This window comes from Budorcas taxicolor, chromosome 13, assembly GCF_023091745.1.
Source record: "Budorcas taxicolor isolate Tak-1 chromosome 13, Takin1.1, whole genome shotgun sequence".
Taxonomy (NCBI): domain Eukaryota; kingdom Metazoa; phylum Chordata; class Mammalia; order Artiodactyla; family Bovidae; genus Budorcas; species Budorcas taxicolor.
Genome location: NC_068922.1, coordinates 54,884,677 through 54,988,394, shown reverse-complemented (window position 1 = coordinate 54,988,394; position 103,718 = coordinate 54,884,677). Strand labels below are relative to the sequence as shown.

General features: G+C 51.5%; 1 protein-coding gene across 1 annotated transcript; it reads right to left on the bottom strand.

Annotated features, from left to right (window-relative positions):
• Positions 1-12,702: 12,702 nt before the first annotated feature.
• On the bottom strand, positions 12,703-78,580 carry TAF4 (TATA-box binding protein associated factor 4). Its single transcript, XM_052650799.1, has 15 exons — positions 77,293-78,580; positions 40,691-40,857; positions 39,691-39,810; positions 37,612-37,731; positions 36,740-36,862; positions 35,007-35,096; positions 34,225-34,467; positions 31,688-31,835; positions 31,226-31,340; positions 30,017-30,186; positions 29,587-29,717; positions 28,663-28,788; positions 26,955-27,011; positions 26,384-26,503; positions 12,703-14,071 (listed from the first exon to the last, which is right to left on the bottom strand). Exons 1-15 carry the CDS (start codon positions 78,578-78,580, stop codon positions 13,904-13,906), a joined length of 3,186 nt encoding a protein of 1,061 aa, XP_052506759.1. The 3' UTR covers positions 12,703-13,903.
• Positions 78,581-103,718: the final 25,138 nt, after the last annotated feature.

Below are 103,718 nucleotides of genomic sequence, written 5' to 3'. Positions count from 1 at the left end.
ACTGAGCATCGCGCAGTTAGACAAATGTTCCAACTTTTTTTGTAATTGTCAACAGCACAACTATTTTGTATTGTTGTTTGTATCATTTTGTACCAAAAAAAAAAAAAAAAGGAAAAAAAGGGAAGAGCGTTGATGTTTTCAATGTGTTTTTAGTGCCAGGCGGTCTTGGTTCCACACTGAGCAGCGGCTCCGCAGGGTCGTCGTGTGCGGGAGCGGACGCTGCTGCAGGGGAGTAAATAAAGCCCCCCTTTTACGCAGTCGGCCTCACCCTGGTTTTTCTTCGAGTGTCCCTGTAAACGGCAGATGGATGAACACAGGGGCTTTGGCGTCAGGAGTGGGACTTGCTAGCTCAGCAAACATCTCAGCACCCACTGTGTCTCGGGCTCCATTCTGGGCTCCGAGCACAGCCCTCAACAGAACCAGGCTCCTCACACGGGTCAGGCCTAGGGGTGTGGACAAACAAGACCCAAGTGCCATGCATCTAAAAATGGTTAGATGGATATACGTTCCTAGAAGGTATAAACCAAGCTAACAAACTGCTAAACAAGGTGCATTCCACCTGCTGCCTTGGCAGACATACCTTCGTAACAGCAGGAAAGGCCTGGGTCAGCTTTAGGATTCTCCTGCCCCTCTGATTCTCTGTGCGCCCCGCACCTTCTCCCCACCACAGGGGCTCTTCATTCCGGCCCAAACTGCAGCCCCAGCTCCATGCCGGCCAGAAACCCTAAGGCAAGTGGGTCCAGTCCTCAGATGCTCTCACAGCGCAGCCTGCGCTTGACTACTGGCCTGAGTCTGAGCTGCACTGGCTCACACTTTGCTGGTCACAGAGCCACACAGGGGACCCACAGGGACACTGCTGGACTCGCTGGGGCTCTGCCAGCCTCAGGAAAGCAGCTCCCAAAGGCTGAGGGGTGCCCAGCTCGGCCAGAACTAAGTGATGCAGTCAGACCCGCAGAGGGAGCCCCAACCACCCCCACCAGGCCTTTCTGGGGCTCAAATCACAGCTAATCACAGGTGCAGCTGACAATCACAGACACGGTTAACACTTGCCGCTAATGACATTCACAATTAGGCAACTGCTGTGGGCCTGGGATAGGCAGTCAAACAGGGGTGGGGCACAAACTCCTTGTAATCAGACCCCTGGGGCAATGCCCAGGGTGGGGTCATTCTGCTTAAGGTCACTCCTCCCAGCTCCCCAAGTGGCTCAGCCGATTCTTTACTCAGCAGGTAAAGAATCTGTCTGCAATGCAAGAGACCCGAGCAGGAGATGAGGGTTAGACATGGGTTTGATCCCTGGGTGGGGAAAATACCCTGGAGGAGGAAATGGCAACCCACTCCAGTATTCTTGCTTGGGAAATCCCAATCCATGGGGTTGGAGGCAGAGGCCTGGCTGTCCCCAAAGCAGAGGCCTGGCTCGAACAACCACAAAGGCCAGGCTGGGGTCTCTTGGAAGCCAGGCAGCCCCTTCTCTGACCCCAGGGCCTCTCCTTGGGTCATTTTGCCAGAGAGAGGTCACTATCCTCGCCTACATGTGGATACAGGCCCAGGAGGGCAGTCAGAGCAGTCAGTCACAGGTGAGCACTGGCAAAGCCCCTGGGGCCTCCACTGCTCCACCAAGGAGGCTGCGTTCAGCCAGCAGTTGGGGGAAGGGGCAGACTCTGGGACCAACGTGCTGGGGGATGCACACAGGAGGCCACAGGAGGCAGTGATACAGGTTGGCCCTCCATATGCCCCAGCCACATGGCAGCCCCCCCACCACAAATCCGATGCCCACCCGCGAGAAAGCTTCTTTGACGAGAGAGGAGCCTGAGAAGAGGAGGAGCCAAGGCTCGGAGAGTGACAGAGAACAGGGCCAAGAGACGAGGAGACGGCTGTGTGGGTGAGGGCAGGGTGTGGGTGAGGGCAGGGTGTGGGGGGCAGGCGGTGGACTGACCCTCACGAAGGCCCTGTTCCAGCTCGGCCCAGGCGTGGGGAGGACCCGCACTCAGCTCTGGCCTGTGGCTGGATGCCCTGGGCCGGCAGCAAGATGGTCCGGAGCTCAGGGAGAGGTCAAGTGGGACGGACGGGGGGTGATCAGGGCACAGTGGAAAGTAGACGCCATGAGAGGAGGCAGTCCCATGTCCCAGGAGGGGGTGATCAGGGACTGAGCGGAGACTCAGGACTAAATGAGAACCCCAGGTTGGTGCCGGCGGGGCCTACAGATGGACAGACCGGTGGGCAACTGCACCCCCGCGAGCTGCTTTTGGAACCCATCAGAACCCTGTACCCCTCCTTCCCCCGACACACACAAAGGCCCCTCCACACCCCTTGCCTCTCTCTGTAGAAAAGCTGAGTCTCCCAGGCCTCCCAGAGTCACAAAGGAGTAGCTCCAGCAGCTAATGAATACTACATAGTCATGGACTCAGTGTTGACACGCGACTAAAATTGTCAGCGAAGAGATACTACACACCCATGTCAATAGCTTCCACTCTGAGAGTATGGCGCCCTCTGTCAACATGCAGGGCTTCCCTGACAGCTCAGTTGGTAAAGAATCCACCTGCAATGCAGGAGACCCTGGTTCAATTCCTGGGTCGGGAAGATCCGCTGGAGAAGGGATAGGATACCCACTCCAGTATTCTTGGGCTTCCCTTGTGGCTCAACTGGTAAAGAATCCGCCGGCAATGCAGGAGACCTGGGTGGAAAAGATCCCCTGGAGAAGGGAAAGGCTATCCACTCCAATATTCTGGCCTGGAGAATCCCATGGACTGTATAGTCCATAGGGTCGCAAAGAGTGGGATGTGACTGAGCAACTTTCACTTTCACTATGTCAACATACAGAAGTTACACAAGATGGACTTCACCCCTGATCCCACAGAAATGGAATAATTCTCCAACAAGTGGGGATTTGTAAGCAGCTCTTTACAAGAAAGAGCTCTCTGCAGGAGGCCCTTTGGCCTTGTCACTTTAGAAATCTACATTGTCACTAACCTCAAACCAGGCACCGCTATGCTCTGCTCATCTCTGGCCCAAGCACACCTTTCAAATCTTTGATCACACAATCCCTGGCCTAACCTGTTGGTTCTCTCCATGGTCAAAGACATAGAAAGGAAGACTAAGCAATTAATAGACAACCAGGACTCTATCCCAGCTTCCCCCTTCAGTAATCTCATGAACAAAGTGCGTGGACAAGACAGCAACTAAGGAAAGATCACAAGGAGCCAACAAGCCTGCAGACAGTGGGGGCCGGCCCCCGTCTCCATGATTAACTGACCTCACTTCCTCTTTCCCCCTTAAAACCCTCATGGCCAAGCAGAATCTTGGGACTCCGTTTTGGGGGACAGAGTCCCTCCTCCCCAGATTGCTGGTTTTCTGATTAAAAGCACCATTTCCATTCCTGCCAATACGTGCCACTCCAGTATTGATTTTTAAGCAGTGAGCAGCCGGACCTGAGTTCGGTAAAATTGTCACTTAAGAAAAAAAAATAAACTTTCACCCTGAACCCAATTTTAACTGATAAACACAGGCTGGGTGCTATCTCACAAGAGCCCAGAGCACTCTCAGCTCTCCTAAGCTCTCCTGGCTATCCCTTCCTGCTCTCCCGTCCTCTCTCAACCCTTAATCGCCCTCTCCCTCAACACACAGTCCTCCCCCATCTGCTCAGGGATATGCCCCCGGGAACTGCCCCCATCCCAACAGCCCAGAGCCAGGTGAGGGAGGTGAAGGAGGGCTCAGTTGCCACAGATCTGTCCCAGCAGGCCCATCCACAAGGGCAGGGGTGCTGCCAGCTCACTGGACCTACCCCCATGGAACCCAGGGCAGGCCTCTCAAGCACAGCCCTGAAGCACCTCAGTCTGGGGAAGAGGGGTAGTGCCTGGGCACAAGCAGAGTTCTCTCTCGACCCTCCACACCGCAGCTTGAAGCAGCCTCATCAGAGACGGAAGGGCCCCTGAGCAAAGGTGGGGTGAGTAGTTCAGTCATCCCCCTTCGGAGGTGAGATGGAATGAGAGGGCCTGATGACCACCCTACACTCCCTGCACCTGCTACCCTGGCCAGCAGCTCCCCAGAAGCCTGAGTGGCAGTAAGCTCATCCTGACCCAGGCCGTCAGGGGTTGGATTGGAGTGGGAGACACTCTGAAGCCTGGGGGCCTCCTAAACACTGACTCACCTGGACAGCATCAGGCTTCACCAAATAAGGGTCCTCAAGGTTGACCCTGAGGAAGCAGGAGACCCTGGATACTCACTAAAGGGGCAGGGGATGGCCGGGTGTCAGGTCACTTGCCCACAGCCTGTCATGTCCACTCCCTCCGCCCTCCCTCCCAACGCACATGCTCTATCTCCACCCCACCCCAAATAATGCCCACCAACCCTGTCCCCACCCCGCCCCACCACACACACACACACACACACAGAGCTGTCCTGACTCACATGCGGCTGATGGGCGCTGTCCGCGGTGCTGACTTTCAGCTGCCTGGCCCTGCCTCGTGTGGCCTCAGGAAGCGCCCATGGGAACTTCTGCCTGTTTGGAAATAAATCACCTGCTTGGGAACTTACCTCAAACACAAGAACTGCGACAGAGAGAGGAGAGGTCTGGCCCTGCTGAGCTCCTGCCACGGGGACACCACTTCTCCTGGCCCTCCCCTGCTGGGCCAGGCAGTGGGGAGGGGGCTCAGCAGCCGGGTCTCCATGTGAGCAGCCTGCCACCTTGCATGCCTGGGAGGCTCTCATGGTCCTCAACCCTCGGATTCCTCTGTGCACAGAGCTCCCCAGACAAGATGGTCCTTCAGTTCTCACTGTCTGCGTCCTTATGGGATTCCTTCAACAACTTCACTACTGAATGTTCACAGTTTTACCACGAGTTTTCCCCCAATCTGTCTACATCTTGGCGGGGCAGTGATCACCCTGGCTATCCCCACCGTGCTCCAAGCAGCAAGCATGGCCTGACTCAAAGGAGCTGGCATCCCAGCTGACGAGACTCGTTAACCAGGCCCCCCCGCCTCCCTGGGGCAGCAGTGAGTGTGTAGCCAGAGCCTGGCCAAAATCCAGCTTGGCTCCTCCTGGAGCTTCTGACCTTGGATAAGTTCCCTAAAGGTCTCTGGGCCAACACCATCTGCCCAGTGGGTGGCTGGGAAGATGAAGATGAACTGAGAGGAGATAAAATCCAAGTGTCCATGAGCATTTCAGAGTGCCCAGGGGCGCGCAGGCACCCAGGGGACCCACACTGCAGGGCCAGACCCCAGGGATGAGTGCTATGGTCAGCACGCAAGCAGGGTGTGCACAGGGTGTGCACACGTGTTTGCTCACCAAACAGGCACCATCTCCCTTCACCAACCAACCAGGCAGCTGGTGGGCCCTGCATCCTGGCCCTACTGACTGAGACTTCCACCCACCACCAAACACTGTAGAAGACTCTGGGGGTGACTTAGGGAGGGGGCAAGAAATTTCCAGAAGCATGCTGGCCCCAGTGGCCAGGCAGGGGGTAGGAGGTGAGCACTCTGCACCTGGAGCCAGGAGTGGGTCTGTGCTGGCAGCCTAGACTTTTCCTTCCTTTTAAATTTCTGGAACGGTTGCCATGGAAACTTAGAGGCTGGCAGTCAAGAGCAGCTGAGGAGAAGGCATAGTTGGGCTCCGATCAGCTGGGCCTGCAGCCACGCGGGGCCAGTCACCCACACCCCACCCCTCCGACTCTGCAGAAAGAAAGAAAACCTGAATTCTCAGCCTCTCTTGGGAAGTTACAGGACTTCTCTCTGGGCTGGGGACCAGGCTATAGATATGGAGGAAGTCGGGGGAGGATGCTGGACATGAAGGCCCAGTGACTATGCCTGGAGCAATCCAGCAGGTCTTTCACACGCCCTTTGCAGGATGGTGGGTGCCAGCCCCTGCCCTGCCCCATTCTGTTAGCAGGAAGGGGGTCCCTGGTTACCCCGGGTGGCTGGTCAACCTCAAGTGGTGAACAGAGATGGACTAGGCCATTTCAGGGCCTGAGGACATATCTCAGGGCATGTGTCTGCTTTCTGCCTGCTCAGCTTGGGCCCTAGGACTTCTCACATGGGAACCCAGGAGGACCGTGAGAAGGACCTTTGGGTGGCCCAAAGGCTTGACTACTGTTAACAGGGTGTGGTCCAGTAACAGCACATCGAGTGCCCAGCAACAAAATCCTCACCTGACCAGAGAGTGAGCCCAGGGGGACAAACTGGTCATGAAATGCCTCCCAACTCTGCATGGAAATTCAGGCCGAAAGGGAGGGGACTGTACACAAAGACCCTTGCCTGCCACCCAGTCCTACAAGAATCAAGTCACCAGCACCACAGTTGCTGACTTGCAGCACAGCCCAACAGGAATTCAAGACAAAGACCAGGGCAAGGCGCTTTGTGCTCTGGGGAAACTGGCAGGACTGGGCTTCAGGTAGTCAGATATTTTTAGGAGAGAATCTTAGGAACCCAGTTTCTTGCCTCTTCCCATACTGAGAAAAGCACTAAAACCATTAACTAGAGACTCACTCAAAGACAACAGTTACCTCCCACCAAGCTGTGTGTTTGGCCGCCTGCACCTCACGAACAAAGTCACATACACGGACATCCCTGGTAGTACAGGGGATAAGACTCTGCCTGCTAATGCAGCGGACACAGGTTCGATCCCTGGCCTGGGAAGACTGCACATGCCACAAAGCAACTAAGCCCGTGGGCCACAAATACTGAGCCCGTGCTCTAAAGCCATTGAGCCGCAACTACTAAAGCCCATGCTCCGAGATGAGAAGCCACCCTAAAGAAAAGACCAGCCCACGGGCATCAACAAAAACTCAGTGCCACCAAAAATAGATAATTTTTTAAAAGATCACTTATGCTGACCTTCCCCTCATCTCTGAGACATCCTCAGAGCCCTTTGAGAAGCTGCCTCCTAGATTATAATCCGTAGATTGGCACAAAAACTTCCCATTTCTTTCTCAGACTTGACCAGTGTTTTCACACACACAGTTGCATGCCCATGCTTTTTAATAACATTTTGGTAGCTTCACTGAGGTGTTCTAGGGGAATGGAGAGGTCCTCCACTCCCACAGACCTGGGAGGCAGGCACACAGCTGCCCCTCGGGCAATCAGCTTAGTAATGGGCCCTCTGGGCTCTAAACCCAGGGCGCCAGCCAGGTTTCCGACCCTCCCCAGGGAAGTGAAGATGGAAACCACACTCTGAATAAGTGGGCTTCACACCTGCCTTGGTTAACCTCTCAGCCACCCTGGAGTTGGGAGTGGGGGTGTTACTACTGTCTTCACTTTAGAGACGAACAAACTGAGGCCCAGTAGGTGAAAAAGCTGCATCCAGAGGAGGGACGCGAGCCCCAACTCCGTGCTGCAGGAGCAGGGGCCCTAGGCCAACCTTGCCAGGAACCCAGTGAGGGCAGATGAGGTGGGGCAAGGCCTGAGGACCCCACCCCTTCTGCAGGTGCCCAAATGAGGGGCCTGGGTCTGGCGCTGTCACCCCCCCCCCCCACCTCATTCCCTGCATGACTCCCTTCTTCCTCAGGCCCATCTCTTCCAGAAAACCCTGTGGGCTCTCACCCACAGTTGGTGGAGGACCCCCTCCCAAGGGGCAGTCCCTCCCCTCCTCTCAGCGGGGGAGGGGTCCTTGGCTCAGCCAGACTTGGGGACTGTACCTGGCTTCCTCGCTGAGTTTGCCCTGGGAAGGGGAGGAGGGGAAGGACCAGGAGGGTGGGAGTGAGAAACACTTAAGACAGGCTCCTTCCAGGGTGGGGTCTGTAACATTGGGGCAGTCTTCGGTCCTTCCCCAACCTCCTAGGAGCTGGTTATCAGGGCCTGGCTGCTTCTGCAGGCCTGGTTGAATTGACAAGTGAAATTCTTGCCACCACCTTGCCCTAGCACCTCCGAAAAAGGCTCACTACTGGGCCTTTAGGCATGGCTGGATCTAGGTGCTCCAAGAGCACCACTCTTTGCCTCTGTACTGGCCTTGATTTCAGCCATGCTCTCCAGAAGCAACAGCCAGAGCTGACTTCCTACTCGCCCCCAAACATGTACAGCTCCTTTCTGTAGATTGCCCACAGCCCTCCCTCTGCACCCCTTCCCCTCCTCTCACCTCCTCTGCTCCCCCTCCCTACATCCCCCATCTGCCCCCTCCTCACACCCTCTCTTTTCCTTAGCATGCGCCATCCCACCACCACTGGCTGAAACTACTGCTGCCAGCACCAGCAGTCCCTCAGGGGTCATCTCCCATCTTTAAAAGGCTCCTGCCCCTCTTCCCACACAGTCTGTTCCCAAGCTTATATACCCAGCTCGACCCCCAACTCATCCTCTCTCCACCATCACCCCCTACTCAGCAGCATCCCACCTGCAGGGCATCCCTGGGGGCAGGGCAGCTGCTCACCACTCTCTGGCACTCCTTGCCCCTGGCCTGATGATTAACCGTGTGCTGGCCTGAACCCTCACGTGGCACTGGTGACTCTGCAGCCACAAAAATTGTGCCATGCCCCTGCCCTGGGCGTCACTCCCAGACACCGTGGGCCTCCCTGGCCTTCCCTCTGCTGACAGCTCCTCACCTCAGCCCCAGCACCAGCCTCTATTCACCTGAGCTAATGCCCCAGGTTACTGACCACATCAGTATAGTAAGCACCCTACTTACGAATGAGTCCCATTCCGAGAGCACATTCATAAACCCAATTTGTTCAAGTTAGCCTATGTACCCAACTAATACAATCGGCTATATAGTACTGCGCTGTAATAGGTTTACAACACTTTTCACACAAAGAACACATAAAAAACAAACACAAAAAAATAAAACTTTTAATCTTACAGGACAGCACCTTGAAAGTACTATAGCTGGCCTATAGAGGCTGCCATCGAGTGAGCAAGCAGGGAGAGTTACTAACTGGAGGAAGGAAAGGAGGTGGGAAATGGTGGAGCCAAAAGATTGTCAACAATAGGAGATGGAGGGTAAGCTGCAGTTTCACTCACATCTGACACTGACAGAACGCACATTAGCATCTTTGAAAGTTCACAACTTGAGGGTTTGTATGTAGGGGACTTCCTGTAGTTCATTCCTTTTACTCCCGGGTAGTACTGCATTGAGGGCTTCCCAGGGGGTGCAGTGGTAAAGAATTCACCTGCCAATGCAGGAGATATGGGTTTAATCCCTGGGTTGGGAAGATCCCCTGGAGTAGGAAATGGCAACCAACTTCAGTATTCTTGCCTGGAGCAGTCCATGGACCGAGGAGCCTGGCAGGCTACAGTCCATGGGTCACAAAGATTCGACCATGACCAAGCACACACGAAGCACAGCTTTTTCACTGAATAAATAACCTCCGGTTTGTATGCATTCACCTTGATAGAGTATGTTTATACAGAAAGAGTGACACAGCTCCTCAGGTGTTCCCGCCATGTCACACAATGACAGCATGTACGAAGTTCCATCTGCCCAGGGCACCCACAATGTGATACCATTGATCTTTACAGTTTAAGCCAATGTGGGCACCTGGTGACAACTTGCTGTGGTTTTCACGTGCTCCTCTCAGATGACCAGTAATGGTGAACACCGTTCCATTCATGTATTGGCTCACTGGCATGTCTTGACACCTGTCCAAGGGTCTCGCACATTTCTTAATGAGTTGTCTTTTGACTGCTCAGTTGTGAAATTCTATTAATGTATTCTAGACACGAGTCCTCTGTCAGGAGTACACACCACAAATGTCTTCTGGAAGTCCTTGGCTTGGCCTCTCTCTGTCACAAGAGCACCTTTGGATGAGTGGATCTGTAAGTTCCAATTTTCCAGTCTTTTCTCTACAGCTTGTGCCTTCTGTGCCCTTAGAAATCCCTGCCCACGCCCAGGTCACAATGATCTGTGACATCTTTCCCCAGAAACTTTGTGGCATTAGACCCATCTTCAGGCCTGTGGTCCATCTCGAAGCGACGCATGCGGTGTGAGGGTAGAGTCGAGGTGCGCCTCCCTCATCGGGGATCTGGTTCACACCAGCAGAAGCCTAGTGACCACAACGCACGGATGCATTTCTGGACTCTATTTTGTTCATGGATCCTATCTGTCTTTACACCAATACTGCGCTGTCCTGATGATTTTCTCTCTCCAGAAAGTCATGAAATCCAGGGGTGGAAATTCTCCAGTTTTGTTCCAAACTGTCTTGGCTCTTCTATCCTCTGCAGCTTCTGGAATCAGATTTCAGTTTCTATGAGAACTGCTGGGTTCTGACTGGGATGGCACTGAATCAGTCTGGGCAGAACTGCTGTCTTCACAATACTGGGTCCCCTTCCAAGGGCTCAGGGTATTTCTCCCTTTAGGTCCTCTTTCATCTAATTTCAATGTAAAGATCTTTAACTGCATATATTCCGAGCTACCCCAATATTTTCAGTGGTGGTGGTAATGTTCTCTTTTGCACTTTCTACCTTTCTGTTTCTGGTGCATGGGAATTACGTTTTATTCTGGATACTGACCATGTACTCCAATATCTTACCAAATACACAGCTCAGTTTCAATGTGTTTGTAGATTCTTCAGGGATTTCTGTGCCCGTGAGTGTGTTGCCTAAAGCCCTGCCTTCACCTTCTTCATCTCCAAACCTCATGCTTTCTCTCCTCTGCCTTTCTGCCCAGCTGCCACTGCAGTTCCCTGCGAGATGCACATGGTCAGAACAGACATCCTGGTCATGGTCCTGGCCCAGCCCAACAGCTTTCTATCCCAAGCGCACACAGGAATGAGAGTTGGACTTGAGACAACTGGTAACAATTCTGCTGAGACACCGAGCAGTACCTAGTGCTCACAGGAGGCATAAACACAGACACACGTTTGCCTCTGAGCTGCCGGCCACACCTCTCTCAGGGGTCATTCCTAGGTAGGGAGCGTCAGTCTGCACCTGGGTGAGGCCCTGGGCAAGACGACCAGACCCTATTAGACGTACAGGTAAGCTGGAACCAAGGCTGCACCAGCAGAAACGCAAGTACTGCCGCCCTTCACTGACTAAACTAGTTTATCCCAGGGCCAAGAACTTATCATTGTTCAGCTGCTCATTCATGTCAGACTCTTTGCAACCCATTGACTACAGCATGCCAGGCTTCCCTGTCCTTCACTATCTCCCGGAGTTCGCTCAACCTCATGTCCGTTGAGTCAATGATGCCATCCAACCGTCTCATCCTCTATTGCACCCTTCACCTCCTGCTCTCAATATTTCCCAGCCAAGAACTTAGTGAGAACAAAGTATTAGTGTTGGGGGAGAGTCCAAGTATGACCTCAGTACTCAACCACCTCTGGCATTATGGTACACAGGGAAGATTGGAAATCATGCCCTGGTGCTTCCTGCTAAGTGTTAGTCACTCAGTCCTGTCTGACTTTTTGTAACCGCATGGGCTTGTAGCCAGCCAGGCTCCTCTGTCCATGGAATTCTCCAGCCAAGAATACCGCAGTGGGTTGCCATTCCCTTCTCCAGGGGATCTTCCCAACCCAAGGATCGAACCCAGATCTCCTGCATCTCAGGCTGATTCTTTACCGTCTGAGCCACCAGGAAAAGGCTCTAAAAATTCACATCTACCCTTTCATCGCCAGCATTACAGGTGTTATGGGCTGAACTGCCTCCCCGGCCCAAAAAGGATCACGTTGGGGGTCCCAACGCCCCAGGAGCTCAGAACTTGACCTCGGAACGTGACCGGGTCCTCACAGAGGCCATCAAAGCTCAAACGAGGTGACTAGAGCAGGGCCGCACACAAACGACTGGCATCTTATGAAAGGGAGGGATTTAATCATGGAGAGAGATGTGCACACAGAGAAAACGGCCCAGCAGGCAAAGAGCGACGCTTCCACAAGCCAAGAAACAGCGGCATGCGCACAATCGCCAGGAGCCGGGGAGGCCTGGGCGCGCCCTCCATACCACACTGCCTGCACCCGGGTCTCGACCTCAGCCTCCAGCACGGAGACGACCAACCGCAGTGCTGCGTCACTGGGGAGACCGACACAACATGGGTCAGATTGAGGCTGTAACTTGACAGAAACCAACGGATCTTGAGAGACCCAAAAAACCAGTCAAAATCAACGAGACATGGACGGCAACTGCTATCACACAGACAAGGCCGGCGGCGGCTCTCGCGAGACCTGCGCTATCGTGAATTCGCCCCCTCAGGAACCACAGTGCATCGAGGCCAAGCTGTCACTCACCGCCAGACAGGGCGGGGCCTCCAGCGACCACACCCCACCCCCACCCCCACCCCCACCCCCACCACCAACGTGGGTCCGCATCAGGGCTGGGGCCAGGACGCCCACGTGTCCCCACCCCCGCCTTACCTTCCCACTCCCAGGGGCGCCCCAGGCCTCTGCACGGACAACAGCCCAGCGTCCACGCTGCACGAGTCCATCCGTGTCCGAGGAAGAGTGGCCCGACAGGGAGCAAGGCCTGAGCTCGGCTCCTGGGCCCTCACAGGCGACACCAGGTCTGACTCTGGAGGCAGGTCCTGTCCTCGGAGGTGAGGCTATTTCTACCGGACTCGCTGGGTTATAGACACTGACTCCTAACAAGTGGCTCATAAAGACACACCTCAGCGGAGCCAGAGCTAAATCTCTGGCAGCAGAATCTACAACGGAAAACTGGGAAAAACAGGCAAAACAGATACAGATAAATTTGTTTTTAATAAAGGAGTTAATTTTCTTTCAATCCTATATAAAACAATAGCAATTAAAAACTTCATTTTTGAAAGTAAAATATTTACATATGAACAAGTAACTGTGCAAAATTTACATGAAAAAATGGAAAGACAGGGATTTCCTAAAAGACAAAATAAAAGGTGTAACAGTTTTCAGGTGTCCATAAAAAATACTGATCAGCATTCAGTTCACACGCGCGAATAAAGTCTAACATGAGAATTCACACAGAGAAAGCCAAAGTATTTACAGTCATAAAAGTACTATCAATAGACAATTTAATACAATAACCTCTGAAAATATAAAGAACCAATTAGTATATTTGTAATAAAAAAATAGGTACAAAGAAGGGGCTTTTGCTCTGGACGTCTGTAAAGTGGGCCCACAGCTTGCATACAGTCTCTTAGCAAAATAATTATAGTTACATAGCCATCTTCATGTTATGTGCCAAAAATTATGTACAATTACTGACAAAATACACCAACCATTTTTCAACACTTGATTCACACTGAGAAACAGTCTTTTGATGATTCTTCTCAACTTTGATTTTATTTCATCTAAGTTTTCACTTTTAGCTAAAAAACACAGTGCAAGTAAAATAGATTTATGCTGAAAAGGTTTTCATTTCTTATAACTTTACAGCTTTACAAACAATAGCAAATAAAATGCATTTGTACAGATGCTGACCACACATTCAGAAGGAGCCGCGTCACTGGGGCCCCACGAAGCAGAGAGGGACAAGCCCCGAGGCGCGGGCGGACGGTGGGCTGCCTGCTCCTCGAGGATCCTGAACGGAGGGGGTGGGGGAGGGAGGGAGATAAATAGTCTAAAAAATCAGTTTGCTTTGCCAACTGACTAATACAAAAATAAAATAAGTGAAATGAGGTCACTGGCTGTAGACACACACCTACGCAGTAAGCTGGGTTGAACTAAACCAAATGCACAAACGATGCAGAAACCGCTATGAGGTGACAAGAGGGCAGCTAGTTATTTGCTAAACGATTCCATCAGTTTTTATATATGGCTTGTTTGGCAAGAAGGCCACTCAATCAAAGATGAGTTAGGATTTAATTGTCCTGTAAGAGTACCCACAGGCCTCTGTGTTCTCTGTTACAGAAACATGTTTTCCTCCATACTGAAGAGTTGACTTAGAAACAGGAATATAAAACTGTTCCATTGTAAAGAGGTGGCTGTTTTTTAAACAATATCCCATTTGCTCGTTACAAAAAGGCGTAATCTGCAAATATATAAAAAGTCCCCAGGCGTCTCTGCTAAGAGGCCGCGTCCGTGCTACTTAAGGAATGCTTTGTACAGCAACAGTGAATGGCTTGTCTCGCGTTCATTTTCTAAACAAAATATGAGGTCCCTGAGGTTGACCCGCGTGATCCTTTGCCGCGTGAACTGTCTGGGGGTTCCGACGCCGGAACTGCCTGGGACCGCCGAGCCTGGGCCCGAGCCCTGGTGACGAGAAAGGAGAAGACAGCCGAGTTAGTGGAGCGCAGAGGTAGGCAGGGCCCTCAGCGCTGGAAGGAAGGGGCAACGCCAGGTGCTACCCCAGGACCGCAGGCCTGGGGGCAGCGCACGCTTCCCTATAGGTGTCCCACGGAACCCGGCTATGGAGGAAGCCGGGCCTGGACAGGCTTAGGCCAACTGCTGGAGCCGTGGTGCTCAGCCAGTGCCTAACAGAAGGGGTGAGAGCAGGGGCACAACCCCACGCCCACCTCCAGGTCTGGTGTGCTCAGGCACACACTGGAAGATGCTAACCCTGCGACTCCCCACAGAGCTCAGACTCTGGCCCCGGGCACAGAAGGAAAACGTGGCGGCTCCTCTGCCCCAAAGGGTCGCAGAATGGCTCCAGGGCTCGTGGCTGGCATTGCTGGTGTCCAGGACTCAGGTGGGCTGGCACTGCACCTGCGGTGGCCATGTCACCCCCCACTTCGCCAACAAAGGCACGTTCCCAAAGCCACAAGGTCCAGGCTCGTGGGCTGGGCGGGCTGGCGGTCAGCAAGCTGGGTTGCAGGACTTTTCGGTCACCATGTCGTCTGCGGCCTGGAGGATGCTCCCCACTCCCTTGGGCTGACAGCGGCCTGCATTGCTCGGCGCCCAGTTTGGTCAGCCTGCGAGGGGATCCAGCCGAAGGTGTGAGCTCTGGCGCCTGCCTGCTTGCAGAGCTGGGGTACTGGGTGCCTTCCTGCCGCGTCGCCGCCCCCCCAGCAGCAGCATCCATGATTTCAGCACGTCTGTCACCGTCTCCATCCGACACTCGTGGGCACAAACCACACAACTTCCAACTGGACGAGTCTTGGTTTTCCATTCAGAATGAACACGAAGTGTCTGTATTCTGATGGTTAAAGTTGCTCATGTGTATTTCAAGTGCAAAACTTACAATGGAACTTTTACAGCGTTTTCTCAAAGTTTAAGAAGGTGGCAGCCATGAGTCCTGTGATGCTGGAGGAGGCCGCAGTGCAGCAAGCGGCCAGCAGGTGGCAGGCGAGGCATCCCCTGCGTCTTCTGTTAATTTACGAGTTCCTTACATCCCCCCTCTTCAGAACCTTAATCACCAGTCCGTCCTCCAGACAAGTCCTCTGGTGACTACTTGTCTGTGTTTGAAACAACTACTCAGGTTTTTTTGCCAGTTTTCCCTGAGTCTCCGTAACAGCCTTATAGGAGCATTTTGGGTACAAAACAAACAGCACCCCTGAAAAGGCAATGATGAAAACACACAGCCGAGAGGAACCAGGAAAATGGGAGCTGGCCTGCGCCCGGGGCCCTGTGGGTCTGCACCCTCAACATGGGGAAGCCGGCAGAGGCCAGTGTCTGGAGAGACAGCTGGGAGGGCAGGGAGGCCCCACCTGACCTCGAGGCTCACGGAGAACAAAGCGCTACCTAAACCATGGGCCAGGTGTCTCCTGTGACACTTGTTACAATTCTGGACCATGTTTGATGCTCTTACTTTCAAAATAGTTCAACGACCAAAACCAGCTAGGAGAAGGGTGAGGGCTCACTTCAGGCACAGAATGTAGAGGATGCTGAAACTCAGAAATCAAGGTAAATGACATTTTAATGAAACCTTTTTCAGAAGTCAAAAGTGGCTTCAAACAAGACAAGCAGGCGTTAGCACAGCCCACAGTGGGACTCCACTCCGTGGCCGTGCTGGCCACACTCATCACGTCTCAGGCTCCAGTGGTCACGAGGTGGCCACACATCACTCTTTCGTGGACTTTAACAAGAAGGCTGTGCTCAGAGGCCTCCTGCCTGACACTAAAGATAGTCCGATGTCACGGGGTGAGTGCCAGCCTGTGACCGACTGCCTCTGGGGTGTCCTGGCCACAGAAGGTGGCCACAGAAACCCAGTGCCCAGCCTGCAGGAAGCGGCCCTGAGTTGTCAGCAGTGACCTCAGATGACAGAAAACTGCACGGCAGACGCCAGCATCCACTTTCATCAAGAGGCTCAAGCACAGAGGGTGACAGGTTTGTTCTGTTTTGCATTTGCAGGCAGTGGGGTTCAAACACAGCAACCTTGGACCCCAGCTCCCCTCCTGAAAGCACTGTGTGAACTCAACCTGTCCCATTCCAAGACTGTCATGAGATCAATGAAAGGCTATCCCCTCCTGTCTCCTTTGAAGGTAACCTTAACTCTGTCAAAAATGCCACAACCACCTTGACAGGCAACAAGCACTCAATGTGGAAACCAAGTGGAAACAATCACCTTAGCCCCAACCTGCCTGGCTCACTGGTCACTTCCCTCAGGCCCCCAGAGCCAGGCACAACCGGCCATGGCACCTGACTGCAGCTGCAGGGACCTGCCATGGGCCCTCACCAAGGTGGCAGAGAGCACCAGCCTCTTGGGGACTGTCTGGGGGAACTCACGTGGGGGGCCTTACCTCCACTCCCCCCAGAGCCCCTACAATAGTAGCAAGAGGTCCACACCCATGAGAGGGTGTCTGAGGGATGCCCCATGTGCTAGGTGGTGAGTAACATAGGTCAAAGTACCAAGAGCACAGACACCCCCTGGCTTGCTCTGGTCCTCTTCACACCAGTGCAATTCCCAAGCTTGTCCACGCCCGAGCACAGGCAGCTGGAGGGCTGCAGGGACCCCTGGCACTTGGCTGAGGATAGCCAAGGTCACCCCAGTTATCTTCCATCATCTCCCCCAGGGCCACCCAGAACAGGGAGGGAACACAGCATCCGCACAACACGAAGACCAAGGAGGGGGGCTGTGCCCCCATGGCTCCAAGCAGCAGACACAGCAGCAAGAGTCCTCCTCCCACCAGAGCGGGCTGGTGGGTGCCTAAGTGCACACCAAGAAGTGAGGGGGGGGATGCAGGATCCTGCAGGCGCCACCACAGGACCTCAGCCCTCCTCATCAAGACAGACACCAGCTAAGTCACTGGGCTCTGCACAACAGTCAGGAGAGGGCGCCATCAGACCACAAATCTTGTCAACACCCATACCACAAAATTAACAAGAGGAAGATCAGCAAGTCCACCAAGAACCACCACAAAAAGTCAGAAAATGAAATCCCACACATATCAGGGCCAAATGCAATCTGGAAAAATAAGCAACTACAAGACAACACTTTCAACAAAAAAATGTACTTACACATTTGAAAGTATGAAAATCACCTTGAATCAAAACCTCAAAATATAAGGGCAAGATAAATTAAAAGCCAGAAAGAAATGAGAGTTGACTGACTCAAGAAAGAAATGAGGAAAAAAAGACAAAACTATCTCATACAAGAATATAAACTGTAAGGTGCTCAGGGGAGAAAAATCTTGAATAAAAATTCATAAGAATTCAGAAGAAAAGCAGAAAAACAGAATAGAAAGGGGACAAAGGGAAAAAAAAAATTAAAGGGCCAGGAAAACACAGGGTAAAGGAAGACACGGAAGGGGGACATGCACTGAGCCATCGGAGCTCCCAGAGAGGGAGGCAAACGTGAGGGCAGGAGTTTATACTAAACCATAATCTGAGGAAACTTTCAAGAAATGGAAACCAGAAAACCAAACCTACATGGACAAGGCAAGTGGGCACCTGGGAAAATTAACCCATAAAATCAACTTTGACGAAGCCTCATAAAACTGTCAGTTTTCCAAGATAAATTAACCTGGAATCAGGCTTTCCCAAACCCATGCTGCTGCTGCTGCTGCTAAGTCACTTCAGTCATGTCCAACTCTGTGCAACCCCACAGACGGCAGCCCACCCTGTGATCCTCCAGGCAAGAACACTGGAGTGGGTTGCCATTTCCTTCTCCAATGCATGAAAGTGAAAAGTGAAAGTGAAGTCACTCAGTCGTGTCCGACTCTTCGCGACCCCATGGACTGCAGCCCACCAGGCTCCTTCATCCATGGGATTTTCCAGGCAAGAGGACAGGAATGGGGTGCCATTGCTCTCTCCAAACTGAGCCACTAGGGAAACCCATATACAGTAAGCAAGGAAAAGCATTAAAAACATCACTGAAAGCAAGCATGAACCAACATTTTTATATCCAACCTGACTGCCCTCCACATCAAGGCCACAGAAAAACCATTTCAACTCACAATATGGCGGGGGACTCTGCACCTGAGCTTGGTGAGAGCTCGGCCAGAGGTCAGGGTCATCCCAATGAAAGAGAGCAGAGAATTCACAGAAGAAGGGAGAAATAAGCATTTATAATATAAACGCACAGCTGATGCGACAGCAAAACTGAGGCAGTGGCCAGGAGATGACACCGTGTGCCATGACAAAGCAGAAACGACATGACAAAGCGTGAGACGGAAGGGGTCTCAGCACCCACCAGGGGGGCCGTGTGGCTGCCTGGGGCCGAGGAGAATGCGGACATGAGCTAAGACGCCCAACAGGAGACGCACGTGGAAACCTGGGGTAAAGACACCCAAACACATACAGAAGTGACCACCAGAGCAGAGACACAAACCTTCCTAAACACAATTATCTCAAATTAGGGAGCAAAGACTACACATCACACCAAAACACAGCAACTGTGAACAAAAATAATCATCACAATCCTAAGAGTCTGGGACAGAGTCTGAACCCACACGTCAGCTGTATCAACACAAATGATGGGCTTAACTCGCCTGTGATAGGAAAACACTCGCCAGCGCGACTCAGAAGACAGGACCCCACTGCACACTACACAGAGGTGCACCTACAGGAGGGGCCACAGGCCCAGGGGGAACGGAGGCTCCAGACCAAGGGGAACAGAAGAGCAGGGGAAACAGGCCTGACTGAGGACAAGGAAACACCAAGCCCACGGGGCACAGACAGACACTCTGTGATGCTAAAAATCGCAACTGACCGTGAAGATACAACACTTACGGATATGTACATATCACATACCACAGCAACCCCCAGAAGCGCAGAACCTGCAGGAGATGCGAGGAGATGAAGACAGAGATGCTGACAAGAGTAACTGTGGAGCTCCACATCCAGCACAAAACACACCGGGTGGATGAAGATAAGCCGAGACAGCCGGTATAATCCATGACGTTCTGTAAACCCTATGAGAGCCGCTACCCTGTCCTGAGAACGAGCGCCCGCAGCGCGCTCACAAACACCGAGTATCCCTGCTGCCCAGCAGGCCTGCAAAACTCAACAGCATGCCAGCACATGGTCCCACACGTGTCCCAGCTAGAGGAACCACGGCTCCAGGGAGACACGGCCGACCCCTGGAAGACGTGAGGTGAGCCTGGAATGTCTGTGCTGTGGCAAGGTGAGAAACCTTCCAAGGGCGGCGAGTTAAGTGAGAGGAGAGAGAAGCCAAGCACAAGGGGCCTGTGGTGACTGAGCAGGGCCAGGACAGGAGACCCCACTGCAGCCCCCGCCAGGACAGAGGCAGGTGAGGAATGGAAGAGGTGCAGCTAGCAGATTCCTCCAACAAAGGCCCAAGGAGCGCCCGCCGCCCCGAGCAGGGAGCAGTGACACCGACCGGAAGGAACAGTGGTCGGGGGAGCACAGCCGCAGAACTCCCCACAGGACGCTCATGGAGAGAGGAGATGGATTTTCCAGCAGGGACACCTGCAAGCCCAGCTCCCAGATGCCCCCAGCTCCGGAGATGGCGCGCCGAGGGCACAGCATGGCCGGGGCGGCACCCCAGCCACGATGCATCACCTGGATTTCACCGAGAGGAAACTGACAATGCACCCAGAACAGGAGACTGTCCAGCAAATAGCTGACACACTCTTCCAAGTGTCAGGTCAGCAAAGACAAGGAAGCACGGAGGGCTACAGAGACCAAACGCCAGGGCCCTGCAGCATCAGTGGAGAGCAGGAGCCATCAAGTACAGAGGAAATGTGCAAAAGCCACATCTGACTTAAAAAATCCAAACTACACAAAGAACTCTAAAACCTCAATAACAAGAAAACAAACAACCCCATTTTAAACGACCTTAAAAGGCACCTCACCAAGAAGATATGTAGATAGCAAATAAGCATATGAAGAGATGCTCCACATCGTATGTCATTAGAGAAACGCAAATTAAAGCAGAGAGACGCTACCACACAACCATGAGAAAGGCCGAAACCCAGAAGACTGACAACAGGAGCGCTGGTGCGGGTGTGGAGCAGCAGGAACGCTCATTCAGCGCTGGGGGGGGGAACGGGAAACGGAGCAGTCACTTGGGCAGACAGTATGGCGGTTTATAGCAAAAGTAAATGTACACTCACTACACAAAACTGTGCCCCTTGGTATTTATCTGAAAAAGTTCAAAACTCACACCCAGAGAAACCTGTACGCAGGTGTTTACAGCAGCTGCATTCATAACTGCCAAAACTCAGCAGCAACCAAGATGTCCTTTGCTAGGTGACGTTTAAGTAAAATGTGCATCTAGGCAATGAAATAGCGCCAAAATGAAGTGTGTTATCAAGCCATGAGAAGACATGGCGGAACCCTAAATACATTCAAGTACGTGAAAGATGCCAGTAAGAAAAGGTTACATTCTGTCTGGTTTCAACTCTATGACACGGGCAAAGATAGAACTATGGAGTCAGTAAAAAGATCATGGGTTTCCAGGGAGTGGGGGAGGGAGGGATGAACAGGCAGAGCACAGAGGATTTTCAGGGCAGTGAAAATACTGTGTGTGTGACGCTATGCAGGTGGATACATTAGTATATACATTTGTCCAAAAGCACAGAGTGTACAACACAAGAGTGAGCCCTGATATAAACTGTGGACTCTGAGTGGTGATGGCATGTCAATGCAGGTTAGTCAGCTGTAACAAATGCACCATCTGGTGGGGGCGTGGCTGATGGGGGAGGCTGTGCACGTGGGCGGAGGAACAGAGGCATCGGGAAAACTGTACTGTACATTCAATTTGACCGTGAACCGAAAACTGCTCTCAAGTATGAATTTACTTATTTTAAACTGATTCTGAAAAACAAAATCCAGTAATGTCTTGAGTTCAGTTATCACAGCACTACACTACTTCACATCATGAAGCTGAGTAAGGGGTACACGGAAACTACTCTTCATGTAACTTTTCTGCAAGTCTAGAATTGGCTCACAATAAACGTTCTTAAGACATAGCCTTAAGGATATAGTCCTAAACTAAAAGAAAAAAATTAAGCATTCTCTCTGATGAAGAAAAGCACTTGAAGGACTTTTTTAAGCTCCAGATTTTGTGTTCGTTATCACACACAAAACTCACTTTTCCAAAAGTCCAAAATCAGGCACACCAACAATACATGAAACCACGCCCCCTGGGCCTTCAGTGACATGTCTCCACTGTCTCCTCAAGGTGCTCTATCCCTCCCAACTCCACTCTCCTCCCCACACCCACACCCTCCCCGCTAGTCTCCTTTGTAGATATTTCAATGCCTAAGACAGAAATTAATCAACATGCCCTTCCCCTAGGCCCTCCCCTGCCAGCACAGGGACCCAGCGGCCAGAGTGGTTGTGGGACTGGTTACATTGAACAAAAACAAAAAGAACCAAATATTCTGAGAAGAATGGGAACTTGACGTCTCACTGCCTGTGAAGGGACTCCTAAGGAAGGAAGGGGAGGAGCCTGGAAGAAGCCCTGAGGTCCTAGACTAGAATTTCAGGATCCACTGGAACGCGTAGGGTCCTTCTAGATAGACAGAGGCGCACACACGCACACGACTGTGCACAAACACACGTTCCAGTCTCTTGACTGCTGCGGCCTCCGGAGCCTGGGACAGGGACCCTGCGGCGACCAGCACGCACAGAGCTCAGACACTCGTCTCCAAATATCACCCTCCACTGCAGGGAAGCTCCCAGGTGCCACGTGGGGAGGGCAGGGGAGGCACAGTCACCCGGACACCTCTCATGCTTACAGGTTGAGGGCAACGTTTCAAAAGGATATAGAACCAGCTCGAAGAAGCTTCCACTGATCAATCTAGAAACAACGAGAGCATTGATTACACCCCCTGAACACAGCAGGATCCATGTGTCCACACACGGTGATGAGTGGATGGATGGATGGAGGAGGGTGGAAGGGAGGCTCTTCTTCACAGCAGAAGGCAACCAGTAAATGTGGGGGCATGATGGACACACAGCGCCACAGCGTGGCCCCTACCCTGGAGGTCCTGATGCAGCGGGAGCCATGCGTGGGTGCTGAGGCCGGGGGAGGGGTGACAGGGACAGAGCAGTGCGTGACCCTGGACCCCTCCTCACATGACACTAATAAACACCAAGGGACTAGGCAGCTACACAGTGGGGAAGGCTGCTTTCTTAACCAAGCACTCAGTCACGTAATCAAGGCTAAGGTCACCAGCAACAAGAAGTCAATACTGTCGGCCTGATGACATTGAGGCTTGCCCAACAGATCAAGAAGCCTGTCCTCTCTAACACCGTCAGGAATGCAGGCATCAGGCACAGGCTCACAGCACATGCCAGCTGGACACTGCACACGCCCTGGACAGGTGGCGAAGCCCAAGCAGGTCTGGGGACCCTGGGCCATCAGGGTGTGATGTCCTGATTGCGGAGGGGAGGGGGTGCAGTAGTAACGCAGGTGCAGTAGTAACGTCCAGCATCATCAGCATTTAGGGGTGATGGGATATCCATCAGGAAAAGACCTTGTACACATCATGCATAATACACAAGTGCACAGGCGTGTATAGAGAAGAGGTGCTGAAATAGCGGTGCTAAGTGTTCAGAACCGAGGATATGGATATGGAGATTCTCACACTGCTCTTTCCACTTTTCTAAAGATTTGAAACTATTATAAATTAAAAGAAAACATACTGAAAAATGTTAATCAATACTTTCTGGAAAGATGGTGCCAGCGGCATCAGAGGTTTTTAATCTTCCCAAAGGCCAAAGAAAATCCAGAGCAGCTAGGAAGCAAAACCAAACGCCAGCAGGCAACACACAGAACAAAACCAGTGGAGACGAGCTGCATGCAGCCACAAGCCTGGAGACTACCTCAGAACTGTGCAGAAGGCTGCCGGGCACCCGTGCAGTCTCAAACCCGTGGGGTCTTCACCAAGAAGAAGGGCAGGTTCACCGGAGAGCAGCCACGAGACCGGGCTGGTACTCTGCCTGTGGCCTTGCCACCAGGAGCTCTGCCTGTGACCAGCCAGGGGCCCAGACAGAGGGGACTCTGTGAGGAGTGTACTCCTCTGAAGCCGAGCAGGACAGGACAGAGGAGACAAAAAGGTCCAGCTGAGAGTCGAGAGGGGCAGAGCCAAGAATCACAGACAGCACATCTGTCACCACGTGGAAACTATGGAAAAGGAGCTCGGCGAAGCCAGCAAATCTTCAAACTGCCTCCTCCTGAGGTTTAAGACCGCACAGTTCACACGAAAGTGAACCACGAAAAGGCTGAACCCCAGACAAGCTGCCCTAAGGAAAAATGAGAATACAGAGCAGACCACCACCCAGAGAGATAATGAAACACACCAGAAACACAAGAAGAGATCAAAACTGTCATGTCTATTTCCAAACAGAGGCACTGAGAAAATGATACAATGCATGAAAGAAGAACATAAATCCGAATCAGCAAAACTTGGAAATGAGCTGACAAAGTCAAGGAAAAATTGGCAACAGAAGAGAATTTCAGTTGAGAAATGAAGACTACACTAAAAAAGAGCCCAGGAGCAAATAAAACAAGACACTAAGGAAGAAAGAAGACAGTGAGGATGATAAAAAGCACCAAACTTTATAATTTAAAGTGTTTTAATTTTGTTTTTTAAATATAAATTTATTTATTTTAATTGGAAAAAGCACTAAACTTTTTAAGAGAGAGATTAAAACGATCTAAGGGAACAGGCAAATACTGACAGGAGACAGGAAAGACACAACATAAAAATAACAGGAATCTCTGAAGAGGAAAGCAAAAACAAAAACGGCATTCAAGAAGATGTTCCCGAATACAAAAACGTTCAAACTGCATGCTGAACAAACACAACCTCTCCCCAAGAACCACCACCTTTTGAGGGAAAAGAATTCTGTGGGCAACTTCAGGCAAGAAGAGCATACGAAACACAAGAGAAATAAAATCAGACAGTCATCAGACAGACAGCAAACAGGGGAAAATATCTAGTGTAACTACTTACTCAAGGAAGAGTCTCAAGCAAAGAAAATGTGAGCCAAGAATTTTATAGCTATCAAAACTGTCGTCAACATGCACAAATCTGGGGAACTCAGCCCCCAGGAAACATCCCAAAAGAATCCAACAGAGAATAAGATTTGGAAAACCAAATGACTAAACAGATACCCACACACACTAGTCAGTATTAACCATCCAGTTACTGATGGAACTAAGATTACCATGAAACAGCCGTGTGACGTAACCAAAACACGCGCAAGTGACAGTCCTTGCTGGAGAACAGCCCACCCTACGTCCTCACTCCCGGTGTCCAGTCAAGATGCCAAGGCCTTTCCTAGGAGTAAGGATCATACGCTATCCAAGACCCACCCTGACCTCAGAGGGAAGGCAAATGTGCTGACTGAGCCCCGCTGGGTGGATTCCCACAGACCCTACTGAACAACAAAGCAAGACACAAAACACACATGTTCAAGATGAGCAGCCGGTTGCTGAACTTAAATAAGCACTGACACTCTTCAGAGGATGATGATACATCGTTCACAACGTCCAGCATGCAAGTGGCAGTGACTAGACATGCAGAGAGAGGGGAAGCTGTCACCACAGTTGCAGGGAAGGGCAGTCAACAGAGATCAAGACAAGATGACCCAGATGCTGCATGTGACAAACCATCAGAGCAGCTTTTACAAAGAGGTTCCAAGGATGACGGGAAAATCTGGCCTCAATAAGGAGCAGACAGGGAAATCTCAGCAAAGAATCAGCAATGATAAAAAAAAAAAAAAAGATCTAGGCAGAAATCCCAGAGCTGCAAATACGTCAACAAAGGAAAACTTCACTGGAGAGGCAAGATGACAGAGAATCTGAAGACAGATCAGCAGAGGTTATCCGGTCTCAAACAGAGAAGAAAGTGATTACAGAAAAACAGATACAGACTGAGACCCACAGGGCAATATCGGGAGAACTAACAGAGGTATACCTGGGAAACCAAAAGACTGAAACAGAGATAGGTTTGAGAACTAAAGGCCAAAGTGCTGCAAATTTGAGGAGAAACAGTGAGCTACTGACCCAAGAAGCCCAGAGAAACCCCAGCAGAGGGCAAGGGAACCAAGTCTAAACAAACAAAGACAGCAGACTTCCAAGAAGCAAGACCGTCATCTTGAAACTCATGACCAACAGGAAACAAGGACTGAAAACCACAGTGGAACCCCGAATACTATGCAACAACTTCTTTCAGGATGCAGATGGTCACACGTTCATGGCTGTGTTCAGGTCTAGGAAAGAATAAGAGCTCTGTAATTCTGCAGAGCACACTGCGACATCTCCCATCTTCTTGGTGAGCTGGAGCAAGATAACACGGCTAAATGAGAATAGGAGCTCCCTCGGAAAAGAGAGAGAGACCAGCACTAAATTAGGCCTCAGGAGATAGGGAAAATGTAAAGGCAGCTAAAATTCTCAGTATCGCTTATCCCTGTTTGTCATTCTATTAAATTTAGTTATACGTATCTGGATTTGCTTGGCCTATTCAAGAAGGTGAGAGAAATTAACTTTAAAAAAACAGAGTTGAAAGAAAAAAACTGTGACTATTCAGGGAAAATTTCATTCAAAATTTTAAGGAGGAAATTCAACCACTTTCAAGTAAACAAAAGCTGAAAGATCCCATCACCAAGCAGACTGCACTACCAGCAACACTAAATGCTGTCCTTCAAGCCAAAGAGAAATACTGCTGATGGAAACCTGGAACTCGAGGCAGGAACACAAAACATCAGAAATGGCAAGTCAGCAGGTAAATATAAAAGACAACGTTCTCTTTCTTCCTGAGATTCACAACTGGCAGTTTAAAGGAAAAAATCATGATACTTTAAAAGAGGGTTTGTAATTATATATAAGATACAAGAGCAAACAAAATGTGGACCAACAGAACCAGGCCACAGCTTTCCTTCGTGCTGGCATCTGGGCTCACCTCACGTCCACACTCAAGGAGGACAGTCACCTAGGAAGGTCACTCTGCTGACTGACTGCCCCGCATGGTCTCCAAAGTCAGCCTAAACCTCATTGTATAGGCTACAGATTTCAAACCGCCTCCTGCAAAGGGATGGCTCAGGTGACACCCACAAATAGGCTGATTTGATATAAAGCATCGAATGTAAAACGTATTCTGAGGGCGGTGAGACAACATGTAAATGGTGCGAAAGCCTGACTCCCTGGAGGGTGAGCGGGAGGCTGATGCCCGAGGCCCTCCAGCCCCTGTCCCTGCATCCGAGCGGTACCTCTGGTCCCGATCCCGGTCCCGGGGAGTCCACTTTCCTCTTTTTCCGGGGCCCGATGGCGGCTAGTGCTGTGAGGTTGGCATCTCGCTGCCTCATCTGTGCCAGTTCTTGTTGCTGCATCTTTGTTTTGAAAAGCAAACAGAGACTGTCATTTCATGAACCTTTTTCTTACTACAAGAAGAAAGTAGTAAGTCTGTCTTTCTTACAGACACCAAAGGGTTTTCCATATTTTTCTAAATTAAACTTTTAGTTTGACTTTTTTTTAAACAGTAAGCATATTTTACAATCACAAAAGTAGTAAAGCAATAATAAAAAAATTTTTTTAAAGCTCAGAAAACATGAGCAAATTTTGAGAGTATAGAGATCGGATACCCTGAATGAGAAATTACCATGAAATGTAAAAGGAGGACACAAACGGTTTGCACAGGCAAACACCTGGAGAGGTGTCAGTCACTACGTGGAGGCCCACTGCAGGTATGCCATCACTTCCTCTCTCACCCATCAGCGCTCAGGCTGAATACAAACACACTTTCCAGTGTGCCATGCAGGTTCCTGGACTAGAAAAGCTTACCTCCTTTGCCTTCTGTTTCAACCTTAACTGTTCTGGATCTTCTTGTCTGGATCGAGACTATTTTTTCAAACAGGTAAAAAAAAAAATAAGTTATGACCTAAACATTTCTCATCTGACAAACATGTTATCTTATTCGTGACATAACAAAATCTAAGTCTTACAACAGAAAACGTCAAATTTTTTAAATGCTTCTGGCCAAAAGATAAAAATTTATCATCACAAAAAACAAACATTTTTGAGAAAATCAATACCACTTGGACAGAAGAACCATCATGTGGCCTGTGGCAGGTCTGCCAACTGCAGAATCTGATGTGATATGGCATGAGGATGGTGGCTGCAGGGCTCCGCTCAGCTAGGGGACCTGCCCACACAGTGAGTGGCTGCTGCTGTTGGAATGCTCCCTGTCCCGTGCACCATGTCATGAGGTCACCCTCAAATACCGCTCGGGCTCCTGGACACCCCAAGCATGTGTATGAGCACTCGGGCTCCGGGACACCCTGAGCGTGTGTGTGAGCACTCGGGCTCCGGGACACCCCGAGCGTGTGTGAGCGCCTGGGCTACTGGACACCCCGAGCGTGTGTGTAAGCGCTCGGGCTCCGGGATACCCCGAGAGTGTGTGTGAGCGCTCGGGCTCCCAGACACCCCGAGCGTGTGTGTGAGCGCGTGGGCTCCCAGACACCCCAAGTGTGCGTGTGAGCGCGCAGGCTACTGGACACCCCAAGCGTGTGTATGAGTACTCAGGTTCTGGGACACCCTGAGCATGTGTGTGAGCACGTGGGCTCCCAGACACCCCAAGTGTGTGTGTGAGCGCGCGGGCTACTGGACACCCCAAGCGTGTGTATGAGCACTTGGGTTCCGGGACACCCCGAGCATGTGTGTGAGCGCGCGGACTCCCAGACACCCCAAGTGTGTGTGTGAGCGCTCGGGCTCCCTGACACCCCAAGTGTGTGTGTGAGCGCATGGGCTCCCAGACACCCCAAGCGTGTATGTGAGCGCGCGGGCTACTAGACACCCCGAGCACAGTGTGTGTGAGTGCTCCGGCTCCCAGACACCCTGAGCGTGTGTGTGAGTGCTCCGGCTCCCAGACACCCCGAGCGTGCGTGTGAGCACTCGGGCTACCGGACACCCCGAGCGTGTGTGTGAGCGCTCCGGCTCCCGGACACCCCAAGCGTGTGTGTGAGCGCTCCGGCTCCCGGACACCCTGAGTGTGTGTGTGAGTGCTCCGGCTCCCAGACACCCCGAACGTGTATGTGTGCGCTCGGGCTACTGGACACCCCGAACATGTGTGTGAGCGCTCCGGCTCCCGGACACCCCAAGCGTGTGTGTGAGGGCTCAGGCTCTGGGACACCCTGAATGTGTGTGTGAGCGCTCGGGCTACTGGACACCCCGAGTGTGTGTGTGAGTGCTCCGGCTCCCAGACACCCTGAGCGTGTGTGTGAGTGCTCCGGCTCCCGGACACCCCAAGCGTGTGTGTGAGCGCTCAGACTCTGGGACACCCCGAACGTGTGTGTGAGCGCTCGGGCTACCGGACACCCCGAGCGTGTGTGTGAGTGCTCCTGCTACTGGACACCCTGAGCCTGTGTGTGAGTGCTCAGGCTCCCAGATACCCCGAGTGTGTATGTGAGCACTCCGGCTCCCGGACACCCCGAGCGTGTGTGTGAGCACTCAGGATGGAGATGGGAAAACTGAGTGAGCCGCAAGCACTTGCCTTTGCTGCCCGCATTAAGATCTCTCTTTCCTGTTCGTCTTTTCTCTGTTTTTCAATTTGATCAAGCTGTTCAAAAAATTTGAGCTGAGCCCGGACATCACTTGCCTGTTCGTATCTGTCATCATCCTACAAAAAAGTGAAAACACTGTTTGTCATAAACTTGGGAGCCCAGCCAGACAGTCGGCGTACTGCTTCCGGCCTCCCTTGGCCCAATCCCCAGGCTGGTGCACAGACTCCAACGTCCCCCCTCCACCTCCCAGCTCCACATCTGATAAGTGCTCTGGACGCTCACATGCCATCACAGGTGAGTCTCCTTGGGGCTCACAGGGAAGTTTCCATTTTACACACTTTGGCCATCACTTTTTTTTTTTTTTGGTGCCGCAATCCAGGACCGAACATCACTTGATTTTTTTTTTTAAGTGACAGCTAAAATTTTTATAGTAACATAAAAAAAAATTTTTTTAAAGCAAACGGCTACATGCTTTTATTCCAAATGCTGCTCTGAAGGCAGTGCCTGGTAGGGCTCAGCAGGCACCTGGCTGCTCCACGGTGCCCTGAAAGTGGACCTCCACAGAACAAAACGGAGTGCTATTCCAAGTCACAGGTGGGCGGGATCCCCTCGGGTCTACAGGGACAGCTGGGGCCTCAGGTGCAAGGATTCCGGGGGAGTGGGGAGAATGGGTGGCAGACTCCACCCACTGCAGAGCTGAAGAGGCCCCTGCCTGGACCAGCAGATCAGCTCTTTAACCCAGAGGCCAGGTCCCCTCGGGATCCTCCTCCCCAGCCAGGCGGATGGCACCCAAGGGTGCCATGAGGCTGAAAGCAGTAGCCTCTTCCCCAAATCCAGTTCTGGGAAAACTCGAAACAGGCTGGACACCTGGCTGCCTAACAACAGGGAGTGTGCCCCAGGGAAACGGCAGTTACCTTGTAAGAGAAGTTCTTCTGCTGGGCCGTCTCTGATATCTTCTCCACCAGGTTCTGCAGCCTCTGCTGCGTGGCATGCGACACATAACTCACCACGTCTGGGTGCAACTCCGTGATGCCATGTTTCTTCCCTGGGGACAGGCAGCACTTTACCATCACTGGAGCTCTGTTCTTCCCTTCACTGTCTTCCTCTTATTCACTGGTTATGGCTTTGTGCAACCCAAGGGCACCCCAGGCAGGCCTGCAGGGGAGGGGGTCTACACCTGCTTCCCTGAGACCACCACTGTCAACCCCATGGAAAGCACAGCCCTGGCAAAACAGGTGACCAGGAACAAGGTGTGTCCCCCCAGCCCAGGACAGCACCACACTGAGCGTGCAGTTGTGGTCCTCGCCAAGCCCACACAGGGGGGCCGACATCCCAGGGCTGTACCTATTTCTAATATCCTTCTCTGCAGAGGTGCCGGGAGTAGGAAGGTCTCGTCTTTGCAGGACCTCGTCAGGGTGCCCACCAACTCAGAGTTTGTGGCCAATATCCTCGCGCTTTCTTCTGACAGGTTCACTCCAGCCATGGACGCTACGTCATTGATGTCATCATCGTCCCTTCAGGAAACAAGAGGCAGCGACTCTAACTCAATGAGGGGTAGCACTCTGCGGAACTCTGGCCCTCGAGCACTGCTTTCTAACCACTGGAAAGGCACTACCTTATCCTGCATCCTCCTGACCCCCGCCTGAAACCTGCAGCCTCGCGAAGCGCCTGGTCACTGTGGAAGAATCGGTTCTAGACAACAAGACCTGGGCGCTGGGCGTGCTGCTGCTATTGTGTATCACTGGCCCCAGGCCCCAGGGCAGGTGGGCAGCCCCAGCCGTGGCTTTCCCAGAACTGTCACCTGAGTGTTCAGCAGGGACCCAACCCCACCAGGCCTATCTGGTTGACCTGCTCTGCATAGCTGGCTCCCTCACCTGCAGAAGGAAGCATGGCCTCTGGGAGCCCTCGTTTCTTTCCTCTCTGACCCGCCAGTAGACGTGTCTCCCACCTCCACAACCTCCCTCACCCTCATGAGCATCCTTCCCACCCTGCCTGGCCCCCACCTCCTCGCCCTGCCTGGAGCCCAGCTCTAATGTGGGCCCCGAAGGCTCCCAGTGCTGCCAACACCAGGCCTGCTCCCTAACCGTTTTGGGGCCGGAGCGTCCGTGAAGGGAAGGACCAACAGGCCCCCAACATGCGCCCACTTCACCACCTCTGGACTGAAACCAGAGGAGATACCGCAGCCATTCCTAGGGCAACACTCAGACCAGCTGCCCGTCAAGAAACCAGAGCACAGAACCTCTAAAGCCTCTGAAACTGATGGAAGGTCACAGGATGCGTCCTCTATGAGGACCAAGATGCACTCAGAAGGCTGAGCCATCGTATCTCAGAAACAAACCTCCTGCCAGCTTGCACAGAGTCAGCTGGCTTGCTTCCCACCCTATGTCTGCAACAAACCTCCCCGAGTTGCTTAGTGGGAAAACACACGCATGGAGATCAGAGCTGAGCGTGGAGGGAACACAGCTTCAAAAGGCGCCACAGAGCAGTCGCTCCTAGGCACAGGCCGGCACCCACGTGGCCTTCCCTCTGGCGCCTCTTGTGCACACTCCTTACCGAAATGAGCCTCCCCCGGGCTCCTTGAGTTTATTTTTCTGTGCAGCAGCAGCTTGTGCGGAGACAGTAGAAAGAGCTTTGGTTCCAGGTAACACAGCAGGTTTCACCACAGGGACTGCAGAGCAAGACACAAGAGTGTACCCCCTGCACAGACTCGCGCCAGGGCTGAGTGGGCTGAGGGAGGCCATTACCCCCAACTCGCCACAAGGAAGATTCCTAAACCGTAAGAAACACCATTACTAACTCTAAACTAGAGTAAAAATGTAGGGAGCCTCTCTCAAGCACTTTTTTTCCTGCACTTCATCAAACTTTCCGAGGTGTAAGAATGACTGCTGGTAAGGAATCCCATCCTCTAAAAACCATGCTGCCAGGGTGGGGACTGAAGGGCACATGTGAAGCAGCCAAGCTTGAGCTGTGAGTCCCACAGTGATGAGGACCAGGCGGACAGGGTCAGGCGCTCACCTGGCTGCAGCTGGTTCAGCTGGATCTGCTGGGGCGTGGTGAGCACGATGCGGTTGTGGGGCTGCCGGAGCGCGACCATGGGCGTCTGCGTCAGTGTCACCTGCGGCGGCCGGATCAGCGCTCCAGGCTTGGGTGGTGGCTGGATCACCTGGAGAGAGCCCGCGGGGCGCGTGAGCACACACCCCCACCCCCAAGGGGGCTGCCGGCACCCGTCCCCAGCCCAGGGTCCCGGCCGTCCAAAGGGACCGGGCAGGCTGGATGGTACCCCAGGTCTAGTGCCTCCACACCACCTCGAGCTCCTGGAGCAGAGCCGCATGTGGGGCCCTGAGGTCAGCGCCCAGGGGACACGGTCCGGAGAGCTTCTGAACCAGCGGGAACAAGCAGCTTCTCCCCAGATGCCAGCACGGGTGCCAGGGCCGCCTGAGACCCACCACAGCCTCAGGCCAGATGCTCAAAACCCAGCTTCTGAGTTTTACAACAGTCACCTGGGGGCTTGCCCTGTGCTACAAGCACTCGAGGAGGGGGCTGGGGGGGGGGGGGTGCCCTGGACCACATTATGTCTGCAATAAATCCTGTGGAAATTCACAACATCCGGAAGAACAGATGCACAATGGCCCCCAGAGGTGCAGGCCACGTTTTGGCACAAGCTCAGGGAAAACCTCAGGGTTTCCTGTCCCCACAGGCTTCAAGGGCAGCAGGTGATGATCACAGTGCCTAACTCTGCTGTGTCTCATCTTTCTGCTGCAATGAAGCATGATCAAAGCAGAGCCCTCCCCTCTGGAGGAGGGGCTCAGGGAGCCCTGCCCTTACACTGGCCCAAGGCACACCGGCTCCAGCCGTGGCCAGCACACACTTCTCCATCTCTATGGAGCCCATCTCCCTCACCATCAACGAAGGCAGAAAGTAACACAGATTTCAACTTGAGCAGGTGAGAAACCAGGACTCCGCTCATGACTCTGATCACCCACCTGAGTATCAGTTGGGCGTTATCATAAAATACACACTCTACAACCTACGAAAGTAACACAAAGACCTCCATTGTTTCATTAAAGATTTTAACTGTCTATAGGAACATTCAAAAAAATCTAAGATCATGACATGTGGTCCCATCACTTCATGGCCAACAGATGGGGAAAAAGTGGAAACAGCACCATATTTTCTTTTCTTGGGCTCCAAAATCACTGAAGACAATGATTACAGCCATGAAATGAAAAGACACTTGCTCCTCGGGAAAAAAGCTATAACAAACCTAGACAATGTATTAAAAAACAAAGACATCACACTTTGCCAACAAAGGTCCATATAGTCAAAGCTAGTTTTTCCAGGAGTCATGTACAGATGTGAGAGCTGGACCATAAAGAAGGCTGAGAGCTGAAGAATTGATGCTTTTGAACTGTGGTGTTGGAGAAGACTCTTGAGAGTTCCCTGGACTGCAAGGAGATCAAATCAGTCAATCCTAAAGGAAATCAACCTTGAATATTTATTGGAAGGACTGATGCTGAAGCTGAAGCTCCAATACTATGGCCACCTGATGTGAAGAGACGACTCGCTGGAAAAGACCCTGATGCTGGGAAAGACTGAAGGCAAAAGGAGAAGGGGACAACAGAGGACGAGATGGTTGAATGGCATCACTGACTTAATGGACATGAATGTGAGAAAGTTCTGGGAGATGCTGAAGGACAGAGAAGCCTGGCATGCAGCAGTGCATGGAGTGGCAAAGAGTTGGATACCACTGAGCAACTGATAAACAACAGTAGGAACAAAGGACCTTCCCAGGTGAAGAATTTGTCTTCAGTCCAGGAGACACGGGTTCGATCCCTGGGTCAGGAAGATCCCCTAGAGGAGTAATGGCAAGCCACTCCAGTATTCTTGCCCAGAAATCCCCATCGACAGAGCAGCCTGGAGGGCTACAGTCCATGGGGTCACAACGACTGAGCAAACACACGCAACTTAGGAACAAAACCCCTTTGAAATTGGAGAGAAAAAAAAAAAACCAGCAACTGCCTTTCTATGCTTGGCGAACTCCACCTGCCTGCCGGAAGGTTCAAACCTCACTCTTTCCAGCAGAGACGCCTTCTCCACAGCTGCACAGCCAGAACCTGGATCAGAACCACACACCAATCCACCATCAGCAGCTGCAAACCTGGGAATCTCCAGGCCCCAAACCACGGCTGCAGAGCTGGGTCCTAAGCCATGAAAATTGACATGCCCAACACTCAGCACTTGTGTTGGTTCCGTGTGTTTGGGCCGTGGCTCCTATTTGAAGACAACGCCCGGCTGAGATGCACCACACACATGCTGTGTCCACTTAACCCAGGGACACCCTGAACCGTTGTACAGATAATGGACATGCCAGAGGGTAGAAACAGACAGGCTTACTTTGCTTTACTGAGAAATAAACTACGAACCTGCAGGGCCCTCATCTCAACCTGACAGTTCCCTGCTCAGGATTTAACATCCCAAACTCCCCCTGCCAGTTTCTCTGGGCTGTGGGCAGGTGGGCGGGTGAGGAGCAGGGCAAGGCTCGGCCTTCATACCAGCGGAGTGGGCTGCCCCTGCTTGCCGACGCCCACCTGTGTGGGCTGCGTGAGGCTGATGACAGGGGGCTGGAGGGCGCTGGTCACGGTGGCCGCCGTCTTCCCGGCCGTGCGCTGGACCGAGCCACTGAGCACCACGGCGGTGAGCGCGGTGGTGGCCTGTGAGGCTGGTGGCTGCTGCTGGCTCTGCTGGATGAAGGCTGCGGAGTCGGGGGTCAGCTGTCTCAAGGCGGGCAAGCTCCTCTGGGCGGAAAGACAGACATGGGGTCGGCTGGCAGCACGACCCCTTCCTCTGACCCAAAAACGCAGGACCCTGAGAATAGGCCCCAGCGTCGGTGTGGGGCTTCAAGGGGCCCAGGGTCAGCACCCCACACTGTCACTGCCGCTGGGCAGGGCCACCCTCAGTGAGGACTGGCTGGAAACGTTTCAACACCAATCAGAAGCGGCATTTCTGACAGGCGGTTAAAGCGCATTTAGGGCAGCAGAGGCGTCTGAGCGACACCTGCCTCCCAGCAGTGCGGCCCCCTTCAGCCTCGGGCACACGGGCCGCCCTCTAAGGGGACAGGGCCCTTCTGGATCCTCAGGTACAACACGACATTGTGGTAGCAGCAGTGGGGGTCTCGAAACTTACAGGAAAGCCTCCAGAAAGAAAACTTGACAGTCTGCCTCAGGGGCTTGAAAACTGCAAATGCACGGGTGACAACCGTGCAAGTCCACCCCTCCCCAGAGGAGCCTCCCCACCCCCACCCAACACTGGGCGCTCGCAGCGGCCTTCGGATTACCTTCAGGAAAGGCACAAGGTAAGGTTGAGGTGAAGAATTAAGTTCTCGGTATAACCTACTAGTGAAATCTTCTGCTTCGATTTTTCCATCCTTAAAGACAAAATTCACATTAAAATTCTTCTGTGAATACAAGTCTGCACACATGTATCTTTATTCAGTATTTCTCCAGTCTCGAGTTTTACAGTTATTCCTCCCTCCAGGCTGTGGGCTCAACTGTGCCATTCCTCAACTTTCTTACTACCACCACACATTAGGCATTCTGCCAGGAGACAGACAAACCTAAAGGTACCCCCGAGACCAAGTCAGAAGGTAAGGCAGGCCAGCGACACCCTTCCCTGGAGAGACCACACCTACACTGAGACCCCAGAGTAGCTGGGGCGCCAGAGAGAGAAGCGCGTGCCCAGATGAGAAGGGCCACAGCAAGCAGGCATGAGCCCGGGAGGACCAGAGGTGGGCAGGGACAGGGCAGCACAGGTGCCCTGGAGGCGTGAGCACCGACCCGGCTGGCTCTGCCCACACCCAGGAGTCCTATGAGACAAGGTGCCTACCTGCACCCTCTCACGCAGGGTCACCTCCCAGCAGCCTCCAAGCCCGGGGCTGACTGGGCCCAAGTCAAGGAGGGAGCAGTCAGGGCTGCAAAGAGGGCAGGACGGGGGTCCCAGAACCCTGAGAAGGGCACAGCACAGGGGGACAGCGCTGGGCTCTTTTGGGAAGTAAGAGAGACGTGAGATGAGCCCGTGCTTCCAGTCCCCGGAGGGGCTTCAGACAAGGGGCCGTGGGAAGAACGAACAGCATGTTTTAACTACAAAGGTTCATTAGAAGGTAAACTGTAATTGAAACAAACAAAAAGCTGGGAGTTCTTGTTCCTCTCAGGAGGTGAGACTGTTTTTCAATCTCTTAGTTTCTTGAAAATATGTAAGGCGTGTCTGAAGTGATCATTTCTGCTGTGAGAGCGCAACTTCACTCCTTTCCAGCCCCAAACCCACGTGTCTAGCACAGGGGCGGCTCCCCTCCAGCTAGAGCCCGTGGCATGGAAAGGAGGCTGCAAGCAGAGGGTCAGCGCTGACAAACCCAGCAGCAGCAGGACAGAAATGGCCATCAGCCCGTGTGCTAAACCACCAGGCTTCCTGGACAAAGAAACCGAGAGCGAGGAAAGGGGGAAGGAGGGGACCCCAGGTTAACAGCGACACGGAGGCAGCAGCCAGAAGTGAGCCTGACGACCGGCCAAGCCCTGCAGGTGACACTGGACTCAGCTTCCAGGAGCCTGGGGGCTGCAAGGGTCCCGAGGTTCCCAGGCTATGTCCAGGAATCGGGACTAAATACCTATGAGACTGGGGAGGGGCTGTGGGCAGCAGCACGGCACAGCAGATGCAAAGCCAGGTAAGAACTCAGGACCCGCGAAGCCTTCAGCTGGCCCGCAAGGGCTCGTCACTCTGCCTTCCGCTTCCGAGTCACTCAAAACCCTCCGTAGAAGACGTGGAGGAGTGAGAGGGAAAGCCCTTAAAACACCCACCATCTCTTTGGTGAATTCACATCACTCCTGTGTGGCCAGCACGCCAAGCGACTGACATGGAAAAGGAGATGCTAGGAGAGCTGTCCAGGTGCGAGGCTCCAAGAAGCCAGGGGTGAAAGTGTCGGGACAAGGGGAGAGGGGCCCAGACTACGGCCGCCGCCACCCCCGCCAGTAGCCAAGTACTGCACTCTAAGGAAGGGGCCGGCGTGTGGGCTCTTACCAGCAGATTCTGTACCAGTTCTTTCACATTAGCGGCCGTCTCTGTAGACTGTTTACCAGACGAAGCCAGTTTTATTAACGTTGATAAAAAATTTTTACATTTCTTCACGTTTTCCATAGTTTCCTGGACAGAAATTAAGAAGGTATAAGTGAAAAACTCTTACAAAGCAGACTATTTTCATAGCCTCTGGTTTAACTAAGTTGCTGTGTATCATACAAGAAACGTATATTTCTTCTCTAAAATGTCTTTCAGAAAGATGCAGTTACTCTCATCGCCTGATGATGGGAGTATAAGCCAAAACGTGTGCTCCCAAGGCACAGATCAAATTCACAGCTCACTTAGCCCAGCAATTCTTTCAGAAATGTAACTGATAAATGCAGAAAGACAATCTACAAGACGTTCACTGTGATGTTGCTTATCATAAAGAAAAACCGATACCTAAGTGCACAATAAAAGGAATAGAATCGTGACATAGCTACTAAAAAAGATGCTGAAAAACACTCAGCAAAGAAACATGAAAAAGTTTTAAATCACAAATAGAGCACAATCCCACTGGTTTAAACACTCATCCACATGTAGGAAAACTGCTGGAAATAAACTTGAAGAGGATGACGCCACTGCTCTGACAGGCTACAACTGCTGTGCAGGCCCCATCGTCCCTGAATGCAGCTGGTCTGGGCTTCATCACACAGACATTCCCACAGTCCGAAAGCCTGATGCAGGATGCTGGAGCCCCACTGCGGCCCTGCAGAGGCCACTGCCCTCAGACCCCGTCATGTACGGGGCCATGGAAACCCCAATGGCTCCCCACGTGCAGGCTGGGGCAGCATGACCACCACACACAGCCCCGTGGCTCCCGAGGCGGCTCTCACCGTGGCAGCTGTCGAGGTGGTGGTGGCCCCTGGGACCGTCCGCTGAGGTGTCACCGTCTGAACAGCTGTCGCCGTCCCAAGTGAGGTTGTCTGAGCAGCGCCACCCAAAACAAGCTGAGGCTACGAGAATCCAAAGCATGAGGTAAACAGACGGCCTTCGTGAGACTCCCCGCAGCGGGCAGGCCCCACAGGACCTGAGACCTCGAGGGACCATTTCAGCCCCACGGCTGTGTCCCCAAGAGCTGCCACCCTGAGCACCAAGGAAGCAGCGCTTTGCACCTGCAGCAAAAACTGACAGAAGCAAAGCCAACGGCCAGAAGGAACCTGGCTATCAGGAGTCAATCCGGAGTGTCACAGGGAGGCCAGGACAAGTAACCTTTTCATAGCCACCCAGATCACATTTCAGAAATTAAAAGGAAAAAAAGAAAACAGAGACACAGACTGAAAAGCCCATCCCCTGGCTCGTGCAGGGAGGCTGGCGACAAGAAATCCAGTGTGTCACACAGGCAGGCCCCCCCACAGGGCAGCACCGGGACTCACTGGGGTCCCAGGCTCCCCTCTGCTGCCACAACACCCTTCTCTGCTCCCCCAAAGCGAGTCACATCCAGAAACGCTCTGGAAATGGTTTTCGACCAGGCAGGGGCTCAATGTAGTTCGTGCTGAGACGGAGGGGTGACTTTGCTAAACAAATACATTTAAACAAACGAATAACTAGACACCAAACAACAACTGGGCTCGTCAAACTCTCCCGATTTCTAACCCTATGTGAGCAATCGTGCACAAGTTCACTGCTTCTTTATTGTAAATTAGCACTATTCCAATGTAAAAATCTAGACGTCTCCAATTTTTCAAACTTTCTTATGACTTTGGAAGGTAGGGGGCAGTACAACCCTGAGCATGACTCACATGCGGCTGCTCTCAGCAAAGCAGGTCCTGGAGCCTGCCCTCCAGGAGGTGCTCAGATGGTGCTGCTCATGGGGGGCAAAGGGACGGGGGGGCCTGGGCAGGCAGCTGTCTGCAACCTCAGGCTGTAAACACTGGTTTCCCAGGAGGAATGTCAGTCAGAAGAGATGGTGGGCTTTCTTTATCACTGATGTTTTCTTTCACTTCTAACATTAAGCACTTACTACTTTTGTAACAAGAAAATGGCAAATAAAAAACTTCAGAGGAAGAAAAGGGAGAGAACCGACCAGCAGGCATAGCAGAGCTGCTTCTGGACAATCAGAAACAGCCAGGGCACATCCCGTTCTTGGAGGTTTTCATTTCATTTCTGTCAAGATGCTCCCCTCACACATGCTCCCACTAGCCCCATGAAAACACCTTCCACCTGGACAATACTGAGATGGCAGACAGAACCTGTTCTGATAAGCCTGGTGCAAAAGCTCACTATGAGCTTCACTACCTTCTCAGAAAAGGCTCCTCTCTCTACAACTGAAGCCCCAGACACTCCAACCAGGCTGAACTCGGCCAGACGACTCCCAACCCCAGAAAGCACCATTGCCATGCAGCTCCTGTCGCAGGAAGAGACCACCGAGCTCGTCTACTTGGGACCAACTGCCCCTCCAGCTGCTCTGAAAGCAGTGTCACGGCTGCAGGCACCAAGAGACAGATGAGGACAAGACCAGGCCAAGCGGGGAGACCAAGGCGAGTGAGGAGGCCAAGGTGGCTGCACTCAGGATCAGGGCCAGAAGCCCCCACACTGCGCTGCCGGCACCCACCAGGGAGGGTGTTGTGATAGCTACACACAGTAACACACACACAGCGAGGACACAGCCTCCTCGGTGCAACACACACACACTATGTAGACTGTTTCTGCTCCAGAGACACTGCACCATCAAACGTCAGCAGGTGACGTTTTTTAATTGCGCTTCCGGCACAGTGAGTGGCTTCTCAAAGTGCGGCTGGTGCTAAACTCTGTCGTTTTAGAGAAGCCTGGCCTCTCCTGCACTGGTGGGCAGAGAAAAGGCACTTTATTCCAAAGCATCTCCTGCCCCAAATCCTGAACCCTGGCAGCACCCAAACTCGTGAGGCCCGACCCCTGACCCCAGCATCAAGGGCATCACCCAGCCCCCAGCTCACCTGAACCCCGGGCGAGCGCTGCAGTGTGGTGCTGGGCTGTACCGTCGTCTGGGCCTGAGACACCTGCTTGATTATGGTCGTTGGGGTCACCTGCCGTGCAATAATGGGGGTCCCGGGCGCCTGAAAAACAAGGAGTTGTCGCCTAAAAGCAGGAAAGTGAGAGGCGGCACACCACACGGTCCTTTCTTCAGCACAGAGAGCACACCTGGGCCCCCAGGGTAGGTGCCAGTGTCAGTGAAGCCCCCTAACTGTCACCATATAACTGTAACACACTCCTTAGCAGAGCCTCCCACGTGGTCTTCGAGGGAAGCGTGTGTCTGGGAAATCAACACTTTGATTTCCTGTAATCACACAACAGTCAAAGTGAACATCTTATAAACATCTGATGGAACGGACCTCCACAGACCCTGCGAGCTGCTCAGGGCTGTTTCAGATGCTCAGGGAGGGGCCCCTCTGTCTACAGCGCAGGACACCAACTCCAGGGGATGCGGCTGTAGTCACAGGACGACAGAGCCGTCAGGACGCCTCTAGTCTCCATGTTAGTCTCTGCCCAGTCAACCAGCTCAGAAGGGACAGAAAGGCACCAGGAGGCAGAACCTGGGGGAGGGGAGAGTCCCAGGCACTGAACCTGTCCTCCTGTCACAGCCTCGGTGAGGGGGCACAGCCTGGGGGTGGGGGGGTAGCCCCCAAGGCTCACACATCTTATGTGTGGTGGGGGGGCGCTGTTTAACATAGTTCTGCAAAGCTCCTCTGCGCCCCCCTGGTCACAACAGCTAACGAGGCTCAGGACTCACTGGGTCCCGTGCTCAAGTGTCCTAACCATCCGTCATGGACCTACAAGGCGGCAGGATCTGCGCTTTGCAGAGAAGGAAATGGAGGCGCAGGAGGGGTGTCACAGGAGGGGGTGCGGCGGAGGGGTGCAGGTGGAGACCCGAGCTCCTCCCAGGGCAGCCGAGCCATCCCACCCCCCACAACCCCCGCAGGCTGGGCGCGTGCTCACCTGCACGGTGGAGATCTGCACGGGAGGGGCACTTGTGGGGGTGGCCGGGCGCGGCGCCATGGTGGTCTGCGGCTGTGCCTGGGCATGGGCCTGGGCCTGCATCTGAGCCAGGGCCTGCTGAGGGATCATGAGCAGCTGCCCATTCTCGCTCCGCACGAGGACCATACCTAGGGGGCGGGGGAGGGGGCTGGTGTCAGAAATGCACCCCAGGGCCCGACTCCACGGGGAGCCAACAGCCCTGAGGAGGAGAGGGAGCTGCTATGAACCCCATCCCTGGGCTCTGAGCACACCTGCCAGCAGAGATGGCGCACAGGATGACAGAGACACGAGAGGAGTTTTCACCGATTCAAGGAGTAGCCATCACCCAGGCAAGCGGAGCTCCTCACACCTCGTCCACCCCACAGCACCCCGCACCGGCCTGCAGGTCAGGAGGCCAGGGCCTGGCAAGAAACCCCATGGCCAAGTGTGCTCCCCACACGGGCTGCCTGAGTGCCAAGTGCACAAGGCACCAGGTGTCTCAGGAGAGGTCGCAGCTGGAGCCTCAGACCCGAGTCCTGCCCAGGAGCAGGTCACATCCCAAACCCGCCACTGGCTCTGGGGGAGGCAGCCTGACCTCTTCTCCCATCAGGTCCCCATCCCTGGGTACTAGGCTGGACCTCAAGACAGCATTGCCCACCACTCACATGCCTGGGGCCGTGCCTGGAGTGCCCGAAGCCCAGACACTCCTTCCAGGAACAGGACCCCTCGTGTGTCCATGGTGACCTGGGACCCCCCTCCCCAACAGAGACACAAGACACGGAGGACCACTCACCCTTCATGGGGCTCCAGCTACATCACTGGAAACCAAATCCTAGCCGGCAGTGTGACATTAATTCTAGCTTCTAAAACCAGCACCAATTACATCCTAGATTCCATTAGAAACAGTAACACAACTTTCACACAATTTCCCATGACGGATTAGCGATGGGGCTGAAAGGGAATCCTATGAACACCTCGCCCCAAAGCCAGGCTGGCAGAGGGTGGGCACAAGGCACCCCACAGAAGAAGGACTCAGTCGGGCAAGGGTGTGGCCCCAGGAGCCCGCTGAGTGGGAAGCCCCACAGGGACAGCTGAAAACCTCAAGGCCAAGAACCTTCTGCCAGCCATCACAACAACAGGTGTTCCCTGCTGAGCCAGACAGGAGCTCCATCCAATGTACACATCTGAGAAGTCTTTGGAGCTGCTGGTCCCGGCTCCTTCAACACCCATCATCACATCAGGAAATACAGCCTTTCCCCAGGGTCACATCTGCAACTCTCGATCCAGAAGAACCACTTGTATGTGTGCCCGTTATGAGCGCACCCTCCAAGACAACCCTTTCAAATGAGCCATGCTGCAGCAAAAGAAAAGCAAAACAAAAAGACAACCCACAGAACGGGAGAAAATATTTCCTAACGATGCAGCCTACAAGGGATTAATCTCTAAAATATACAAATAGCTCATACAGCTCAATATCAAAAAAACAAACAAAAAATTTTAAAATGGGCAGATCTAAGCAGAGATCCTTAAACAACTAAAAACAAATTTATCATATGATCTAGGGATTGCTATCCCACTCCTGAGCACATATCTGGAGAAAACTGTATTTTGAAAAGATACACACAGCCCAATGCTCACTGCAGAACTATTTACAACAGGCAAGACGAGGAAGCAACCTCAGTATCCACTGACAGATGAGTGGATAAAGATGACGTGGTACATATGTACAATGGGGTATTACTCAGCCATGAAAGAGAATAAAGTAATGCCATATGCAGCAACATGGGTGGACCTAGAGATGATCACACTAAGCGAAGTAGGTCAGAGAAAGACAAATATCATATCACTTGTATATGGAATCTAAAGAACTGATACAAATGAACTTATTGACAAAACAGAAACAGACTCAGAGACTTAGAAAGTAAACTTACCGTTACCAAGGGGGAAGGTGGGAGTGGGGAAAGGTAGTTTAGGAGACTGGGTTTAACATATACACACAGCTACACAAAAAATAGATAACTGGGACCTCCCTGGTGGTCCAGTGGCTAAGAGATCTCTGCTCCCAATGCAGGGGGCCCGGGTTCAACCTCTGGTCAGGGAACTAGACCCCACATGCCACAGCTGAAGAGTCTGTATGCCAAAACCACAGAATTCTAAAGTGTACATAAATGTGCTCCGTTGTGTCTGACTCTGCAACCCCAAGGACCGTAGCACGCCAGCCAGGCTCCTCTGTCCAGGGGATTCTCCAAGCAAGAATACTGGGTGGGTTGCCATTTCCTCCTCCAGGGGATCTTCCTGACCCAGGAATCGAACCTGTGTCTCCTGCATTGCCAGGCAAGTTCTTTACCACGGAGACACTGGCGAAGCCCAAAGAATCCAAATGCTACAACTAAGACCTGGAGCAGCCAGATAAATGAATGAATCTTTTCAAACAGACAATGTGCCAAGGATCTACGGTACAGTGCAGGGAACCCTGCTCGATATTCTGTGATAACCTAGACAAACGAATATATGCATAACTGAACCACCCTGCTGTATACTCAAAACCAACACAATATTGTAAATCAGCTATACTCCAACATAAAACTTTAAAACTTGTAATAAATTTTAAAATAAAACTAAAATAAAGACAATAATGCATATTTAATTTATATGCAGAGTATATCATGCAAAATACCAGGCTGGATGAAACACAAGCTGGAATCAAGATTGCTGGGAAAAATATCAATAAACTCAGATATGTAGATGACAATAGCCTTATGGCAGAAAGTGAAGAAGAACTAAAGACCTCTTGATGAAAGTAAAAGAGAAGAGTGAAAAAACTGGCTTAAAACACAACATTCAGAAAACTAAAATCATGGTTTCCAGTCCCATCACTTCATGGCAAACAGATAGGGAAACAATGAAAAGAGTGAGACTTTATTTTCTTGGGCTCCCAAATCACTGCAGATGGTGACTGCAGCCATGAAATTAAAAGACACTTGCTCCTTGGAAGAAAAGCTATGACCAACCTAGACAACAGAGACATTACTCTGCCAACAAAGGTCCGTCTAGTCAAAGCTATTCAGTAGTCATGTATGGATGTGAGAGTTGGACTATAAAGCAAGCTGAGAGCTGAAGAACTGATGCTTCTGAACTGTGGTGTTAGAGAAGACTCTTGAGAGTCCCCTGGACTGCAAGGAGATCAAACCAGTCAATCCTAAAGGAAATCAGTCCTGAATATTCATTGGAAGGACTGATGATGAAGCTGAAACTCCAATACTTTGGCTACCTGATGCAAAGAACTGACTCACTGGAAAAGACCCCGATGCTGGGAAAGACTGAAGGCAGGAGGAGAAGGGGACGACAGAGGATGAGATGGTTGGATGGCATCACCAACTCGATGGACACGAGTGTGAGCAAGCTTCGGAAGTTGGTGATGGACAGGGAAGCCTGGCGTGCTGCAGTCCGTGGGATCACAAAGAGTCAGACACAACCAAGCGACTAAACTGAACTGAAAAACAATAAGCCATATTTTCAAAACAAAACAAAACACAGCTGCTGCAAATAACTCACTGTTTTGAAATCTCTAAAACCTGGGAGCTTGTGAAAGCACTGAGGAGAGAAAGGCCTGGCAGGCTGGCAGCCGGAACTGATGTCCACGCCCTGAGAAGTCTGCACCATGCCCAGGACAGGCTCAGGCCACAGGGCAGCTCAAGGGGGTTACACGGTCATCAACCCTGGCCCTTGCTTGTGCTGAGGGCCCCGAAAGAGAGGACCTGGTGACACTCCCAGCCACTCACTCACCAGTTCACTCAGGCACCATGCAGGGACCCCAGTCCTTCATCACAGGGACTCAAGGGAACAGGGCAGTCCAGCAGGCCCCACAGTTTCCACAGCTGGACACCCCAATTTCAAACTGATGCCTACACTTTATCGAATACTTGCTTATTTGCTTAAAAAATCATGTTCGCAGAAATTCAAAGGAATATTTAAATAACATTCAAGAAAAGCAATGCGATTAATAGGCCAATCAAGTGACAGCGGTCTTGTGGACACAAAAGTCTAAAAAAACAGACTGGGCCATGCAGTGTGCCGATAGCGAGAGTGAAAGCTGAGGACAGAGGCAAAGCTCCTGCCAAGGAGTGACGTGGGACTCGCGCAGTGACGAGACCTCTCGGCAGCATCAGCAACGTCTCCAGTGGGAACAGACCCGGGAAAGAGAGAACCAGGACAGCTGTTCCGGGCATGAGGGCCACGGGTGGAACCAGCCAGCAGCTCTATGGGTGGCAGCTCCAGAAGGCGTGGCAGCTTCCCTGGGTACCACGCATACAGCCACTGACTCCGAAAGAAGTGGAGTCAGGCATGCCTATGACACCTGGGAGAATCTGCCACACAGTCATGACATCATCACACTCTCTAGACCTCATAAACTCTGGTTATAATGCTCATTTCTAACAGGTGACTCTGCAGTACCACTCAAAGGCAAAGAAACACAACTGTCTCAAAATGTAACTTAAACAAACTTTAGATAAAAGATCACAGAAAAGCAACCGTCTGTGTTCACAACAGCAGCACCCGGTCTGGGACTCCCAGCACCCCGGCCCCAGGGAGGACCAGGAGGCCATCTGAGCCGTCATCCCTCTGCCGGCGCCAAGCCAGCTCTGGGAGCGGTCAAGGAAGGGCCCCTGCAAGCGCCACCCTCCCGCCCTACAGACACACAGCCCCCAGGTCCCCCGCACACACCCTGGCAGCCTGGCTGCACCATGGACCCCATCAGGCCCCTCCCTGCACCCCTCACCCCCGACTCAAGAGTGCTCTGGAACCAAAACCAGCCAGTGTGCACAAGCGACAAGCATGACACGGCAAGTTCACACAGCAGAAAGCCACTCAAACTTCCATGTTAGATAATGCTAACATCCTTCTTAGGGCAGAGACAAGCGTTCATGAGAGCAGACTTGAGAAACGCAGAGACGAACCCGGAAGACGGAACTCTCAGGAGCCCGCCCCCTCTGGCTACAAGACTTTGAGTTTCTTTCCACCCTCTGTTCTATGAGCACGTGTACAACATATGTGTTTTGATAACCGTAAAGAAAATTGGGGTAATTCTGTTGATATTCAGCTTGGTGTTTTCTTTTCAAAACCATAATTTTCAGTGGCTACGTATTTCATCCAAAATGTATTTATAATCTCTTTATTGATGAAGGCAGGCAATTTTCTACTTTTTGTCATTGTGAGAGCTCAGGATTTTACAGAAAGACACGCAGCATAAACCCACAGCACCCATGTTAAGGCCGCGCTGCGTGTACTCATACCTAAGACTGACACAACACCACCTGTTTGGGAGGCTGGGCACCCACGGGCACAGAATGCAGGGAGCTCTGTGGTGTGGGGTGGGGGTGGGGCACATCCCCGTCACAGCCCGAGCACAACAACAGTCCTTAGGACTAAACGAGCCCCACCCTCCTCCAAGAACCAGAGTTCAAGATCAACTCCAGCATTTGTACCCAAGGTTACAGTTTCCCTGATCCCTTTCATACCAATATTTTCCACTGTATTTTTAACCAAAATGTAGGTCAGCCAGAGCTACACGACAAAGAGGCATTTTCCACTCCACCTGGGATCCTCCACCTGGAAGTCACCACTTCTGGGGAGACATTCTTAGCATGGCCTTCAGTGCTCAGCCCCGCCCTTGCCCCCAGGACACAGGCATGTCCTTCGGCCTCAGCTGGGGGCTCCCAGGCCTGGCGAACGGCCCAGCTGCACTGGCACAAGCAGGGAACAGCAGTTGGGTTGGAGGGGCCAGACCCTTCCCTGCCCTCCCACCCACCCTCAGCAAGCACTGCTAGCACCATCACTGGCCAGATGGCTCGGAGAGTCTGCAGAGAGGGTGCGATGAACAGCAGAGCCTCCATGATCAAGATGCAAAATAAAACTGCCCCTGAACCCTGACATGGACGCTGAAGAAGCCAGAATCGGACCCGGAGCAGAGGAATGCAGAGAGGCGTGACACAGCCGGAGAACGAGAGCGTCATGCAGGGAACCAGGGAGGGACTTCAGGTCTGCACCATCCAGACCCCAGCCCGCAGCAGCAGCAGAGGAGCCCGGCCTCGTGGGGCATCTCTGAGACCCACGCCCAAGAGAATAGCCACCGGCCAGGGTGTGACGGGGACCTCCTGCCACACCACCCGCAGTCCTGCCGGGGCCCCTCCACCACGTGCCTGTGGGACGGGGTCCCCCAACTACTCTACCGGAAGCAAACTCAGCCAGACACCAGCACAGATACCAGAGACGCTGACTTAATTACAGCCTAAACATTCTTTCACTCTTAGGGCTGCTTGCCTTTTAAACCACCTAAAAGAAAGTGCCTAAACCCACAGAGCTGTGACTCCAGGAAGGCTGGTGGTCGGGTCAGACGTGTGGGAGGCGGGGCTCCTGTGTCCTGGCCTCACCTCAGCCTCACAGGACCTGAGCACTGAGGGCGGAGCAAGACTGCTGCAAACGTAAAGAAGTGTTTGCCTGCCTGCACTGTCAGTGCTTTCAAAGCTGAAGGTGAGGAAACCTTTGACCAAAACAAACAACAACAGGGCTTCTCTGGTGGCTCAGTGCCAAAGAATCCGCCTGCCAATGCAGGAGACACGGGTTCGATCCCTGGTCTGGAAGATTCCACGTGCCTGGGAGCAACTACGCCCATGCAGCACAGCTACTGGGCTTGTGCTACAGAGCCGGGGAACCACAGCTCCCAAAGCCCCCGTGCCTCAGCGCCCGTGCTCTGCAACAAGAGAAGCCCCGCCACGAGAAGCCTGTGCACTGAACTAGAGAGGAGCCCCTGCTCGCTGCAGCCAGCGCGAAGCCCACGCGGCAATTGAGTCGGCACAGCCACAAGTAAAGGCGCAAATAAAACAATCTAAAAACAACAACAAGAGCCCTGGGCAGGCAGACCCCACCCACTTCTTCCAGCTCCAAGTCAGGTTTCCCCCACACAAACACGGCTCAGGGTCATGGCAGAGCACGGCTGGAGACTCAGGACTCCACACCTGACTTTCACTTCACATCACACAGTGACTTTCAAAGTTTTGATGAAACCAAGCATCGGCTCTAAGTAAGGTAAGGCATCACTGGGCCTCAGAGGCTGCGCCTCAGGACCTCACTCCCAGGGTGGACATACATGTACTTACGGCTGATTCATGCTGTACAACAGAAAGCAAACGACACTGTAAAGCAACTACCCTGCAATTAAAAAGAAAGAAAGAAAAGAAGCTGACTGCTGTGCACACACAGCAGCAGAGCTGTCCCCACAGGACAGGCTGGAGAATGAGTACCAGGACGAGGTGGGCGGTGGGGGGTCAGGGCTGGAGGGGGTCTTTCCCACACCAAGCACGTCCACACAGGCTGAAATTCAGAAATGGACCTGCTTAGAGTACAATTTCTGAAAACAAAATTTTACCCCAAACTTGACTGAATAGTCAGTAACCACAACTGTCTTACCTACTTTAAAAATTGACCATAAAAATGACTATCAAGCAATTCCCAAAAACAACACAAAGGGCCAAAGAGCAGATGCTTAACCTCACAGGTTTCAGGCAAGGACCGTCCCCCAGACGCAGCTCAGTGTCCTTTCTACCTTCAGTCCTGGCACGGGCAGGGGCATGGGGCACGCACCAACACCGTGGTGTGTGCCCCTGGACCCGGCCACTGCACTGCGGGGTCCCTGTGCGGCCGCACCCGCCTTCAGGGCTCAGGCAGCCGCACCCCTGCTGCACGTGCCCACACGCAGCCCACCTGTGCGCCAGCAGGGACACGTGCCTTGGACGTGCGATGGGACGGGATGTGAGAAGACAATGGCACCACAACACACGTGACCAGCTCACAGAAAAGTCACATGTGCGCACTCAGTTCTGTACCTGAGAGATAAAAACCCGGTCTAGACACACTTCAGGGTATTGTCCTCCAGGGAAAGACCCAGGTTCACCGTTGTTTAAACTAGCACTGGGACTGCCCTGTCACTTCAGTGACACCCCAGAAAGGAAGACAACACCAAGAAGTGCCGGGGTGCCAGAGCCCCCCAGGCCCGAGGTCCTCTCAACCCTTGGGGCGGCCTCCACTTCCCTCCTCCCCAAGGCCATCCTCCCTGAGGTCCACCACCGAGGACGCCACCCGCGAGCCTCAGCAGCCAGCGCTGCCCAGCCCCGTCTCGGACGCTGCACTCGCCTCCTGTGTCCTGGGCCGGCTCTGTGGCTCCAAGTGCCTGTCACCTCGCTCCTTTCCGGGTGACAGAAGGAACACAATGCCACAGAAGGACATGGCGTGTGCCCCTAAGGGCACAGCACGACGGAGGGAAGGTCTCCCTCCAGCTTGACACAGGCCTCACCCGACACGATGGCATGCATCCACGCATCTGCCCGACGAGGTGCCTTGGCCCAGTGCCCTCACCCCCGCACGTCCACGCACAGCAAACGGGAAACCACCGTGTGACCGGCGGGCCTCTCCATGCACCTGTGGAGGACGCCTCTGTGCAGTGTGCCGCTGGCCCGGATCCCCCTCTGCCTCTCTGCTATCCACACCTCAGTCAGCCCAGAGCGGTTCCCAGCCCCTCAGGTTTTCAAGAGTCCTGCAACCCACAGGTCTCAGAGGCTTCCCCAAGCTCTTCTGGAGGCCCTGAACCTCCCTCCGCACCCTGGAGCTGGTGCCCAAAGCCTGCGCCCATCAGCTGCCAGGGCAGCCATGATGAGAGGTCAGTCAGCATCCCGAGGGCCTGGGGCCCCTGCCTGCAGCCTCCCCGAACTTCTGGAAGAAAGCCAGAACACGCTTCACTGCGACCCACGTCCCGAGTTCTGAACACTCCATGCTAGCGGACAACTTGCATCCACGCGTGACTCAACGCAATCCCTCTTGCCTGCAGATCTCTGTTCCCTTCGCTTTGACTGGCAGCAGCAAGTCTGTGCCCCCAGCCCCCGCCACACAGCACCGAGAGACCCCAGGTGGGCACTTCTCCACTCAACCCAGTCCACCCTATCTTTCCTTTATCTCCCTTTCCTCAAACTTTCCCTTGACTTTATCTTCTGTTTTTATTATTCACTTTCTGTTCCTTCTTGGGGGTAAGAACGTGTGTAAATAAGTAAAAGAACCAGCAGATGCTCCTCCCAGAACAGGAGAGGGGGTGCAGCCAGGAGGCAGGGACCTGAAGCACCCCCTTCTCTCCACAAAGCTGTGCATGTCTAGAGCCACTCCAGAGACAGGGCAGGAGAGGAACACACAGGACGCTCTGGAGGAACCTTCAGGCCCTTATCAAGGTCAATAAGCAAAGGGATGAGAACCCCTCTTCCAGACAGTGTGCTCAGCAGGCTCTGACTCTGAGGACACGTCAGTACCAGCTTCTCCAGCCTGAACGCCACAGATGTGTCCATCTCCACCCCCTCACATGTTCAAGGGCTCAGTAAGTCAGCCTTCAGCCAAAGAGGCCAGAGCAGAGGGGCCGCTCTGATCTGAGAGCCGAAGGCAGGACGCGTGGCCCACTGCCCCGACCCTACCCCACCCTGGGCTCCAGCATCCAGGCCAAGGGCCGCGCAGGGCCTGGGTCTGTGGCCGCCAACTGAAGCCCAGGGTGGGTCTGCGTGCTGTGAGACATCTGGACAGTGCGAACTGGGCACGGTTTCCAGGGAACCAAGGTCAGGTGGCAGACAATGTGCACGGTCCAGGATTCACGGCAAACTTTAGCCACCTGCCCTCACTCATCAGAAGGCCCGAGAGGAAGAATCAAAACCAGAGACTGAACCACCTTCGTTCATTCACTGCCGCCACACTCATGGAGGATCCAGTCATGCTGGACTGTGTGGGGCCCTGGAGAAAAACCAGAAACGCACACTGGCCAGGGGCTTCCCACACAGGGGGTGAGGCAGGCACTAGCCACAACCCACCGCCTCCCATCAATACAACCATCTATCGATTAATGTGACTGATCCGTTGATGCCAGGGCCATGCTACAGGGGGAAGGTGTCCAGTGCTCGGTGCAACCAGGGCACACTCCTGGTCTAAACTGAAGGGCCCCAAAACGACCCGGGAGGGAGGAGAGGGAGTCAGTGTCAAGAGGGGTAAGGCAGGGCACCCCACACTGCAGCATGGCAGGGTAAGACCACCCAGGGGCACGCCAAGAAGAGAGCCAAGGCGACTGAGGGCTGAGGTCCAAGACCTGCGGCCACCCGTCAGGAGGGCCCTGGGCCCAGGCGAGGGTCATGGGTCTGCAGGAGAAGCCAGAGGACCAGGAAGGTGAGGAGCTGACGAGGAACCCCACAGTAGGAGAAGAGGCATCTGATAAACTCAAAATCCACTGGACTAGAAAATAAATATCCTCCGCCAGGAAAAGCAAACAAACAGTCTTAGAAGACAAGGAACCTCGCTAACTCTCTGAAATGAGCCTCCAAACTCCCAACCCCAGTGGTAAATCCTCAGGAGCATTTCCTTTGGTATCAGGAACAATTCAAGGGTAGAAGCAGTACCCATCTACCCAACACCATACCAGCGATCCCAGCAAACCCCACAGACCAGAGAACGGGTCGAGAAGCGGGAACATGAGGACGAGAATGAAATAAACCTGTCATAACTGCATACAACAGTATTCTCTACATATAAAACCCCTACCCCAAAACCTGCATATGCATTTTTTGAAATATTTGCTCATTTTATTTGGTTGAGCTGAGTCTTAGCTGCAGCAAGTGGGACTTAGTCCCCTGACCAGGGATCGAACCCGGGCCCCCTGCACTGGGAGCGGGAGTCTTAGCCACTGGACCACCAGGGAAGCCACTGCACATACAGGTTAGAAGAAACGGCTCAGTGCCACTGCTTTATTTAAAACCAGTATCCGAAACTCAACTGCAGTTCAACATTTCATCAATAAAGGATTAGAAAAACGCAATTTTAAAAACTACTATTTACGATAACAGAATAAACTTCAGCGTGTCCTAGAATGAATCCAACCAAACATGCACAAGACCTATAATAGAAAAAAAATGATAAAATTTGATTGAAAGATATAGAACTAAGTAGGGTGATATGCCATATTCATGAATACATATGTACTATTTGTGGATGGCAATCCTCCCCAAATTGACCCACAGTCAGTTCAGTTCAGTCGCTCAGTCGTGTCCGACTCTTTGCGACCCCATCAATCGCAGCACGCCAGGCCTCCCTGTCCATCACCATCTCCCGGAGTTCACCCAGACTCACATCCATCGAGTCAGTGATGCCATCCAGCCATCTCATCCCCTTCTCCCCCTGCCCCCAATCCCTCCCAGCATCAGAGTCTTTTCTAATGAGTCAACTCTTCACATGAGGTGGCCAAAGTACTGGAGTTTCAGCTTTAGCATCATTCCTTCCGAAGAAATCCCAGAGCTGATCTCCTTCAGAATGGACTGGTTGGATCTCCTTGCAGTCCAAGGGACTCTCAAGAGTCTTCTCCAACACCACAGTTCAAAAGTATCAATTCTTCAGTGCTCAGCTTTCTTCACTGTCCGACTCTCACATCCACACATGACCACAGGAAAAACCATAGCCAGATTAATACAATTCTGATCAAAATAACCTGGGCCTCGAAGAGTTGATTCAGAAATGTATAAGCAAGATCAAAATACCAAGACAAGCACAGACAATTCTCAGGAAGAACCTGGTGAGACACTGGCTCCACTGGACACCAAGAGTTGGCACGAGCCACACGATTTATGGACATGATGGCACTGATGAAAAAACAAATGAAGAGAAAATCCTGGCAGTCCAGAGACAGACCCCTGCATAACATAAAAACAGAAATACTACAGAAGGGACATGCAGATCACCAAGACAGGGAAGGTCACTGCAAACAAACAGTGCCAGGACAACTGACTCTCACGTGCCATATGCACACCGGATTCCAGGAGGTTTACAGACATAAAAGCGGAAGTAAACACTAAAGTTTTAGAAAAAAACACAGGAGACCACACCTATGACCTTGGGGTTAGAAACAACTTCTTAAATATGACTGGAAAAGGTATTTGACATAAAGAAAAAAAACAGACTCCACTACAGTAAATCAAGAACTCCAGTTCATCAGAAGATACCATAAAGAAAGTGAAAAGACCAGCCGTAAACTGAAAGGACAACTGGTCACTTACATGACCTATAGAGGAATCGTAAGCACGATACAGACAGAAGTCCTACAGATTAACAGAAAAATTCAAAAGAAAACTGGGCAAAAAGACATCAACAGACGTTCACAGAAGGATACCCACAGCAGTGTACAACATAATGTCCACTTCCTCAATCCTGGAGGAAAAGGAAATGAAAACTAAAACAATAGCGTGGCAGCACTTCACACGCACTAGGTTTGAAGAACTGAAAAGCCTGACAACACCAAGTGCTGTCAGGAATGAAGACCCACAGGAGCCCTGTGTGGTTGCAGGCAGACCGGAGTCGCCAGCATCCCTCAGGTACCAGCGCCAGACAGCGATGCTGAAGGAAAGCAACACCAGCAGCCCTCACAAACTCACACAAAAGCCCCAGCAAATCAAATATAACAGCACACAAAATGATACTGCTTCACGGCCAAGTGGGGTTTATCCTAGGGATGCACCATGGCTTAACATTCAAAACTAAATCCATGTAACACCTTATTAACAGACCAAACCCCCCCCCCCCCACACACACACACATCTCAATACATGAACATGGAAGGCATTTACCAATTAAACATCCATTCAAAAATTCTCACCAAACAAGGAAGAGAAGGGAATTCCCTCAACCCACTAAAGGACACCTATGAAAATCCTACAGCTAATATCATACATTTAAAGTGAAGAAGTCTAATACGACCCCCCCCCAAATCAGAAACAAGGCAAAAGTGTCCCTTTCCATTGCTTCTATTCAACATTACACCAGAGGTCCCAGCTGGTGCAATATAGCAAGAAGAAAAATAAAGGTATGAAGATCAGAAAGGAAGAAGGAAACCTCTCTCTGTTACAGACGAAACAGTTGTCTCTGTAGAAAATTCTAAAGAATCCATAAAATTGCCAGAAGAACTAATATATGAGTTAGGCACAGCCACAGGATACAGGTCAATAAATGAGCAATTTTATTTCTGAATACTAGCAACAAGTAACTGGAAACTGCAATTGTTAAGTACCATTTATGTAGCTTAAAAACATGAATGCTTAAAGATATGCTTATTTAACAAAGTATGTCTGAGACATAAACACTGAAAACCAATGGAGAGGTATTCTATGTTCACAGATCAGAAATCAATGTCTTTCAGATGTCAATTATCATAAATCTGGTTCACAGATTCAATACAATCCCAGGCAAGATATCAGAAGACTTATCTGTGGAAATGGATAAGCTGATTTTAAAACTTATATGGAACTACAAGAAATTCAAGTAGCTCCAAGGACACAGAGGACCCTGGCATGCCGCAGTCCATGGGGTCACAAAGAGGCGGACACAACTTAGCCACTGAACAACAAGAAGTAGCTCCAAACATTTTTGAAAAAGGAGAGCACTCAGAGTATTGATGCTACCTGAGTTAAGGGCTTACTATGAAGGAGCTGTGCTAATCAAGAACTGTAGATGGGGATAAACAAATGGGATCAGAATACAATCCATAAACAAAGACATCAAATAGGTACCACTGAATATTCTATGGGGAGAAAATTAATCTCAACCCCCTACCTTACCAACATCCCAAAGTGAACTTGAATTGGATTGAGTAAAAGCTAAAAACAAAAAAATCCTATACATGGGAGAAAACCCTTGTGCCCTGGGTCAGGCAAAAATTTATTTGATAAGACATAATGTAAATTCCCACATGAGCTATTTCAAGTCCTAAAAGATGATGCTGTTCAAGTGCTGCACTCATTATGCCAGCAAATTTGGAAAACTCAGCAGTGGCCACAGGACTGGAAAAGGTCAGTTTTCATTCCAATCCCAAAGTAAGGCAATGCCAGAGAATGTTCAAACTACCACACAATTGCACTCATCTCACACGCTAGCAAAATAATGCTCAAAATTCTCCAATCGAGGCTTCAGCAGTATGTGAACCAAGAACTTCCAGATGTTCAAGCTGGATTTAGAAAAGGCAGAAGAACCAGAGATCAAATTGCCAACATCTGCTGGATCACAGAAAAAGTGAGAGAGTTCCAGAAAAACATCTACTCCTGCTTTATTGACTATGCCAAAGCCTTTAACTATGTGGATCACAACAAACTGGAAAATTCTTAAAGAGATGGGACTACCAGACCACCTGACCTGCCTCTTGAGAAATCTGTATGCAGGTCAAGAAGCAACAGTTAAAACCGGACATGGAACAACAGACTGGTACCAAACTGGGAAAGAAGTACGTCAAGGCTGTATGTTGTCATTGTGCTTATTTAACTTATATGCAGACTACATCAAGAGAAACGCTGAGCTGGATGAAGCACAAGCTGGAATCAAGATTGCTGGGAGATGTATCAATAACCTCAGATACACAGATAATATCACCCTTATGGCAGAAAGCAAAGAAGAACTAAAGAGCCTCTTGATGAAAGTGAAAGAGTAGAGTGAAAAAGTAGGCTTAAAACTCAACATTCAGAAAACAAAGATCATGGCATCCAGTCCCATCACTTCAAGGCAGACAGATGGGGAAACAATGAAAACAGTGAGAGACTATTTTCTTGGGCTCCCAAATCACTGCAGATGGTGACTGCAGCCATGAAATTAAAAAACGCTTGCTCCTTGAAAGAAAAGCTATGACCAACCTAGACAGTATATTAAAAAGCAGAGACATTACTTTGCCGATAAAGGTCCGTCTAGTCAAAGCTTTGGTTTTTTCAGTAGTCATGTATGGATGTGAGAGTTGGACCATAAAGAAAGCTGAGCACAGAAATGATGCTTTTGAACTGCGGTGTTGGAGAAGACTCTTGAGAGTCCCTTGGACTGCAAGGAGATCAAACCAGTCAATCCTAAAGGAAATCAGTACTGAATATTCATTGGAAGGACTGATGATGAAGTTGGAGCTCCAACACTTTGGCCAGCTGATGCAAAGAACTGACTCACTGGAAAAGACCCTAATGCTCGGAATGATTGAAGGAAGGAGGAGAAGGGGACAAGAGAGGATGAGATGGTTGGATGGCATCACCGACTCGATGGACATGAGACTGAGCAAGCTTCGGGAGTTGGTGATGGACAGACAGGGAAGTCTGGCGTGCTACAGTCCATGCGATCACAAAGAGTTGGACACGACTGAGCAACTGAACTGAACTGAATGTGAACACTGAAAGAAATTGATAAGCTGGACATCATTAAAACTAAAAACTTGCTCTTTGGAATATACAGTTAAATGAAAAGGCAAACAGATTAAGAAAAAACACTTATAAAACAATTCTGATAAAAGAGCAACTGTATCTATGTTTTTAAAACTCTTACCAAATCAATAACAACAAAACAAACAACACAATTAAAAAATACAGGTGAAACAACTGAATACACACTTCAGGAAAGATAGGAAAGTGAAAAATAAGCACACAAGAAGATGCTCAACGACATTAGTCATTAGGGAAATGCAAATTAAAACCATAATGAGATAGCATCACATACCCAAGAAACCAGCCAAAATTTAAAATACTATACTAACAGAAATGATCTGAAACAACCATCCTACATTGCTGGTGGTAATGTAAAATAGGACAGCCACTCTGGAAAAGAGCTTGGCAGATTAAAAAGTTAACATTCACTTACAATATCCAACAGTCCCACTCCTATGCATCTGCCCAGCAGAAGTTAAAACTCACGTCCATACAGAGATTGACAAGAAAGTTTACAGAAGCCATATTATTTTTTTTCTTATGTGTGTCAAATTGACAATACTGTGCTAGTTTCAGTTATTTAGCTTCACAGAAGCACTTGCCTTGTCAAAAGCGGGAAACCCAAATACCCACCAAATGGTGACTAGACAAATAAAATTCCATATCCATCCACTGCACGGAACACTGCTTTACAACAAAAAGCCATATACCAATATACACAACAGCTTGGAAATTTTCACAAGTATTCTGCTAAGTAGAAGCCGGACAGAAAAGACTATCACTGTGTAAGTTCATTTATATAAAATTCTAGAAAAGGCAAAATCATAGAGACGGGGCAGATGACCAGCTAACCACCGAGGCAAGGGGCAAAAGGAAAAACTTTTTCAGCCTTTGGAACAATTCTCTATCTTGATTGTGGTGATGGTTACATAATTTATGTTTGCTAAAACTCACAAAACTATATCTTGAGAAGGGTAAATTTTACTGTATGAAAACTATGCCTCAATAAAAGAGACTTTAAAAAATAAACACAGTGAGAGACCACCGCGCATCCACTGGAACAGCTAGATGAAGCAGCCTTCCCATGCCAAGCCCTGGCTGGGACACGGAGCAACAGGAACTCTCGGAAATTCACACAACCACTCAGGAAAGCAGTGAGGTGGCCTCTGATGAGACTGAACGTGCGCTTCCATACGACTCAGCAATCCCACTCCTAACATTCATGCAGGAGGAGAGCATGTCCACGCACATGTCCACATGAAGCCAGGGCACTGATGTTACAGAGTGTGGATCGTCACAGTCAAAAGCAGGAAGTGACCCACCACGAACATCCAAACGTGCAATGCTGCTCAGCACGATCAACGTATCACTGGCACACACAGCCACATGGGTGAACTCAAACCATGCATGGAGGGAAGAGCGACCGACACCAGAAAGTACATGGCACATGACTTTGTACACAGGAGATTTTAGAAAGGCAAAACCAGACGGCAGTGACAGAAAAGCAAAAAGGACATTTGCATGGGCCCAGGGTGACCTAGGGTAAACAAGAATCCTGCGTCTTGTGATGGGGGACAGACAGGGCATCCGCTTCTCAAAATTCCATCTGTGTTCTCAAAACAGATCTGCTCTGTTGCATGCAAATACCCCCAAAAAGACTTTAACGTGTACTGATGAGTGTTTTAAGACGAGCCCTGTCAACCCTAAAACATCACAGACCAGACTTCCAAGTCACCCTGGAAGCTGAGGCCCCACTCCCAGTGCACAGCAGACTGGACCAGAACCACCGGGCTTTTGCCCTCCACAGGCAGGACTGCCCTCCACCTCCAGCCGAACACTTGCCGGCAGACCCATGCTGATGGATACCTTCGATCATACATTTCATTCAAAAATGAAAAACGTCATTTTCAACTATCCCCCTCCAAACCTACTTTTAAGTTTTAGTGTATGAACATGCAGAAAGGTATCACTACAAAAAATGATTTCTTCTCAGAGTATCCTAGATATAAAATGTAGTTTTTCAATCAAAACGTCACTAGATGATGATCTCCAGGTTACACTGCTAAAAAAAGAAAATCAAGATTCAAGTCGATGTATATGCCACCTATAGAAAAAAGAGGAGAAAGAATATTATCTCTGTGTGCACATATTTATTTTTACAAAAAGACATATTTGAAAAGAGGGCCCACAGACTAATATATATCCCTCTAGGGGAACGGAAGAAAGCGGGACTAGAGTTGAAAGTCCTTCTAAAAAGCTCAGCATTCATACAATGGAAATGTCTGAAAATGTTTCACACATTCAAAATACAAAATTACAACAAACAAAAAAAATAGGAACTAAAGTTTAAAACAAAGTAAAACAAAAATAGAAAAAAAGTAAACCATGTATCAAATTGGTAGCACAGAACAAAAGAAAAGATTATTTTAATGGAGTCTTGAACATATAACAACTGCAAAGGGCTTTCCTGGTGGCACAGTGGATAAGAATCCGCTCTGCAGCCCATGCGCCACGACCACTGAGGCCACGCTCCACGAGAGAAGCCACCGCAACTAGCGTAGCCTCTGTGCATCAGTGAAGACCCAGCGCAGACATAAATAAATGAAATCTTAACACTATAAATACACACACAGTGTCAAAGACTTGGTGGGTAACCCGTGTTAGAAACACCAAGAGGAGCCCCTCCCCTCAGAGACCAGGCCCAGCCCCTGGCTTTTCCAGAGGCATTGTCCTCTAAAGACCATTCCCCATCTCACTGGGAAAAGTTCATCTCCAGGCCTGGGACCCCGAGAGCACAGGACACAGTGAGCACTCACAGCCCAGCAGGACAGAATGAAGAGCCATCCCCACCCGACCTGGCCCCCAGTGCAGAGACAGGGGACAACAAGAAGGAGGCACCTCCAGAAACGCGGTGTGAGCCACTCGCCTTACAACACACAGACCAATCCCAGACACAGCCAAGACCATGAGGAAACACACACGAGAAGACACAGTAAGCATCTGGGTCGTTCCCAGAGCAAGAGCCCGCCCACACAGGCACGTGAGGAACCCACCCTCCACCACTCACCCCACGCACGCTCCTGCCCGCCACAGCACATCTACCCTCTCTGCAGGGTCCCATCATGTACAACAGGCCTGGCCCAGAGCTGGCACTAGACTAGTACTGAAGAGTGAATGACGGGTCACTTACATGCACACCCATTAAGATGTTAACCAGAGCATAGTTAAGGACCTGAGAAATCCTGGACATCAAGAAACAATGGGTCAGAGATTATTATAATGACCTCTTGGTGACAGAAATAACAGTACACATTAATAATAATCATTCTTTTCCCGCACTTTTTCCCTGTTCATCAAATTTTCTACAATGGAAATAAATTGAGAGACCAGCTCTTACCTGGTTTGTTTGTAAGATGAGGAAACGTGTACCTTACCAACGCCACTTCTGAAATGACCCCCACACATCTGCCCACTGGAGGTGCACTCAGTCCTTTTCACTCTACCGGCCTCAGTGGGAGCGGACAGAGTGGGGGGACCCCACAGGGGCCTTCATAAGAGTTCCTCTGATGACTGTTCATGTGTTTGCCAGCCATTTTCAAGATCTGTCTTATGTCTATTGCAAACTCCTGCCGTTCTGAACAGAGCTGTCTCCTTACTGCTGTCCTCAGCCCTGAGGCACCACCTTCTCAGAGTGAAGCCAGCAGGCACTGAGAGCAGGACTTCTCCTAAAGATAACGAGCATTCACCTCGTTCCCAGCAAGGGAACCTGACACTCCCTAAAACAGGAACCCTAGACGTGAACGGGAAACTGTAAACTCAGGCACAAGTAGAGAAGACCCTACCCAAAAGAAAAAGGACACTGTCGTCGGTGGATCCTTGGTGAAGCTGCCCTCAGGGAGACCTCCAGAGGCACAGCCTGGTTGTAAAGAACCAGACTCACAAGTGGAGGTGGTGACATCTCACAAGACACTGAGAAAACAAGCCCTTCTCTCTGCTGTAAAGGGAGTGCTCACACCGCGCAACCGCAAAGTGCTTAACCTGCACAAGCAGAGCTCTGTCGTAAGAAAAGTGACCCCTGGTCTCCACACCAAGCGTGTGGGGAACACAAACATCCGCCATCAAATCTAGTCCTGTGGAAAATGACACGTCAAGGGGACCAGAGATTTACCGTCTCAACACAGCGCCCGGACTCCCTTACCAGGACACTCACACGTGGCTGCCTGACAGACAAGCAGCACCCACGCCACTATTTCCTGGGATCCCCCAGACTCACTCTTCCACCTACCTCACAGCCCTTCACCAAGGCTGGCCCCCACCCCCACCCCCCAGCCACCCAGCAGCCACCTCCCTCCTCACTATCCATGGGGTATGGGAACCAGCCCACCCCCAACCCAGAGCAGGACACCCTGGGTGGGGAGGGTCACTTTCTAACACAAACACCCAATTCACCCTTGAAAGTCCCAAAAGCCCTTGGGGGCTCAGGTGGGGCCAGGTCCCTTGGGCTGCAACACTGGCCCTTGTCACCAGAACCCCAGACAAGGAAGGGACGCGCATTCCAGAAATGCCCTTCTCAGAACCCTGGATTCGCTCAGGGACAGAGACCCGGACAGGATAGGGGGTCTCCCTCAGCCCTCCCCTGCCAAGTGTGTGCCCCTAGCGTCCCATGGAGGCTCCCCAAATATCCCCATTCATAGTAAAAAGTCTCAATACAGGAAAAAAAATCAATTACCTCAACTTGATAATCTACAAACAGTCAACAGCTAACATCATACTGAATACTCAAAGCTTTTCCACTAAGATCTGGTGCAGGCAAAAATGCCCCCCTCTCACCACTGCTTAAAACCGGAAGTCCTGGCCAGGGCAATAAAAGGAAATAAAGAGCATACAGATTGGAAAAGAAAAAATAAAACTGCCTTCATTCACATATCATATGATCATCTATGCAGAAAATCCAGAAGAACTGACCAAAAAACAAACAACTCCTTGGAACTAATAAACGGTTATAGCAAGGTTGCAGGATACGAAGGTAATACATAAAATCCAATTGCTTTCCTATAAACCAACAATGAATAAATGGAATTTGAAATTAAAAACAATATAATTTATGTTAGCATCAAACAAATGAAATCAGTTCAGTTCAGTCGCTCAGTCGTGTCTGACTCTTTGTGACCCCATGAATCACAGCACACCAGGGCTCCCCCTCCATCACCAACTTCCAGAGTTCACTCAGACTCGTGTCCATCGAGTCAGTGATGCCATCCAGCCATCTCATCCTCTGTCGTCCCCTTCTTCTCCTGCCCCCAATCCCTCCCAGCATCAAAGTCTTTTCCAATGAGTCAACTCTTCGCATGAGGCGGCCAAAGTATTGGAGTTTCAGCTTTAGCATCATTCCTTCCAAAGAAATCCCAGGGTTGATCTCCTTCAGAATGGACTGGTTGGATCTCCTTGCAGTCCAAGGGACTCTTAAGAGTCTTCTCCAACACCACAGTTCAAAAGCATCAATTCTTCTGTGCTCAGCCTTCTTCACAGTCCAACTCTCACATCCATACATGACCACTGGAAAAACCACAGCCTTGTCTAGACGGACCTTAGTTGGCAAAGTAATGTCTTTGCTTTTAAATATACTATCTAGGTTGGTCATAACTTTTCTTCCAGGGAGTAAGTGTCTTTTAATTTCATGGCTGCAGTCACCATCTGCAATGATTTTGGAGCCCAAAAAAATAAAGTCTGACACTGTTTCCACTGTTTCCCATCTATTTCCCATGAAGTGATGGGACTAGATGCCATGATCATAGTTTTCTGAATGTTGAGCTTTAAGCTAACTTTTTCACTCTCCTCCTTTACATTCATCAAGAGGCTTTTTAGTTCCTCTTCACTTTCTGCCATAAGGGTGGTGTCATCTGCATACCTGAGGTTATTGATATTTTTCCCGCCAATCTTGATTCCAGCTTGTGTTTCTTCCAGCCCAGCGTTTCTCATGATGTACTCTGCATATAAGTTAAATAAGCAGGGTGACAATATACAGCCTTGACAGACTCCTTTTCCTATTTGGAACCAGTCTGTTGTTCCATGTCCAGTTCTAACTGTTACTTCCTGACCTGCATACACATTTCTCAAGAGGCAGGTCAGGTGGTCTGGTATTCTCATCTCTGTCAGAATTTTCCACAGTCTATTGTGATCCACACAGTCAAAGGCTTTGGCATAGTCAATAAAGCAGAAATAGATGTTTTTCTGGAACTCTCTTGCTTTTTCCATGATCCAGCAGATGTTGGCAGTTTGATCTCTGGTTCCTCTGCCTTTTCTAAAACCAGCTTGAGCGTCAAGAAGTTCACGGTTCACGTATTGCTGAAGACTGGCTTGGAGAATTTTGAGCATTACTTTACTAGTGTGTGAGATGAGTGCAACTGTGCGGTAGTTTGAGCATTCTTGGCATTGCCTTTCTTTGGAATTGGAATGAAAACTGACCTTTTCCAGTCCTGTGGCCACTGCTGAGTTTTCCAAACTTGCTGGCATATTGAGTGCAGCACTTTCACAGCATCATCTTTCAGGATTTGTTATAAATCTAACATAATGCCTACAATGATGAATTAAGTCAAAGGAGAACTAAATCAACGAAGAAATGGATATTCCACATTTATGTAGAGAAAGGCTCGATACTGTCTAGATGTTAGTTCTTCCCAACTTGATCTGTAGACTCAACACATTCCCAGTCAAAATCCCAGTGCATTATTTCATGAGTATCAACAAGCAGATTCTGAAGTTCACATGGAGAGGAGGCCAAAGACCCAGAACGGGCCCCAGAGCACTGAAGGAGAACAGAGCTGGAGGAGTGAGTACCCGGCTTCAGCACTTACTAAAATGCTACAGTAGTGGAGACAGAGTGGTTCAGGAAAGAACAAACAGATCAATGGAACAAAGCAGAGAGCCCAGAAACAGACCCCCATAAATACAGTCAACCGATCTTGGACAAAGGAGCAAAACAACACAACAGAGCAAAGACAGTCTCTTCAACAAATGGTCCTGGAACCACTGGACACCCCTCCACCAGCAAAAGATGAATCTAGACACAGACCTTACACCCATCACAGGAATGAACTCAAATGTATCACAGACCTAAATGTAAGGTGCAAACTATGAAACTCCTAGAAGATAACAGAAAAAAACCTAGGTGATGCAGGCACAGTGATGCCTTTTCAGATATAACACCAAAGGCACAGTCCATAAAAGAGAAAACTGATAGGCTGAATTTCATCAAAACTGAAAACATCTGTTCTACAAAAGACAATATCAAGAGAACGAGAAGACAAGTTATAGACTGGGAGAAGAAAATACTTGCAAAAGACACATCGATAAACTGTAATCCAAAATATGCAAAGAACTCTTAAAACTCATCAAGAAAACAAACAACCTAATTGGAAATAGGCCAAAGACCTAAACAGGTATCTCAGCAAAGTACAGAAGGCAAACAAGCACACGGAGAGATGCTCCACATAGTATGTCATCAGGGAAACCCGAATTAAAGCAACAAGATGCTGCTGCTGCTGCTACTACTGCTGCTAAGTCGCTTCAGTCGTGTCCGACTCTGTGCAACCCCATAGACGGCAGCCCACCAGGCTCCCCCATCCCTGGGATTCTCCAGGCAAGAACACTGGAGTGGGTTGCCATTTCCTTCTCCAATGCATGAAAGTGAAAAGTGAAAGGGAAGTCGCTCAGTCATGTCCGACTCTTAGCGACCCCATGGACTGCAGCCTACCAGGCTCCTCCGTCCATGGGATTTTCCAGGCAAGAGTACTGGAGTGGGGTGCCATTGCCTTCTCCAAAAGCAACGAGATGCTACCACACTCCAAATAGAAAGGCCGAAACCCAGAACACTGACAACACGGAGTGCTGGTGAGGGTGTGGGGCAACAGGAACACTCGTTCACTGCTGGCGGGGATGTGAAACGGTGCGGTCACTTGGGAAGACAGTTTGGCAGTTTCTTACCATACAATGCAGCAACTCTTGCTCCTATTTACCCGAAGGAGCTGAAACTTACATCCACACGACAACCCGCACATGGACGTTACAGCAGCCGTATGGGGAAGTGTCAAAACTTGGAAGAAACCAAGATGCCCTTCACTAGGTGATGGATAAACAAACAGTAGAGTGCCCGGATGGTGGAGCGTCACAGAGTGATAAAAAGAAATGAACCATCAAGCCGCAACAAAGACACGGTGAAACCCTAAGTGCATATTACCAAAGAAAGAAGCCAATCAGAGAAAACAGCAATAGCATATGGTTCCAACTATATGCCATTCTCAGAGAAGGCAATGGCACCCCACTCCAGTACTCTTGCCTGGAAAATCCTATGGACGAAGGAGCCTGGTAGGCTGCAGTCCATGGGGTCGCTAAGAGTCGGATACGACTGAGCGACTTCCCTTTCACTTTTCACTTTCATGCATTGGAGAAGGAAATGGCAACCCACTCCAGTGTTCTTGCCTGGAGAATCCCAGAGACGGGGGAGCCTGGTGGGCTGCCGTCTATGGGGTCGCACAGAGTCGGACACGACTGAAGTGACTTGCAGCAGTAGCATATGCCATTCTGGAAAAGACAAAACTATGGAGAGAGTGAAAAGATGAGTGGTTGCCAGGGGTTGAAGAAGAGGGACAACAAGATGGAGCACCAAGCACTGTGCGGGCAGTAAAGCACTCTGTGTGACGCTGTCATGATGGAGACACAGCATGACACGTTCGTCCAGACCCACAGAAGGCACAGCACGGCAGCGAGCCCGGCTAGAAACTGTGGGCGATGTGCCAATGCAGGCTTACCAGCTGTAACAAATGCATCTTCTGGTGGGGGTTGTGGATGCTGAGGGAGGTTGTGTGTGTTGGGGGCAGGGGTGTATAGAAAATCGCTAGATTTTCCTCTTAAATTGTTGTGAAACTAAAAATGCTATTTAAAAAATTATTATTTTTTAATCTACTTTTGCTAGTATGGAATTCCAGTTGAGCCCTTTCAAATCCTGAAATATGATGCTGTGTAAGTGCTGCACTCAATATGCCAGCAAGTTTGGAAAACCCAGCAGTGGCCACAGGACTGGAAAAGGTCAGTTTTCATTCCAAACCCAAGAAAGGCAATGCCAAAGAATGCTCAAACTACCGCACAGTTGCACTCATCTCACACACTAGTAAAGCAGTGCTCAAAATTCTCCAAGCCAGGCTTCAGCAATATGTGAACCGTGAACTTCCAGATGTTCAAGCTGGTTTTAGAAAAGGCAGAGGAACCAGAGATCCAAATGCCAACATCCGCTGGATAATCGAAAAAGCAAGAGAGTTCCAGAAAAACATCTATTTCTGCTTTATTGACTATGCCAAAGCCTTTGACTGTGTGGATCACAATAGACTGTGGAAAATTCTGACAGAGATGGGAATACCAGACCACCTGACCTGCCTCTTGAGAAATGTGTATGCAGGTCAGGAAGTAACAGTTAGAACTGGACATGGAACAACAGACTGGTTCCAAATAGGAAAAGGAGTCTGTCAAGGCTGTATATTGTCACCCTGCTTATTTAACTTATATGCAGAGTACATCATGAGAAACGCTGGGCTGGAAGAAACACAAGCTGGAATCAAGATTGGCGGGAAAAATATCAATAACCTCAGGTATGCAGATGACACCACCCTTATGGCAGAAAGTGAAGAGGAACTAAAAAGCCTCTTGATGAACGTAAAGGAGGAGAGTGAAAAAGTTAGCTTAAAGCTCAACATTCAGAAAACTAAGATCATGGCATCTAGTCCCATCACTTCATGGGAAATAGATGGGGCAATAGTGGAAACAGTGTCAGACTTTATTTTTTTGGGCTCCAAAATCATTGCAGATGGTGACTGCAGCCATGAAATTAAAAGACACTTACTCCCTGGAAGAAAAGTTTTGACCAACCTAGATAGTATATTCAAAAGCAGAGACATTACTTTGCCAAAAAAGGTCCGCCTAGTCAAGGCTATGGTTTTTCCAGTGGTCATGTATGGATGTGAGAATTGGACTGTGAAGAAGGCTGAGCGCCAAAGAATTGATGCTTTTGAACTGTGGTGTTGGAGAAGACTCTTAAGAGTCCCTTGGACTGCAAGGAGATCCAACCAGTCCATTCTAAAGGAGATCAGTCCTGGGTGTTCATTGGAAGGACTGATATTAAAGCTGAAACTCCAATACTTTGACCACCTCATGCAAAGAGTTGACTCACTAGAAAAAACTCTGATGCTGGGAGGGATTGGGGGCAGGAGGAGAAGGGGACGACAAAGGATGAGAAGGCTGGATGGCATCACTGACTTGATGGACGTGAGTTTGAGTCAACTCCAGGTGTTGGTGACGGACAGGGAGGCCTGGCGTGCTGCGATTCATGGAGTGGCAAAGAGTCGGACATGACTGAGCGACTGAACTGAACTGGACAGTCCAGGGTAGAGCCCCAAACCCCACCTGAGAAACAGCCTCTGAGTGACTGGCTGATAGTGGAACAATCTCCTCCCACTCCAAGACCCTCTAAAGGAGGAAGAGGAACCTAAGAGTAAAGGAACCTAAGAGGTACTAAGCTCGCAAGAGGAGGAGAGAGTAGATGGACAGGAGGTTGCGGGAATCCCCTGGCAGTCCGGTGGCTGGGACGCACGCCGCCCTCTCTCCTCCACAGCATCCTTCGCGGGCTCCACCTGTTCCACCCTCTAGGGGTCACAACACCCAGAACCCATCTCTGGCAGCTTCTATTCTCCCGGCTATCCTACCCTCCCCCAAACCAGGTGAGCACACCGTCCCTGTGGTGTGAAGAGCAATCCCCCTTTTAAGAACCCCTTTCTAGGTCCCAGCCCTGAACCCACTTCCTGACTCACAGTCATGTGGGTAGACGACCCAAACTCAAACTTCTAGAACCAAGCATGTGACTTTCCTAAGGGAGTCACTGGCCTGCTCGCAGGATGTCCCACACACTGCTGGGAAGTGGCAACGCTTCCTGGATGACAATTCCTCCCACCACAGGTCTGTGGCCCCTGCTCCCCCACTGGAAACTGGGGCAAGGATCCCCACGCAACAAAACACCACCCACCCTACAGGAGGGGCACCCCTGCACGATAACACCGAAGGCCCCAGAAAATGGCCCACAGCACAGCTCTCTCTACAGACAGACAACAAAATCCAACACATGGTTCGGCTATGTATAGTAAGATGCCCCGAGCGGGTAGGAGCGGAAAACGAGGGTGTGGTGACCACAAGTGGGGACACGGGCTGCTGCAGCTGGGGAGGTAGGGTCCAACAGTTACACGGGAGGCAGGCAGGGACCCGGGTCTCCTGCCAGGGGTGTCACAGGTGATTATTTAACTGGTAAATGACCAGAGACTGTGACTCATTCAACTCTACACACCTCACATCCAAACACACACCCTGCCCTCCACTGGCCTCCGTCTCAACCAATGCTTCCTGAAGTTTCGGCCAGTCTGCTAAACGATGGACTGTCCATAAACACCCCCAGGTCTCCGGGACTCCCCACATGAGCACCATGCCAACGTGGAAGTCAAGGCAGAGCAAGGCCCAGGTGCCCCGCTTCACTGACGAGACCACCATCGAGACCAACGGGTAATTCCCGGAAAGTCCCACCTACACAGACTCAGAACACCTGCCCTGCTGTCTGGAGCTCCTGGAGCCAAGCCTCAGGGAGAGACCCATTGTCCTGCGGAAGGGCCTGCTCTGCTGGGGGCCACGGGTTCTAAAGCCACACCTTCAGAGGGTTCAAGCCCATCCTCTGGACAACTGCCCTCAAGTGAAGGAACACACAACACAAAACAGGTGGGAACACACTGATCCCAGCAGTGTCCCTGCACAGCCATGGAAGTGGGCTCACCCTGGGCCCCCCCCTCCCTGCACACAGGGTACTCCTGCTGGCCAGCCGTGCTGACCCAGGGAATGGAGCTCAGATGCTCTGTCAGCTCTGCCTGTGCCCACGCGTCCCCGCACGGCCTGCCCCACCTTGCTGTGGCTAGGCCGGAACAAGACACTTCTCTCTAGGGTGGCAGGTCCCCAGCAGGCCGGCAGCCCCCCAGGTCACCAAGCCAACACTACCCCCAAGCACAGCCTCAGAGACACTCAGAGGCGTGTGGTTTCCCAACTGCTCAGCGTGGAAGGAAAGCAGAGTCGGCCCACGAGGGCCCAGGCCAGGCTGCCAAGGCACACAGAGATTGGGACCCTTGCCTGGACCCACACGATCCCTAATGAGCTCTTCGCCCATCATCCCCATGGCCCAGCTGGAGGCTGTCTTCATCACCCAAGGACTTTCAAGGTGGACATTCTGAACTGAGTTTAACTGCAAAACACGTCACTAAGCGGCATGAAACCTGACTTGTTATCTAATCAGTCCAAACCAGCAGAGGAAACTGCGGAGCATCCAGAACTGAACAGAACAAGCAGAAAGCCTATTTTGAGAAATTACACCAAGGGAGGGAGTGACTAATGACAGGGCAACTCAGAAATGACATTCCACTAGCCCCACCCCCACTGACCCGCAGAGTTTCAGCCATGCCCCGCCCATCAGAAGGGCACTCCCTGAGGGCAGGACAGTCCTGCTTCAGCACCAGGTCGGACTTGAACTTGGTGCTCAGTTCATGCTTGCTGATCAATGAGCAGCCAAGGTCTGGAATCACCGCCCTGGCCTGTGGGGCCACGAATAGGGCCACTGACTGTCCACCGAAACAGCTCTGTGCCTTCAGGGCCCAGCTGGAGGAGCCGTGGCCTCTGCCCTTCGAGGCCAGGGTGCCTCCTGACAGCTCACCCTCCCAGTCAGCAGGGTGGCCTCTACCGGAGCGCTTGCAGGGGCCATGAGGGGCCTTTCAAAGCCAGGACCACAGAGCACAGGTCCTGCCACCAGGAGAAGCCCACAGCCGGGCACTCCGCGCCCTGCCACACCTGCTCTCCAGACAGGAAGCGAGCATGCTCCCTGGGACAGCCTCTCCACATGCAGACTTTCCTTGTGCAGAGCCTGGTCCCTGAACACCAGCTGCTCCAGTGGGCACAGCCCAGAGGACATACCAGAAGGAGGGCGGCACCCATCTCAGCCCCTTGGTAAGTGGCCATTAGGTCCTTGAAAAGCGACTCACCTCCAGGCTCAGCATCTTCAAAGGAGGTCATCTGCAGGGAACCATCAGCTCCAGAAACCAACAGGCCCCTGAAGACCTACAGATGCCTACCCACTGGCACGTGGCAGGAGTCAAGGACTGCACACACCTGGGCTCGCTGACTTCGAGCCCAAGGAGAGTACTGACATCCATTCTAGGGAGTCTTCATAGCAAGGCAGAGAGGCCAGCGGACAGCACTTCCCCAGTGACAACGTCCAACATCACAAAATACTCTACCCAGAAGGACTGGCAGCATTCAGACTCCCCCCTTCCTCCTTACCCTCTGCTCAGCAGGGTCTGCCCCTCTCCACCTTGTCCCAGAAGGCAGCTTTCTCTCTCTGGATCTGCACTGAGGCTCCCGTGGGGGTGACCCCGCGACGAAAAATTCCATCAAACACCACGACTCCCAAATTCTGACCTCTTCCGACCTCTCCCTCAATCTTCTGCTTATATTCAACTCCCTCCATTTCCTCCACAAACAGGCATCTCAAATTTAACATGTCCAAACAAGCACACTTGTGCCCACCCCCACTGGCCCCCAGGAAATGTTCCACCTTCTTTCATGTCACCCCAGTCCCCAACCTCACTCCCCCCAGGAGGCCCTGTCCTTACCCCTGACCTCCAACCTATCAGTAGGCCCACCATGTTCCATGTCAACACTGGCATCCCAGGCCCGGCTGCCTGCCTACACCTGGATGCTTCCCTGGCCACCACCAACCCCTGCTGGCCAACCTGCTCTACCTACCTCACCCCTGTATTCCACACACACAAAGTGCTCTCATAACACAGCTCAGATCTGACCACTGCCCTGCTGAGAACCCTGGAATAAACTCAACCCCCAGCACTTCTGAATGCACAGCTCTGTGACCAGCCGGCCCCCAGCCAGCCCCCGCGGCTCCCCCAACTTGGACTCTCCTCCCTGACCTGCTCTCAAGTCCCCGCACTGGCCCCTTTCTCTCCTGAACCCAGGTCCCCAGCAGCATGTAGCTTCCTTCTCACCACCCAGGCCTCAACTGCCTGCTCGGAAGGGCTTCTGGTCCCTTGTCCACTCCTTCATCAACCTGGGGTAAGAAACCCACAAAACCAAGCCCCCAACAGCAGGGGCTCTGTGGGTCTGGGGCCCCAGCCTGGACGCTGGCATCCACAGCAGCCTGGCTCACTGGCTCAGTCCATGCCTGGAAAACAGGACACGGTCTCCACCAACACCTCCATCTAACCAAGGGCCTAATTACCCTCACAAGGTTTAAGAATCCAGATGCGAAACCAGATACGAGTTGCTAAAGGAAATCTTTAGAACACTGCTGGTTTCTAAAAAGTCACATTTTGGCCATGTTTCTAAACACCACGGTTTTAAAAGCGTAAACAGTCAAGTCCTTCAAAAAACACCAGTATCAAAGACTTGAAAACGTTCAGCACAGCAGGCGCACAGAGAGTGGACACGGGATGGCCACGCCAGACCAGTGGACATGAGCACTGCAGGGTGTCACGGTGCTGAGATGAAGTGCTGGCCCGAGGCAGAGGGGCACCAAAGGGAACTTCAAAGACCACTGAGGGGTGGGAGCCACACCCAAAACTTAGGAGAAGGCGGCCCTTATGGGGTGACCCCGACTCCGTAAAAGTTAGAAACACTTCTGCACCTGACATGGGCTGAGATGACATCGCCAAAATGAGACCTGGCCGACAAAGTGAGGTTACAAGTGATGTCTTTTCCCTCCTTACACTTTTCCTCTCTTTCCAAACTTGCTATAATGAATAAAACTAATTTTATGATCAGAAAAAACAAGTGGGCAAAGAAATCATTTTCAAGTGACCAACAATTTGTATAACACAGTTTTATTTTTAAAATATCAAGAACATATTCCTTTATAACTCTTTGAATACTCACCGTGATACTTAAGATGCTATTATTTTACAGCATTTTTACAAGATCAAACAGGCGCGACACAGGCCTGTCTCTTCTGTGCTGAGCTCACTAACGCCTGGCGTCCATCTGAACAAACTTCATGAAGATGAGCCCCCCTGTGAGAGCTGTACAAACTCCTTTGTACACCTTTCCTGAGTGGCTGTCCACGTACTTCAGCACAAAGAGCAGAAAAGCTGCCTTCTCCCCCTGACCCCGAGACTCAGGTGTAAGCACAGTATACACTTCCTCTCCAAAGCCCGTGGCCTCCTTGCTGACCCCACTGGGCCCTTTCTGCCTGACCAGCAGGCCGGCCACGCCCAGCACTGGGGAGGGGACTGAGGTCTCTGAGTCCTGCCCTGTCCATTCAGTGTTCACTCAGGCCACTGACCCCCAAAACAAGTCACTCACAAGGTAGAACCTTCTTACCACTTGCCCCTAAGTTCTGAAATCCAACATCCAATTTGAAGAACTGTATTAGGATTTCTCCATCTCTGGAGCGGGATGATACTCAGACAAAACCAAGCCCTCCAGGACACAAGTTCCCCAGCATTAGCACCGACCCCCTGCACCCTCCTCTTCACCTGGTCACGTACCTCCCAAGTTTGGGGCTCAACATCAGCAGGCATGTCCTGTCCTCCCAGGTCACATGGAAAACACAGAAAGGTCCCATCCAGGCTCTAACTTGGGGAGGGAAGGACAAACGTCTGACCCAGCTTCACAGGGCTGCAGAGGGGCTCTGCGCTCACAGGCCTGCGTCACGTCCATCAGGAAGCCCACGCTGGGAGGGTGGGGGGCTTCCCCCTCCACCCACACACAGCCTCCACCCACCCCCGAGCAGCAGCGCAGCCAGGCGGACAGCCAGACAAGAAACAGGTGTGGCATCCATGCGCTTCTCAAACTGGGAGCAAGGGAGGAATCTAAATTGTGGACAAGTTTGTCTTCTGAAGGTTTTAATTTCTTGATGTAGCTATTTGAGAATATGTAAAATTCAAAACTGTTAATTTAAAGCTTGCATGGCCCTATCCTAGAAATATAAAGTTTCCAATTTTCAAACATAATTTTATAGCACTTAATCTACTTCACTCGGCGTTAAAGAGCAATTATTCTAAGATGGTCTGAAGTGCAGTGTTTGTAATTTACAGACCAGGGGCCATGACCCCTTAGGCCCGAGGAAACAGCGCAATGCAGTCACCTGCCAGGCACACAACACCCAGGACGGAGGGTCCTGTGCAGCTCCCCTCTCCCTTGTTTTTCTTTCTCAGTTTGTCCTGTTACTATCAAAAGCCTGATTAAACAATAGGCTGCCAACCTCCAGCCAAAGACAAACCTCAGAGGTGAGAGCCCCAAGCAGCGACAGTCAATCAAGACAATCTGAAAACCTGAGTCTCCTGCTTGTTATCAACTTGAAGACAAGGAAAAGTGCTTTTGAGAAAGATGCAAATTACCCCAAAGCTCAGGCAAGTTTCTCCAGAGTCCTTTCAAATCTCTGCTTCAAGATTTTCAAAAACAGTTTTAATTACGTTTTGATCAACTCACACACAACTAGTGATTTATAAAAAAGCTTTCTTCAGACATATCACTTATGACGAGGAAAGCTTACATTTACACACTGCAATGGGCTCAAGAAGCATGTCAGAACCACCGTCATCTCATTACGATTTCAAAGAAACAAACAGGTGCGCCTGCCCCTACTGCTCTTTCCCACTGCCACCTCCCAAGCTAGGGCAGGACAGAACCGGGCCAGTCCTGTTCTGATCCCACCCCACCGCTGGGGGCCCAGCGGCCACCAGTCAGCAACTTTGAAGGTATCTGAGGAGTCCAGGCTCCACCCCCACCATCCAGGGAGACAGGATGGCCACCCACCAGCCAGAAGACCATCTTCCTAACTGCTTCCTTTCAGAGCCCTAACAGATAAGGACTGACCCCTCCTGCAGCAGGACTGACTGTTCTCAAACTTCTCAAACTCCGGTGACTCCACCACTAGGGCAGGGTTCACTGCCCTGGAGCATAGTGAGCAGTGAGAAGAGACAACCCCAAAAGGCCTGGGGGTGCCTTTCCTGGTCGCTGCTAAAATGTGAGGATCATCAGTCCCAAAGACACCTACGTGGGCATGGGACATCATCCCAGGCCACATCACCAAGATAGCTATGTCCACACTAAAGAGACGGGGACAGTCAGGACAGAAGGTGGGGCAGAAAGCAAGGAGGAGGGACTACCTGCTTGTCCACTGAGGGCCTCCCCCAAGCTGACAGTGGAGAAGTGACCTCAGAGACATCACCTCATCTGTCGCTGAGCAGAGCTGCCCCAAAGTTATTTTTCTTCCTTCTTTTCAAATCCCACTGTTATCTAAGTACATCAAGAGGAAAACTTGGCCAAGGCCTTTGGCCTAAAGTGAGCCCCTACCCAGGTCTACTCTCTCCGCAGAGAGTTGCACTCCGTGTCCCCCATGTCTGTCAGGACACATCCCCCAGATCTGCAGCCCACTTGTGAAACCTCAGCAACTTTCTCACCTACAGAACCAGGCTCCCCAGGGTGCTGAGAACCTATCCAATCTGGGCGCCGTTTTGATGGGAATAACGCCATCCTGTAGACTCGGCTACATCCATAGGATGTACTGCTTGAAGCTGATGACAAAGGCCAGGGAGCTGAGACAGCATGTGAATAAACACTACTTCACAGTCGTGCACGGTTCATCCCAATGCAGTTTCACAGCCTTCACAACAGGGTCAAGCCAACTCTACCTAGGGAAACTGAGGCCCCAGGAACCATGTCTTCTGTCCCAGGTGAAGAGTGCCCTCAAGTGACAACATATAAACTCCTAAGGCTATCCCTTGTGTCAAACACTTCTGCAGAAGTCGGCCACCAGAACATCCTGAGCCCCAAGCCCTGCCATCCTGCTCAGGGTCCACCATCCCAGAATTCAACCCGGTCTACACAGAAGTTGGCCCCCAGGTTCTTCTTCCTCTTTCCCCACCATCCAACAGTTCCATTCACCGAGGATGGGAACCCCACCCTAGACCCCGTCTTTCCAAGCACAGCCACCTTAAGACTATTCATCTTAAGTCAGCCCCATGCCAAGTCAGTCCTGAAGCCAGGATATGGAGGAAAGGCGTTCTCTCCTGGAATGAGAACTGTACTTCAGCCAAACCTGAGCATCACAGGAGGACAAATTCTCCATGAAAGCAGAACAGACAGAGACACACACTACTGAAAATGCAAACTTGCCAACAAAAGATAACCTTTAGAAATGAGCATCTCTAACATAACACCTATCTGAAAAGATCTCTTAAAACCATTTGCGCACATGCTAATTTTTGTGTCATATCACTTTTCTCTCCTTTCAACTATAATCATAATATTACTTTTATGTTATGACTACTCTAAGCTGTATAGAACTAACTAGTGCTCTTCACTGTTCTTGGGACCACCGCCTTTGCTGCAACAATCTCTCTGAAGACTCACGTGTTCTCAATATTCCCCACAGCAGATTAAAACTGAGACTCTGGTTCCTTCAAACAAGTAAATTAATCACAATAACATCAACGTCTCTTTACAAAACCATCCTGACAAAGACATCAAAACTGAATCTACTGAAACCAAATTCAACAGGAGCTCACAGTGGGCTGGGAGGATGAAATACGCAAGGCCTGCCGGCCCTCAGGGACTCAGTGAAGCCTCTGTCCCTCTGTTTCCATCACCACCACCCACCGACAGTGGGGCAGGCCTCTCTCACCGGTACTCCAATTGCCAACAGTCTGTTATTTCACTTGACACCTATGTGTAGCTTTGAAAACCCTGCCCATCCCTAACCCCTGAGTACTAACCAGAGTGCATTATCAGCCAGGCGATAGCTATTTTCACAAGTTAATTCCACCTCCGCTTTATACATTTTTATGATGAGAGCTTTCAATGAACAGGAGACCTCAAGTAGAACTTAGTGTCTTCCAATCGATCAATTACATGAGGTAACTAGAATATTCATAATCTGTCACTTTGATTTATAAAATTAATTTGTACTATTTAAAAGAAAGTACTTTGTTGTGGGGAACTGGTAGTAGTTTTAACTATGCTTTTTCTGCTCCTGCTTTTATTAAAATGATGGAACAGAATTAATCAGAGCTCCAAATGAGCGGATTGACTGTGGGGGTAGGGGAAGCATGAAGAGATGGATGTGAGTTTATTTTCTAGAAAGCATTTGGCCCCTTTAAAGCACAGCTCTCCGCATTTGTCACCCAAATGTCAACATGAGCTGTTCTCTACTCATACACATACACACACACACACACACACACACACAAACACACACACACGGGACTACCGCAAAGACTCATGAGAACTCATGCAAAGAGTCAGCACTTTTACAGTTTTCTTCAAGGAGTCGCCTACTTGTCACATGCAGACATCCTTAACACCGCCGGTAGAACAGGAGATGAAAGTGCGTCCAGGGTCAATCATGACAAAGCTGACAGAGGCGCCCTTTCAGAACCACAGCTTCCTCCCCCAGAAGGCGGCAGGCAGTGAAGGCTGCACCTATGCAGAGGCGAGGGGATCCAGTCAGCCCCAAACCGCCACACCTACAGGCATCACACGAGTGCCCCGGGGGGCCTCCTCCCCGGGCACAGCGCCAGCCTCACCAGCTCCACTGACTCACAAACTTCACTGACAGTTTTCAGAACAAAAGCGTCATGCAGGGAACTGTCCTGGCCAGGAGTGGGGCAGGGGCTGAGGACCACTGAGGGGATACTTTAATGAGTAACTAAAAAGTATTTTGACGTTTTACATAACCTGTTACCACCATGACTTCTCTTTTTTAAGCGTCACTAGAGATCAAACATATTTTCCACTAAAAGGTCAAAATACACATAATGTGCAAAACAGAACCTTTAATGAAAACCTCCTACAAACTCAAAAACAAAGCATGTTGTAAGAGGCACCCTGCACCTCTCAGGTACCTATTTCACATCACCTCCTCCTGGGATCAGGGCAGCCCTCACGACCACCCCCAAACAGCACTCTTGGCTGGAACCTTGCCTCCTCCGTTCTGTGGTGTGAAATCAGATCCCTGCCAGGTGCCGCCACCGCTCCAAACCTCACCGCACTGTGACAACAAGACCTTCCTTCTAAGACGCTGAAATCCTCTCAAGGTGACCAACGGCTGCTTCAGATAGCACGAGGGGACGCACACACAGGCGGTGCTGTTTCCACTACTCCTGCCGCCAGCACATGTTACTACACGGCAGGGGAGGAGCGCTCTGCGTCCACGCAGGCGAGGCCAGGGATGGAAGCAGAGACTGGGAGCCTCCAGTGCTAGGGTTTCTCTCTGCCCAGGAAGCCGGAAAGAAAGCAGCGGGACACACTTAATGCCACGGGGACCTAGAAAGCCTTAAAAAGCTGCCCAGACGACAGAAGATGGAGTGTAGGTTTGGAGACACTGCCTGTCCTCCTACACCATCTGTACCTCCAAAGGACTCACTGACCAGGGAGCCCCAGCCCACCGCTGACTGCACTGGTAACAATCAAAGTAACCGGGTGTCCTCCAAGTGAGGACTCCGTGCAGAACCACACGGCCACTACGGGAAGTGCTGAAAAACGACTGCAGGAGCCGCGTGAGGCAAGGGCTGTGACCAGGAAGGGTGTGTGTGCCCTGGGATCCCTACAAGCTCACCTGGGAACTCTGCCATCCTGGTGTCAGCAGGGGAGCAAAAGCTTTCCACGCAGGCTTGCCCAGCCTCACGGAGGGGGCGTCACTCCCCTGACCTCACCGGGGAAGGGGGTCCCTAGACCACCAGAAGGGGACACCAATCACAGACCAGCCCAGTAACAGAGCAGAAGAGTTCAGTGAGGACACAAACCATATGCCTGATCCCAGAAACCAGGGAGAGAACAGCCAAGCGTGGGGAAGTCACCGGCCCAGACTGAATAACCCAGCAAGTTGTCCCGAGAGCGCCAGCTGCTACTGCTGTCCACTGTGGGGGCACCGGGCAGGGACACACAAGGCCAGGAGGAGAGAAGAGGGTCCACTCGGCGGAAGTCCCGACAGAGAAAGTTCCCCAACGCAAAGTGGAGAGTAGAAGCCAAGCCCCGCACAGCTAAGAGGCCCCCGCAGCCACATCACGCAACACTAGAGCACATACAGGCCCGGGACCGGCCCGGACCGGGGCAGAGACGCACCGGCAGGGCTCATGACCTCCGCGTCCTGCCAGCCAGACAACTTCCTGGACTCCCGGCTGGGGAGCACACACACAGCCGCTCGGCGGCGCGGCCACTCACCTGGGGGCAGCTGGAAGTTCTGGATGTTGGTGGGATTCTGCGGCGGCTGCGGCAGGCGTGGGGCGAGGACCGTGGGCGTCAGCGTGGCCCGGATCCCGCCGGTGGTGGCCGAGGGCGTCCTGGGCAGGCTCTGGGTCACCGCGCTGGCCGAGCCCTTGGGCAGCCCGGTGGGGGTGCCCGGGGCCGGCGGCGGGAGGCCGGCGGCGGCGGCGGCGGGCAGTGCCCCTTGCATAGTTGGCCCGAGGATCATGCCGGACCCCGCGCCGGCCGGGCAGCTGGTCGCCAGGGTCTGCGGCGGCGGGGGCGCCGGCTGCAGCGCGGTCTTGGGCGAGTCGGCCTTGGCCACCTGCGCGGGCGCGGCGGCGGGCCCGGGCTGACTGTTGGCGGCGGGCGCCGGGGCGGGCGCGGGCGCGGGGGCCGGGGCGGGCGCGGGGGCGGGCGTGGGGGCGGGCGCGGGCGCGGCGCTGCCCCCGTTCTGCGCGGCCGCCGGGGGTCCGGCCGGGGGCCCGGGCGGCCGGGCCAGGCTGGCGGCCGCGGGCGGCGGCGGCGGCGGGGCGGCGGCGGCGGGCGCGGGGGGCGCAGGGGGCGCGGCGGGCGCAGGGGCCGCGGGGGGCGAGGGGACGCGGGGCGCGGGCGCGGCGGGGGCGCCGAGGAAGGGCGGCGTCTGGATGACAGTGGCGGCGGCGGGCTTGGGCGGCGGCGGCGCGGGCGCGGGCCCGTTGTGGAGCAGGCTGACAGCAGGTGCGGCGGCGGCGCGGAGCGAGTTCCCCAGCGCGGCGCTCCCATTCAAAGTTTGCGCGGCGCCGGGGCCGCCGGGCGGGCCGTTGCGGGCGGCAGGCTTGGCGGCGGGCTCGGGCGCGGCCGCTGCCCCCGGCGGGCAGGCCCCGGCCGCGGCGCCCGCTCCGGCTCCGGCCCCGGCGCCCGCGCCGGCCTCGAGCGCGCTCAGCTTCGCGGCGGGCCCTGCGGAGACAAGCGGGGCGGCGCGGTGAGGACGCGGGCCCGGCCGGCGGCCGCCCGCGCTCAGGCCGCGCCGCGCTCTACCTGCGGGGGGCGGCTCCGGCGCCGCTGCGGGCGCGCCCTCGGCCGGCACGGCTCCGGCTCCGACATGGTTCCCGAGCGCGCCGGCGGCCGCGGCCCGCGCCTCGGGCGCGCGGGGCGCGAGGTGGTGGTGGTGGGCCGCGCTGGCCGCCAGCTGCGACTCGAGCGAGCCCACCAGGTCGCTCACCACTTTCTCGTCCACCTCGCTGTTGAAGAAGACCTCGTCCAGCAGATCCGAGCCCGCCGCCATCTTTCCTCCTCGGCCCGCCGCCGCCGCCGCTCGGCCGGCGCTGGGCGGGGAGGAGGCTCCGCGCGGGCGGGCGGGCGGGCGGGCGGGCGGCCGCGGGGGCGGGCGGGGGGCGGCGCGCGCCGGGCGGGGCGGGGGCGGCGGCCGGGCGGGGGGCGCGGGCGGCCGGGCGGGGGGGAGGGCGGTGGCAACGCGGTGCGCAGGCGCGGCGGCGTGCCCGCCCCCGCCCGCCGCCCGGCGCCTCACCATTGGCCGCGGCGCCCCCCCGCCCGGCTGCCCGGCGTCCCGTAATTGGCCGTACCGTGCACTTAAAAGGCGCGGCCAATGGCTGCGAGCGGCAGAAGCCGAGGCGCGGGCGGGCGGCCGGGGGTTTGCGGGCTAGTCGGCTGGGGGCCCGGGAGTCCTTGGTCTGGCGGGGATGGTGGGGTACAGGTTGCCGGACGGGCCAGAGGCTGACGACCCGGAGGACAAGACGGGCGGGGACCGCAGCTGGGGCCTGGTGGGGGCGGCAGCAATGACTGGCTCTTTGTCTCCGCTTGCTCCAAAATGGCTGCGGCCGGAGCTGATGGGGTCGCCGGGCGGGCGGGCGGGCGAGGGAGCGGAGACGCCTATAGGAGCTAAGGCCGCCGCAGCCCGCGGGAACCCGGCACCCCGTGAGGGCACTGCCTGGGGGCTGGATCAGCGAGGTAGCCTGGGCGTCGTCGCCATTGCTCCCGGGCGGGCGCAGGCCCCGAAGCTCGGGGCACCGGGCGGGGCGAGCGCGGGCCTGCCCCCCGGACCGGCGCCTCGGTCCGCCCGAGACCGGGCGTCTTGCGCCGTGAGGTCCGCAGCTTGGGCGGCGGGGGCGGGGCAGGGGTCGGCGCCCGAGGCCACGCCAGGGTGACTCATCTCCTTCGGCTGCGCGGCCCCTGGCCGCTAGTGTCTGTAAATCACTGGGTGAGACGGTGGTGCCGGCCGGGACCAGCAGCTCGCGTAGGGAAAGGGAGCGTCCAGCTTGGAGGTCTTCCTGGGGTCCTTCTCTCCCGTTCTGTCCTTTTGACGAAGTAAGTTATTTAAAATAACCTTACGAGCACCTTCTCTGTAGGAAGAATTCACCTGAAATTCTCGCCTGCGTTGTTTTTTTCACCGAAAGATGGTATTCTAGGACATGTCTAGTGGTTTCTTCTCTTTTGGGGGGGAGGGGGGGAGGGGGGTAGACCCAGAGAAGCGCCTCTGGCAGAACAAGCCACACCGCAGTCACACGGCCCGCAGCACAATGCGGGAAGCTGTTGACACACAAGTGATCTTTTCTACCCGCCTAACAAAAGAGCCGGCGGCCCCCGCGAGCCCAGCTCCCGGGGCGGGTTCAGACAATGAGCGCGGGGGTTGGAGCCTGCGAAGGGGCCCCCCCGGGCGACCGTATCGGGGAACCCCTGCAAAGAGAGAATAGGAATTTTGCACCTGAAGCTGACTACTCAAAACACAGGAAAGGAAAAGGGTGGAACAAACCTGGGCTGGGGGTACCTTGAACTCGGGGTGCCTGGGTACCATCCCCACCGGGCTTTGAGCCCAGCGGGGGCCGACGATCTGGTTTGCGAGCAAGAGCAGAAATGTGGGAATATGTGTAAAATCTGATCTTTAATGTGGACAACTCATCAGAAAATGTTAAGTGAGCCAAACAAAAGCAGGCCCCGGGTGCCGTAGTGGGAAACAGAGGGGTACAACGTGATCTGCAGTCAGAACACCCAGATCGGAGTCGGGACAGCCGTGCTACGAGGCAAACCACTGACTGACGCGAGACGGTCAGGCCCGGGGGGCGGGGCGGGGGTCCCCTCTCGCCCGCCCCTGTAGTTACTGGGATCTAAAGTGAAGGGAGCAGGTGGTACCGTCTCGGGCCCCTCCTGCTTTCCCATAGAGGCCCGCCCCCCAGGACCCCTCCAACCCCGGGGCCCCTCCCCCACCCAGGCCTCCGCGCCGCAGCGGTGCTGACATCACCCCCAGCGTCCTCCGGGGCGCCCTCCGGTCCGGCAGGAAGTGGGAGGTGAAGCGTCGGTGCACCGTCTTCCCTCCCCACCCCGTTCCGCCGCGACTCCGCTTCCAGACGGGGTCTCTGCGCCCCAGCGGAAGGTGGGGGCTACCGACAGCTTAGGCAGCTCTTACGTCTCGGACACCCTGCAGAGACCTGCCCGCCCTGGAGAGTGGGGGAGGGGCGGTAGCCACGTGGCTCCTCCCCTCCTCCCCATGGTGGGCGGGGAGATGCTGCCAGACTCTTAACCTTGGCCACCCTGGGGGCTGGAGCATTTTCTTTGAATATCTCTGCATGGTTTTGTTCCCACAAGAAGCTTCCGTATGACTTATGTAGTTTGAAACAAAAATTCCACCTAGCATGAAAAGAAAAACGGGCCCGAAAACGAGTGTCACTATACACACCAGGTTTAAACATGGAAAAATGTTTGCTGTTAAGTGAGAATGGCAGAACCCCAAAACAGTATATCGTTGCCACCCACAGCGGTGCAAACGTCCAAAGCCATGAGCAAAAAGGAGACCTCCCAGGCTGGCAGCTGTGTGGGACTATCGGGTTTATTAAGCGGTATATTGTCTTTTCAATAAAATAGAGAAGATATCAGACACGTTCTCTTAAATATAAGAATAAACATAACCACAAGTCTAATTTCAGTGTTGCCCTGGATTGTGAAAGATATACAGCATGTTACCTATGCTTTTATTGTCTGCCTAAAATACCACACCATAAAACAATTTTTTGAAAAAAGACATACAGTCCGGTGGCAGTTGGTGACCCGGCCCTGGTCCCAACCAGCAACACAGCCTCAGTGGGCTGTGCTCTGGTCAAGAATGGATCCGCATCCCAGGGGCAAGCTCAGTAACACATAACTGATTTTAAATGCAGCTCCATGAATCTCGTAGGGCCGCTGTAACATTATCACAAACTTGAGGGCCTAAAACAATAGAAATTTGTTCTCACAATTCTAGAGACCAGAAGTCCAAAATCAAGGTGTCAGCAGGGCCACACTCTGGAGAATGGAGGAAGAATCTCCAGCCTCTTCCAGCTTCTGGTGGTCACAGGCATTGTTAGCTTGAAACAGCATCACCAAATACCCTGATACAGAACTAAGAAGGAAGAGCACAAGACCTACAGACCAAAAAATGTAAAACATGATTGAGAGAAATTACAGAAAAAATAAATACATGGAGGGATATACTAAGTTCAAGAATTGAAAGACTCAATATTGTAAAAATGTTGTTTCTCCCCAGGATAATCTAGATTCCATACAAATGGATTTTAAGATCCCAGGCAAGATCATTTCACAGAAATGGACAAGCTAGGTTTCCATTTCCAGTATGTAAACTACTGAACTGACCTCCCATAGCACTATGAACTCTGGACAAAATACAAAATAACACTTAACCTGGAATCCCTGTCATGAGCACAGGCAGATGCTGGAGAGGAGTTAACACTCAGGAGAAGAGAATGGCAGGGTGAGCTGCCTGTTTTCACAGCTTCTAGTCTAACTGCAGATTGTTGTTGTTCAGTCACTAGTTCATGTCCAATTCTTTGTGACCCCATGGACTGCAGCACGTCAGGCTTCCCTGTCCTCTTCTAACTCCCGGAATGTGCTCAAATTCATGTCCATTGAGTCAGTGATGTTATCTAACCATCCCATCCTCTGCTGCCCCCTTCACCTTTTGTCTTCAGTCTTTCCAGCATCAAGGTCTTTTCCGAAAAGTCAGCTCTTCCCATCAGGGGGCCAAAATGTTGGAGCTTCAGCTTCAACAGATAAACACCAAGGAAACACCTGCAGGCCTGCTGGCCAGAGAGCCAGGAGATAGAGTTGGGGCAGTGATACCCTGTGGAAAGTATCTGGGGGCATCCCAGAAAGGAAGGAGTGAGAGAAGGGGAGACCTCAGTTCTACTTATAATCTGGGCCTAACTCTCCAGGTGACATTAGAACACAGGTGTAGGACAGACTCTAAGCATCTTGGCTAAGAATGAAAGAACTGAGATGAGATCTGAGCTGCTGTCCAAGGGAAAGTGTTTGCTGTCAGTCCCACCAAGTCATCTGCTGTGTGCTAACACAAACACAGAAATAATAAAATCAACACTCTGAGTTAGTGTAGGAGAATCCAGTGTCAACACAAAGTAACACAATATCCAGGACACAATCTGAAATTACTAAATAAAGAGAAGGCGAATGTAAGCCATCCTGAAAAAAAAAAAGGCAATTGATCCTGATATGACCCAGATGACAGAATTAGCAAAATAAAATTTTAAAGTATTATAATCACTCATGTAAAGAAAAATATACTTTAACAAGTGAAAAGATTATTTTTTAAACTCAACGACACACACGGGACGTCCCTGGTAGTCTAGTGGTTAAGACTCCTGAGTTTCCACTGCAGGAGACACAGACTCGATCCCTGGTCAGGAACTAGAATCCCACATGCCACGTGGTGAAGCCAAAACTAAAATAAAAATTACAACAGAGGACTGGAACATATATTTTATAAAGGAAATTCTATAACTGAAAGTTAAAATTTTCTAAACATAAAGTTGGGCTTCCCTGGTGGCTCAGACAATAAAGAATCTGACTGCAATGTGGGACACCCAGGTTCCATCCCTGGGTTGGGAAGATCCCCTGGAGGAGGGCATGGCAACCCACTCCATTCTTGCCTGGAGAATCCCATGGACAGAGGAGCCTGGCAGGCTACAGTCCGTGGGGTCACAGTCAAACACAATTGAAGTGACTTAGCACACACGTATACAAACATACAGTTAACTGAATGAGCCCAACAGAAGAGTGGAGTGACGGAGGGAAATAAATCAGTAAACTTGAAGATATATCAATAGAATTTCTTCAATCTGAAAAGGGAGGAGTGGGGAATAAATTAAAAGAGCATAAGGAATCTCTGTAATACTGAGTAGTATTGAAATATCAACATCTGTGCAACAAAAATCACAAAAACAGAGGAAAGGATAAGGCAAGAAAGAGTATTTGAAGAAATAATTTCCAGAATTTTCTATATTTGGTGAAAAGCATAAATTTACATACTTGAAGAATTCCAGAATTCCCCAACTAAGAATCAAAACCATACACAAGCACAGCACAAAAAGCTGGCAGCCAGGTGTAAAGAGAAAAATCTAAGGAGCAGCTGCAGGAGAGGGCTTCCCAGGAGATGAGGGTTCAATCCCTGAGTCAGGAAGACCCCCTGGAGAAGGAAATGGCAACCCATTCCAATATTGTACTCTTGCCTGGTAAATCCCATGGATAGAGGAGTCTGGCAGACTACAGTCCATGGGGTCACAAAACTGTCAGACACGACTGAGCAACTAAACAACAACAGCTTCTGGAAAACACCATGTCTCATGCAGGGAACAGTGAGATGACACTGTGGACTTCTCCCCAAAACTATGGCGACCAGAAGGAAGTAGACCAACACCTTTAAGTATTGAAAGAAAGCCCACGAACCCTTTTGTAGAACGTCAAATTTTCCAACTGTCCAGAATACGGGTAAATAAAGATATTTTACTATATAAGAAAATTAAGAGAACTCATCACCAGCAGACCTAAACTATAAGAAATGCTGAAAGAAATTCTTCAAACTGAAGGAAAGTGATACCAGATAGACAGTGGTCATCGGGAAAGAATGACAAGCATCAGAAACAGTAAATACCAGAATAAATATGAAAGAATATTTTTCCTCTTCATTTCTCTAAAATACATGTCTGTTTAAAGCAAAAGTGTAACACTGAATTGTGGGAGGTTTTCCTGCATTTAAATATACTATAGCAAAGCTATAGCAAAACACGGACCTATGCTAGTGAAAGGGTTCTGTGTTTTATGTGATGTGGTGCAATGTCAACTCAAAGACTGAGAAGTTAACGATATGTATTGACATACCTAAAGCAACCATTAAAAAGTTTAACTCAGAGTCACAGTTAAAAATCTGATCAATAAATTAGAATGTTGAAAATATTCAGATAATCTAAAAGAAAACAAAACAGCACACTTTAGAAAGAACATAAACAGACAATAGACCTAAATCTCACCAACTTCATCATCATATTAAATGGTAATAAGCACTTCAATTAAAAAGACAGAAAAGGAAGACTCAGCCGTATGCTATTTTTTGAGAGACACTTCAGAAAAATGTATCATGCTAACAGGTTAACAAGGCTAGAGAGGCTGTATTAACGTCAGATAAAATGGACCTCAACACAGTGCTTGTCAGAGATAAAAAGAGACACTGCCCTAATGAAAAATGGTTAACTCATTAAGAAGACAAAAATCATAACTGATGTGCCTCATAGCTTCAAAACATATGAAGCAAAAATTAACAGAATTAAACAAAAAATAGATAATTCAACAATTGCTGGAGTTTTGTTGTTTCGGTTGCACTGAGTCTTCAGGGGCTTCTCCGTGCAGTGGCCTCTCCTGGGGAGCACAGGCTCTAGCTGCACGGGCTTCAGTAGCTGTGGCTCCCCAGTTCTAGATCGCAGTCTCTACAGTTGTGCTGCATGGGCTTAGCTGCTCCGCGGCATGTGGAATCTTCCCAGACCAGGAATCGAACCCGTGTCTCCTGCATTGGCAGGCAGATTCTTTTTCACTGTCCCACCAGGGAAGTCCCCATTGTTGGAGATTATAACAACCATTGAATCAATGGGCAAAAATCTCAGGATAGACACTAGTGATCTGAACAACACTGAATTGTCTTGTGAAGTAAAAGTGAAAGTAGCTCAGTCACGTCTGACTCTTTGCGACCCCATGGACTGTATAGTCCATGGAATTCTCCAGACCAGAATACTAGAGTGGGTATCCTTTCCCTTCTCCAGGGAATCTTCCCAACCCAGGAATAGAACTGTCTTGATGTGCTATTTATCCAACACTACATCCAACACATTCCTTTCTATTGCACATAGTATACTCAATAAGGTAAACCAAATGCTGGGCCATAAAACAAATCCCAACAAATTTTAAAAGGTTGAAATCATGCAAGAATATGTTTTCTGTTTATATTGGAATTAAAATCAATAACAGGGACTTCCCTGGCCCAGTGGTGACCCAGTGGTTAAGACTGCTCTTCCAATGCAGGCAGTGTGGTTTCAATCCCTGGTCGGGATACTAAGATCCCACACGCCTCATGGCATGGCCAAAAAATAAAAACAAATAAGCTAACAATAAGAATAAGAAAATCAATAACAAAATGGTGAAAATTCCAAGTATTTGGAAATATCTAACTAACCCATGGGTCAAAAAAATTCACAAGGGAAACCTGAAAATACTTCAAACTGAATTTTACTGAAAATACAGCATATCAAAATGTGTGGACTGCAAGATAAGCAATGCATAGCGCGAATTTAGTTTATATTGCTTATTTTAAAAAAGCAAATTCCAAATTTTTATAATTTTATTTATTTGTTTGTTTTTGGCTGTGCTGGTCTTCATTCCTGCGTGGACTTTTCTCTAGTTGTGGCGAGCCTGGGCTTCTCCCTACGTGTGGTGTGTGGGCTTCTCATTGCAGTGGCTTCTCTTGTTGCGGAGCATGGGCTCTAGAGCACAGGCTCAGTAGCTGTGGCGCACAGGCTTAGTTGCCCCAAGGCATCTGAGATATTCCTGAATCAGACTGAACCCATCTGTCCTACATTGGCAGACAGATTCTTTACCACTGTGCCACCCGGGAAGCCCTAAAATTTATATGGCAATGTAAAAAGTCAAATACAGCCAAGGTAATCTTGAAGAACAACCCTAGAAGGCCTTCACTACCAGATATCATGACTGTGATAGTAATTAAGACAGCGAGGGGTTGGTGCAAGAATAGATGAATAGGCCAGATGAATACAGAGGCCTCAAAACAATTCACAATGTGTTTAGTCAACCTACTTATGACATATCGCACAATGCCTTGAAACGGAGAAAGGATGGTCTTTTCCCCCAGTGGCCCTGGGACAATGGCTCCCCATAAGGGTGAAAAACAAACCTCACACCATACAGAAAAATCAACTCCAGGTAAATGGAAGAGCTAAATGTGAAAGGTAAAATAATAAAACTTATAGAAGGAAACGGACTTATAACCTCAGAACATGTAAAGTTTTTGTCCGTTTCTTGGCTGTGGTATGCAGCTTATGGGACCTTAGTTCCCCAAACAGGGATTGAACTTGGGCCACAGCAGGAAAAGCACCAAGTCCTAAACACTGGACTGCCAGGGCATTCAGTTTGTTGAAGGTCTTTTTAAAAAAATAAGTATGAAAAGTCCTGAACATTATAAAGGAAAAAAGTTGATAAATTGGACTACATTAAGAGCTTCTCATCAAAAGACATAATGAAGGGGCTTTCCTAGTGGTCCGGTGATTAAAGAGTCCGCCTTGGAATGCAGGGAACACTGGTTTGATCCCTGGTCCCAGGAAGATCCCATATGCCTCTGAGCAAGTAAGCCTGTGTACCACAACTGCTGAGTCAGCGTTCTGGAGCCAGCGTTCTGCAACAAGAGAAGCCACCACAGTGAGAAGCCCACACACCGCAACAAAGAGTAACCCCCATTCAGCACAACTAGACAAAGCCCGCTCCCAGTGCAACCCCAAATCACTAACTAAATGAATTATTAAAAAGACACCATTAAAGAATAGAAAGGCAGACCACAGAGTGGGAGAAGTTACGTGCAATACAGAGAAATGGGATAGGACTTCTGATGGATAAAAAGACTGGTTGGAATAAAAAAGTGGCCAGCCTCATTGGTCACCAGGAAAATGCAAACCAAACCCACTGTAGACCTGCCAGAAAGACCATACTCAAAAGGACTGACACCATCTAGTTGGCGAGGAGGAGGAGGATCTGCAAGTGACAGTAGGAATTGGTTCAACCACCTTATAAATTGTTTGGCAATTTCTGCTTAAGCCGTGCAGGCTTTCAGCCTGGGGCCCAGCAAGTCTCCGCCTGCACCCAATAGATGAAAGTCCTGTGTGTCCCGTGGAAGAACCAGAACACTCTGAGCAGCACTGTTCGGACTCACCCCAAACTGGAATCAACCCAAATTTCCATCACCAGTGAAATGAATAAACAAATGGCGGTCCACTCATTCAATGGCATTACATGGCATGTTTGGTTTGAGAGAATGTGTTGACGTGTGGAGTTTTTTTGTAAATGTCACACTTGAGTGAAAGTCAATGAGGAAATGTGTCAGGTTTTGCATACTCAGCTTTCCAAGCTGGAAAGATTTAAACATACCCCTCATTCTCTGAGAGACAGAAACCCAGAGCCCAGCAACGGCAAGCGACTTGCCTAAGGCCACCAGGAAATGGAGACATAGAAGGAAACACAAAGTTCCTAAATCCCGGGCCAGGACAGTCCCCAACACAGCAATTTGCTCTCATCAAATCCCTTTCTTTCTCCCCATCTCTGGTGGACACTTGCATTGTTTCCACCTCCTAGCTACTGTGAATAATGCTGCCATGAAGACAGGTGTGCAAATATATCTTCAAACCCCTGCTTTCAGTTCTTTTGGATAAACTACCAAGAAGTGACCTCATCAACATTCTCTAGTTATTTTATACTTGTAGGTTTTACTATACCAACTAACCTGAAGGTCCTAGAAACCAAGGATCAATCATTCAGTTAGGTGTTGGTGAGTATTGCCTCAGTGGTAAAGAACCCACCTGCCAATGCAGGAGACACAGGTTTGATCCCTAGGTCGGGAAGATCCACTGGAGATGGAACTCCAGGAGTTGGTGATGGACAGGGAGGCCTGGCGTGCTGCGATTCATGGGGTCGCAAAGCGTCGGACACGACTGAGCGACTGAAGTGAACTGAACTGAACTCACTCTAGTATTCTTGCCTGGAAAATGTCATGGACAGAGGAGCCTGGTGGGCTAGAGTCCATGGAATTACAAAGAGTCGGACACGACTGAGTGAGCACACACAAGCGTGAGTGTTTAATAGCCATCTTCCTAAAGGGGAACCCCTAATTTGTGGTGATTGCCCAGCAACTGTAGTGTACAGACCTGGTGTTGGAAGTTGGGCCCTGCTTGACAGTGTCCAGAGCAGAGGGACCATGAGTTGCCACCCCTGCCCTACATGGCCAGGCAGCACTCCCCTCATTCCTGAAGAATTGAAGCCAAAGACACCCCAGACTCAGGGGCAGGAGCCCAGCAAGGTAGAGGGGGTGGATTGAATGAAATTCCTTCCACTGAAAAAGGTTCCCAAGCTTGGAGGTGCTAATGTTGCCCTACTCCTTAGGTTGGATGGTGGGGACAAGGGCGCTCACTTTCTTCTTGTTAGTTAAAAGATGCATTGTGATATGTGCTAAGTTGCTTCAGTTGTGTCCAACTCTTTGCGACCCTATGGACCATAGCCCTGCAGGATCCTCTGTCCATGGGGATTCTCCAGGCAATAATACTAGAGTGAGTTTCCATGCCCTCCTCCAGGGGGTCTTCCTAACCCAAGGATCAACCCCATATCTCTTAAGTCTCTTACACTGGCAGGCGGGTTCTTTACCACTAGGGCCACCTGGGAAGCCCTGCATTGTGATATATACACTCTTTTATATGCATGAAACACTTAGCATTTAAAAGGTAAAACAAACACCCACACAGACTCACATGGTGCATGCACCTGCACAGGTGTGCATTCAGGTGCATCCAGCCTCTCTGTGGGGGGTGTGTCCACAGCTTTGGGTGGGATGCAGCCACCTACATTCTGAAAAAATCATTCGAATGATGGTCTTTCCCACTGAGGTTAAGACCCGCTGCTCTCATACAAAAGATGTCTGGGATGCCCGTCATTTCCCTCAGATTCCCTAAAAACGGGGAATAAGCGAAATGAGTCACTGGCTCCTTTCTGGGGAGAACAAAAGGGAGTCGCACATGCACAATGAGGTTAGTGGTCAAGAACAAGCCAGCGAATTGCATCTTTGGGAGAGGCTCACACATTAAAGCCTTTCCCAAATTCATGCCAATATGCATTTATTTGGGCTTCCCTGGTGGCTCAGATGGTAAAGAATCCACCTGCAATGCAGGAGACCTGAGTTCAATCCCTGGGTCAGGAAGATCTCCTGGAGAAGGAAATGGCAACCCACTCCAGTATTCATGCCTGGGAAATCCCATGGTCAGAGGAGCCTGGTGGGCTACAATCCACGGGGTCACAAAGAATCGGACATAACTTAGCCACTAAACGATGACGATGCATTTATTTTGCCAGTCATATTTTTGTATCAAAATGGACTGTGTCATTCAGAAACCACTTGCAAAATGAATGTCCCGCCCCAAGAACCCACATGCTATTTTTTTTTTAAAGCTTATAAAGCAAAAAGGTAGCCCAACTCTTGAGTGCAAAAGGTCGAATCTTTTCATTAGGAGCCTGACGCCCCATCAGCTCTCCCTGATGAACCTGAGGGCATGAGAAAGAATCAAAGCAGGAACTTAAACCTAAAAGACATGACCTGGAGACCAGGAGAGAAGGCCTGCCCCCAACTCTGGACACAGCTCACCAGGTCCAAGTGGGCTTGATCCATCCGCCAGAAACCACAGAGGGCTGGTTTTCACCAGTTTCCGGCTACTGTGCTGCCCGCTGCCCTGGAGCCCCAGGGCTGTCTGCAAAAAGACTGGAAAGGTGGCGAGGAGCTCAAAGTTGGCTCCCTTCTCCTCTGTGCTTTTTCTGGAGTTTCCACATTTTCTCGAATGGATGTATTGTTCTTCTATCATTAAAAAGAGAGAAGCAAAAAAAAAAAAAGCAAAAGAGAAGCACTGCTTGATTTTTCATCATTTAACTTGTGCTTGAAGAAAAAGACAGACTTAAAAAAAAATGCACAACTCAGTGACTTCTCGCACTGACACGCCCACATCACCAGCAGCAGATCACGGAGCAAAACGGTGCCCACCACCCCGGAGACCCCTCTCCCAGGCTCCCCTCCCCCAAGTGACCACCACCTGAGTTCTCATAGCATGCACTCCTGCAGCCAGGTTGGGGACCTGAGGCCAGTGGAATTACACAGACTTCTCTCTTTTCCCAGTGTTTTATTTTGTGTGTGAAGGTTAATTTTTTTTATTGTGGTAAAATTCACATAACATAAAACTCACTATTTCAACCTGTTACAGTGTAAAATTTAGTGGCATTTAATGCATTCACAGTGTTGTACAACCATCACCCTTACCCAGTTCCAGAATATTTTCTTCACCCCAAAGGAAAACTGTAAGCAGTCAGTCCCATCTCCTATTTTCTCAGCCTCTGGCAACCACTAATCCAGATTCTCTCCCTATGAATTTACCTAGTCTAGACATCTCACATAAATGGGATCATACAAAACATGTCTTCCTTTGTGTCTGTCTTCCTTCACTCAGCATCTTTTATTGTATTTATTAATTTTTAGGCTGTGCCATGCAGCACGCAAGATCCTAGTTCCCCAACCAGCTATCGTACCTGTGTCCCCTGCAGTGGAAACACAGAGCCTTAACCACTGGACCACCGGGGAAGTCTCTCCCAAACTGATTTTTATTTGCATTGCCCTGATACCATTGCTATTTCTGATGCAATACAATCCTTATCAAACTCTCAGGTGACTTCTCTTCAGAAATCGACAAAGGAATACTTAAATTCATATGGAAATTCAAGAGACCCAGAATAGCCAAAACCATCTTGGAAAAGAACAAGGTTGGAGGACTCACACTTCCCAATTTCAAATTTATTACAAAACCACGGTAATCAAGACAGAGCAGAACTGGGGTATGGAGAGAGAGACCAATGGAGCAGAAAAGAGAGCTCAGAAATAAGTCCTCATATGAACGGTCAAATGATTTTTGAGAAGGGTGCCATGACAATTCAATGAGGAAAGGACAGTCTTTTAAACAAATGTACTGGGAAAACTGCATACCACATGCAATGCAAAAGAATAAAACTAGACCCCTCTTTCACCCTAGACACAAAAATTAACTCAAAATTGATCAAAGACCTTACCAAAAAAAAGGTGAAAGTGTTAGTTGCTCGGTCATGTTCAACTCTTTGTGACCCCATGAATTGTAACCCACCACCAGGCTCCTCTGTCCATGGGATTCTCCAGGCAAGAATACTGGAGTGGGTAGCCATTTCCTTCTCCAGGGGATCTTCCTGACCCAGGGATCAAACCCAAGTCTCCTGCATTGCAAGCACATTCTTTACTATCTAAGCTACCTAAATGTAAGGGCAAAAACTGTAAAACTCTTAGAGCGAAGTACACATATAGACCTTGGATTAGGTGATTTTTTTTTATATGACAGCAAAAGTACAAACAACAACAGAAAAAAAAAAGATAAATTTGATATCATCAAAATTTAAAACTTTTGCACTTCAAAAGACAAGAAAATGGGGAAAAAATGACAGAAAAAGTTTAAATCACACTTAGAGGAGAATTGTATCTAGAATATATAAAGAACTATCACAACTCAATAACAAAAAGACAAATAACCCAATTTTAAAACAAGCAAATGATGTGAATAGACATTTCTCCAAAGGAAATATACAAAAGACCAATAAGAACATGAAAAGATGCTAAACATCTGGGTGGGGCTGCATTTCACAGAGAACGGCCAGGACCATGTCAGTCTCCCAAAGGGAGTATGTTACTCTTGACAAGCCAGCCCAAAGTGACAATGCTGAGGGTTTTCCCAGGAAGGGATGGATTCTTGACACCCTCTCTGTGCAGGTGCAGAGATGCGCTGCTCACAGCCCTCTGGGAAAGGACCACAGCCCAGCTGCAAGGAGCAGGGTGAACCTAGAACCTCCAGCCATTAGCTGCAAACCCAAGTCACTCTCTTCTCAGGTGATCCCAGCCCCTGCCAGCTATTTCTGCTCAGCGTGGGACTCCTACAATGGGCCAGTGCTCCCAAGCCACCCTCTGGGCTAGCACATCACCACTGGTGGTCCCTCCTGCCCAACCCTGCTGCCTCCCTTTTCCCCTGTACAGGTATTTCTTTCCAAGAAACCTTTGCACTCCCAACTCCATTTCAGTGTCTGCTTCCTGGAGAAGTTTGGGACTGGGAGTGGAGCTGTCCAGGAAAGAAGGCAGCAGGGTGGACTTGTGGATGGGACCACGCACTGTCGGGGCAATGAGAAGGACCCTATCCCTGGCCTGGGGCCCAGCTGTGGACACTTACCCCAGGGATGGCTTGAGGGAAGGGGCTGGGAAAGAGGCTGGTGGAGGGGGCTGCACTGCCTCATCTGCAGGAGGGAGGAAATAATGAATGGAACCTTCCTTAACTAAGTTGCTGACTTAAGAGACATTGACATTAAGGTGATAATGACAGGCTGGGGGCAGTTAAGTAATTGAGAACAGAGTGTGAGGGCCAGCAATCTCATTAGCAACTTCAAAGCAATCCCCATCTCAGGTCCAAGAGCAGAAAACACTCAAGTTCAAACGTAGTGGCCAGAGAGGCTGTACTTCAGATGGTTGAGTGCTCACCCGAGGCAGGACTGTTCTGCCTACATCAGGACCCTGGTTGGGACTCCCAGGACCCCCAGGGGGTGGGGACCTGAATGTGTGCATGCAGAATTTGACTCCTCAGAGGTCTTCCGCCACCTGAGCCTGCAGATGTGGCCCCCTCCCCAGGAGTGATGTGGAACTCTCTCTCACAAGACAGCGGATGCCCGTTCCACATGCTTTCCAGGCCTCCAGGACTGTAACCAGAAGTAAGTCACAAATGTAGCTGGGACAATACTGGAGAAAAGGGACTGCAAGGTTTGGCTGACATATATTGTGAAGTCTGCGGGCTGGGGAGTGGTGTCCCTGGCACCATGGTGCTCCCTGCATGACCATTACCGTGAATGGACAGAGCAGCGCCCCCAACATGAGAAGGAACAGAAACTCAGGCTCAGACCCTCTGGAATGAGGGTGAGGGTCACTCCCCGAGGAAGACCCCTAAGATCTGCAGAGGTGACAACGAGGAGGGTGTGGGCTGGAGAGTGGAGACCAGAGGGGCTGAGCACCAGCTGAGGGGTCGAGACCAGTAGGGGCACATCCACCTCCCTCTCTCACCCAAGTATCCCCAGGAAGAGAGGCTGAAGAACCCCTGGAGGAGCCCCGTGTGCCAGGGAGCGAACCTGTTCACCCAAGAGTGTGGACTGTGGTCACACAGATCTCCCTTCCCAAAGAGATGCCCTGCGCCATAGAGTGGGGCCAGCGGACTGCCCGCAGCCATTAGAGGCTTAGGGTCTGCCTCAGATTTCACGGAGGTGGTGCCTTTCTCAGAATGGCTGCAGTCAGCCCCTGAGCGAGACTGTGTTCCTAGGGCCTGGTCACTTCTGCCCACATGGGACTCCTCACCTGCACTCCAGAGTTCTGTTCAGCAGGGAGACTTGGTCAGGTCCCAGCCTATGCCGACTTCCTCCACTTCTCCTCTCAAAGAGGCATTACCCACCCCAGTCATAACCTTTGAACCCTCATTAATCTGAGCATCTGCTTCCCGGAGACTGTCTCACCTGGCCATTATGTGATGACAAGCAGGATGACCAGGGAGGGTTGGTTTATTCATTCAGCAAAGGTTTGGGGTTTGCACCTGGCTCAGCAAGAATCTGTCTGCAATCCAGGAGACTCAGGTTCCATTCCTGGGTCAGGAAGATCCCCTGGAGAAGGAAATGGCAATCCACTCCAGTATTCTTGCCTGGACAATCCCATGGACAGAGCAGCCTGGTGGGTTACAGTCCATGGGGTCACAAAGAGTTGGACAGGACTGAGCAACTAACACATAGTTAGAACGGTAGGTACATTCCCTAACTGCCCTCATCCTCGCTCTCCTGTCTATAAAATAGGATAATTGTAGAGCACTCCACCCCCCAGAGCACTGCTTCGAACATCAAACGTGTAGATGGAGACTGCTTGGTACACTGGCCACCACACACTCAGTAAATGTGAACTTCAGCTGCTGTCCTTTTTTCTGAGCACTCCTTCAAAGTGTTTGCTCCAGGGACCTTACATTTCTGTGCAGAAATCAGAATGCACAGTCTGCATCCTGCAAGCATACCTTGTTTAATTATGCTTCGATTTATTGCACTTCACAGATACTGCATTTTTCACCAACTGACATTTTGTGGAAACCCTGCATCTAGCGAGTCTATCAGCACCATTTTTGCAACAGCATTATTTTATTTATTTATTTTTCAACAGCATTATTTTAAAATTAGGTATATGCGTTGTTCTTTAGACACCAGCTTCCCTGGTGGCTCAGACGGTAAAGCGTCTGCTTGCAATGTGGGAGACCTGGGTTCGATCCCTGGGTTGGGAAGATCTCCTGGAGAAGGAAATGGCAACCCACTCCAGTACTCTTGCCTGGAAAATCCCATGGATGTAGGAGCCTGGTAGGCTACAGTTCATGGGGTAGCAAAGAGTTGGACACAACTGAGCGACTTCACTTTCACTTTCACTTAAGACATTATGCTATTACACACTTCATAGACTATAGTGTAAACATAAATTTTAAAATATTTATTTGGCTACACCAGGTCTTAGTTGTGGCATGTGGGATCTAGTTCCCTGACCAGGGATCAAACCTAGGCCCCCTGCACTGGGAGCATGGAGTCTTAGCTGCTAGACTACCAGTCGTTATTCAGTCACTGAGTCATGTCCAACTCTTTGTGACCTGATGGACTGCAGCATGCCAGGCTTCCCTGTCCTTTGTTATCTCCCAGTGTTATGAGTTGCCTCTTTGCATCAGGTGGCCAGAGTATTGGAGCTTCAGCATCAGTCCTGAAAAGTCCTTAAACATAAGTTTTAGGAAACCAAAAAAAATTCACGACTCCCTGTATTCTGATGTCCGCTTTATTCCAGTGGCATGGCAAGGAACCCACAATACCTCTGAGGTCTGCTTGTATCCGCGGTCGGGGTGATGACCCACAGGCCTGAAGACCTGGAGCTGTAAGGTCTGGGGACTGTGGGCCAAAGGCCTATGATTCGTGTGCTACCTGACTGACTGGGATGAAAGACGGGCTGTATACACAGCAACCCCAGGGCAGCTCTCCCAGGAGCAGGCTGTCAGTCCCCTCCCAAGGCTCATCCTAAAAGAAACCTATCTGTCCTGCCCATCTGAGCATGAATCTGCCCCTTCGGCGACTGCTTACAGAGGGGTGGACACCCAGTGCTGGGGCGCTCATCTGAGCAGGGAACTGCCTTTCATCCCCAAATGGAAGGAATAGCCCTGCTGAGACGTGGACACCCTGTCCCCAGATAGCATCAGACAAGGACCGGCTGCCCTCACACGTTGCTGTGGGAACAGAAAGATGTGCAGCCACTTTGGAAAACCGTCTGGTGGTTTCTCACAATGTTAAACATAGACTCACCATATGACCAGACAATTCTACTGAGGTATATACCACGGGAAATGAAAACATATGTCCACACAAAGCCCTGTACACAGTGTTTATAGCAGCATTATTCACAGTAGCTCAAAGGTGGACACAACCCAAATATCCATCAACTGGATGAACACGTAAGCACTGTCCTACAACAGAATGTTATTCAGTTACAGAAATAAAGAAGTACTCATACACACTGCAACCTGGATGAGCCTTGAAAACACTTATAAACGTTTGCCTAGTGAAAGCAACCAGTCACAGAAACCTACACAGTATATGATTCCATGGATGGGAAATGTCCAGAACAGGCAAATCCACAATGATTTCCTGCACTCTGGGGGGGACAGTGCAGTGGGAAATGGATCCTAATGGCTACAGAGTTTGGGGCAGCTGTGTTGACCTTTCTTTTTTTCCCTTTGGCTGCCCCTCACAGCATGCGGGGTTCCCTGACCAGAGATCTAACCCCTGCCCCTGGAGTGGAAGCTCAGCATCCTAACCACTGGACCACCAGGGAAACCCCGGTTTGGAGGTTTGGAATGTTCTGGAATTATATAGTGCTGATGGCTGCACCACTCTGTGACTATACTAAACATCTCTGAACTGAACACCTTAAATGGGTGAATATTATGGTGTGTAAATAATACCTCAATAATGTTACTAAACAAAGAAATGAATAAATAGACGTGAGTTCAGTATAGCCCAGTGTGGAGAGAGACCAGACTCTGGACTGCTGGCCCTGAGGCTCCAGGGAGCATGGTGAACACTATTTGTGAAAACACTTCCCTGAACCCAGGGAGACTCCCAAGGCAAACACGGTTCTCATGCTTGCTGCTTGGGAAAGACAAATACACACTCGTGGACGTCTGCAGTGGCTTGTGTGAGCAACTCCAGCCATGGGGGTGTGTTTTTGGCATCACACACCCCATCCAGGTGCTGGGACCTCCTGGAAAACCCAGAAGCAGCTCTGGGTGGAGGCATCTTCCTGGAGGAAAGGCTCCTCCTCAGCCACAGAAGAGAAGGTTTGTAGTGTTAACAAACTGGACCTTCACGAGCCAAAGTATCCATGGGCCCGGCAAGATGCTCCCCATCCACACTCCAGTCTCTCGCTGGGTAAGGGTGTCAGCACACAGCTGAGAAGCCCTCAGCTTGGCTCCCAAGCACTGCAGTGACCACAGGCTTCAGGGGCTGGACCGTCTCTGCACATGTGCTCAGTTGCTCTATCTAGTCTGACTCTTGGCAACCCCATGGACTCTAACCTGCCAGGCACCTCTGTCCGTGGGATTCTCCAGGCAAGAATACTGGAGTAGATTGCCATTCCCTTCTCCAGGGGATCTTCCAGCCCAGGGATCAAACCCCACCCCCATCCTCTGTGTTGGCAGGTGGATTCTTTACCACTAAGCCACCTGGGAAGCCCTCTACTGCTTATTTACACGACTTCATTCCTGGAGCTGCGGTTGTGTCAGGCCTGCACTCCTGTATCATCAGCAGGTGCAAAGAAAAGCAGGCGTCCAGCCTTGGAGCTGATGGGGTGTTCACATTCTAGGACGCTCCAGGGAGGTCTCTGGGTTACTGTGGCAACGTCCTGGGACGGCATCCTGCACTCTTTGCATGGGGTCAAGAGAGGGAAGATGAAGGAATGCCCCCCCACCCCCCGCCAAGCTTCAGCTCAGGACAGCCTGCCCTGGGCACGGGCACAGGCACAGCAAGGGTTCCTTGAGTGAGGAGAGGGCATCTGGTCTCTCCCCCAGGGGCTGAACAGGGAACGCCAGGAGGCAGGGTGTACATTCAGAAGCCAGACGCTCAGATCAGAATCCCAGCCCGGCCACTCACTAGCCGTGTGACCCTGGCTGAGCATCTAGCCCAGGCTGGGTTCATCATCATTAGGCAACCCCCAGGCTGGGGGACCCCATCCTGAACTCCAACAGCCTGTGTGCATCGTGCAGGCCTGTGACTCCATACAGGGGATCAGAGCGTGGGTTCTTTGAGTCTCTTTCTCTCACGGCCCCGTCTATGCGACCATGGTCTGCTTACGTGTGGTGCCCAGACTGACCCAATCTCCTGCCAGCCAGTCACCAGCTCTGCTGTGAGATCGCTCCAGAGCACCTGCTGCTAGCAGACACATGCATCACCATTGGGCCCTTAGAGACCTACTGATAAATAAAAACAACCCTTGCCATGTGCTCAGGGGAACACAGGGGACCCTCCCTACAGCCCCCTGCCTCACTGCCCACATCCCTTTTCTGAGCTCCCCTTGGGAACTCAGGGGATGACACCCAGGAGGCCAGGGCTGGGTGGCTGGCATGGCACTGGCAGGCTCCCTACAAGCTGAGCCGGACAAACAGCAATGTTGCATGTGCCTCGTGCCAAACCTGCGCTGGACCCAGAGCCTGGCATGGGGGCTCTTAGGGGGTGGGGACAGGTGACCTGAACCGTGGGCCTGCCCATCACTGTGGCCAGTGGCTCACTACCCCAGGAGAATGTGGGCAGGAGATGCCCAGGGCACAAGGAAGGAGGTGAGGTGGGAGGCACCAGGAATGGTGCCCCAGGGCTCTGCTTCTGGGCAAGTTCCTTCTCCACTCTGAAACCTGTCTTCCTCCCACCCTGCTCTCAGGAGTCAAATGCTCACCACTGACTTCTCCGGTCTGGACACCTCTTCTTCCCTGAGGTTGTGAGGGAGCCCAGGTGTATGGAAGGGGTGGGGGAGGTCTTGTGGGATGAGTAGGGTGGGCCCAGCTGCTGATGCAGGGGGCCCGGGGACCTCAACCTCCTTCCACCCTCCCTGTGTGCATGGTGGGCCCTGGTCCCTAATGACCCTTCCTATCACCCTTCTCAGGGAGGCTCTGAGCATACAAGCAGACGGGAGTGACCCAGGATGAGGTGTTACGAGGGTCCCTCCTGCTTGCTGGCTTTCCATCCTCAGAACATGAGCCACAACCTGGTCCCCACTTTTCTCTAGAATGCTGGAGTCGGAGAAGTTAGGAGAACACAGCCCGGTCTGCCTGATCAGCCCTGGGTGGTGAGGGTGGCTAAGGGGTCCCGAGATGTGCCGCCTAAGTTGTTCCTGGGCTCTTTATTTTTTCTTAGATTTATTTTTGGTTGCACTGAGTTTTCATTGCTTTGTGCGCGCTTTTTTTTAGTTGCAGTGCACAAGGGCTTCTCTTGTGACCGAGAAGAGGCTCCAGGCACGCAGGCTTCAGCAGCTGTGCCACACGGGCTTAGTTGCTCTGAGGCATGTTGAATCCTCTCAGATCAGGAATCAAATCCATGTCTCCTGCACTGGCAGGTGGACTCCCAACCACTGGGCCACCAGGGAAGCCCCTTGATACTCAGGGACCAAGTGTCTGGGTCTGCCAGGGTCTCAACTCTGCTCACTGTCCCACCCAGCTGGCCCTAGAAAGGCCGGCTAAGGCTGCTTAGCTAGGTCTGCTTCTTAACACAGTATTTGGCTACACTGAGTCTTTGCAGCAGGAGGGATCTTCAACCTTCATTGGGTTATGTGAACTCTAAGTTGCAGCTTGTGGAATATAATTCCTTGACCAGGAACTGAACCTCTGCCTCCTGCATTGGGAGCACAGCGTCTTAGCCACTGGACCACAAGGGAAGTCCCCAAATACACTTCTGTTTACTCCCCACAGCATGCCTCATCACCAGGAGACACCTGGGTAGGTGGTGGGCTGCGAGAGGAGGAGAGGAGATGGGGAAGCAGCAGGAGGAGGGAAGGAGAGGGAGATGGAAGAGGAAGGGAGGGATGAAGGAGAAGGGAAAGGAGGGCAGGGGGGTCCAAAGATGAATGAACCTCAACCCACCAGAGCTCTGGGAGCCTCCAGGGAAAACAGCCCTGCAGGCCCCAGGGCAGGGAATGCACTTCCACTGGATTCACAGAGATGAGAACTTGAGGAGAACGCCTGGCTGTGCAGAATCAACCCTGCTCCTCTTGTCTTTACTCCCAGACCACAGAGGCCCTGAGCACACCTGTCCGGGGCCTCCCAACCCCTGGAAGACTGCCTGGAAGACTCCCAGTAAGACTGGAAAACTCCCAAAGCCAGCCCCCTGCCCCCAACCCAGCCCACCTGTAACTCCTCAGCCCCCTCCTGGCTCCTCACTCTCTCTGGGCAATGTCTCCCTCTCAGAGGGTGAACATCTACCCTTCCCATGCGTGCATCAGGTCCTGGAGGAGAGGAGGGGACAGGCAAGGTCCTGCCTTGCTGGCACATTCCCAGCTTCAGACCATAGACTCGATTCCGGCTTTATCTATGACCACCTATCTATTACTAACAACTCATCTGTTCTGTTTTGCTGCTACTAAGCCATGTACATGCGTGCTAAGTCACTTCAGTCCTATCTGACTCTGTGACTCCATGGACTGCTGTCCTCCAGGCTCCTTTGTGCGTGGGATTCTCCAGGCAAGAATAATGGAGTGGGTTGCCATGACCTCAAGGGAATTATCCCAACCAGGGATTGAACTTGTGTCTCCTGTGGCTCCTATATTGCAGGTAGCTTCTTTTACCGCTGAGCCACCGGGGAAGCCCCTCAGTTCAGTTCAGTCGCTCAGTCGTGTCTGACTCTTTGCGACCCCATGAATCACAGCATGCCAGGCCTCCCTGTCCATCACCAACTCCCGGAGTTCACTCAGACTCGCGTCTATCAAGTCAGTGATGCCATCCAGCCATCTCATCCTCTGTTGTCCCGTTCTTCTCCTCCCCCCAATCCCTCCCAGCATCAAAGTATTTTCCAATGAGTCAACTCTTCGCACGAGGTGGCCAGAGTACTGGAGTTTCAGCTTTAGCATCATTTCTTCCAAAGAAATCCCAGGGTTGATGTCCTTCAGAATGGACTGTTTGGACCTCCTTGCAGTCCAAGGGACTCTCAAGAGTCTTCTCCAACACCACAGTTCAAAAGCATCAATTCTTTGGCGCTCAGCCTTCTTCACAGTCCAACTCTCACATCCATACATGACCACAGGAAAAACCATAGCCTTGACTAGACGGACCTTAGTCGGCAAAGTAATGTCTCTGCTTTTGAGACTAAGCCATAATACCTGTGAGGTCAGTGGCCAGGCCAGGAATTCTTTCTCAGCTGCCTATCAGTCACAAAGTGGCTTTCTGTGGCAACTTTCCCCTCACCTGCTGCAGGACACAGGCAGCAATGGAACCCTGGGCAGGGTTCTGTGTAGCTTCACACTCGTCCTTAGTAAGGGACATGTGTGTGAGCATGCTGAGTCTCTTCAGTCATGTCTGATTCTTTGCAACCCTATGGACTGTAGCCCGCCAGGTTCCTCTGTCCCTGGGATTCTCTAAGCAAGAATACTGGAGTGGGTTGCCACGCCCTTTTCCAGGGGATCTTCCCGACCCAGGGATCAAACCTGCTTCTCTTGGGCATTGGCAGGCAGGTTCTTTACCTAGCACCACCTGGGAAGCCCTTAATAAGGGACACTCTCCTCCAAACACCAGGGCTTAGTGTGTGGCTCGTGGGTGCAGTGGAAACCTAGCCAGCCACTTCTGTGGTCCTCTGCATGCCCCCCCCCCCATGCAGAGCCCCAGCACCTATCAAAAGCCCATCACAAACATTATTTTTGGGGGTCCTCACATGCTCCCAGTGAGAGGGGCAGGACAGCTGTCATTTCCATCTGGCAAAAGGAGAAACTGAGGTAGGGAGTCTAATCTACCCAGAGTCTTCTGGGTTCTAAGCTCCTCTCTCTACATCCCAGGCTTCCCAGGTAGCCCGAGTGGTAAAGAACCCACCTGCCAATGCAGAAGACATAAAAGATGTGGGTTCGATCCCTGGGTTGGGACCATCCCCTGATATAGCAACCTACTCCAGTATTCCTGCCTGGAGAATCCCATGGACAGAAGAGCCTGGCGGGATACAGTCCATAGGGTCGCAAAGAGTCAGACACCACTGAAGTGACCTAGCACGCACTACATCCCCAGGCTTGGGAGCCTAAGGCTTGGTGATGACTGAGCAGGTGGGAACTGTGGAATTCTATTTAGGGTGGTGGGGCTGGAGGGGTGTGTCCTCACTTGAGAAACAGACCACACTAATTTGACTCCTGAGATACATGTAGGCCCCACACAACTGCTCCCCCTCTCAGTCCTTTTGCAAGTGCCCTCCACTGTGGGCAGGATGCCAAGGAATGAATGGCACAGCCGGCCTTCCTGGACCTGTGCGCCACGTGTATTTTTAGGCCCTGCCCTGCCATTTGCAGTGACTGACGTCCTCCGGGAACCAGCCGGTTGCACACTGGGAGCCCAGTTGTCTCTCTGAGGTCTCGGGCACTGCCCCTGCCCTGACCCTGGAGCTCATGACCTAGCTGTCCACGGCTGAGTCGGCTCCTGCTGGTGAACGCAGGAGCTGGTGAACCCAACCCCCCACACCTGCCCTCCTGCCCCGCGCACACACAGCTGTGGTGAGATGTGTGAGCCACAGAACCTGTGACCTGGGCAAGTCATGTTCTGGACCTGGAGAGTGGCCGGGGGGCATCAGCTGCACAGGGGACCCCAGGCCAGATGGTCACTGAGGTGCTCAGGAGACCTGGGGGGCACTGTAGCACACAGGCACGCCCTGGGGAAGACGGTGCTGTGCTGAGGGAGAGCCCTGTCACGCCTATGGGCAGATGCCTGGAGGCCTGGAGACCTTACTTGAGCTGGGCTAACCCAGGGGTCACCTCACCAGTGCACTTCCAGGAGCAGAGAAGCACAGCTAAATCTCGGCAGTTACACTTTGAAGACTTTTTCATCGTGTCTTCTGCTTCTTCTCTGCTCCCTTTTCTCCAATCCAATACTGTTCTGTTGCGGGGTGCCTGTGGGACCAGGGGGTTCACAAGGGAAGGAGTCTGTGGCATCTGCAACCTGCGGGCCGCGTGACCCTCCCACACCCGGGCTCGGTTTCTTCTGTAAAATGGGGAGTCAGAGCTGATGTGCATGGTGTGGTAAGGGGTTCACAGCGGTGGCTCTCATGTTTTCATTGGGCACTTACTGCAAGCAACGCACTTTACATCTTGGTCAAGTACCCACTTAAATACGAGTACCTGAAATAAACGGTTCCCAGAGCCAGAGCACTCTCCCTGAGATGCTCTCCACCTCATTCTGTTTCGTTTTTATAAAATGCTGGTCACCACTCATTAAGCTTTTACACGACCCAATACTGGCTTCTGATTTGATGTCAAGAGAGAGACCAACCAAAAAAAAAGAAAAAAAGCAAGTGCATACGTAACCACCCATGGAGTACAGGGCTGTGCAGGCAAGAGGGGTCTGGCGAACAGGAGGGGCGACCGGTTCCCCAGTTCACTGCGAGGCTCCAGCCGGAGCCGGACAAGCAGGCACGCAGGCTAGGTCGGGCGGGGCTCGGAGGCCCTGGTGGCGCGGCTGGGATTTATTTTAAGGGACACGGAACGCCACCGCAGGAGAGGGGGAGGGGCGGGATTAAAGAAGATGCGCTCAGCATGTTATATTTAGCGGTCAACACGCCGGAAGCGCTCGTTACCCGCAGTTACTACCGCGCCCCACACGCGAGGGGCAGCCCCCACCCTAACCTCCTAGGCAGTGACCTTGATCACCTGTCTTCTTCCGCCCGAGGAAGAGACCCTCCCCCACGACCCTTCGCCTCCACCCCGCAGGCAATGATTATGGCCTGGCCTCCTACCTTCTACCCTCAAGGAAGAGACCTCCCCGGCCTCCCACCTTCACCCCACGGGCAGTGACCCCGACTTCCTTGGTCAGTGACCTCGGCCCCCCGTCACTCCCCGAGGAAGGGAGCCCCTAATCTTCACCCCTGGGGAACGGGAGAGTTGAGGCGCACGCTGGCCGTCCTGCCCAGGGCCGGGGAAAGATGTCCGGCAA

Coding starts and splice junctions, on each gene's coding strand:
- TAF4 (XM_052650799.1), bottom strand. CDS start 78,580: ATGGCGGCGGGCTCGGATCTGCTGGACGAGGTCTTCTTCAACAGCGAG. Junction 31,836..34,224: donor AGGGGCAGCCCACTCCGCTG/GTATGAAGGCCG, acceptor GGCTCTCTCCAG/GTGATCCAGCCACCACCCAA. Junction 31,341..31,687: donor GCTGAACCAGCTGCAGCCAG/GTGAGCGCCTGA, acceptor CTTGCTCTGCAG/TCCCTGTGGTGAAACCTGCT.